This window comes from Chelonia mydas, chromosome 25 (assembly GCF_015237465.2).
Source record: "Chelonia mydas isolate rCheMyd1 chromosome 25, rCheMyd1.pri.v2, whole genome shotgun sequence".
Lineage (NCBI taxonomy): Eukaryota > Metazoa > Chordata > Testudines > Cheloniidae > Chelonia > Chelonia mydas.
The window spans coordinates 6,451,437-6,594,462 of NC_057858.1; the positions used below are offsets into that span (position 1 = coordinate 6,451,437).

The window sequence follows — 143,026 nt, forward strand, 5'->3', positions numbered from 1 at the left end:
CGTGTAGACCAGCACTTGGAAACGGGCCCTGCCACATGGACTGGAAGCTGTCTGTGAGAATCTGTAAAGATAGGCAATGCCCACCTGCCTTGCAGTCAATTTCAGGAAAAATGTCTAGTGGGGAAACACAATTATTAAGTAACATCTTCTGTAACATTTCAGCGATCTAGAAGGAAGAAGTACACAGCACCTGAATGGCATTCCTCGATAATGTGAAACAGCGAGAATGGCAAAAACCAGTAAGGGATCTTGACTGGTTAGAAGCATGGGGAGAAACTAACAAAGTGAGATTCAGCGTGGAAAACGGCAGCTAATACATCCAGGGGGAAGCACAGCAAGTTGGGAAACAGCAGTTCTGACGAGGATTTTGGAGGGAGGCAGCCAGCAAATTAGACATGTTTGCAAAGTGATATTTTTGGTAGACGCCAAACAGCGATCGGGGCTTTGTTGTGTTAGGTGCTGTATAAAATCCAGATGACAGACCCTGCCCCACAAAATCTTGCCATCTAAATAGAAAGTGAGAGACAACCAGTGGACCTAACACACACATCTTCAGGGTCACAGAGAGATAGATGAGATCAATGTAATACGTAGTGGTCTCCGATTAAGATTCTGGGTACATTTTAAAGTGTTTATGGCCTATATTTTCACAAGTGATCGGTGGGTTTGTGTGTCTGATTGGTGGCCAACTTGAGCGGCCTAAAACGGGATTGATTTTCAAAAAATGCTGACCCTTAGGTTCTATGCCTGGCTTTGCCACTGACTTATGGCTAGCCTTCAGCATGTCACCTGAGGAGAAAATCTACTAGCTAGAGCAAGATATTGGGAATCCGGACTCCTGGGTTCTTTCCTGGCTATGAAATGGAGTGTGATAGTGTGGAGAACTAGGAGTTAGGACTCCTGGGTTCTGCTCACATCTGTTCCCTGTGCAGGAGGTCAGAGGAGATCATCATAATGGTCCCTTGTGGCGTTAAAGTCTAAAAGACCAGCATGAAGAAAGCTGTGGACAAACTGGGCCTCAGGGCTGGTGTTTTTGGCAGGTTGGAAGGGATGGGGGTGATGAAATAAGAGGCCAGATTGGAGATGTAGATCGAGGCCAGGTTACAAAGACCTGTGAAAGCCACAGAGGCAGTTGAGGATGCAGAGCGAGGGATGATATTCAGAGCGACAGGGTGATATGGTGGGCAACAGATCCCACACTTGATTGGTTCACGTACCAGCTTCTTAAAAACCCTGTTGTGAAATGAATGGCTAGAACATCAAGCTAATGTACCCCCCCATGATACCAGCTCCACAGTTTGGGAAGCCTGGGGCTGGACTGATGGGTGAAGGAGGCCACACATTAGTGCATTGGGGAATGATTTGGGAGGGGTGTTATGGGTGTCAAGGTAGCAGCTGAGCTGGACAGTAATGAGGTCCTGGACAAGAGAGGTCATGAGGTCGTGTTGGAATAGAGAGGAGGGGCCAGGTCTTTGAAATGCTGGGGAGAAAGAAATGGCAAGACTGAGCCGCAGCACGGCTTGTGATAGCCTGGAGAAGGCTGCAGGCCCAGCTGAGGGCAATTACACAGTTTCTGGTGGGGGATCGTGGCAATCACTGGGCTAAGAAGGCAATTGGGGAGAATATAAGGGGAGGACACAGGACGGAAGGGGCAGCTTAGGAGGAAGCTCAGGGTGTGAGCCTAGGCGAGGAGTGAGGGCTGCCAGGAAGCCTATCTTTGCTGGAAGCCTGTACAGCACAGGGTTACTATGTAAGAGGGACATAAGTACACACCTTGGGGTAAGCTAAGCAGCCCGCTGTGTGTTTGTGACTGTGAAACCATCTCAGTTGGCCAGGCAATGAGGTTCTCTGGGTAGTGACGGAGGTGCCCCATGACGCAGCTGTGTAAGGTACAGGAGAGGGGAGGCGCCAAAGCAGACCCCAGCTGGGGTAACAGGGAGGGTGGTGGCTTTGTCCTCAGGAACAAAGACCTGGGAGAGTGGGGAAGGTTTCAGAAGGAAAATGAGCAGTTCAGCTTTGGCCATACTGATGCTGCCAGCAAGGCAGGGCTGGGCAAGCCGGGATGAAGTGAGGAATGTGTCAGGACAGGAGCGAAGAGGTAGGTTGGTGACTCGCCAGCACAGAGAGGAGAGCTGAAGCTTTAGCAAGCAGACAAGGCGCAGAGGGAGAAGGTTCCCTAGGGAGGTGGTGGAATCTCCTTCCTTAGAGGTTTCTAAGGTCAGGCTTGACAAAGCCTTGGCTGGGATGATTTAGTTGGGGATTGGTCCTGCTTTGAGGAGGGGGTTGGACTAGATGACCTCCTGAGGTCCCTTCCAACCCTGATATTCTCTGATTCTAAGAGGGGGGCCAAGAACAGAGGCTTGTGGGAGAATCCCAGATAATGGACAGGGGTGGGAGGAGGAGCCACCAAAGCAGATGCTTAAGGAAGAGATAGGGAGGTAGGAGGAGGACCAGGAAAGCCAAGGAAGGCCAGGATGCCAAGGAGGTCGGGGTGATCGATGGCATCAACAGCAGCAGAGGGTTTACTGGGGTTCACCCTCCATTCTGTTTTTTAAAGTTCCCCTCCATTGCCACCACTGGTGCAGTTCTGCCCATGGTGGCAAAGGACAGAGCTCAGGCAGCTCCCAGGGTTTTAACCATCGTGCCATCTAGACTCAGGATTAGGTGACACAGCAGTTGAGATGCCCAGCAGCGTCCTGAGCCTGAGTACTTCTGCCCACCCCCCACTCTTCCCCCCGGCTACCAGTGGTGGCGAGAATGGGGAATTTTAAGGACAAAGAGACAGGGTCGAGCGGCCACCTCTGGAGCCTGTACAAGTCTGGAACTTGGCACTTGGTTCCAGCACCTCGTGGCCAGAACATTAAGGACAAACCAGTGCGAGCTCAGAGAAGCGCCACAAAGCCGATGAGGGTGACGGAGAGGACGATGTATGCTGAGCCCAGCACACCCATCCTGGCAAAGCAGCAAATCTATGAAGAATATCGGACCAAAATTCAATTCCCGTTGGAGTCCACGTCTTTCCATTGAGTTGTTAGTTCCATTCCGACAGTCGCTGGATTAGGCTCGTGAGCACCAAGGAGGAAGAGGAATTATTTAGGGCCACACAGGAGGATATAGCTAGGAGTGATAGGCTGGAACAAATGAAAATGGAGACAGTGGTTGGATTCCCTTTAAAACCAGACTGACCAAGCACTAGGAAACATTGTTAGGAACCAGGCAGAGTTTGCTGGATGGCCCAGGAGGCTCTTCCCATCACTGGTTCCTAGGAGAGGATGATCCTTGCCATCTATGGGACTAACCTCCAGCAGCACTAATGTAACCACTTCCTCTCTTCCCCTGTCACCACGCTGAACTGGGTTACACATGTGAAAACCAAATATAGGTGTTAAACTCAAGGGGAGTCTCTTCAAAGGACATGCAGGAGGCCTACAACTTGTTCAGCTTTGGGGTTGGGGATGGGAGGTTGTTTCTTGGTCCATCCTAACTGGTGCAAGAGGAAATCAGCACAGTGATGTGTGAAAGTTGAAAAGGTGATGGGCCCCCCTCCCATTGCCATCAGTGAAGCCTCTTGCCTCGCACTCAGCAAAGCTCCCTCTCTGAGTGCTTGTGTAGCAATGTGGTTAACGTGTGTTTGTTTCCTCTCTTGGGGGGACGTGATAAGTGACTTGGACACACACAACCGCAGCGCCTCTCACGCCACACATCACCAGGCGAGCTTTCCATTTGCAAGCAACAAACCCCAGATCAGGCTGCTCCTCTGTGGCCTGAGTGGCTCTTTCTTTTCTTCTGGCAGCCAGAAGATAGCGTCATGGGCTTTGCCAAGATAATACAAACAGCTTCTCTGCGGTCTCCCCTCTCTAACTGCCTGAAGGGATCCATCCTGCTCACTGAGAAACCCTTCCCCAAGGAGCTCCTTGATCTGTTGGGGTTCTGTTGGTTCCCCAGCCCTCATCCCCTGGGCATTTTAAATAGCAGCATCCAGCCAAAAAATTCCATCCTGCTCAGCACATACAGCCTGGCCAGTATCAACTCAGCCCCAACAATGGAGCCGCAAGTGCACCTTCATCATGTCCTGCTCCACCACCAAAGGATCTCAAAGCCCCTTAATTACTGTGAATTGATTAAGCTTCATGATTGCCCTGTGGAGGGAGGGAAGGGTTAATATACTCCATGTTGTATATAGGATACCTGATGGGCACAGAGAGATGAAGTGACTCGCCCAAGGCCACACAGGAGTCCTGGCTCGCAGGCCGGAGCACAGTCTACTTGGCCATGTTGCCATCCACTGTCTTATCAAACCCCTGGTCCAAACCTGCTGCTCCCCAAATGCCAAAGAGAAAAGCTCAGCTTGACAGATGCCTGGAAGGCTACCAAATCTGGGAGTGGGTGGGCCAAAGAGGCAGGTGTGTTTTAAAGGACCCATCACCGCAAATGCTGGGCCAGCCACCCCCTCACACCCAAGCCAAGTACACACTAGGACTATTACCTTTGTTGACTGTCATGTATTAAGGTCCTGATCCCAATCCCATCAAAGTCAACAAGAGTCTCTGAATTGCAAAGAGATCTACTGCCTTCCGTGGGAGTTGGCTGGGCCCCTAACAGAGGGTCTCTGTCACTTGGAAGCTCTCCTGTTGCTGTGGGTTATTCTTCACTCGGAATCACTGGGCCAGATCCATCCACCTCTGGTGTAAATTGGCTTATCCCTATTCACTTCAGTGGAGCTCTCCCAATTTACACCAGACGGGGATCTGGCCAAAACGTCTTACTAGCAGTTCACTATGATCTGTTGGAGTTTTATACTGCTATCTGTCACCATCATATCTGAGCACACGATGCCACCAACAGAACCCCGTGTCTTTGCAGACAGTAGGAATAAAGAGGAGGAGCAGACGAATCTTTCAGTAATTAATTTCATGTGACATCACCACCTCCCCCCCCCCCCACCACCACCACACAAACCTTCCCAAAACTATATGGTGCAATTATAAAAAAAGCACACCCTCCATTCCTCTCCCACCAAACACAACTCAATCATGGCCACGATTTTCAGAAGCAACTGGTAATTTTGCATCTGAAGAAGTGGGGTTTTTACCCACGAAAGCTTATACCCAAATAAATCTGTTAGTCTTTAAGGTGCCACCAGACTCCTCATTGTTTTTGGTAATTTTGGGTGCCCAACTTGAGACACTGGATTTTCCAAGGCCAGGGGAGCAGCATTTGTGTGTACAACAGGACTCTTGTACGTACACGTTGAGAGCATTTGCACACACAGGCCAAGCTTTTCAAAATGGACTTATGCTTTTGGATATCTCGTGTGTTGGGGGCCCGGCTTGAGACAACTTCCAAGGGGACCTGATTTTCAAACAGTGCTGAGAATCTGCCTTCTTAAAACCAGGCTCCTTGAATGTGTCTCAAGTTCTGCACCCAAAAATAGAGGCACTTAAATTCCCAGTCACTTTTAAACACCCTGCCCTGGCACCTGGCCTAGAAGGAAGCCTCAAGCATACCATGGCATCTGGAGAGCCAGGGAAAGGTCTAAGGTGACAGGCCCATTGGTGGAGAAGACCCTGCCTTTGATCTTCTCCTTGTGATATCATGGGAGGACCAGCAACTCATCCCAGTTGCAGAGGTGGGATGTGGCAAAGCAGATAGTCCACCAGGCAGCCAAGTCTAAGAGTGCTGGGAGTGTGACGTACTCTAAATACTTCACTTACTTGTTGGGATGTCCCCATCAGCACAAACACTTGTGCTGCATTACAGCTGCCATGAAGCCACAGGCTGGGAATTTCAAAGGAGCCTAAGGGAGTTAAATGCCAACTCCCATTGGAAGCTGAGATCCTAATTCCCCTAGACTCCTTTCAAAATCCCAGCCCCACTCCATTTCTCTCTCTGTGTCTTAGGTACTTATATGGCCCAAATCACCATAGTATCTGTATATGCCATATTTAATGTGTTCCCCAAGAGACAGTATGTTCTTCCAAGATCTCAAGGCAATTTTATTTCACCTCCTTGTCTGGAGTTAATGTTACTACACGGTATACAAATCACAGATGTTTTCCCTCACTTAAAATATCACAGAATTCCTGACAATAATAGGCAAAAGTGGAGGAGCAGGATTACCTAGTGGCTGAGCCACAGGACTGGGAATCAGGCCTCCTGGGTTCCATTCTCAGCTCCGCCACTGACTCCTTTTGTGACTTTGGGCACATCACTTCACCTCTCCATGCCTCAGTATCCCCATCTGTGATATGGGGTTAATCATATTGATGGCCCATCTGGCCAGGAGACAAATTCAGTATAGTTTGTAAAACGCTTTGCGATCCTTGGAGAGAATGTGCTAAGAAAATACATTATATTATACAAATATAAAATATTATATTACATTAGATGAGACGCTAGCTAACATTAGCATAGCCCAGCATGGGTTAATTTGAGTTTTGGGCCAAGTTTCTCAGGGATGAGGTGCCATAAAATTTTGGCCCAAGATTCAAGGATTGGTTCGAGCTGATTTATCAAAACATTTATGATAAATAAGTAACATTATCTGATGTACAAGGACAAGGGAAATGAAAAGAAGGAAGAACTTGAACCTAAGTTCAAGTTGTCTGCATTGGACCAAGGTTCACTGGGTCATTTTAGAGTGGAAAGATGATCGGATGGTTACAGCATCAGCTGGCAATTTGGGAGACCTGAGTGCAATTTCCTTGTCTGTTACAGGCTTCCTGTGTGACCTTGGTCAAGTCACTTAGCCTCTCTGTCCCTCTGTTCCCCTTCTGTACAGTGGGGATAATTGCCTGGTCCTGGCTCACAGGGGTGTTGGGAGGATAAATACATTAAAGACAGTGAGGTGCTCAGATACTGAGATGATGGGGGCCACAGATGGAGAGAGAAAGTTTTGGTGCAGGGATTTAATTTATGTTTTCATCAAATCTTTGGGGATTCACATTAAGTTTTGCATGCGGGTTTCGGTTAATTCTTAACCAGCTCACCCAGCCCTAATAGAAAGCAAATGCCAATAGGGCTTCATATTCAAATTCAAAGATAAACTTATTTTATTCTACAACTGCTGCTGCCTGAATACGCTTGTTTGTTTGAGGTTGAGGAGCTGTCAAACCTCCCCTCTTCCTCCTTATGTTGTAGCCCACTTAAAAAAAATGTATCAGGTATGAGTAAAGCTACATGCGAGAAATGAAAGATTGTGGTCTTCAGAAAACCTGATATCATAAAACCAACCTGATGATTAACAGTTTAGTACATTCACACTTCTGTACTGTGTTTAGCATCCGATCTGTACAGGCTAATATAAGTTTCTTTCTTTCTTTCTTTCTTTCTTTCTTTCTTTCTTTCTTTCTTTCTTTCTTTCTTCACCAAATGGCATGAGTCTGAGAGGTGGCGGTGTCTGAAAAAAAGAGGATGCGAGCTGGGAGGAAGTAACATAACTAAGACCCCAGTAAAACTCTTAAATTAAATGCTCAGTTTTAAGCACGTGCTGAAATGTGTCCCTGTATCGCAAAGCTCATAACCTGGGATTTTCAGACAACCTGAGAGTTAGACACCAGCTACCACTGAATTTTGAATTGGCCCCATGGAAACCCCAGATATATACTCACGCTGAGGTATCACTGAGGTCAAGCTAAGCACACATCCAAATGCCAGTGACTTTGATGGGAATTTCATGGCCATTTCGCAGGGCAGACTTTCTGTATTTACCTGCTGACCCCCATCAGCATCGCATGACGAACAGACCTCATAAACATTCATGCATCTTTCCTCCCTACACCGCTGCGGGATTGCCTAGAAAAAGACCCACTGGCAGCCTACTACCATGGCAAATGTTGTCTCTAGACAGGGGTCTGTGTTTTACTACCGTGTCATCTAATTTTGCTCTGTTGGGGCCAGGCAGCTCAGCGGTAGACGCACCGCAAAAGGTCTGAACTTCAGCTTCCACCGCTGTTTCTGCTAGTAGAACTGTACTGGCGCAGAAGAATGGATGCACCTTTTCCAAGTGGAGTTTTAGTGAAGTAAATCTTTTGAAATGCCCACCCCCCTTCGCAGAGACAATGCCTAAACAATCCACAGGAAGATGATGGCTGAGGTCTAAAGAGAAACCAGACCAGATTGCAACAGAGACGTCCAGAATTTACACAGCATGGAGAGCTATAGGATTTAGATGCATTGGCAGAGGTGTGGCGGCCCAGGACTGGAACAGCAAGGGGTGCTGCAGGACGCGGATGAGGTGCATCCATAGAGCTGATGATGGGTGGGGGGACACACGAGGACTGGGACAGCAGGGGGTGCTGCAAATCAGGAATCTTGTGCCGGGGAAGCTTGCGCAGAAAAGTATTTGGATATAAGCAGAGTGACCAACTCCTCATTTCACCTCTATAAAATTAAGCTAGATCCAAAGGTATCTGTGTGAGATGTAGTCCTCAAGTGGGGCAGATAAGAAGGTTCATGTTAGAAGGGACTTCAGGAGGTCAGCTAGTCCAACACCCTGCTTGAAGCAGGACCAATCCCCAATTTTTGGCCCAGATCCCTAGATGGCCTCTTCAAGGATTGAGCTCACAACCCTGGGTTTAGCAGGCCAATGCTCAAACCACCGAGCTATCCCTCCCCACAAGGTTAGCATGAGATAAGGAGCAAACACTCCATGCTGACTACGGCAGATCAGTCTAGCCTCACATTATTTCTGTATATGGAACAAGACCTGTTCTGATCTCCAGCTGTGACTCGTACATTACATGGTAAAATAGCATTACTGTAAATTCGGAGAAATGATGTCACCCAAGCAGACATTCTTCCCCCCAGTCCCTCCTCCTCATGTGACCTTCTTGACATTGAACCCAGTCAGCTCTGTGCTCAGCCAATGACCTCTCCAGCAGTGTGGGTTCACTGTCTTAGCCACATAGCAGGAGAAGCTACGCCCCCAGCTCTCCACTTTGAGGAGCGGATTCTGAACTCAGTTACATAAGTATCAATCTGGAGTTCATGGTATTCACTTTGGTGGAGTCACTCTAGATCACACTGGTGTAACTGAAATCAGAATAAAAACCACAACGTATCATGGAATATTTCAGCCTCCATAAATATAACCGCCCTCCCCTATGGAAATAAACCTGATTAAACGAGTGGGGTCTTATAGGGGTCTGTGGAAGCAGAGGACCTGATGGTCCCCTACCTAAGACTTTGTGTCATTATTTAAAGTGATGCAAAGTGAATGTGACATGCTGCCCCATCAGAATGGCTGCTTTGCACAGGTGTCAATGTCAACCCTACGTTCCCCCGAGCCATAGATTTGAGAGGGACAAGATAAGGATTCTGCACTAGCCTATAGAATTACAGCTGGGGGAGACCAAGCCGGAAGGTGCTGAGCACCTCCAAATCCCACTAATATCTGCCCCTCGCAGGAGTGGGCATGTGCTGTGGGAGGGTGCTCACAGCGCACCCAGCGAGAGGTTTTTAAAAATTAAGCTGGCCGGTTTAAAAATCTCTCCCTCTTCAGTTCTTTCAGTATAGTGGGCAGTGCCCCAGGCTGGGACTCAGGACGTGTGGGTTCTGTTCCTAGATCTGCCACTGGCCTGCTGTGTGACCCTGCACAAATCACTTCCCGCCTCAGTTTGTCCTCACACCCTCTGACTGTCTTGTCTACGTAGGCTGTGAGCGCTGCAGGGCAGGGGACGGGGCATCAGTGTAGGTTTGTACAGCACGCAGCACAGTGGGGTCCAGAAGTGGGTCTGGACTTCTACTTGCTACAGTAATATGACTATTAATAATATAGAATGGGGATCATTTGTTATTAAATTCCATCGGGCTGATCGATCGGACTACCTGCCAGTGATTTAGGGGGCTGGGTCACTTTCTCCAACTCACCAGATTCCTCTCCCCACAGCAGGCAAGAAGGGGTTAATGAGCGTCTGTGGGGTCAGCCTCATCTGCTACCCCTGGGGTCATGCCTGGAGAGAGGAGCTAAAAGGACTGAAGCTGGCTTGGGTTGGGTGGCGGCTGACCTCTGTCACCCTGGGAGAGAAGCGGGCTGGAGCCAGGGAACAGAGCAGAGCAGAGCAGAGCAGGGCTGGCAGGCAGAACCTCCCTGAAGGACAGTAGGCAGGCCTGTAACAGGGAGCCGAAGGCAGGCAAACTGCAGGAATCGAGTCCACCCAGGATTCTCCGGGCTGGTGGAGAGGCGTGCAGGGAGCAGGAAGACTTGTTCTGGGTCAGGAAATGCCCTGTCTGGGGAGTGGAGAAAACGCCCCTGCAGTGGAACTGGCTGAAGGGCAGAAAGCACTAACACACTCTGCAGTTAGGGTTACCCATCCGGGTTTTCCTGGGCGTGGGTTTTCCTGGGTTTTTCGGTAGTCCGCCCTCCATCCGGGTGGATTTTTCAAATCAGAGGAAAAATCTGGGATTTTTGGGATGATTTAGTTGGTGTTGGTCCTGCTTTGAGGAGGGGTTGGACTAGATGACCTCCTGAGGTCTCTTCCAACCCTACTCTTCTCTGATTCTATGATTGCTCCCTCCCCTGCATCTGCAGCTGCTGGATCCTGCCCACCCTGGCTCGGCCCGCCAGGTAAGCGGAGCCACCAAGTGGATCTTGGCCTGAGTGTCTGCCCCGCTGTGGGGCTTCAGAGCCTGGCCAAGACGGGGAGAGGCCCATAGGGAGGTGCTGACTGACGGGTTGGTGCTGCATCCCGGGCCTATGCCAGCTGCCCTGCCACCATGACAGAGAGCGTGACACTGCTCCCCACCTTGAGTGTGACCCCCCCCAAATAACCCCTCCAGCATCCCCCAAATACCCCCTCCCATCCCAATACACACACCCCTCCAGCATACCCAAATATCCCCTCCCAGTACACACACACCACTCCAGCACCCCCCCAAATACCCCCTACAGCACCCACAGATATCCCCTACCAGTACACACACCCCTCCAGCATTCCCCAAATACCCCCTCCCAGTATACACAAACCACTCCAACAGCCCCCAAATACCCCCTACAGCACCCCACAAATATCCCCAACCAGTACACCCACCCCTCCAGCATCCCCCAAATACCCCCTTCCATCCCAGTACACACACCCCACCAGCACCCCCCAACTGTACACACACACACCCCCAGCAGTGTCCTCTCTTTGGGAACCTGAAATCTGGTTACCCTACCTGCAGTGATCCTAGAGAAGAGGCTCAGAAATAGAGAGGAGCTTATCATGCACTGTGATCCCGGGAAGAGACTGTGGGCCAGGTCTAGGACACTTCAAGGCAGGACATGGCCCAGGGAGGCAGTGTGGGGTCTGTGTACACAGGCCTTGGCTACTTGTTAAAGGGTCCCTAGAGTGGAACTCAGAGGAGCGGGGTGGTCTGGGTTCCCCTACTGGCCCACTGAGGAAGATGGGACAGAAACCCCAATACCAGGCCTAGTGAGTTCATAGCTGAGCTGACTACCCAGTGTGACTATTATTGGGGGACTATTGTTTGCTGGACTTTTGGTTCATCGTGGAAGGGGTGGGACGAATGGGAACTGGCCCGAGGGCCGAGCCATAAGAAGAAGTCATAAGTCACTGGGCCGAAATGGCCTGTCACAGCCAGCTGGTCCTTTAAGGGGAGTCGGGCACAGTCTTGCCTATGAATGACTCAGCAGTTATCCCCAAGCTGATCTTGATCCGGTGACTTAAGTCCAACTAGTGAGCTCAGCTGTGAGAGGGTGTGATGGGGGGTGTCCACTCCACACTTGCCCTGAAGGGAGTAATGGAGGCCAGATGAGCTAATTAACTTATTAGGCTGAAAGCTGAGAGGAAAGCTCTAACTAGGGGAAGCTCACCTGTGTGGGAACAGGAGGGGCTTCTATAAAGGCAAGGACCTGATAGCAGAAGGGGGCTGCAGGGAAGTAGGCTGCAGTCACTCCCTGGGTGACGAGAGGTGTGTTTTGGGGCTATAGAGGGTAGTCCACAGTTCTGGGGAGGAGGGGAGTTTGGGCTGGCACACCCAGAAAGGTAGGAAAGGCTCAGGGGGAAAACAGCAAGGGATACACTAGGGCAGACCTCAGATACTGATGGGAGGGCACCTGAGTTGGAACCTGGAGGAGAAGACGGGCCAGGGTTCCCCTGCCAGCCATGGAGGAACTGGCACCAACTGGGCAGTGCATGGGAAGACTGCCCTAGCCCATCAGTCACGAGAGGCTATGGTACCCCGGAAGGGGAAAACACGGATAACGACCTGGCCGGAAGGCCACGTCAGGAAGAGGGAGCACGCTGTGTTGCAGAGGCTGAGAGAGTGAGGCTGCTAACAGAGACTGCAGCAGAAGGGGGGCCCCGGACCTGGAAGGAGCTAATCCCCAGAGCTGCCAGAGGGAGGCGAACACAGCTGGGGAGGAGTCCCCGGAGAGAAGCGCTAGGGAGCTCCCTCTCTGGAAAGGGCCTGGCAAAGGCCAGCTGAAGAGGGCCTACAAGGAGCAGGGAAACCCTTGGGAGAAGCTGCTGCAGTCCCTGGGAAAGCGAGGCCATGGGGAACCTACTAGGGAGAAGGGCTTGTAGGGGAAAAGCCCTGGGAGGCCGCGCTCAGCGTAAGGAGCCCAAAAGGACTCCACGGGGCCCAGGAGTAGGGGTGAAGAGCAGGGAACTTCAGCGCAGCCCATGAAGGGGCAGTTGTTCATATGCATTTTTAGTTGCCCTTGAGTTACCCCAGAAGGGGACTGCACTAGGCAGTCCCCTGGCCGCTGGGCCACTGCAGACTTAGGTAGAGACTGGCCATCTCGGGGCCAAAGAAGTGGTTGACTGGGTGCTAGAAACACGCCCCTGCACAGCCACACTCTGACCCACAGCCGTGAGCAAAACCATTTGGCGGAGGCGGCCGAGGCGAAGATGGGACCCTTTGGCAGCGAGTCCCACTCTGCCACCAAGTTTCTGGGCCGTTATTATTTCATCTGGGCCGCTGAGACTCCGCTACGCCATCCCCTCTAGTTTTGGTCCTGAGTAGTGATTTCCCTTGTGCAGGGTGCTCTTTTAGGCTCCGATCCTGCGGCGCTCCCTATGGGCAGATCCCTGCTCCTGCGCTGGGTTACTCCCAGGCCAAACCTCAAGCAAAACTAGCGTGTGTGTTCCCAACGCAGCCCCACAACGGGAATGAGAGAGGGGCTGTGTGTGTCAAACCTCATGGGCACATCCAGAGGCTCAGGACACCTCCCAGACATTTGTCTGGTTTCCATTTAAGGCCAGACTGGTGGGTCCACAACCAGAGGGTGATGCATATTAGGGAGCAACTGATTTCTCATACTTGTAATGCTGATTATCTTTTTTTGTATGGTTTGGGTTTTCTCCTGGGGCGAAATAGCAATCAAAATAGTTTTTAAAAATGACATTGACCTTTTCAAGATATTGATATGTATATAAAGCTGTTAAACACCATGGTGTGGACTTATTACAACTACAGGGTACATTTCCAGCAGTCACTGCTAACCTTTTCTAACCCCCACTCATGATTGTTTTGTTCCCCACCATGAGTCAAATGTCGTAAATAACTCAGACAAATAGATGGAACATCCACAGTCATCCCATGGTCTAACACATCTGATGAAGTGGGTTTTAGCCCATGGAAGCTTATGCCCAAATAAATTTGTTAGTCTCTAAGGTGCCACAAGGACTCCGCGTTGTTTTTGCTGATACAGACTAACCCTGCTGCCTCTCTGAAACTTAAGGGTGTGGAAAATCTTGCAGCAATATGTTGGTGGTGAGATTTTAAAGCACTCAGTGTTTTGCAAACAGAATTGAGGGCTTTTTAGAGTCCCACCCGAAAAGGACACAAGTCACATTTGTTGGCACTGGATTATGATTTTGGGGAATGGTCCATTATGAGGCCAGAGAGAGAAAAAAATAGGAAAATATCCTCCCAAACTGGCTGCACTTTTGAGTGGAGGGGAAAATCTCTTCTTCCCCTGTCCCCACTCCCAGATTTGAGTTTGAAACTTGGTTCTGAATGCGAATGAATTCTCGTTGGCAGTTTACTGAGCAATGTGCCCAAAAATACATCCAAAAATAAGCGCTGAGAATGAAAGATTTTTGGTTTGGGTTTTTTTTTTATGTTTGGATGTGAAAATAGCCATTTCACTTCAACTCAAGAGACACATTGCTGGAATGCAAAAATCTATTTACAGGATTTATATGGCCTCCATTGCCATAGTATCTGTGCATCTGACAAATCTTTGTATTTATCCTCACCTCACAGGGGTAGGGACATATCCTTATCCCTACGTGACTGGGCGGGAAAGGGGGATGATCTGTTGTATAAATTTAGATGGAATAAATGTTGGGGTTGGTCCTGCTTTGAGCAGGGGGTTGGACTAGATGACCTCCTGAGGTCTCGTCGAACTCTAATCTTCTATGATTCTAATGGACCCAGAGAGTCAAAAGTGTTAACGTAACCCTGTCACTGTACAACATTCAACTGTCCAGAAAGGGTGCGGGGTTTGGAATACAGAGCCTTGGTCTGCTTTGCCCATGGCAAACGTGCCATTAACAAACGTTTTAACCTTTGATTAAAGACACAGAAAAAGAAGGAAAAAACACAGGATTGGCAGTCTTATCAGCCACATTGAGATCTGGCAAACTTATAACCGCATCAGACTGTTTAGAGCATTGCTTCTAGCTGTCTTTCCGGTTACAAGCTTACGGCAGTGTTGCAAAATATACAGTCTTGGCCCATTAAACCAGATTTATACTAAACAGAAGGCAGAGGGCGACGAAAGAGAAGAAATAAAGTAAGGAAGGAAAAGGAGACACGAGGGAGGGCGTGACAGCAGGAGACAAAGTCTCACTTACCAGGTGGGAGTTGGGATTTGACCCAAGCTGGTGGAGACAGTGATGTCATTTGGGTGCTTCTTTTTGGCTCTTAGGACAGTTTTGCGGATAAAGCCCTCAGTCTTGTTGGCTCTGCTGAAATCCCACACTGGATCTGACCACAGACCCCAATACTGGGCTTAACCCCAAACTGGCCCAATCCCTACACCAGACCTCAGGCCCCTTCGGTGAATCCAGTGCTACATTGATTCACCGAACTCCCCTAATGATGGGGAGGGCACAGAGCATGAAGAGCAGTGGGAATAAGTAGTTGAATTACTGTGTTTCCTAAAGACAAGTTTCAGAGTAGCAGCCGTGTTAGTCTGTATCCGCAAAAAGAAAAGGAGGACTTGTGGCACCTTAGAGACTAACAAATTTATTTGGGCATAAGCTTTCGTGAGCTACAGCTCACTTCATTGGATGCATCCACTGAATGCCTTTCTTTTGTGTTTCCTAAAGTTTCTGTGTAACCTTCTGGATTTCTCACCCAGAGTGAGGATCTAAGTGGTCGATGTTCAATTGTGGCACCCAAATAAAGGAGTCCAGTGACCAAATCCCTACAAAACAAACAAGAACATAGTCCATTGACATGTCAGTGAATTTGTGTTACTAAATCAGTATTTTCAGTGTAATCTCGGTGGCAGGAACTGGGGTTCAAAAATTGCAGAGCAAGGCTGAAGGGAAGGGTGAATTCTGTTCTCTCTACACTGGTGTGAATCCAGTGTAGCTCCTTTCACTTCACTGCAGTTACTCTGGATTGACACTGGTGTAAAAGACGGCAGTTTCTGTCCAGGGATTTACAGTGCACTATTGCCAGAGGGCAACCATGAAGAAGTACAGTGTTGGTTGTAAGCTTATTCTTAGGATTAAACAACTGTGTACCAAGGCCAGCCGTGCAGTTCTTGTCAATGGCACGCTAAGAGAGTTGTTTTGCACCACTGTTGGAGCCCGGCAAGGCTGCCTTCTTTTGCCCACACTGTCTAACATCTACTTGGAGCGCATAATGACTGATGCCCTCGAAGATCACATATGCACAGTCAGCATTGGGGCGCGAACAATCTCAAATCTTTGGTTTGCTGATGACATTGATGGCCTGGCAGGCAGCAAAGATAAACTTGCCAAACTTGTGAAATGATTGGATGAAACCTACGCAAAATATGGCAGAGAAAACCAAGCTGATGACAGACAAACGTGATGGGATCAGCTCACATATCACTGTCTGTGGACAAGAGCTGGAGACAGTGAAACAGTTCAAGTGTTTGGGGGCAATCATCACCGATGAAGGATCCAAGGCAGAAATTCAGGCAAGAACTGCACAAACAACAGCAGCAGTGGCAAAGCTAAAGCCAATTTGGAGGAACAAGAACATCTCCCTGGAATCCAAACGGAAACTGCTGCACGCATTGGTCATCTCCATGTTTCTGTATGCGTGCGAGACATGGACCCTGTCAAGGCTCCTTCCCCACTCTGAACTCTAGGGTACAGATGTGGGGACCTGCATAAAAACCTCCTAAGCTTACTTTTACCAGCTTAGGTTAAAACTTCCTCAAGGTACAAACTATTTTACCTTTTGCCCTTGGACTTTATCGCTGCCACCACCAAATGTCTAACAGGTATATAACTGGGAAAGAGCCCGTTTGGAAACATCTTCCCCCCCCCCCAAATCCTCCCAAACCTTACACCCCCTTTCCTGGGGAAGGTTTGATAAAAATCCTCACCAATTTGCATAGGTGAACACAGACCCAAACCCTTGGATCTTAAGAACAATGAAAAAGCATTCAGATTCGTAAAAGAAGAATTTTAATAGAAGAAAAAGTAAAAAGAATCACCTCTGTAAAATCAGGATGGTAAATACCTTACAGGGTAATCAGATCAAAACATAGAGAATCCCTCTAGGCAAAACCTTAAGTTACAAAAAGACACAAAAACAGGAATCTACATCCCATTCAGTACAGCTTATTTTCTCAGCCATTTAAAGAAATCAGAATCTAAAGCATATCTAACTAGATTACTTAGTTAGTTCTAAGACTCCATTCCTGTTCTGTCCCTGGCAAAAGCATCACACAGACAGAGAGAGAGGCTTTATTTCTCCCTCCCCCCAGCTTTTGAAAGTATCTTGTCTCCTCATCGGTCATTTTGGTCAGGTGCCAGCGAGGTTATCCTAGCTTCTTAACCCTTTACAGGTGAAAGGGTTTTTCCTCTGGCCAGGAGGGATTTTAAAGGTGTTTACCCTTCCCTTTATATTTATGATGACCCTTATGGGAGAACTTGAATGGAAAATACAGGTAGTAGAGATGAGATGCTTCCGTAAAATCCTGGGCATCTCCTACTTCAACCATGACAGGTTTCAGAGTAACCGCCGTGTTAGTCTGTATTCGCAAAAAGAAAAGGAGTACTTGTGGCACCTTAGAGACTAACCAATTTATTTGAGCATAGGCTTTCGTGAGCTACAGCTCACTTTATCGGATGCATACTGTGGAAACTGCAGAAGACATTATATACACAGAGACCATGAAACAATACCTCCTCCCACCCCACTCTCCTGCTGGTAATAGCTTATCTAAAGTGATCATCAAGTTGGGCCATTTCCAGCACAAATCCAGGTTTTCTCACCCTCCGTCCCCCCCCCCCCCGCCCCACAAACTGACTCTCTTGCTGGTAATAGCCCATCCAAAGTGACCACTCTCTTCACAATGTGTATGATAATCAAGGTGGGCCATTTCCTGCAGAAATCCAGGTTCTCTCACCCCCTCACCCCCCTCCAAAAACCACACACACAAACTCACTCTCCTGCTGGTAATAGCCTATCCAAAGTGACCACTCTCCTTACAACGTGCATGAAAATCAAGGTGGGCCATTTCCAGCACAAATACAGGTTCTCACCCCCCCCATTTTTTTTTTCCCCAAAAAACACACACACACAAACTCACTCTCCTGCTGGTAATAGCTAATCCAAAGTGACCACTCTCCCTACAATGTGCATGATAATCAAGGTGGGCCATTTCCAGCACAAATCCAGGTTTTCTCACCCCCTCACCCCCATACACACACAAACTCACTCTCCTGCTGGTAATAGCCTATCCAAAGTGACCACTCTCCTTACAACATGCATGAAAATCAAGATGGCCATTTCCAGCACAAATACAGGTTTTCTCACTTCCCCCCCTTTTTTTTTTTCCCAAAAAACACATACACACAAACTCACTCTCCTGCTGGTAATAGCTTATCCAAAGTGACCACTCTCCCTACAATGTGCATGATAATCAAGGTGGGCCATTTCCAGCACAAATCCAGGTTTTCTCACCCCCCCCCCACCCCCATACACACACAAACTCACTCTCTTGCTGGTAATAGCTCATCCATGTCAACCATGTCACTAATGAAGACATCTGCAACATCATCACCCAATGCGCTGGGTCATAGGAAGACCTCCTGATGACCATGAAGAAGGGCAAGCTGAAGTGGTACGGCCATGTAACAAGATCATCTGGCCTATCCAAGATCACCCTCCAAGGGACAGTACAGGGGAAGAGAAGAAGAGGTAGAAGAGATGGATTGACAACATAAAAGAGTGGACAGGAATGGACTTCACGGAGACTCAAGCACTGACACATGATCGTCAGGGGTGGAGACAATTGGTTGATTGCTCATCAGTGATGGTGCCCCAACGACCAATGCGGTTATGGGAGTGATGATGATGATGATGATTGCCAGAGGCCTACCTCTGAAAAAGATGAGTGATTTCCTTTGAAGCAGAGATGCAGCTGGTCTTCATACACCACCACCCTGCTTTGGGTAGGAGCTGGTGCAATCGCTGTGACTTGGATTCCAGAGCTTATGAATTACAGGGATGAAAGGCCAAATCTAGGGTTGCCAATTTTGTAATATTTAAAAACTGGACACTCCAGCAGGCGTGCCAGAACTGCCCCTGCCCTGCCTCTTCCCCCAAGGGGCTGCCCCCCATTTGCTCCTTTTCCCCTGTCCCCCCTTCTCTCACTGCTTTTCCCTGCTCCCCCGCATTTCCCTCTGCTGGGTCAGGAGTGACTGTCCTGCGGAGCCAGAGCTGGGAGTTAAAGCCACCAACGCAGGTAGGAGGAGGCCCTGGCTGAGTAGGGTCTGGTGTGGGTGATGACCCGGCACCTCCCCTGCCTGCAGTAACTGGATTTTGGGTGTCTGGTCAGTAGATGTGACAGGACACTGTCAGGTCCCCTTTTTGACCACACACTGGACTTTCTGGTCAAAAACCAGACATCTGGCCACCCTAGCCAAATCCCAGTTCATTAGCAACAAAAATGCTTCTGAGGTACAACCAATGCTTCTGAACTGGGCATTCTTAGTAGCAGAGCTAGTCACAAATTGTCTGATAAAACAGTTTTCTGATGGAAAATGCTGATTCAACCAGGTCATGGGAACATCGCTATTGTGTTGCAAATGTCAACAAACTATTGAAATGTTTCATTTCAATATTATCGTTTTTACTTTTGTATGTAATAGTCAAAATGATAAATGGAAATGAAACAATTTGGTAGGGTTGAAATGAATTCTCAGAGTAATTTGTTTTTCAAATCTATCCTGATTTGCGACTAAACAAAATTTTGGAGAATTTCCATGCCATGTTTTCAGCCAGTTCTTCTTAGTTTATCCTCTTTATTGTAGTATCTGCAGCAGGGCCTGGGCTAGATTCCCTTGTCTCTTCTCTTTCCCTTCTGTTATATCCCAGGGAGGGTTCCCAGCCTGCCCTGCTTTTAAAGGAACAGCATCCTTTGATAGGCCCACACAGTTGTGAAACATGGTTCTGGCCCAACTGGGATGAGAATCAAGCTCAGAATAACTGCCTGAGTGAGACATGTTTTAACTCTGATAGTTACCTGGGCTCAAACATGGTTCCTTAGCATAATTAGGACATCTGTTTCCCAGTTCTCATACAAAGAAGAAAACATGTCACAATGAAGTGGGCTACAACCCTGTTTCATAACTGTAGTTAAATCTCTGCCTACACTTATAAAACATCCCTTTAGGTATCAGGCAGAACTGTGGGTAAATGGACAGGATACTTTGAGGGCCTTTCACTGTGAACTGGTCAAAGCAAAAAGAAAAGGAGTACTTGTGGCACCTTAGAGACTAACCAATTTATTTGAGCATGAGCTTTCGTGAGCTACAGCTCACTTCATCGGATGCATACTGTGGAAACTGCAGAAGACATTATATACACAGAGACCATGAAACAATACCTTTTCCCACCCCACTCTCCTGCTGGTAATAGCTTATTTAAAGTGATCATCAAGTTGGGCCATTTCCAGCACAAATCCAGGTTTTCTCACCCTCCGCGCCCCCCCACACAAACTCACTCTCCTGCTGGTAATAGCCTATCCAAAGTGACCACTCTCCTTACAACGTGCATGAAAATCAAGGTGGGCCATTTCCAGCACAAATCCAGGTTTTCTCACCCCCCCCCCCCCACACAAACTCACTCTCCTGCTGGTAATAGCTTATCCAAAGTGACCACTCTCCCTACAATGTGCTTGATAATCAAGGTGGGCCATTTCCAGCACAAATCCAGGTTTTCTCACCCCCTCATCCCCATACACACACAAACTCACTCTCCTGCTGGTAATAGCTCATCCAAAGTGACCTCTCTCCCTACAATGTGCATGATAATCAAGGTGGGCCATTTCCAGCACAAATCCAGGTTTTCTCACCCCCCCCACACACAAACTCACTCTCCTGATGGCAATAGCTCATCCAAACTGACAGGAGAGTGAGTTGGGGGGGGGGGGGCGGAGGGTAAGAAAACCTGGATTTGTGCTGGAAATGGCCCAACTTGATGATCACTTTAGATAAGCTATTACCAGCAGGAGAGTGGGGTGGGAGGAGGTATTGTTTCATGGTCTCTGTGTATATAATGTCTTCTGCAGTTTCCACAGTATGCATCCGATGAAGTGAGCTGTAGCTCACGAAAGCTCATGCTCAAATAAATGGGTTAGTCTCTAAGGTGCCACAAGTCCTCCTTTTCTTTTTGCGAATACAGACTAACACGGCTGTTACTCTGAAACTGGTCAAAGCAGGGGCACTAGAAGAGGTGGGGGCCAGTGGGCCGTGGCCCCACCACTTTTTACCAGCCATAAGGGCAGGATCAAACCTGAGACCTCTGGAGCTTAGGGCATGAGCCTCTACCACATGAGTTAAAAGCCATATGCCTGTTAGCTAAAGCTGTAGAACAGACACATTAATCTCTCTACGTGGTCTTGGTGCCACTAGATGGGACAGAACCAGGAGGTGTGTGGGTTACACTTTGAAATTCTGTTTTGAAAACAAATTGAAATCAGAGCATTTTGATCAATGATAATGTGAGATAAAATAAGAGCATAAATCGGAATGAAACTTTTTCCTTATGTTGAAATGAAACATTTTGATCAACCCCAAATGATTTTTTTAAATTTTGTTTTGTGGGAAATTTTGAAATGGAATTTCCTTTCAATGGGAATTTACCACAAGTTTCAGCCAGCTCTAATGCTATATCTTAATCCTCTTTAGATAGGCACTAATCCCCCTGACTGTTCTAGCACACAGCTGTAAGGAGATCCTCAGCCAAAAATCTTGACATGATCCAAGGGAGAGTTTTTCCATCCATACTGGGGGAGGGATAGCTCAGTGGTTGGAGCATTGGCCTGCTAAACCCAGGGTTGTGAGTTTAATCCCTGAGGGGGTCATTTAGGGATCTGGGGCAAAAATTGGGGATTGGTCCTGCTTTGAGCAGGGGGTTGGACTAGATGACCTCCTGAGGTCCCTTCCAACCCTGATGTTCTATGGCTGGCTCCTAAAACTTGCAGTGCTCAGGGGGGTGTTTTTCCACACCCGTGAGCGAGAAAGTTGCAGCGCTGTAAAGTGGCGGTGTAGACAAGCCCTAAGTTCCTAAGTAGAATGGAGCCGTGCATCAGGCATGTCAGACTGTAATGGGAACCACCACTCTGGGGCTGACCCTTGCTAAGAAGGAATGAAGGAGGTTGCATGGATGCAGCTAGCTGGAAGTGGAGAATCCTCTCTCTTGGCACCCAGGACCAGGAGGGCTCAGCTGTTTACAAGCCGAGCCTTTGTTCAAGTGTGTGAGAATGCCAAAGAAGATATTAACAACACCACCCACGCATGAAAGATGCTGTCCAAGATAACAGGCAGCTGCCAGCTAACGGAGGCTCGTCATCCAGTAAGAAGCTGAAGGTTGGGAGGCCGTTTACAGGAAGCTGAGAAAAGAGATAAAAGTGTGGGTCAACAATACAACAAACTCCTGTGCGGTTTGGATGCTGGGGATGGAGTCACCTCGGACTCCATTTCCTCCGTGCTCTGGGGCTCAAGTTTGCTTTCTGTATCCAGAGGCAAGAATGGTCTGGAGCTGGGGGCTGCAGGGAGGGGTAAGCACAGGAGCTGGCGCCCCCAAGGGACCTCCACCCTGGCTGTCGTCCTGCAGCCATTTCAGAAGCGTGAAGTGGAGACATGAGTGAGACTTCAGGAGCACTCTGCGTGACTAGTCACTCAAGGCGTGGCCCAGCCCACCTCCTAGGAGAACAATACAGACTGGCATGGATCTAATGTGTATTTACACCCCTGCCACGCACACACGCACAAATGACTAGTTCAGGAAATATTCGCTCCTGTGCGCCTGCCTGTTATCTGTTCTATCTGCATCCCTTGGCCTGAACGCTGCGTTAATGTTACTTGTATTACGGTGATGTCTCGAAGCGCCAACCCATTTCAGGGCCCCGTTCCACTGGGCTTTCTACGATCACACAACGCGACCGCCCCGCCCCGAAGAACTTGCCATCTAAGGCTTCGTCCGCCCTACGAGCGAGGGGGCAGTTCCCTGTGTGGGTACATGGACTCGTGCTAGCCCTCAGCGAGCGAGCACATGTATCAATAGCCGTGCAGGGCGTGGCAGTGCGGCAGGGCTCAGCCATGCTGGGTACGGACTGTGACATCCACTTGAACTTCACGCATTCATTTAGTGAGTAAACGTTTCCAGTGACTGTATCAAAAGACAGTTTCGTAACATTGTCATAAGTTAGTTCCCATGGTCGTCGTCCCAGGGGGAGAAAGGCGAGGTGTGTTTCCTCCCCCTATCCCCCTCAGGCCTAATTACATCTCAAAAGACCCCCCCACCCTCCCGCCACCCAAACACAAAGAGTAAGGCTGTGTCTATAGGGGCACCAGCGTAGTTGTACCAAGACAGCCGCAGGGCGTCTTGTACAGGCGTGCTGTGTCCCGTCAGCATGAACAACCCCACCTCCGCGAGCGGCAGAAGCGACGGTGGCGGGTGGCGCCCTCTGACGTAGCGCGGCGCACACAAACGCTTACGTCGGTGTAATTTATCTCACCACCGTGAGCAGCCTTTCCCACTGCAGCCGCCCCAGGCCTGGACCTCCTGCCATCACCGCTGCCCCAGCTGGATTGTCTGGGGAATCATCTGCTTCGTCTCCTGCATGCCCTGTTGGAGAAAAAGGGACCCTTCCTAGCCCCTGGTTTGGAGCGGCCGCTCCAATTTCTTCTGATCAGCAGCTGCCAGACCTCACTGTGCACACAGCTCTTCCAGTGTCGCCAACTCTCATGGTTGTGTCATGAGTCTGGTGGTAATTATCGTTTTCCTCAAAGCCCCAGCTCCTGGAGTCAAGTGGAGATGTGATGATTTCAGCCTTTGTTCTTAAAACAAAAGTAAGTTTCCAGCCCTCGTGGCTGAGGAGAAAGCTTCCAAATGACCCAAAGGCTCAAAAAGCAGAAGGCAAATAAACATTATTTTACATAATCTCATGATTTTAAAGCCAGTCTCATGGGTTTTGGGTGAGCCTGACAATGATTGTTGCTGACCCTAAATATTCAATCTTGCTCTTGTAACCGCTTCTCGGTGAGCTCCATGTATGTTTCTTGGCTCATCCTGCCTTTTCTGCTGCTCTGTTCACCGCACACTTTCTCTTGTTCTATTTCCCTTACCTGAACTAAACAAACAGAAAATAACAAACTGGGAACAGACAAAGAAAAGGTTCCAATCTTCTCATTCTCTTACAGTCCAGCATACGAGTGCCTGGAGTCTGATCCTTAACTAACCAACAAACTGGTTGTAAAACCCCGACACCTCCCTGTTAGCCATACAAACAATCTGCTCTGGGTGAGGCCAGCCCTCACTTTGCCTTGCAGGTTGACATAGGTGCACCCCAGTCCCTGAGCCCCTTCAAAGCGCGCCCCTGTAATGTCCAGTCCCTTATCCCCGAAATCCTCCCCAGTAACACCAGATTTGCTGTCCCCCACAAAAAACCAATGAACACACCTGCTTGAATGGTCTAACTCAAGATCAGCACTTTGCTTAACACTACAACACTGAGACATAGCTATGGTGAAAACAATCATAAGATTATTATCAAAGATCAAGATTTAAGCGATAGTGAGTGAGGAAACAGAAGGGTTACCAGTAAAAGAAAATCATAACACTATTCCTAGAGACTAAATTTAACAGGCTAAATAAGCTTAGTGCATCCCAAATGTCCTCTGCAGTGTTTTCAACCAAGCCCTGCTTGAGCTCCTGTGTTCACAACTGTGTTTTTCATTGCCCATTATTTCCTAGGTGCAGGATAAAGGGGTGTATTTTTGCCTTACTCTTGTATTCCCCAGGTTCATTGTCTGTCCCCGGTCACAGGACAACCCCCTGTGGTTCAGTCTTAAGTGTCTTGTTCCCTGCTGACTTGGTATATGAATGGGGATTCCACTGTGTTGGCTTACAATGCTTAATTTACATGTGGCCCGAGAGCCGGGTGACTACACATCCTTTGTCTGGCACAAACCTGTTTGTCATCCCTGCCTTGATACAGACTTTACATAAAAGAAAATAACAGAACGCCACTAGTCATCACCTTCAGCCCCCAACTAAAACCTGTCCAACGCATCATCAAAGATCTACAACCTATCCTGAAGGACGACCCATCGCTCTCACAGATCTTGGGAGACAGGCCAGTCCTTGCTTACAGACAGCCCCCCAACCTGAAGCAAATACTCACCAGCAACCACACACCACACAACAGAACCACTAACTCAGGAACCTATCCTTGCAACAAAGCCCGTTGCCAACTGTGTCCACATATCTATTCAGGGGACACCATCATAGGGCCTAATCACATCAGCCACACTATCAGAGGCTCGTTCACCTGTACATCTACCAATGTGATATATGCCATCATGTGCCAGCAATGCCCCTCTGCCATGTACATTGGTCAAACTGGACAGTCTCTACGTAAAAGAATAAATGGACACAAATCAGACGTCAAGAATTATAACATTCAAAAACCAGTCGGAGAACACTTCAATCTCTCTGGTCACTCGATTACAGACCTAAAAGTGGCAATTCTTCAGCAAAGAAACTTCAGAAACAGACTCCAACAAGAGATTGCTGAATTGGAATTAATTTGCAAACTGGAAATAATTAACTGAGGCTTGAATAAAGACTGGGAGTGGATGGGTCATTACACAAAGTAAAATGATTTCCCCATGTTTATCTCCCCCACAACCCCCACTGATCCTCAGACGTTCTTGTCAACTGCTGGAAATGGCCCACCTTGATTATCACTACAAAAGGTTTCACACACACACCCCCGCCCCCCGCTTTCCAGCTGGTAATAGCTCACCTTACCTGATCACTCTTGTTACAGTCTGTATGGTAACACCCATAGTTTCATGTTCTCTGTGTATATAAATCTCCCCACTGTATTTTCCACTATGTGCATCCGATGAAGTGAGCTGTAGCTCACAAAAGCTTATGCTCAAATAAATTTGTTAGTCTCTAAGGTGCCACAAGTCCTCCGTTTCTTTTCGCAGACTTTACATAGTATCTGTACATTCATTTCACAATGGTGTTAATGGTCAGTGTGATCCTGGCTTCCCCTGAAGATCTTACATGGCCCATTGGTGAGACAGAATGTACGTACCAGGATATTATTTTAACCCTGTAGCAAGGGGGTTAGCACCAAGGGGTTCTTAGGGTCACACACCTCCACGGGTCTCAGGCAGGTTTGTAGCTGGCACAGCTCAGCCACGCCTCCACGGCCACTGTCTGTGCTACAGTGGCTACACTGCTGTTTATATTATATGTTATATATTATATTATATATATTATATATATATGTTAATATTGTCAATGAGAGCTAGTGTGAGGATGTGTACATGAGCAGGGGAATCACAGCCCGACCTCACAGTGTAGACCTAGCCTAAATAGACAAGACAGATCAAGGGTGAGAGGGAAAACAGAGAAGGGAAGTGTCCTGGCCCGAGCCGCTCAGTAGATCAGTGATCGAACCAGGAATGGGAGCCAGATCTTCCAGCTCCCAGACTCTAAGACAAAAACGCTAACAACTTATTTTTTAAAAAAAATCTTATGCAATTAGCCTGTCTGAAGCATCGGGGGCGGGGGGGAAGGTGAAAATTAAATCCTTAGTTTCAGGGGAGCCATTTTCAACAGCTTCTTCCTCCTAAACAACTGATCTGCTTTAATTCTAACGTTCCTTAAAATTCCCTCTTTACCTGAAGAGTGAACATGGTAAATCTGGTGCTGATACACGGGCTAATGTTTTCAAATGTGACTAGTGATTTTTGCATTGGCCTTTGCTGCCGAGGATGTGAGCGGAGATTCCCACACTTGATCCATTCGTTTTAGGCGACAAAACTGAGGAACTGTCCCAGGTTGGGGGACCTCAGTAGAGGAGGTTTTGGAACAAGTAGATAAATTAGACAGTAATAAGTCACCAGGACCAGGTGGTGTTCATCCAAGAGTTCTGAAGGAACTCAGCTATGAAATGACAAGACTGTGATATGTAACCTATCGTTTAAATCAGCCTCTGGGCCAGATGACTCGAGGATGGCCAATACAATACAGATTTTTTTTAAAAAAAAAAGGCTCCAGAGGTGATCCTGGTAATTACAGGCCAGTAGGCCTAACTTCAGTACCAGGCTAATTTGAAACTATAGTAAAGAACAGAATTATAGGACACATGGATGAACACAATATGTTGGGGAAGAGTCAACACGGCTTTTGAAAAGGAAAATCATGCCTCACCAATCTATTAGGATTCTTTGAGGGGGGTCAACAAGCATGTGGATGAGGGTGATCCATTTGATATAGTGTACTTAGACTTTCAGAAAGCCTTTGACAAGGTCCCACACCAAAGACTTTAAGCAAGGCAAGCAAGCAGTCATGGGATAAGAGGGAAATTCTTTTCATGGATCAGTTACTGGTTAAAAGACAGGAAACAAAGGGTAGGTATAAATGGTCAGTTTTTACAATGAAGACAAGAGATAAATAGTGAGGTGCCGGAAGGATCTGTACTGGGACCAGTGCTGTTCAACATTTCATAAATGATCTAGAAAAGGGGGTGACCAGTGAGGTGGCAACATTTGCAGACAATACAGAATTATTCAAGATAGTTAAGACCAAAACTGACTATGAAGAGTTACAAAGCGATCTCACAAAACCATGTAACTGGGCGACAAAGTGGCAGATGAAATTCAATATTAATAAGTGCAAAGCAGTGCACATTGGAAAACATAATCCCAACTACACATACAAAGTGATGGGGTCTAAATTAGCTGTTACCACTTAAGAAAGAGATCTTGGAGTTGTCATGGATAGTTCTCCGAATACATCTGCTCAATGTGCAGCGGCCATCAAGAAAGCTAACAGAATGTTAGGAACCATTAGGTCAGTGATAGATAATATGACAGAAATATCATAATGCCACTACATCCACACCTTGAATACGGTGTGTGGTTCTGGTCGCCCCATCTCAGAAAAGATATATTAGATTTGGAAAAGGTACAAAGAAGGGCAACAGAAACGATGAGGGGTATGGAATAGCTTCCATATGAGGAGAGATTAAAAGGAGTGGCACTGTGCAGTTTAGAAAAGAGACCACTACGGGTGGAAATTATAGAGGTCTATAAAATCATGAATGGAATAGTGAATAGGGAAGCGTTATTTACTCCTTCCCTTAACATAAGAACCAGGGGCCCCCCAATGAAATTAATAGGCAAGTGTTTTAAAACTAACATAAGGAAGTACTTCTCACAACTCACAGTCAAACTGTGGAACTCGTTGCCAGATGCTGTTGTGAAGGCCAAAAGTATGACTGGATTTCAAAAAGAGTTAGATAAGTTCCTGGAGGATGTGACCATCAATGGCTACTAGCCAAAAGGGCCAGGGATGCAACCCCATGCTCTGGGTGTCCCGACTGCCAGAAGCTGGGACTGGACAACAGGGGATGGATCATTTAAGATTGCCCTGTTCTGTTCACTCTCTATGAAGCACCCGGCACCGGCCACTGTCGGAAGACAGGATACGGCTGGACCGTTGGTCTGATCCAATATGGCCGTTCTTAGTTTCGTATGCTGTGGAAGGGGGGCAGTGAAGAGTCCCATAGCTCGGTGTGGGAGCTGCAGGAATTGCAATCCCTTCCAGAGCGCCGCAACGACAGTGCACACTGCACAACTCACAGGGACAGTGCAGCATGCTCCCCTCCTTGCAGTGGGCTAGATGCAAGGTGGATGGGGAGCAGTATCATGGCTTTGCCTCCTTCCCACCCTCCCCTTCTTCCCTGTAGGGCCCTAGAAGGAAGCTTCCCCCAAGCACAGGGACTCTAACTGCTGCATTCACTGGATATACAAGCGGGGGCAGAAGGTGAGAATGCTCCTTATGCCATCGCCTGCCCACACTTCGGAAGGGCCAGGTGCTATATTACCCCAAAGAGACAGAAGGGCAGAGCTGGAGCCAGAAAAATGGCTCAGAGAAGGGTGTGAGCTAAAGCTGAGTGTGGGGAGGGGCCTGCCTTATCTGTCACCTCCTCGCCCTCTCCTGTTTGCTTTTCCTGCTGCAGAGCCACCCTTCCGCCCTGTCTGCCCAGCTTACACCCCCGTTAGCTTCACCTCTGTGTTTGCCCCCCCCCACCCCCCAGCTCATGCGACAGCAGGAGAACAACAAACAGGAAGCATTACTCATTTCTTAATCATCTGCAAATATCAGCCCATGGGTCCCTGCGTGGAGTCCCGGGCTTGGGTTACCCAGAGCTGGGTTAAGAACCGAACCACCCAGGGCCCTCACTCTGAGACACCCTAGGTGGTGGGAGATGCAGAGAAGTGGGAACCAATCGTCAGTCCTGGTGGGTGGAGGAGCAAGGGACAGGACAAGCAGGGGCGAGGGAGGGGTGTGGAATTTCCTACAGCAATTGTTTCTGAGAGTGTTGTCATTGCCATAAGTTGTCTCTACCTGCTCGGTGGGGGGCGGGGGGGGGGGATTTGCAGGAAATAGACATGCTTGTGGTTTCGTTTAATCTTTAAGCATCACTGTGGCAAATTTCACACCTGAAGAGCGATTGCAGTGTCTTGGTTGCCTCTTCAGAATTCCAGTGAGTACAGTCCGCTCATCACCGCCGCGCCGAGCGATAGGGGACCATGGCCAGGCGGCTCGCTGGGCAACCCCCCTGGGTTTTTCCACCGGGATGACCGCAAGGCTGGCGTGTCAACACCGTGCTGCTCCGTCAGGTGGCATAGTGGTGGACGGGTAGCAGCGAGAGCTGGACTGGCTGCCCACGGGAGGCGGACCTTGCTAACAGCCTCGACCGGATGAGCTGTGCTGATGTGCCTCACTCTGATCACCTCTATGGCATTGCTGTTATAGTTTGAATTGTAGCAGCAATAAGAGACCCCGGTGAGGGTCCGGCGCCCCATTTTGCTAGGTGCTCTGTGTCCAAACATAACCATGCAATGAAAAGATGGTCTCTCCCTCCAAGTGCGTACAGCAGGGGTGGGCAAACTACGGCCCCAGGGGCCACATCCGGCCCTTCAGATGTTTCAATCTGGCCCTCGAGCTCCCGGAAGCAGCGGCATGTCCCCCTTCTGGCTCCTATGTGTAGGGGCAGCCAGGAGGTTCAGCATGCTGCCCCTGTCCCAAGCGTGGCCCCCGCAGTTCCCATTGGCCAGAAACCACGGCCAATGGGAGCTGCAGGGGCAGCGCCTGCGGACAGGGCAGTGCGCAGAGCCGTCTGGCCACGCCTCCGCATAGGAACCAGAGGGGGGACAGGCCGCTGCTTCCGGGAGCTGCTTGAGGTAAGCATTGCCCAGAGCCAGCACCTCTGATCCCCTCCCGTGCCCCAACCCCTTGCCCAAGCCCTGATCCCCCTCCCCCCTCCAAACCCCTTGGTCCCAGCCCAGAGCACCCTCCTGCATCCCCAACCTCTAATCACCAACCCCACCCCAGAGCCCCCACCCCCAGCCGGAGCCTGCACCCCTTCCCGTACCCCAACCCCTTGCCCCAGCCTGGAGTCCCCTCCTGCACCCTGAACTCCTCATTTCTGGCCCCACCCCAGAGCCCGCACCCCCAGCCGGAGCCCTCACCCCCTCCCACACCCCAATCCACCAATTTCATGAGCATTCATGGCCTGCCACACAATTTCCATACCAGATGTGGCCCTCGGGCCAAAATGTTTGCCCACCCCTTGCTTACAGTCTAAGGAACTCAGGGTGCATGTCCTCCCTGATTTGTTCCCGCCGTGCCCTTTCTTATAGCCAGCGCAGGTGCTGTACATGCCCTTTGTGATCAAGTCTTATCTCAATGGGACACCTGACCACTAGGAAATGGACAGAGAGATCTCCAAGGGTTGGGAGGGGCTGGAGCGCAGTGGCTAATGCAAGCCACTGGGAGTCAGGACTCCTAGGTCCTGTTCACGGCTCTGTCACTGACACACCATGTGACCTTGGGCAAGTCAATTAACCTCATTTTCTCCCTTCAGTAAAATGGATAGAACATCTCACAAATGGTAGCTGGGGGCCAAACCTCCACAGACAATTCCCATTGGCTTTCAGTGGGCGCCTAGTTGCTCCTCCGTGCCTGTGAGTTGGATTGTGTCATTTACAACCCAGCCCTGCACAGCCACCGGGGGAACACTATGGGGGCTCTGAGTGGCAGAACTCCCTGGGGCATGGGGTGGAGCCCAAACTGTGACACCCTTAATGCAGGCAATCAATGGCATCTCAGAGGGGTGTATCTGAGTCACACACCCTGCCAGAGCTTCTTGATAGTAAAACTGCTAATGTACAATCTAAGCCTTGAAAAAAATTGCGTTCTAAGGGTTAGCCTAGAAGAAGAGCTATTTCTACTGATTATTAATAGCATAGGAGAGTCACAAAGGGCCTGATTCTCATCTCACTTACATAGGTATGACTCACTGACTTCAGTGGAAATTTACTCTGCTCTGAAGAATAAGCCCCCTTACAGGGGAATCTCCTGTCTGTGCACTGGGGTTCTTCTGAAGATAGGAATGGGTCATCAACTTTTCTCTGAACCACAGAAACTTTGAGCACTGGAGGGAGCAAGGGAGAGAGGTTTGCCATCTGAGATCCCAGATCTCGACAGGGATTTTGCAAATGGGTTCTCTTTACAATGGGACAAAGCAAAATCCTAGATACAAAGGTCCCCTAATCTTGGGAGTGTCTGACACCCAGATCTGAATTTTGCATGACCTATAGAACGAAAGGCAGTCATGGGCGGTGGCAAACATGCACCGAGCAATCCTCAAAAGCAAGTGCAATTACATCGCTGTGTCACAAGACAAACTGAAAGAGCTGGTAGGTAACATCCCGTAGGAAGAAAATCTAAGGGATAAAGGAGTTCAGGTGAGCTGTCAGTTTCTCAAGGAGACAATATTGAAGGCACAACTGCAAATTATCCAGATGCAAAGGAAAGATAAGAAGAATGGTCAGAGGCCAATATGGCTCCATCAGGAGTTCTTTAATGACCTGAACATCAAAAAGGAATCTTATAGAAAGTGGAAAGTACTTACATAAATACTACTAAGGAGGAGTGCAAAAGAATTACACAAGCATATAGGGTTAAAATCAGGAAGGCTAAGGCACAAAACAAGTTACATCTAGCAAGGGACAATCAAAGGCAATACGAATAGGTTCTTTAAATACATTAGGAACAAGAGAAAGATGGAAGAAAGTGTGGGAAAGGGGAGCTAACAACTGATGAAATCAAGTAGGCTGAGGTCCTTAATGCCTGTTTTGCTTTGGTCTTCATTAAAAAGGTTAATGGTGTCCAGATACTCAACACAATTACTATTAACGACAAAGGGGGAAGAACGCAAGCCAAAACAGGGAAAGAAGAGTTTTAAGAATATTTAAATAAGTTAGATGTATTGAAGTTGCCAGGGCCTGATGAAATTAATCCCAGGGTATTTAAGGAACTTGCAGAAGCAAACTGCTAACAATTATCTTTGAGAACTCCTGGAGGACACAGGAGGTCCCAGAGGACTGGAGAAGGGCAAATATAACACCTATATTTAAAAAGAGGACCCAGGAAATTAAAGACCAATCAGCCTAACTTTGATCTCTGGAAGGAAACTGGAACAAATTATTAAACAATCGATTTGTAAGCACCTAGAGAATAATAGGGTTAGAAGGAATAACCAGCATAGATTTATCAAGAACAAATCATGCCAAACCAACCTGATCTCCTTGACAGGTTTAGTGGATAAGGGTGAAAGCAGTAGATGTGGTATATTTTGATTTCAGTCAGGCTTTTCACACAGTCCCACATGATATTCTCATAAGCAAACTAGGAAAATGTGGTCTGGGTGAAATTATTATAAGGTGCGTGTACAACTGGTTGAAAGACCACACTCAAAGAGTACTTATCGATGGTTTGCTGTCAGACTGGGAGGGTGTCTGAAGTGGGCCACACAGGGGTCAGTCCTGGGTCTGGTGATATTCAATATTTTCATTAATGGCTTTGATAATGCAGTGGAGAGTATGCTCATAACATTTGCAAGCTGGGAGGGGTTTCATGCACTTTGGAGGAGAGGATTAGGATACAAAATTACCTTTATAAATTAGAGAATTGGTCTGAAATCAACAAGATGAAATTCAGTAAAGATAAGGGCAAAGTTTTACACTTTGGAAGGAACAATCTAATGCACATCTGCAAAGTGGAGAATAATAGAAACAGAAGAGGTGGTAGTACGGCAGAAAAGGATCTGAGAGTTATAGCAGATCACAGGGTTAATATGAGTCAACAGTGTGATGCCGTTGTGAAAAAGGCACACTGGGGTGTATGAACAGGAGTCTTGTATGGCAGACTCAGGCAGTAATTGTACTGCTCTCCTCAGCACTGGTCAGGCCTCAGCTGGAGTACCGCGTCCAATTCTGGGCACCACTGGTCAGGCCTCAGCTGGAGTACCGCGTCCAATTCTGGGCACCACTGGTCAGGCCTCAGCTGGAGTACCGCGTCCAATTCTGGGCACCACTGGTCAGGCCTCAGCTGGAGTACCGCGTCCAATTCTGGGCACCACTGGTCAGGCCTCAGCTGGAGTACAGCGTCCAATTCTGGGCACCACTGGTCAGGCCTCAGCTGGAGTACAGCGTCCAATTCTGGGCACCACTGGTCAGGCCTCAGCTGGAGTACCGCGTCCAATTCTGGGCACCACACTTTAGGAACAATCTGGACAAATTGGAGAGTCCAGAGGCGAGCAAGAAAAATGCTAAAAGGTTTAGAAAACCCAACCTCCGAGGAAAGGTTCAAAAAACTAGACATGTTTAGTCTTGAGAAAAGAAGATTGAGGGGTGACCTGACAACAGTCTTCAGTGTTAAGGGCTGTTATAGAGAGGATGTTGATCAATTGTTCTCCATGGCCACTGAAGGCAGGACAAGAAGCACTGGGCTTAATCTGCAGCGAGGAGATTTAGGTTAGATGTTAGGAAAAACTTTCTAAGTCTCAGGGTAGTTAAGCTGTCTGGACCAGGCTTCCAAGGGAGTTTGTGGAATCCTCATCACTGGAGGTTTTTAAGAGCAGGTTGGACAAACACCTGTCAGGACTGGTCTAAGTTTACTTGATCCTGGCTCAATGCATAGGGTTCTACTTGATGCCCTCTCAAGGTCACTTTCAGTCCTATATTTCTCTGGTTACCCACCGCACAACCACACCTCAATAGGTATATTTATTATTCCAGCCATCCCTGATTTGAAAAGTTTGGATTAGTTACAACTCCCGACAGACAATCAAATACACTTAACACCTTTCTGGCAAGAATGAAGATTTTATTAGGCACAACATCTGGACCCAGCTCTACAATACGGAGTGCAGATCTTCATAAATACAGTGGTTCTCTTCACATTAAGGGCATTCTTTCCCAAACGAGCTTAAGGAGGAGATGGGGACTATTATTTCTGTAGTCAGGTGGCTTTCTTTGTCCTTTTACGTTGTCTTGTCATTTATGTATGCAGCACCCACAGAGCTCTAGCTGCATTCCAGACAAATAACCCAGATACAGTCCGTGACCTGAAAAGCCTGAGACTTAAATGAAAACATCAATGTGACAAATAAAGAACAAAAATAGAAGGGAAGCAGGTGGGGTAATGCTCAAAAGTTAGATACAGATGTTGCAGCAAGATACAGCCAAGAAGCATCTTTGGCTAACACTTTGCATCAGCCCTGTGCGTATTTGCTGCTATCACAACATATTCCGCAGGGCTCTGTTCATTGAGTAGTAAGGTAAAACACATTGTGTGTCACTGGCACCCTACTAATGGGGGAGGTGGGGAAGGGGTCTGAGGCTAAACCAAGGAAACAAATCCTGGGTGCACGCTCCCCGTTGTTAGTGGGTGTTTGAAATCTAATTCTTGAGCCAGATCCACATTTTGTGAATGGCCTCCTTCTGTCTTTAAAACAGTCAGAATCAGAACCCCGGGCCAGGCATCCCCTGAACTTCCAAATCTGGATCTGGAACTAGAACCATAATTCGTGGCTTGAGCTCATGTCTGACTTTAAGTTTGGAGACAGACATTATGCAGCTCCTTAACTGAGGTGCTCAGAGCATGGAATAGATAGATCTTGAACAAACTCATAGAAGAGCAACAGTGATTTAAGGGTGTTAGGGAAGGATGAAAGTTGAACATAACTAAGTGTGTGTGACTTATCTAAGGAATGGCCAAGGAAAGACCCTGATAACTATGTACAGTATTTGAAGCATGTACCTACTACAGAGGGAGAGGAATTCTTTGAGCTCAGCCATAGGGTCTAGCCAGGTACTACAAGATGCAATTAAGCGAAGGAAAATTTAGGGTGGGAAATCAGCACACATTTCCTAATGGCAACATCTGTTAGACGGCAGAATAGTCTCCCAAGGGAAGGGAGGGGAACCCCATCGCCTGGAACATTTAAAGTCTGTACACTACACTCAAGAATACATTGGAGTGGACAATTCTGCGTTAGCAGGGATGGACTTGAAGACCTAACGAGTCTTTTCCACCTCTAGCTTCTTTACAGATCATTGCACAGTGGCACCAAGCATCTCCAGGTGCAATTGCCATGTCTGTTTATAGTACCATGTAATTCCCCTGCCACTACCTAGAGATCAAACTCTGAATTAAGGCCCATCTCCACCAAGCAGATTCTTCCAGGAGTGCTATGATTGACCAGCGTAGGGATGTCACTGTGCCCCTGGGTCTAGTGTCCTGTAGTTACCTCTCCATTTCAACGCAGTTCTTCCTCTGCTGTGTTTGTGAACCTGTGCTACTGGGAGCCTCTGCTTTGGGGTTCAATGAACACAGCACAAAGTCACATACCGTAGGAACATCTGGATGGCCCTTCCACTTGGTACCCTGCTTCCAACAGTGACCAGAACCAAGTGCTTTGCAGAAACCCAGCCACACCCATAAGCACCCAATTGTGCTGTACCCTTGTGGGGAGCATTCTCCCAGAGATGGTGATGACCTGCGTATGCCCTTGAAACATGATGATAGAGAACATGTTAGAGTTATCTTGGCCGTGTTCGATTCCAAGGGCTCAGTTGCAGCTACTAACCGCTTCCTGATGCTGGGGGGCCTATTCCCGCAGGAGCACCAGGAGGTTTAGAAATCAGGCTTAGTTCATGAACAGAAAAGGGCTACAGTCATCAGATAACTTATTCCCAGTGAATAATTTGAGCAGCTCTGTCCCTGAGACAGAAGGGATGCCACGAGGCCGCTAGCTTTGGACACTGCTAGCGCAAATCACAAACTTCTGTCATGAAACACTTTCCCCAGCTGTTGCTCAGAAACAAGTCTTTCCTTTCTCTGTGCTCCCTTAATGTAAGAGTAACTCACTGGCCAGTGTGTCCCACCGGCTGCCTGATCCACAGAGAATGTGGGTCTATTCCAGCTCTCCCCTAGCAATCCTGGCTCCTTAGTTTAAGCTGTAGAAACTCAGGGTTTCAGCTCTGGAGATTCTCAATTCAGTCCCTGCTGTTGGCCAACAGAGCAGCCACTACATAAACACTGTACACCCCTCTCTGGCAACCCTCTAAAGGAGCAGGAACAGCGTGTTCTGCATGGCCTCTTCTTGTTCAGAGAGTCTGCTCCCTCCAAGAAGTTGTTTTGTTCCATATTTGCAGGGCCTTTGCACTGCCACGTTCTGTCCAGGAACAGACCCAAAGGGCCAAAGCCACTAATACTATTATCCTTCGCTCTTCCAGAGTGCCCCAAAATGTGCCAGGTGCAGAATCTTGAGGTGAACTACCCTGGGTGAGCTACATTTCCCATGATGCACCATGGTCTCCCTTCTTGGAGAAGGGCGGCCCTACCTCACGGGAGTCTATGGTCAGGGTGCATCCTGGGAGATGTAGTCTGGCTGGGGAGCCCAGCTCACCGAGGAGAATAGGGGCATGAGGAAACCAAACTATCACTCTTATGAGACGTATTGGAGCATAAGCTTTTGTGGGTGAATACCCACTTCATCGGATGCATGTATCATGCATCTGACAAAGTGATATTCACCCATGAAAGCTTATGCTCCAATACGTCTGTTAGTCTATAAGGTGCCACCGGACTCTTTGCTGCTTTTACAGATCCAGACTAACACGGCTACCCCCCTGACACTTGACTCTCATGAGGAACTGCAGCATTGTTTCCAAATTGAAATATTTCAGTTTTTGTGCATATGGTTTTTTCAATGGAAAACTGAAATTTTCTACAGGAAAATTTTCATTAAAAAAAATCATGTAGCTGAAAACCCCATTTTCTACCGCAAAAGAAAAATTTCAGCCAGCCCTAGTTGTTCCATAACAGTGCCCCAGCAGCCATCTTCTGTTGCCACCATTATTGCTGACACGTGGTGGGGCCAAATCCCTGAGGTAGCTTTGGTGATCCCAGTCCAGATTTTTAATTTTCATTTAAAGCTGCCCCCCCCCAAAAAAGGAGGGGGCGGAATCTAACCCTGTTATATATTTCTCATTTTATTGACGTTTTTGGTGAAATTTTTAATTCACATTTTCATGTAGCCCTTTCGAGGATCTGCAGTGGCTGGGTTATTCAGGCTCTCACTAGCCATCATATAGGTTGTTGGTTTGAGCCCCACTTGCTCTCCTGCTCGAATGCCACCTCCAGCTTGGTCAGATGTGGTACAGGCCATATCGCTCCCTGGTGTATCGCTGGCCACGAAACCTGATGTGCCTTTGCTCAGGGGGGATTTTGGCTTCGGTACCATTTTCAGAATAAGATAGGTTCAAATGAGAAATGTTTTTGGTCTACTTAGTCACATGGTGGGTTTTTTTTAAAATTATTGCACAATTTTAAAAAAGTCTTTTTTCAAAAATTTCTTACTTATAAAAGGGAGTTAAATGATGAACAAAACACAGATATTTTGTGATAGAATTCTCAATTACAAATTAAAAAAAAATATTTTTGCCTCCTCCCAAACAAATGATGTAAAGAAAAAGGAAATGTTTTCTACTAGGCCATGCTGGTTAAGAGAAATGGACATATTCCATAGGAAGAGATTTGATGATTCCTGGGAAATACAGTGGGCTAGATTCTGCTCTTGTTTTACCCCTGTGTAAATCCACTGGGAAGCCAGCTCTCTGATGTGATTCCACATTTACTTTCAGAGTAACTAAGCTCAGAAACTGGGTAACTGCTCTGCAAATTACAGCAGAAGCATGTTCTAATGTGGCTAGATTGGGGAGCTCTGGAATCATGAGCACTGAAGGTATTCAAGGTAAGACAGAGTCTGAGCCATTAAGGAATGGCTTAAAGGATAATTGAATCCGTTCAATACAAACCACCCAACTGGTTTCTTCTCACCCAACTGGTTTGCGATCCCAGTTCCCACCCTCACACACACAAATAGCCCCACTAGTTAGAGGACTGCAAGGATAATGGGACTACAGATGAAACGTGATTGAATAGCATGCATCTTAGATAGTCCGCTACCTCTCTCTGACGCCCACATGTGTCCTGAGCCTGCACCAGGCATGTTGAGGTCGGCATCGTTGATGCTGTCTCTGTTCATTTGCTGTTTCAAACAGGAAACATGAATAAAGCTTTAATAGCCCCATCCTGCGGGGAAGAAAGTGGCCATGAAGCAAGAGGAGTGAAAATGGCTGCTACACCGAGCGACTGTAGTAGGGGTGTAGTGCTTCCGGAGGATCAGACGTTGCTCACCATGCCCGTAACCTCAGCCTTCCCCAGCCTCAGCCCTCCTCTCCCCCGCCTACCCCAGGCCCTGCCTTTTGGCTCCAGGCATGAGCAAAGCAACAGAGTGAAACCCTACGCCCCCTGTCGTACACAGAGCGATTCTGTGGGTCTCACTGGAACATGGCATGTGGAGTTTTGGGGGAAGTACTACCACACCAGACACATACCAGCCCCCGTCAGGCCCTGCTCGCACCCATATCTCACGTGTTCAACGCAAAACAAACTACTTTCCCTCTTCAGTGCATAAGATAATTATCCCCCACTCGCTCCCTTCTTCCCAGCCCATAGTGGAGGGGGGTCTTCTCTGCAATCTCAACGGGAGTCGGAGCCGCTCTCCTCCCAGCTGCTGAGGGCTTTAGTCTTAATTCTGAGTTTGTGAGGCAGGGCAGAATAGCTCCGGCCCCTAGAAGGGTCCTCTGCAGGGCACAGCTGGCTGCCATGGGGAAGAGGGGATATTTTGGGCACTTGCTGCTCATCATCTTCATCTAAGGTGCTTTTGGCACCTGGCTGCCCTGCCTCAGCCATGCTGGGAGAAGTGGCCAAGAAATGGGCATTGTCCAGCAAAGGGAACCGGCAAGTGTATTTCTCCAGAAAGTGGTAATTGCGGTAAGGGGGGCAGAGGGTGGATCTGAAGGCTGATTCGAGCCTCTTTGGCTGGTGAGGGTTCAGATCATACTGGGTGCCCAGTGGGGTCTGCTTTGGGTCAGAGCTCTGGAGATTTCTGGGCGGGGAGAGGCCTTTGTAAGCAAACTCAGTGGGCTCCACCCTGTGAGGCACAATGCCGTTTGTCCTGAAGCAGCCGTCCCGGGTCAGGGGCTCCACCTCGAGGAAAGGGGCGGCTGCTTTGTGCCCTCTGACATAAATCCCCAGGAAATCCTGGATGGAGCTGACCTGGTGGGCGTAGACATCCGGGCTGATGAGACCAAAGTGCAGCTTCAAGGCCAGTAGCTCGGCCCTGAGGAGGGCGTTCTCTTCACTGAGAGCCGACAACTGGCTCTCCATGGCAAAGTCATTGAGTCGTCTCTTTTCCCGGGAGCGTTTGGCCGCCTCGTTGTTCTTGCGTCTCTTCTCCCAGTACATAGTGTCCTTCTTCTCGTCGGGCATGAACTCCCGCTTGCGCCGCGAGGGCCCGCTCGTCTTGCTGCGTAGCAGCTTATTCTTGCCCTGCTGAAGCCCCAGCCCACTGAGGGTGCTCAGCGGTGCCATGAAGCTTTCCATGGCGTCAGACACTGCCACAGTATGCTGCTGCTGGGAACCTTGGAAGGTGAAATTCAAGTATCCATTATAAAACTGTGACCACCTAATTATTATTCATGTTCATTCATGCATGCAATTATTCATTTTTTTGGGGTAGTGCTGTAGGGCCTAGGAACCGCAACCGTTCGTCCAGGCCCCACTGTGCAAGGTGCGGTACAAACATAGAACCAAAAGATGGTCTTTGCTCACAATTACATCTATTCTCCTCGCCACTTTTGGAGCCAGATTTTCAAATGGTTGTCTGCACAACATGGGTCGCACAATCCCCACTTGTGCCTGCCAAATGGGTGAATGTCTGTGTGCTTGAGCAAGGGGCGGGAATGCAGGCCAAATCGACACTAAAAAGTCAGGTCGAGCCGACTACATCACTCAGGGGTGTGAAAAATCCACACCCCTCAGGGACCTAGTTAAGCTGATCTAACCCCCAGTGTAGACAGCGGTAGGTCAACGGAAGAATTCTTCTTTCGACCTAGCTACTGCCTCTTGGGGAGTTGGATTAACTACAGTGACAGGAGGACCCATTCCATTGCTGCAGTGAGTGTCTACACTGAAACACAATAGCCATGCAGCTGCAACAGGCAACAAGTGGTTGTGTACATTTTGCTGGTGCAACTTTAACAATGAAAGGACAGCTCTGCTAGCGCTTATCCTCCTCCAATTTCAAAGCGCTTGACGAAGGAGATAAGTAGCATCATGCACATTTTACATCTAGGGGAGACACAGGGAAGAGAAAAGATGTGTCAAAAGTCACGTAGCAGGTTAATGGGAGAGGCAGGACTTGCACCTCAATCACCTGATTTGCAGTTTGGTGTCATAGAATCATAGAAGATCAGGATCGAAAGGGAACTCAGGAGGACATCTACTCCAACCCCCTGCTCAAAGCAGGACCAACACCAACTAATCCTATCCCCTGGGGAAAGTCTCCTACTTTAGGAGCCAATTTTGAAAATTTGGTTCTGAGAGCTTCAGGCATCTACAACTGTATAAACTCATTAATTATTTTACTTACTAATCAATTCTTATTTGTTAAATTATAAAGGGATTCTTAATGTGCTTTATCACACTCAACATCATAGCTTAAATTGGCACGTCAGCATCTGCATGGTATGTGTTTTATAACTGTGTTTTATAGCTCCATCTGTTAGTAATAACTAATAATAATAATCCTTTAAGTAGCATGCTTTATTGGACTCTTATTAATCAGAGCTGAATCTTGGAAATTTTATAACATTTGGACGCTTCTTCCCTTCCCCTTTGTGCAATTGTAAAGTGCTTATGTAAGTCATGGGACACAGCTCCATAAGGATTCCTGGGTGGAGCTGGGGGGAAATTTTTTTCATTGAAATTTTCAGGGGGAAACTTTGATTTTTCATTGGAAAAATACGTTTTCAGCTGAAAACTGCCAAAAACTTTGGACCACCAGCCCCCCAAAATCAGTGTTCAGTGGAAAATTGTCAGGTTTGGGGCTTCCTGTTTTCAAATGAGAGACTGAAATTTTGGGAGGAAAGCAGACACTGTCTGCAGAAAACGTTTGTTTGACACCGTGGTTTCCCTCCCAAAAGGAAAAGTTTCAATCGAAAATTTGCAATCAGCTCTAGCTCCCTGCATGTGGCCATCAAGGGGGTGGCCAGAATAGGGGCAACATGTAGTTATTATTTATTATTAGGGTGACCAGATGTCCCGTTTTTAAAGGGACAGTCCCGTTTTTGGGGACTTTTTCTTATATAGGCACCTATTACCCCCCACCGCCTGTCCCGTTTTTTCACCATTGCTATCTGGTCACCCTATTTATTTATTATTCTTTAAAAAGAGTCCGAAAATGTCCTATGTGCTTCTCAAAATACATCAAAGATCCCTGGTCCCAGAAACAATACCTCACTCAGGGTGTTCTCTGGGAGTGGTGTGGAGGGGCTTGGCTACAGTTGTTGTTCCTGCCCATGGACTACAGGTGGGCAGTGGTGGAGTTCCGCACTGGTATAGGTGGTAGAATCTGTCATAAACTCTCTGGCCGTAATTACAGCATCACAGTGGATCGTGTTGGCAACTGAAAAAGCAAAGCACAAGAACCTATTTCACCCTGAATATGTTTGGGGAACCTCTGGATCAAAACTACTTTTGATCTCAAAGCATCAAAGGGAGACTTGAGCTGAGGACACTTGTGGTTTCTGACAGCATCACAAGGCAGAAACGCTCTGTTTCAGGGCTTAATCACTTACCAGGAATTATGGGGCGTTGTATATGACGGGATTCCTTTTGTTAAATGAGTCAAAGATCACCACATGGCTTTTTCACTGTGCAGCCCCATCCCCTGCATGGGTGAGAGGAGATTGCTTTCTCTCCATCATTTTCAGTCCAGTTGCCTGGCATAAAGGGGCCCTGTGAAAAGAATTTGGATGGTCATAACAAAATCCAGTTGTCCGGTGGAGCCCAGGCATTCAGAGTGAGTCTGATCCCCAGCCAGGCCAAGGGAGCCAGGCCAGAAAGAATAACAAACAACCCCTCCTGACCCCTGAAACATGAACTGACCCTGAAACATGTATATTCCAGCAGGTTTGCTTAACCCTTTCAATCCTGAATTGGTTTGCTCTGAGGTGGGAGCTTGCCTGAGATTCCACCTCGCCACTATTTGGAATACGGCAGGTGGCATGGGGAGAAGCAAGACAGAGTTCGAGATGGGAGCTGAATGTGGATCAGCGGGGCGTAGGAATTGGACTAGAGAGAGGGAATCCTGTAGCAGTAGCCTAGAGGTGGGGCTAGGTCTGGTATAGTCAGAAGAGGCAGTCATTGGAAGTTCTAATCTGAGGCAAGATCTGGCCCTTGATAGTTAAGGAAGAAGTCTCTGCTGGGCCAGAAATATGAGAGTTTCCATCTTGTACCCACAGAACCTAAACTCCACCTGTTATTTATATCTCCAGCCAGCAACGCTTCAGATCTACCCAGGTGTTATTTGTCTCTGGTGACATCTTCTTAGCAGCACTGACCCCCATCACCCACAGATCCCTATGTATCGCGCAATCAGCGTCCACAAAGGCAAATGGAAACAGCTTAATATCAGCAAGAACAATAGATTAGTTGTGGTCATGCATTTAATGCAACCAGCATTTCCCAGGGTGCACTGGCATCAAATAAGTTGCTCTCCAGCTCGAAGTCCGGCATGGCTCCTGACCAGATTCTGCTCTCAGAGTAGGAGCTGCCATCCCAGCTCAGAACACAGCTCCTTCTAGTCCAGTATACCATCTCTGGGAGAGGGCAGGGCCAGATGCTTCTGAGAAAGGTGACACCCCCATCTCTCGTCCTCTCATTTGCACTCATGCTGTTATTTTTGTTAATACTCCACCCTCCAGAAACTGCTCCTTTCTGGAATGAGACATTCTTTTGGTGCTGCTCATGTCCGGAGTCAGTGTAGGCAGAAGGAAATCACCATTTGTCCCTAATAGCTTCCTCTTCCTAGTGTTACGATATACAGAATCTATGCCAGGTTTCAGAGTAGCAGCCGTGTTAGTCTGTATTCGCAAAAAGAAAAGGAGGACTTGTGGCACCTTAGAGACTAACAAATTTATTTGAGCATAAGCTTTCGTGAGCTACAGCTCACTTCATCGGATGCTGTAGCTCACGAAAGCTTATGCTCAAATAAATTTGTTAGATTCTGTGCAAAAGTTACACCCTTACAGCATCTATAAGGCAACTAGCTAATCGTATTTCTGTGCATGGAGGAGGAAAATCCTGAACTCTGAGGAGCTCTGACTCCAGATCCAAATTTTACAGTTGGTCCCTAGAATCTATAATGGACCAATCCAAAAATATGGATGTGAATATCCAGGACCTTGTTTGGGGGGAGAGGGGGAGGGGCTGATTTACATTTACACTCAGACCCCTTTATACCACTCTACAAATGGGTGTAAATTATGTTTGAACTCATTTCTATGCAGCCACTTTACACTGCATGAGAGATTCTCATTTACAACTAAGATCCCTTTAAATGTCTCCAGCAATGTAAACTGGTCTTAGAGTTCAGACCCATCTTCCCTTTTCCCCCTTAACTCTTTCCTCAAGCGGTATCTGGATTTCTTTTTAGTGTGCGAGGTGTTTGGTTGTTTGTTTTCTGAAGTGAAAATCTACTTTTGATTATGTATAAGCTTAGCTCAGGGTAATTTGAGGGGTGTTTGTGTGTGTGTGTGTTTGTGCACGTAGCTGTGTTACTTCACTGCCCCACACAGACACCGATACGCACACACACATACACACCGCCCCCCTCAGAAGTTAAAAGTGATACAAAATACTTCATTTTTAAATACACTTCCAAATAAATTAGAGGACAAAGTGAAGTGCCATCCATGGGCCATATTGTGATTTCAAGAGTGGATGATAGGCCACGTTCCAATCTCACAGACACGAGTGTCAATCCGGAGAAAGCCCGCTGAAATAACTGGAGTTACTCCAGTTTTACACTTGTGAAACCGAGAGCAGAATCTGGCCCACTAGGGAGGCAGAAGATTTTAAATCAGCACAGAATTTGACCCACTGATGTTATTGGCATTACGCCTGCTGGTGTAACTGAGATCAGAATTCACCCCGTTGTTACTCCAGAATTACAGTAGTGCCAAGTGAGATTAGAATCTGGCCCAGTGAAGTTACTCTGGATTTCCACTAGTTCAATGAGATCATTATCTGCCCACAGTGAGCACAGTATATGTTCACAACAGAAAACCTCTGCAGAAGTTCAATTAACCGATGCACACACAGACCCCGTGTTATGAGCAGGTTATTAGTCAATACAGTTTCATTCTACCCTGCAATGTATTAACTTTCTTAGTAACAGAAAACGCAATCTGTGGTTTGGTAATATTTCAGATCACGTGCTAAAACCTTCGACCTATTTAAGGCAAAAGGTGACCAAGTTCTAATTACTCAGATTCCTGCGCATGTTATGTTTGTATTAATGCAGTGGTTACCAGACGCTATTGAGGAACACGCTTTTTTAAAATTAATTGTTGGTGAGAGCAGACAGCTGGGAGTAAAGCAAAGTAGGGTCAGTGGTTTACATTCAGGGGGCTTCAGGAGAACTTCTCCTTTGGTTTCTATTTCCACAAGCTTCCCTGTCGGTGAACATCACTTTGAGGTTCCAATGAACCCAAAACTCAAAGCAAAATTAACTCAGAAACTATCTATAGCCATATAAATAAGAAGAAAACAAAGAAAGAAGAAGTGGGACCGCTAAACACTGAGGATGGAGTGGAGGTTAAGGATAATCTAGGCATGGCCCAATATCTAAACAAATACTTTGCCTCAGTCTTTAATAAAGCTAATGAGGATCTTAGGGATAATGGTAGCATGACAAATGGGAATGAGGATATGGAGGTAGATATTACCATATCTGAGGTAGAAGCGAAACTCGAACAGCTTAATGGGACTAAATCGGGGGGCCCAGATAATCTTCATCCAAGAACATTAAAGGAAGTGGCACATGAAATTGCAAGCCCAGGGGTTGTACCGTATGACTGGAGAATTGCTAACATAGTTCCTATTTTTAAGAAAGGAAAAAAAAGTGATCCGGGTAACTACAGGCCTGTTAGTTTGACATCTGTAGTATGCAAGGTCTTGGAAAAAAATTTTGAAGGAGAAAGTAGTTAAGGATGTTGAGGTCAATTATAAATGGGACAAAATACAACATGGTTTTACAAAAGGTAGATCGTGACAAACCAACCTGATCTCCTTCTTTGAGAAAGTAACAGATTTTTTAGACAAAGGAAACGCAGTGGATCTAATTTACCTAGATTTCAGTAAGGCATTTGATACGGTGCCACATGGGGAATTATTAGTTAAATTGGAAAAGATGGGGATCAATATGAAAATTGAAAGGTGGATAAGGAATTGGTTAAAAGGGAGACTACAGTGGGTCCTACTGAAAGGTGAACTGTCAGACTGGAGGGAGGTTACCGGTGGAGTTCCTCAGGGATCCGTTTTGGGACCAATTTTATTTAATCTTTTTATTACTGACCTCGGCACAAAAAGTGGGAGTGTGCTAATAAAGTTTGCAGATGATACAAAGCTGGGAGGTATTGCCAATTCAGAGAAGGACCGGGATATCATACAGGAGGATCTGGATGACCTTGTAAACTGGAGTAATAGTAATAGGAAACAATTTAATAGTGAGAAGTGTAAGGTCATGCATTTAGGGATTAATAACAAGAATTTTAGTTATAAGCTGGGGACGCATCAATTAGAAGTAACGGAGGAGGAGAAGGACCTTGGAGTATTGGTTGACTACAGTGTGACTATGAGCCGCCAATGTGATATGACCGTTTAAAAAGCTAATGCGGTCTTGGGATGCATCAGGCGAGGTATTTCCAGTAGAGATAAGGAGGTGTTAGTAACGTTATACAAGGCACTGGTGAGACCTCACCTGGAATACTGTGTGCAGTTCTGGTCTCCCATGTTTAAGAAGAATTAATTCAAACTTGAACAGGTACAGAGAAGGGCTACTAGGATGATCCGAGGAATGGAAAACCTGCCTTAGGAAAGGAGACTCAAGGAGCTTGGCTTGTTTAGCCTAACCAAAAGAAGGTTGAGGGGAGATATGATTGTTCTCTATAAATATATCAGAGGGATAAATACCGGAGAGGAAGAGGAATTATTTAAGCTCAGTACCAATGTGCACACAACAACAAATGGATATAAACTGGCCATTGGGAAGTTTAGACTTGAAATTAGACGAAGGTTTCTAACCATCACAGGAGTGAAGTTCTGGAATAGCCTTCCAAGGGAAGCAGTGGGGGCAAAAGACCTATCTGGCTTCCAGATTAAACTCAACAAGTTTATGGAGGAGAAGGTATGATGGGATAATATGATTTTGGCAATTAATTGATCTTTAACTATTCATTGTAAATAGGCCCAAATGCCTGTGAAGGGATGTTAGATGGGGTAGGATCTGAGTTACTACAGAGAATTCTTTCCTGTGTATCTGGCTGGCGAATCTTGCCCACATGCTCAGGGTATTTGGGGTTGGGAAGGAATTTTCCTCCAGGGCAGATTGGAAGAGGCCGTGGAGTTTTTTTGCCTTCCTCTGTAGCATGGAGCATGGGACACTTGCTGGAGGATTCTCTGCACCTTGAAGTCTTTAAACCACGAGTTGAGGACTTCAGTACCTCAGACATAGGTGAGAGGTTTATTGCAGGAGCGGGTGGGTGAGATTCTGTGGCCTGCATTGTGCAGGAGGTCAGACTAGATGATCATAATGGTCCCTTCTGACCTTAATATCTATGAGTCTATGGGTAACCCAGCAAAGCCATGGATTTACTACAGTTCTATTTAAGAGCACAAAACAATTGCTGGTGCATGACATGGCACAGTTGCAAATCTATCAATAGGGCCAGATTTGCCAAAGTGCTCAAGCACTCACAATCAGGGCCAGATTCTCAAAAGAATCCAGCTCCCATTTGGGTTCCAAGCTTCTGGGCTAATCTGGCCCTGAGCGCCACAATGAGAACTGCAGGGACCTGAGTGATTTTGAAACTATGGCACCAGCTGTAAATGCTGAGAAACTTGAAAAACTGGCCCTTTGAGCAGATTCTGACTCGGAAGCATATTTTGACCCTTCTTGGGTTTTAAAAATGATGGATTATAGATATATCTCCTCCCCACCTCTCCCTTTATCCTAACCCTCTTTGTTGTCTTTCTGTATTATGATGAATCTAGTATTTCGGTATATTTGTTGCATTGGGAAAAAATAATTTTTAATAATGATGGATGCAAATCCAATCATTAGTTTCTAGGACTTGAGACATGCAGGTTGTTCACAAGGGGTATGATAGACTAAATGATAGAAAGTTAGCCTGGAGAGGAGTATTTACAAACCTTTAAAATAGATGTGAATTACATACACATCTCTCTCTACATAATGTGGAAATGTATAGCTCTTCAGCTATAAATGTATTAGATCACGTAGTTATCAAGGGATGATTTTATAGGGTTTTCTCCAGACCTTTCACTCTGCCCAATTTTAGATAACTCCAGTATTGGGGATTCCCCATCCTGTCCCCTGGGACACTGTACAACCGTTACAACTGGTTGGAAAATATGGAGGTTTTCCCCTGTTAATTTTTTTGGGGGGGGGAAATGGTTTGGTTGCTGAAATTTTTCACAAAAAATTGTCGACTTTTTGGCAAAATACTGAAAACTGAAATATTTCACCCCCAAACTGAAATATTTTGGCCAAAATCTTTCTGAGGTTTGAGGGTTCATTTTTTCAACCTTTTCTACAGAAAGCAGACATTTTTGCAAAAAAAAATCCAAAAAAAAAATTCCAATTTTCTGTCCAAAAAAACAAAACAAACCAGTTTCAAAGGAAAATTTTGACCAGCTCTCAGCATTCCGCCTTGGTTTCCATACCTTTCAAATCCTTGCGGCTGTCATGGCCCCCAATGATTGTCAATGATTCAATCCATAGGTACCAGATTTAGGACCTATTTCTGATCCAGTTTAGGCTGGTGTAAATCAAACATGAAGTCAATGGAGATACCTTATAAGCAAGATCAGAGCCCATGTCTAATCTGCGCTGCATTTTCTTTTTGTGAAGAAGTGACCTTTAATATTTTAAAAATAAGATTTACAATATACTGAATATGATATTGGTATAATGATTGACTCGAATAAGTTTTCTTTTTCAAGTAATACGGGGCAGATCTTTGTTCCCAGGTTCATCAAAGTAAATCCAGAGTAACTCCACGGACTATAGAATTTGGACTAATAATGCAATAATTAATTATAAGAATACTTTGAATAACAGATATGAGAAATATGTAATAAATATACAGTTATAATCATTTCATTCTTGAGGTGGAGGCTTTTCTGAATCCATATGATTGCTTTTGTTTCCTACAGGTTGTTTCTTTTGTCTGACAGACTGAAATCTTTAACATTGAAGTGAAAGTAATGTACAAATTATGGCCAAATATTTTGTAATTTGGTGCCTAAATCTAGTCACCTACATCCACCTTTAGGCACCTAAATTAAAATAGTCTAATTTCCACAGGTGCTGAGCACCCACACATCCATTTAACGTCCGTGGACGTAGTGGGTACTCAGCATTTCTGAAACACTTTTACTTACATGCCTAAATATGGATTTAAATTCCTAACTTTTGACTCCCACGTTTGAAAATTTCCCCCTATATTTTGTACATATCCACACCCAGGAGTTCTCTGTACGTGTACAGTGTACATCAAAATAATTTCAGAAGTAACAACTATTTTGAGAGCAGTGGTACACAAATGTTTCCTGCCATGCCCCCCCTTCCCATTACCTGTCATCTGTAACTTTTTTTTTGTGCAAGTTGGTAGAAGGCATGAATAATTTATTTTCATTACTAAATTTATAATTTAAAAAGGTTATTAGGAGGTAGCAAACACGAAGTATTACAAACTGCAAACATCTAATTTCAAAAGAAAAATAAATTAACCACTCACATTAACTATTCCTTCTTGAGTTCCTTCTTCTTCTTCCTATGCCCTGAAGTGGGACTGGGATCCCGCGGGACCCACAGGACCTGCTGCCATAATAGCAGGAACGGGATAAAAATTCAACAAACAATGCGAGAGCGGGTGGGAGTGGGTATTGTGTGGTGGGACAGAAGTGGGATTAAAAATCTTCCCGTGCTGCAAACAAATGAACGCCCCAGTCGGCAGCCACCCAGCTCTGAAGGCAGTGCCACCACCCGAAGCAGCGCAGAAGTAATGCTGGCAAAGAGGCACTGGTAAGTCTGCTGTGAAACGTGATATTTGTATGTTTGTTTTTTAAAAGGGCCAAAGGTTCTTTGCACACACCCCCCCGCGAAGAATCTCTTGTGCCCCCCGCCCCAGTTTTCTTTAGAGAATAAATGTCACTGAGAGATGCAAACTAACTGATCAGAATGAATCTGCAGAGTAATTTACAGAAGTATCTGGGTCAATCCGTTCATTTCATCATCCCAGATTTTCACCACTCAGGGGCCATTCCTTGGGTGTCCAAAATTCCCCTCTGAAGTCAATGGAAGGTTTGACAGTGCAAGGAATGCTGGAACAGCCTGCAAAGGTGAAAAATGCCAGCAACAAACCTCACATGTTCTGCTGACCTAAATGGAGGATCAATCCAATTTCTCCTAGGCCTGTTATCAAATTCACATTTTATCAGCTTAATACTTTGGAGGACCAACCTTGCAAACTTATATTGATGTGACTAGTCTTAACTCATATAATTAATACCACAGACTTGAACTGGGAATGAAGTCTCACGTGTGTAAGGGTTCACAGATTCAGACCCCAAATCCTCCAACACACAGGGACATGTTCTCTAAAATTTGGGAACCCCCACCCCCTGCCGGCATGGCTTTAGCAGGTCCTCAGCTTTGCAGAGCAGAAGAACAGAGGGGTGATGATAATCAGAGTCAGTGCGAGGCATAAGCAGACGAAGCAATTGCTTAGGGCCCCAAGCAACTCAAGGGGGCCGCCTATTCGCTTTTTATTATAAGAACTTGCCTGTTTTAGTATTGGGGGAGGATGAGGCAAAAATATTCCTGCTTAGGGCCCCCAGGGGGCTAAAACCGACATGGAGGATGATGACTGTAATGACTGGCCAAACTCTCCTTCCATTTACACCCACTGGGCCTGCTTCTCTGTTGCTCTGGCAGTGTAAAGGGGCCTGAAAGGGCGTGAATGCAACTTAAACCACTTGAAAGTTCCTTTACGCTGCCGTAGTGATGTAGAGGGACTGTAGGGTAATTGAGACTCAGACCCATTGGTTTCAGTGAGGCAGTTCCTTTTTAACTTTGATGGGAAGCCAGTCAAAACACAGCACTCTTAATATTTGTGGACATTAACATCCTGTTGCCCTTAAGACCCACTACAGTCCAGACTCAGAGGAGGAGCCCAGGACAATTTAAACCTGTGAATAAGGACTATAAGTGTGTGTGCAGGGGACTGAAGGATCTAGTCCTTAACTGAATCATGGCTGTGCCCTGTGGCCTATAGAGAAGCAATAAATAAAAGATTAAAACAGGTCCGTAGGCTGCATCGCAGATGGCAGGGCGGTGAGCACTTTAATATCTACACGTGTATTTATGTATTAAGGAGTACGGTTTAGCAGTTCTACACTAAAAATAATTGGCACACTATAGGCTCTGTTCACACTGATGTAAATCAGGAGTGAGTCCATTGAGGTCAGCAGGATTATACTAGGGTGATATTGGTGTGAGAGGAAAATCAGGCCCCTCAGCTAACATTGTTGCTCCAAGTCAAGCAAACTCATGCCCATTTTTAGCCTGACGGTACACAGTACATGCAGAACTGAAGAATGCTCCGTGCCCATTTCTTCATACCCAAGCGGACGGAAAATTCCATCTGCTTCATACTGAATCTGGTAGAAACTGTTGCCCCAGCAGATTCTTAAAAAGTGAAGATCAATGCACAAAGATAAGCAAATAATTTTCTGAGGGTTGCTCCAGCTCTTAAAATGACCCTTCAGCAAGATGAATATATGAGAGGCAGTCTATACACCTTTGCTATTCAGGGCTGTACATGGTCTTATCTTGCAGCCGGGCCCCAATTCAGCAAAGCTCATAAGCATGTGCTGAAGCCCATCTCTATTAACACTAGGTGACCAGACAGCAAGTATGAAAAATCGGGACCGGGGGGCGGGGGGCGGGGGGGGTAATAGGAACCTATATAGGAAAAAGACCCCAAAATCGGGACTGTCCCTATAAAATCGGGACATCTGGTCACCCTAATTAACACCCTCATCCACATTCGTGGGGTAATGTATCCGATGAGAATATATGTTATGATAACTCAAAAACTAGTGGCCCTCCAACAATGCTGTTTCAGGATGTTGTCACCTAGGCACCTGTACACAGTTCAGCAAAATGAAATTTTAATTTAGCATGAAAAAAAAATTCTGTATCAAAAAAGTATGTGGGATACAAATGTACCTCAAACATGTTCCACTGTTACCCTGTATTTTTAGTAGTTCTATGCACACGTTTGTTTCTAGTGAGAGTATTTTGTACTGTAATAGTGTTAACTATGTCTCCCTCACTAAGTTGTTTTTTACATAAATTGTATGCTAATTGATAATGCATTGCAGTGAAAATGGTTGCTATATACAATCGCCCTAAGATGGAAGGTACTCCAGCGATGTGTGAAAAGTGCATATAGGCTCATACTGAATGAGATTCCTGCTAGTTCTTTCAATTTGCTAGTTAAATAAAAAAATTTTGCCCAAAACATTACATTAGCTTCTGAATGTATTTCGGAAACAAAAGTCCCCCACAATACAATTAATGTAACTTTTTCATGACAGTGGATTTTAAATAAAACTTTTTTCTCTTAAAACATTAAAGTATTGGTTTCTGAATGCATTTGGGGTACAAACTTCCCCCATGACACAGTTAATGTAACTTTTTTCTCAACACTGGAAGAAGGTTAAACCAATGGGATATAAGCACACGCTTAAAATTAAGTGAGTGCTCAAACATTCTGCAGAATTGGGGACTTAATTCTTATACAAGCAAGATTGCCATTGACTTCAGGGAGCTGATAAAGACTGCAGGTCTTGGTAATTAGAAATCAAGAAAAATCAACAAAGAGAAAGGATTTGATAAACTGTGATTCACAGACTTTCTGATCTGTCCTGAGAATGAGTCTCATTGGCTCATGGGATCCCCTTGTTAAAATCCCACCTTCAAATTGAAGATGGAGGAGGGTGATTTCCTTGCTAATGATGGGCTTACCCACTCTTTGGATCGTGCTACACTATCACTTCCAGGGTGCTCTTAATACTTTAAAATAGAAAATAAAGTGGCATCTTGTTAAAAAGAGCCATTTTTCTGCTTTAGAAATGCACCAGAATCCACCAAATACCAGCTACCGGAAATGAAAACGTTCCGTGGCAGCTGATAATCCTAAACCCCTCTATATTCTTTTCACACACTTGTTCCAAACTACCCAGCTAGGGTTGCCAATTTTGGTTGGACGTTTTCCTGGAGATTTCATCACATGACATACTCTCTAATTAAAGATGAATCTTTAATTCCTGGAGACTCCAGGACAATCTTTAACCCAGCCCGAACGTTGTGCTCTGCTTTCTAGACACGTAGGGCCCGACTCCCTGTTCCCCTTGCTCCTTGCACAGTCAGTCACACCAGTGCAGAGGAGGAGTGAAATGTTCCTCAGAAAGGTCAATCAGACCCTCTGTCTGTTTTTCAGCAACAAAATAGGTACATTTCCAGCAAATGCAGCTCCATGGGACTTTGCGGGCCCAGTGGTGGTGTCTTTTTCCTGGGCTCTAATTTTGAAAAAGGATTTTTGCTTAAATGGGAAACCAGATGAAGAGATCTCCCAGCCTCATTACTTCTGTCTGCAGCATCAGCATCCCCAGAATTTATCACAAGCACCAAGGGGATCCCTCTCTTGAGCGCCTTGCAGCACTTAACTCATCCATAGATCAGTTGTATCGTTATCCCCACTTAGCAGATTGGGAATCTCTGGCACATATGGGTGGCAATGACTCGTCTGATGTCAGGCAGCCACTAAGTGGCCAAGCTAGGAACAGAAGCCAGGTCTCCGGATTTACCAGCCACTGCCTCGTTTATTGCTTTCTGTCCCCTTCATCTTTTCTTTCACCGAGGTCTTGCCAGAGCCATGTACAGTCTCTAAAGGATTTTGCTTCTCTTTTAAAAGAAGCAAACCCATAAGTAGAAGCTTGTCTAAGAGACTTTCTGATCCTCCCTCATACCTTTGTGTGCGCCAAGAGCACACCAGGGAAAGCACAATCACATCTCTCATTCATTAATCGTTAATATCAAGATTTTCTGTCGGAGGTTTCCCTTTCGCTACTTTATCACAGGAAATAAATGAAACGTCTGAAGATTCTGTAAGACAGAGTCACGCGTCCGCTACTTTCCACCGAGTCCCTATAACCCACGTAGTAGGTAACAAAGAGATCTAGACTGAGGGTGAAATTCACCCTGCATCTTGGTTCTCTGGCCCAAAAGCAGGGGCCGTTCCTTAGCACTACGATTGCACAGAGCACTAGGATGATGCAGCACATTTATACTGCATGCTTTCCTGTGTTTGAAATGAAATTGAACAGGCAGCTTACACAGAGCGGCCTTAGAAATATTCTCTCCTGTCTAAACTTGATTTTTACTGTTTCTTTTTAAAACCATTGGAAGAGAGGATGATGCACTGCATTAGGGTCGGATGCTGATCTTGGTTGCACTGGTGTAAAATCCCAAGGAACTCCACTGGAGTTGTCCCAAACTTCTACCAGTGTAACTGAGATCAAAACCCAGCCCTTAATGGCTTGCATAGAAATCAGCGAAAGAAAAGGCCAGCTCCTCGTGTATTCCATCTCTTGGGAGTCTCCACAGTTTTGCACAGCACCGGTTTACATGACTCAAGCAGTGGGGCTTTCTGCTGATATTTAAACTGTTTGACCATGCAAGAAAAGAGAGAGAAAAGAAGAGAGAGAGAGAGAGAGACTCCCTAGCATCACTCTTCCACTTCAATACATGAAGCCAAATTCTGCCTTTATTTACATGCACACAATCCTACTGCACAGATGTGAGTGAGGGGTGGTTTTGGTCTTATGCAGGGCTGGAAATAGACACACTGCAATCTGCTTACTCACCAGATTCTTGCTTCTTACCGGCAGCTATTTGTTCTGAAAGATTCCCCCAGGGTAAGGGCTTGCAGGTCCCCATCCATAGACAGACCAACCAAGGTAGAACGCTCCACTCGCTACCGAACCCTGGAACATGTGGAATGCTCCACTCACCGCTGAACTGCAGCCACCTCCATGGTGGAATGTGGCCAGAGTTTAACAGTACACGTCACTACAATACTACATGAAACCTAGGCCAGGAAGTGGAGCAGAACATTGCAGCAGCCAATGGAAACTGCCAGGGGAATCTGGAGGAGACAGAAAGGGTAAACCACCCAAACTGGATTTTGCTCAGGAGGCTTGTACTCCAGCAAAAAATGCCACCACAAGAGCTATAATGAGCACAAATAGCCATGTCCGTGGATTTGCAACTCTCCAGAAAAACGTATTAGAGACTTGGATAAAACTGCCTGCCAGCTCATGATTTCATCACGAGTCTCATAATATTTGGTGTTTTCCTTAAAGCCTTGGCTGCTGGAGTCATGATTAGGTGGGAATCTCAGCCTTTCATTTTTTAAAAAAGTAAGTTTCTAGCCCTTGTGGTTGCAGAGAAAAGCTTGAAAATGGGGACTGCTAAAGGCTCAAAAAACAGAAGCCAAAAGGCAAAGGAAAAGAACCCTACCATGGTTTTCTTTAAATCTCAAGATTTTTAAGCCTATCTCATGATTTTGAGGGCCTGATTCAACATTTTTGAATGTTTGGGGCTGGCAATACTGCATGCTGCTTGGAAAATGTCCCTTGTGAATGAAGGCAAGATTTTTTTCAAAAGTAACTCACAATTTTGGATATCCCAGTTATGAGATACCCAACCTGAGACATCTTAAAGGGGTCTGCATTTCAAAAAATTGCTTTCTGAAAATCCCCTTGAAGGTGTCTCAGGTTTGGCACATCAAAAGGGAGATGTCCAAAATTGCTAATCACTTCTGAAAATTTTGGCCTACATCGCTGAAGATTGTGAGAAAAACAGTGGCTTTGGGAAAACAAGTAAATGCTGATATTTGAGGCTTAATATCTTATGTACTTTATACTATTATTAATTTATTTTTTATTATTGATTAATTATTATTATTCATCATATATGGAGATGCCATATTATGCATCTCTGGGTAATCTTACTCATCGGCCCTCTGCTCACCACTAATGTTCCAAACTCCTGAGCAGTTTCTGGCAGCCGCCATTTTGTTTTAAAGCAGCCAGAAATGTATCGTTATTAGGGTGACCAGATGTCCCAATTTTATCGGGACAGTCCTGATTTTGGGAGCTTTTTCTTATATAGGCACCTATTACCCCCAACCCCCAGTCCCGAGTTTTCACACTTGCCCTCTGATCACCCTAATCCTTATCCTTCCCACAGTCTGTGGAATTCCTCCAAAAAGTTTAACCTGGCTTCAGGCTGAGGATCGGCAAGCTCCCATGTGGACTGATAACCATTTTTCTATACCTATAAAGGTCACATCTTTAAAGTCCAGTACCTTGAAGGGCAAGAAACGGAGGCTCTATATCACAAGAAAGAGGGATTCCTGGTTTCCCAATGGGACACGAGAGAACATACAATAAAGCTGTGACATTTTTAAGTGCAGAGATGCTATTTGAGGAAGGTTTTCATCACTCCCTTAGAACTTTGAACACTTGGGCTCCGAGTTACAATAGGCAGCTGGTCTTCCTGTTGGAGGGCTTAAAAACAGTCCCAATAAAAATGTCAAAATCTTTCCTAAAACAATTAACCAGTGTGGACCGTACAGAGTGGTGTGTGCGACGGTTTGGAGTGGGACTGTATAAAGATTCTATCGGCACCTGTGTGGGATGACTGTCACCATTCACTCGCAGCTGCACCCACTCACGAGTAATAATGCAATTGTCCTGAATTCCTGTTGACAAAAATTTCATCCCACACCATCATGTGTTTTCTTGATGTAGCCATAGAAAACCTCTGTTTTTGCACACTTAAAGCAATATACATAACAATGAGCATGCATATTATTTGACCCCGTAGTAAAGCCTGAAAACACTTCGGCTGGGAATCTGTCCGCAGACACCTTCAATGCCCTCAGAATACTTCAACAGGAGCTAACAATTTGTATCTGAGGTCAGAGTTTGGCTATGTACGTATTGGCTAGAAAGAGACAGAGGAAAAGCACCAAGATAACATCTTGATGGGAGCTTTATAAATACATAAATGTCTCTCTGTCTGCATTTATATGCTGGGCCCATCACCCATGGCATCTGGGCACTTCTGACCAGCTCTTCAAAGGTATTTAGGTATTTAATTATTTCAGTAGGAGTTAGACATCTTTTAGGAGCTGGTCTTTTCTCTCTCTGTCTTCCTCTCTCTCGTTATCTACAATTCTACATAGCCAAATTCTGACCTCAGATATAAGTTTGCAACTTATCTGAAAGCACTGAAAATAGCCAAGAGCAGATTTTCATCTCATGTCTTTGTGGTCTTTAGTATCATGTTAAATAACATGAGTGCTTGTGAACATATATGTTGATTTAAGTATGCAGAAATGGAGGTTGTACTCCAAAAACTGGTGTCTTCTTACTAAACCAATCTGCTCTGTAATCTATTTAGGGATAAAAAGTAACATTTTCAAAGCACATAATGACTTAGGAGCCTAGCTCCCATCTTCAAGAGCGACCTTGGCTTTTAGGAGACTAATGATATGCCTACACTGTGTTTTAAAACCTGCGGCAGTATGTTTCAGAGCTCATGACTTACAGTCTCGGGCTTGCGCTACAGTACGAAAAGTAGCTGTGTGGATGTTTCGGTTTGGTCTGGAGCTCCAGGCCAAGCCGCAAAATCAATACTACTGTCTTTAGCACCATGATATGAGCCCCACAAGCCCGAGTCTGTAGACCCGGGCTCCGAGACTCACTGACCTGGGTTTTCAAATGTGCTGTAGACATACTGTAAGACTCATTGAAAGTTAATGGGACTTAGGTTCCTAACTGTCCTTTGAAAATGGGACTTAGCCTCCTAAGTCACTTCAGCCAAGAGTGTCCAAAATATTTAGGTGCCTAACTCCTCTGGGAGTTTGAGCCTAAACATCTTTGAGGATCTGGGTCTTCGGTACTGTTGTAAATCCCACTAGACAACTATCTTTAACTTGAGGTGCCTAAATTCCTTTGTAAATCAGGCCCTAAGAGCACTGCTGGACTCTCACATCTTGGGGTGATTTAGTAGATTTAACTTTTAGAGAAAAAAACCTTTCTTTTCACTTGAAAGCTGAGTAAATTTGGCCTTGCGTTACTGGCCATCGGTATACATGAGACAGCATGGTTCCATGGGTTTTTTTTTTTAACAGAGGAGCTTTTCAGAGAGGAATCACACTTGAAATCTTAAGAAGAATGTTTTGAGAATGTGTTTGATATTTATTGACTGCCATTCATTGTGGACTGACTATACAAGGGTCTGGTGCGTGGGGCTGTATTTGCATGCTGCTTACCTAAATTATGAAAGACATGTTGACGGTTAGCAGATATGCAGCATCCAGACCAATTGGCATCTCTGTCACGTACGAGAGGTGCTAACCTGCCCCAACAGCATTTCATGACTATTCATTTTAAAATCCCATTGTCTAATTGCTGAAGTAGAGAGGGAAATTTTGCAAATTCAATAGAATTTAGGAAGGTAACTTCGTTTTCTTTTGCATTTCAACTCATTCTTTTTTCAGTATTAGGAGTTCCCTTCTCTAAGTGGCACCTACACGGACAGTAAAAATATCATATTCCTTTTTAAAATTAGACAAGCAACCAAGCAAGATCCACTAGTGGGCATAGCTATAGGAGGGAAAGGAAGAGTTAAATTCTGCCTTTGTCTGTGTGACATAACAACTCTGTTCTTGAAAGCTTGTCTCTCTCGCCAACAGAATTTGGTCCAATAAAAGATATTATCTCACCCAACTTGTCTCTAAAATATCCGCGGACCAGCATGGTTACAACAACACTATCTATGTCATAGGATGTGTACGCTACCCCGCTGATAGTGTCTAATGCAGAGATAGATAGAGAGATAGAGAATTGATTGGCTAGCACAAAAATTTAGGGAATAAATTATTTGGCAGATCACTGCGATATTCACTGAATAAGGTAATCTGTTCATAATATTCTACCAATTTAGATAGAGTACACAGATAGATTGAAAGGTAGCTCTGTCTACGACAGTGAAACCTCTCCTAAGCAACCATTCATGGAACCTACAGAAACTAAATCCCCAGTCCTGCTGAATTTTAACGAAAGTTTGCACAAAGTTTTACTAGAAACCTTGAGGAAACTTGAGACTATTGGAGAGGAACCTTAGTGCATGTTTTAGAGAACAATGAAAACTATCCCCAGTAGGCAGAGCCCTTTGTACTCTGTGATTCTGAAGTCATGACATTTGCAGACGAATTCACCCCTGCCTGCATATTTCTGCACCCCTTTAAAAAATGTTTCTAGCTCTTTTAGTTGTGGAGGTAACTTTGAAAATGGGAACTGAGTGTAATCAGTGTAGCACCGCCTGCCTGAGTCTGCAGAGAGCCTGAAACAATACATCTGAGAGGGGTGACCGGCCCTGTTCATTGTAGTCAGGGCTTCCCTAGTTGTTACAGAACTCAGCATTTGTTTTGGGTTTTGCCAATTTGTGGCAGCAATAAAGAGTCCTAGGCCAAAACCAAGGGGGGCGATATATACTCGAGGCCAGGGGATGAACAGGGTCAGCCTCTCTTCACATCATGAACTCATGGCAGCTGTCACATTCAGAATTCAAAAGCAAAACTGGAGTGATGGATGTTTCACCACAAACCTCAAACATTACTACTCGTAAATTTAGCACCTTCCTCGAATAAGATCAAATAGCAGTTACCTGACACCTGGCTTCTCTGCAAACCCCAGTGTGGGTGGTGTTCAAAATTGTTCTCTCCTTCTTGCAAAACCTTGCTTCAGGGCAGTAAAATAATGACCAAAAAATTCTTTGAAACGAGATGCAAAGGGTTTGTAAAAGAACGAGGCAGCCAGAGGGGCAATGCTGCTGGGAGAAACACTGGACCCAGGCTGAGCAATGAGGGAAGGTAAAGCTTGTTTTTAAAATCGTGTCCAACAAGCTGTACAAGCATGGGTCCATTGAGCTTTGCATCTCTCTATCTGTCTAGGTGTTTCTGATGCACCAGTCCGCCCAGTGGGGGATGCAGTGTTAGTGTCCTCACCTGATGGAGGAGCCACAGAGAGGTCAGGAGATCAATTTGCAGAACTGCTCAGCTAGGGTGACCAGATGTCCCGATTTTATAGGGACAGTCCCGATTTTTGGGTCTTTTTCTTATATAGGCTCCTATTACCCCCCGCCCCCGTCCCGATTTTTCACATTTGCTGTCTGGTCACCCTATGCTGAGCTCCACTTCAGGGACTGAAATAAATGTCCAACCTTTCAGAAGAGCTCTCTGCATAGTACCTGCTACTAGGTAGCAGCTCTGCCTTTGACACAGAAGAAAACAAAGGGTCTTAGGAAAGGGTGCTAAACAGGAATGTCGAGCCAAAACACAACCAGATCATGCTCCAAGCCACCCCAATGCAGCCCCACTGACCTCGGGAAATTCCCTGCAGAAGTTGGCCCTGTGTACATTTCCCAGATCATGAAGTGCAGCGAAAGTCATTACCGTCTAGCGGCCTCTGCGATACGTTCTGTTCTCAGTTATATTCACATCACAATAACTACCGGCACCGCTGGGGTTCACTGGCCGTGGCTGGCTTTCTCTGCAGGCAGGCTGACAACTAAGTCAGCTAAGACGTGCACGCTCCTCTCTCACCCCGGAAGTCCCTTCTGTTCAGGGGCGAGGGCCATTAGCGGGAGATGGCCGGCGTTCGGCAGTGCTGCACTCCGCCACGTTACCAGTCTGTGTTACAGCAATGAGTGCTCGCCCAGAGACATCGGGAGGTGCCCTAGAAACCACAATCCTGCAGCATCCAGGTGCTAATCACCTCCCTATTCCCATGGCAGGTTAGGGTTAGCCCTGCTGCCCTGAAAGGAAGCACCTGCTACAGAAGTAAGGTGGGAGATGGAGGACAACAGGCAGGCACAACCAGGCAAAGAGCAGGGGCGATGAGCGGTCACGGCTTTGGGTCCACGAATCCAGTTAAGCTCCCTCACCCCACGGTGAGGACTGGCCGAGAAAACGGGGCAGCAAAACGCCAGCCGCTGCTAGACAGAGGGCTTGGGTGTGGGGAGGGAGCCAGGCGTGCTAGGGAAGGCGCTCCGCTGGGGAATGGGTCCAAGTGCGGGGAGCTCGCTTGGGAGAAAGAAAGGTGGTGGGGAGGGGCAGAGAAGGAGAGAGGGAGGAAAGGAGAGGGGAAGAAAGAAGGGCGAGCGAGGGAAAGAAAGACAAGGCAGCAGAGAAAATAAAGAGGCGTCCCTCTGAAAGTCCCCCGTGTGCCAGCAAAGCAGGAGAGCTGTCAGGTAGCTAGGGCTGAGCGCAGAGAAGTTATAAGGTATTTCCCCCAGCATTACTGCTGCCTGCTTAGCCCCTCAACAAGCAAACCCGCCGTCCCCACCGGTGCAGCTCATGAGCTCCGCTCTGCCCCTTCAGGCCACAGGGGCCCAGACTTACCTGTAAGGCACGACAAGTCACCCAGGAACCAGCAGGCATCAATCCCCTCCACTCCAGAGACCCGGTGAGGGCGAGAGGGGGCCGGTGAACTCCAGTGCAGAGCAGCCTCCCACAGCACTTGTTACATCGCTGCTGTGAGCCACATGTTCGCGGGTCAGCAAGGCACGAATTGTTCGGGTGGGTGGTTTGTTTGGGTTTTTTTTTTTTTCTTTTGCATAACCAGGTCTTAGGAAAGCGGGAGTCATGTAGTGATTACGTAAGAGAGTGACACGCAGTGGCAGGCCAGGCCGTGTTGCTAGAGGGTCAGGTGGGTTTCTCTGGCGACACAGCTGCTTTCTAGCTTTCTCAGAGCTTCCCGGCAGTCGCGTTCGCGCTGAGCGCAGCCCTCAGCCAGAGGAACCACCTCCCCTCGGGGCTTCAACTTCGCGCTTACAAAAAACCCTCCCTGGGTTGAGTCATACAGCGACGGAGCCATGGGTGCATTATAAATACGGGGGAAGGGGAGAGGAGCGATGGGGATAGACAGACAGTGAGGAAGCCAGACCATGACGTGAAAAGGATCGAGATTGCAGTGCCTGCTAAGCCACACTCAGCTTCTTCAAATCGCTTCAGAAACATTAACTCGGCCTCACACAGCCCTTGGGAGCAGGGGCATCGTTTCCTGCAAGGCATGGGGAGCAGCTGCCCCCCCTCCCCGATGTTTCATAGGTCTGTATGCTCCCCTTCTCTCCCCCGTCCCCCCCACAACTTGGCAGGATATAATATAATCACCTATAATGTTCGACATGCTGACGCAAACTTACCCTAAGGTGACCAGACAGCAAGTGTGAAAAATCGGGATGGGGGTTGGGAGGGTAATAGGGGCCTAGATAAGACAAAACCCCAAATATCGGGACTGTCCCTATAAAATTGGGACATCTGCTCACCCTACCTTATCCTCTCCCCCAGTTTTCTCTGCAATGACTCGCCTGCTTGGGTGGGGGGCCCCCATTCGTATCCCTCTCTCTATTTTACACCTGTGTTTAACCCTTAGCGGGCTGGCGCGTGGTTCGAACCCCTCGGGGCGGCTCAGCTCCCAGGCTCTGCCCTGGGCGGTTAGTTGGCGTGGTGCTAAGGTGGCGGGGGCTGTTGCTATGGATGCTAATGCCATCCCCTGCGTGGGGAAATACCACGGGGTGAGACCTTGGGCAGGGCAGAACTGGTACAGGCTGGGTGCTGGGGAGCAAGAGGCTCTCTGCCCCTCGTGGGGTGCGATGGGTGATTGTAAGCGTCCCTGAGGAGAGAGGGGCAGGGCTGAGTTACCTCCCCGCAACCTCTTCCTCACTTAGGGTGACCAGCCAGCAAGTGTGAAAAATCGGGACAGGGGGTTGGGGGTAATAGGAGCCTATATAAGAAAAAGACCCAAAAATCTGGACTGTCCCTGTAAAATCCGGACATCTGGTCACCCTATCCTCACCAGCTGTGTTGTTATTTACCATGCCCGTTGCCTGACGCCCATTCTGCCCGCACAAGGTCTTGAACGCCGGCGAGGTTTTCCCAACCCAGCAGGGCCGGCTCTGCCCTCAACGGCACGTGGGCGGTGGCCACGGACTCCAGCAGGAGCCGGGACAGGCTTGTGCGTTTCTCAGGGGTGTGGGATGTATTGGACTCAAGGGCATCAGCGGGACCTAGTCTCAGAGACAGAGTAACACACAGATCCCCCCAGCTCCCCGTCCTGTGCTCAGACCCCTGGCTGATGCACTGAGGGGCCAGATCCAGGGGTTTGTGCACTGCCCCAGCGAATGGGCTGGGCCCAGGGACTCCCCACGGAGGCTGGAGGGGACAGGGTGGCCTTCCTCCATTGCCTGTGGCTCTTGCTACTGTCTAAGGGCCTCAAAACGATCCTCATCCAAGGCACACCCCCCTCTCCCCCCCGCCAAAATACCCTTCTGCTACCGGCAGGGGCGGAGAATTCACCTCTAAATGCACACATCTGGCTTAGCGCTCTCCAGCGAACGCCCAGGAGGAGGATACATTCCCTCCTGGGGGGGCAGCCCAGGAACTTGTGGTCTGTCCTGTGACAGGGATCCTTATATACATTTGGTAAAGCGCACAGAGATCCGTTCCATTACATACAACACGGTATTTCACCTCTTCTTAAAAGACCACCGAGCAGCCCCAGCGTACTCAGCATCATACAATCGCATAGCGAGAGACAGCCCCTGCGGCAAAGACCTCATAAGCTGAAGCCCAGGGGAAGGGGACTTGGCTGAGATCACACAGCAGTGTAGTCGCAGAGCTGGGAATCGAACGGAGGTCTGCCGAGGGCCCATCCATTGTCCTATCCACCCGCATTTAAAAAAGATCTTCTACACTTTCCACAGTATGCATCCGATGAAGTGAGCTGTAGCTCACGAAAGCTTATGCTCAAATAAATTGGTTAGTCTCTAAGGTGCCACAAGTACTCCTTTTCTATTTCCCAAACTGTGAGTCGTGACCATCGCGGCCGGGGGGGCGGGGGGGGGGGGGGGAGCCACAGGACGAAAGGGTACCAGACTGAGGCACGCCTGCTGCGCAGTGAGAGATGGTCCCATATCCCGGCACTGCCGTCCCGGGCCTTCTGCACACTCATCAGGACACTCACCCTACAGCACAGCAAGGTGGTAGTGGCCAGCAGACGCACCACCAGGCTGTCCCCATGGGCACGAGGCAGGGAGCCAACCCGAGCCGAGCCAAGCCCAAGCGGGGCTGGGTTATTTTCTGATCCAGCACTTGCAGGCAGGGTCCATTGGGTCCCGGTCACATTGCAGGACGCTATCTCAGACCTCTGAGGGTCACGTTAACAGAGGTGAGCCCAAAGGGAGTGGCGGCATGAAAACGTTTGGGATGCACTGCACTAGACCATGCTGCCTTTCATGGTGTATTTTGTGGGCCTAGGCGGGGCGGCCGGGGACGCCTCGGTGCTTTGAACTGTGAGCTGCTTGGTGCTTTGACGTGTTTGCACTGAGAATGCTGCTTAAATATACCCTGCATCTCCAGAAGCCCTCGCGGACTCAGGGAGCCGTAGGTGGAGGTGCAATCTCACTCTCGTCACCAGGAGACTGTGGGAGGACAAAACATGTTCTTGCTTTCTCGGTTGGTTGGGTGAAAGGGGTTTTATGTAAAAGCAAATCCCAGTGATCGGCTGGTACCCATGCAAGGCTCTTCCGACTCACATGGGTGCTGCAGCCATGTCCCAGTACTAGGGTGACCACATAGTAAGCATGAAAAATCGGGACAGGGTTGGGTGGTAATAAGCACCTATATAAGACAAAGCACCAAATACTGGGACTGTCCCTTTAAAATCGGGACATTTGGTCACCCTGCCCACTACCAGGTAGTGATCTGCTCAGAGCACAGCAGCGCAAGCCTGGTGGAAGGACCCTCAAATGGGTGACCGCAAAGAGAAGTTTGGGATGCTGCAAGGTGTGAGGCTAGTGCACCTGTAGGGGGCACCCTTCTCTTTGGCTCCATACTGAGCCAGCTCCTAAGTAGGCTGCTGGGGAGATCTTGGTGGTGCCATGGGATGGGACTGAGTTCAGGCCTGGTTTTGACATCATGTGTGGTTTTGGGCAAATCACTTCAGCGCTCTGTGCCTCAGTTTCCCTGTCTGGAAAATAAGAACGTTTATAATGACATGGAAGCAGGGTTGCCTAAGGATTAGCTCAGTGGACTCAGACTCAGGAGGCCTAATCCAGTAGCTCTGCCATGGTTCTGCTGGGTGACCTTGGGCAAGTTACATCCCCTCTCCGTGCCTCAGTTTCCCCATCTGTAAAATGGGGATAATGACCCTGGCCTTCTTTGTAAGGTACTTTGAGATGAAAAGATCTGTAAGAGCAAGGTATTAGTATGGCTCTTGACCCTACCTTGCAGGAGGCTGGGGCGCTTAAGCCATTAATTTTTGCCAGATGCTCTGAGGTTGCTGTGGCAAGGAGCAGAGAAATACCTATAACTACAGATAGGGGGTGCTGTGCTGTCGGTGACTCTCTAGAGACAGTGTCCTTCACTTCCTGTCCTAAACTGCTGTGCAATGTTTCCAGGCTCTTTTAAACAGCGGCCTCATCCCGTACTCTCTAACTGGTCCCAGCCTGAGGCATCTGCTTTCCAGTGTGCAGGGAGGAGGGAGTGGAGGTGACCCCAATAAAGTGCTTTGGAATCCTTCCAGGTGCAAAGCTTCAGAGCAATGATTCTTCTTTGTATTAAGGGTGAGGGAACAGTCTCTCCAAGGTGTCACAGCCGGGCGAGGCAAACCTCAGCCTGATCAAAGGGTTTCCACCACCTTCCAAGTTCCAACCAGCCCAGGGATTGAGATGCTAAAGGCAGGGAAGTGAACACAGGGGTACGGAACCCAGAGAGGCAGGAAAGGCAGTGCCTGGACTCAGAAGATCTGGGATCCTTTCTCGATTCTGCCACAGTTCTCCCTGGGTGCCTTGGGCAAGTCCCTGCATCCCTCTGGGTCTAAATACCCAATCTGGAAAATGACGATAAGAACCCTTCCTTGGCCTATTTAGATTGTAGGGAGCGCTGATCTTGGCTGTGTTTCTCTGTGTTACTAGAATACAACAGATACAGAGACACTAGGCAGGCTCAGAGCTTGTATCATGTACCCAGAGGACAGCAAATCAAATGGCAGGCTCTGCCGGAGTGTGTGAGACAGTCCAGAAGGGAAGAGCTTCATCTCGCTGGGACTTCCCTTCCCCAGAATATATTTTAGTGGCATCTCACCTGCCTGAAAGCTTGTGTAGTTGCAGGTGCCCTCTCGTGGATGCTGATGGTGAAACAGCTAACCATCTGGGCCATACTTAGTTTTGGGTGAATAGAGTAATACACTGGCTGGAATGCACAGGTAATAACACTGGATCCTGCCCTCTGCCCCACAATGCGGGTCTGCCTCGCAATGTGAGAACCCACATGATTCTGGGGCTTTGAGAGGCAGCGGGAGGGACGCACAACCAGCTTTCTTCACCCTCCAGCCCAAATCTGGCGGTGGGGAGTGAGTTACTCAGCTGCTCCCTGAACAAGCAAGAAAGGGAGAAATCCCAGAGAGCAGTCACCTAGTCTGCAAAATCACAAATTTCACAGGAAGGTTTGTGTGGCCTCGTTGTGCTCACGGCCGCATGTGTGAGTTTTTATGGAAAAGCTCCATCATTTCAACCAGCTGAATATAAGAGGCAAAGCTGCCAGTCCACACGGAATGGTCTTGCCCTTGTTTTTAACTGACAAGAGGCACAATTTTCCAAAGCACCTAAGTCACTTAGGAGCCTAAATCCCTAGCTGCTAAGTCACTTAGGCACTTCTGGAAAATTTTACCCATGTCCTGTTTTTTTTAATTGACATTTATTGACAGTCAGAAACCCAGCAAGAATTCCAGCTCCAGGACTCTGAAGACTTGAACATTCTGCGTCTTAACTGCAGTTTAAAGGACTTCATTTGAAAAGGAGCATGGAGACGATGACTTCCTTTTTTTTAGCTAGTTCTGACAAGACTGAACTGAGCCACCTAGGGAAAGTAAATCCTCCCAGATGTGTTAACCATGACAGATTCAACCATGGCGTCATTCTGAGCTCTAAGGGGCGCTCTTGTCCTGCATTATTTCCATGGTGAGTTAACTCTCTCGTGATGTGCGTTACGGGTGTGATAGGAAGAACGATGGAAAGCGTTGATTTCAGTGGGCTTTGGATCAGGCTTCAGGGCTTCCTCCGTGGGGCTGAGGGTCAGAAATAACATCGTTTTGCTAGCTAGCTGCACACGTTTGAGACAGAGTCCTGGGAGACAGTAAACGAAAAGGAGCTCCATATTTTACAGAATCACTTTTCAGAGTAAAACATACTTTAAATCACTCGTACATACTGATGCGTCTTGTGAAAAAGACACTGGCACGGTGAACAGTTAAGGCATCTGTTCTGTGCCCAGCTGTCACCACTTGCAGGCTATTTGGCTGTATACAGAAAATATTCCAGTGCCACTCTATGAATTGACCTTTTACCCTCCCCACGGTCACTACATTCGCCCTTAGTCCCTTCAAACACAACCACAATCAAAAAGTTCCCATGAAGGGCAACAACAAGGCTGAGTGACAGATGAGGGGCAGGGGGCTGGGGAAAAGATCCAAAAGGCTTGGGCTGTTTAATTTGGAAAGGCGGAGAATAAGGGGGGAAATGTAGAGCTGGTAGAAAATTGGAATTTCCATCCCATGGGAACTTCCAATACGTTGGCTTTTTTTCTTTCTTTTTTTACCCCAGATTGGGATGCAAACGTGAACGATCGAAATTTTTCACAGAACAGAAGGCTCCAAGAAGTCGGCTTGGAAATGTCAAAACGTTTTGCTTCCGCTTTCCCAGGTCAATACACAATGTGGAGACATTCCCAGGTTTGTCTCCAGCTGATGCGAGTGCCTCATGGGAGTTGGAAGTCAGGTGGCTCTGGCCTCCATTCTTCCTCGTCGGCCCGGCTTCCCAGCCGGACCCCATTCCTCCCGGTGCACCACGGTCACGGGACGCCCACGCGCGCACTGCAGCAAAGGTGAGACCCGGGTGCATCGTGGGAAATGTAGTCCAGCCTACCGCTTCCACATGGCAGCTCAGGCAGGTGCCGTTCAAACACTTTTTGAACAACCCAAAGTATTTTGCTTTGGATCCACCTGACTGGCTCGGACTGAAGGCTTGCGCGGCTGTTACACATACGTACGCAGACTTGTAGTGAAGCCCATTACCAAGTGTCACCTTTCCTGGTGAGCTGCTGTTTCTGAACCTCGCCTCAAAACCTCTGCTCACCCTTGTGCCCACACAGGCAACCACAAATGGTTCCTCCTTCTTCACACTCTTCCTCTGAGCCGAAGCAGCATAACCACTGTGCTCCCCCACCACCCAAATCCCAGGTGAGCTGCCTGCAGAGCCGTAGCTGCTCCCTTCGTTGCTGCTGCAGCTGCCAGCCCATGGACCCTTTGGAAAAGCTATGTTTTAATGCAGCCACTTTCTTAGCCAAGAGAAGGAGCATGGCCTAGTGGTTAGAGCAGAAAGCTTGGTGTCAGAACTCCTGGGTTCTCTTCCTGCCTTTGCCGCTGACAAGCTGTGTGAACTTGGGAAAGTCCATTCCCTGACCTCTGCCTCAGTTTCCCCATTTGCGATAGAGACAATGCTATTAAACTCTCTCACAGGGGCTGCTCGTTAATGGTCTAGTGGTCAGGGTGTTAGTCTGGAAGTAGGCGTTAGAAGACTTAGATTCGATTTGTGGCTGTGCCACAGACTTCTTGAGTGATTTCTGGGCAAGACCCTTCGCCCCTCTGTGGCTCAGTTCTTCCTCTGTGCACTGCACAACCACGCAGGGGGGTTGTGAGGATAAACACTATGAAGATAGGGAGGTGCTCAGATAGTATGGGAGTGGGGGCCATGCATGTACCTGTGACAGGGTAGTTGAACCTTCAGGCCAAAATCCAGGTAAGAATCTGAGGAGGTGGGTGTGCAATTTCAGTGGGCCTAGAAACAGGGGGTGGAGGGCTGGAGACATGCCCCCATTGCTACCAAGCGAGATAGATGCAGTAGCAGCTCACCACATCTGGAAATGCAGGCCCCATCCTACTGGAATGCCCAAGGTGTGGGGTCACCTGACCGGCTTGCACCTGCTATGTAAGCCCGGAGCTGGGTAAGTTGCCCGAGTCATTGTGCAGACTCTCTGCTGCTGCTTCTGCACTCTCACCTATCTCCTGCAATCTGCATGCAGCCCCTGTTCCCCATCCCTGCTCTGTTCCCATCCTGTTCTTTGTTCTTGCCTTGCTCCTGCCTTTGGCCTCAGCTCCTGGCCTGATCCCTGCCCTGTCTCGAGCCCCTGTCTCTATGTTCCACTCCTGACCATTGGGTACCCAATTCCAGCTCTGACCCTCAGTTTGATTCCTGGTTCCCAGCTCCAACCATTAGCATGACTCCCAATTCCTGACCCCAGCTCTGACCCCTGGCTTTGGTTCCTGATTCCTGCCATCTATGCCCTGCTTCCTAACAAGAAGTCCTGGGAGAGCAGGAAGGCAGACCCCCCAGAGAGAAGGGGCTGTGACCAACTTAGAACTAGAGCAGAAGAGAGTTGAATATTGGGACTGGGTTGAGTTTTTCTTCAGGAGCCCTGTGACAAAAGGAAACTGAGGCATGGTGCTGCAGTGCCACCCCAGGACACAAGCAGGTGCTCAGGAGGCAATGAACCAGTTACAGTACCATAGGTGGATCCTCAGAGGGAAGGTACCAATGCAATACAAAGTATTGATTGAGTTGGGGTTGGTCCTGCTTTGAGCAGGGGGTTGGACTAAATGGCCTCCTGAGGTCCCTTCCAACCCTGATATTCTGTGATTCTATTGTCCCTGAGTAGGGAGTCGGATGTACACTCAGCGTTCATGACCTTCACCAGGGAGTCTCAGGCCCTGAGTTACCCCAAGGGGAGTGAGAGGCGAATCTGTTCCTACGTATTTTGGTCTGAGGCACTCCCAGTGCGACGCAACGTGGGGTTTGTGAGCATGGTGTGATTGGAAAGTCCAATATCTTCCACGGGCACGTCAGATGCCCTGCAGGTGGCTCTGGCCCAGCACGCAGAAGGGTTTCCACACTAGCAGATAGTTTCACCCAATAGCATTAGTGAGATCAATAGCACAGGCCCTGCTTCCCCGCTCCTCCCATCCCCTCCAGCAGCCTAGGAGTCATTCCCACTGACTTCAGCAGGAGTCACTCATGCCCTGCCTGGAGGAATCGGACAGCAACCGTCTCAACAGCATTTCTTGGGATGGCCACCAACAGCCATTAGGCCAAATGGACCCTATCCACAGCTCCTCCAGTTTAATCTGTCCTGTAGTCAAGGCTAGGGAGCACTCAGTGATCAAAGGCAACATGCACAAATGAAAGACAATCCTATGGAATTCAGTGCCACAGTATAATAAGGAAGCAATTAGCTCAGCAAAGTTCAGAGGAGGGTTGACACCTTGATGAACTGGGGTAGCATCCTACAGTTGGAGGCCAGGATAATAAGTCCAAGGGACCTCAACATTCAGGCCTCAGGTCTAGCTGGGATGAGAGAGAACTTTCCTCCAAGTGCTGCAGAATTGCATGGTTAGGCCGGTGGATTAGGTAGGGCTTTTCCCTGGGCGAATAAATCTTCTAGGCTCTTCCTGTTACCCATAGCCCACCTGGCCAGGGCAAGCTCTATTGAGCTGGTGTCACAAGTCGATGCCAATGCTGTCAGCCCCGTCACTTTGGGTTCATGATCTGCCAAGCCTTGGAGCTAAACCCAGACCAAAACCTCATAGGATTCCTTAACAAAAAGCACTGGTTCAATCAAGAACAAGAGTTGCACCGGTGTATCACCCTTTCCTCTGTTCCCATCTTCTGCCTCTGTTCACCGGTGCATTGCAGCCACTGGGCTGTATTAATTAGGCCCTGCTCAATAGGCTCATCCATACCCATAATTAACATTTTAGTTGCTGGATTAAGACATCACACTGTGCAAAAGTCTCAGGGGTGAAATGGTTTCTCTGCAGCATTGGCACTGTGAGCCGAAGGGGATGCTCATCAGCAAAGAGCCTGTGGTTTCCTGGTGCTGTAGCAGGCTGCTGCCGCTCTCAAGCAGAGTGTACTGAGGATTTTTCATTGGACGATTCAGCTGCCCACAAGAGACCAGAGGAGGCCCCTCTGCCAATTTCCATCAGAGAGGATTTTGTGGGCACACTGAGCTCATGAACTCAGCTGCCCCAGCAGGCTCGCCTACCACAGGTAGAGGAAATGAAACAGACTGACAGGTTGGGCTGTGAGTCACACTTCAACACAACCTTAAAGATAAAGCCCCCTTCCATTCCCTGCCATGCACCTCTGTTGCTGCCTCCGGCTTAGTGGGGCCGCTGGGAGAACCTGGTACATGCTTTCTGCTGAGCATGAGCTGGAATGTCATCACTATGCAGTATTTATATTACAGTAGCGCCTAGAGGCCTCACGTGAGATTGGGGACTTGCAGGGCTAGGCGCAGTACAGACGCAGAGCCAGCTTGCATGGGGCTTTGACCCCCAAGACCTCCTGTCCCGACTGAAGTGAACGTTTCCCACGTTAAGGGCTGCACTCGGGGGGGGCGGGGAGAGACAGAGTGTTATCCCTGGACCCCCCACTTGCAAGGGCCCCAATCCAAGTGCTGTTGCATCCTGGCACACGGGGTCACAGCACCACTCAGGTTTGGCCTGTCCGCCCCTCCATCTTTATCTCTGCATCCTGCTTTAGCCGCTGGAAGTGGTGGGAGGTTTTGCAGACACAGGGTGAGAGAAGGAGCTCACAGTCTAATGGGAAAACCTGAGAGGCTGACGTATTGGGCACGTAGGGGTAGATTTTTTTTTTAAAGGCACAAATGGCCCTTCCATTGACATGGGAATTAGGCACCTAACAGCCTAAGCTCCACTGGTACTTTTGAAACTCTCCCCCTTAGATCCAAAGGATGAAGACGTAGCATCTGCCCAGAGACATGTGAGCAGAGTGGCATTTGCACATGCATTTGCTGCCGTTTGCCCACACCCTTGCAGTGAAAGGGGATGTAAAAGGAGGTGCACATTTCATGCACAAGTCACTGCCTGCTGAAAACGGGGCCTTTCAGGACTAGTGCACTGAGAACTGTCAAGGAATCTGGGTTTGGGGTTATCTCAACCCCGTTTTGATCAGGGGTCCAACCATCAAAATCTGCAGCGTTTCTTATTAGGTCCCAATCAAGTTCATACTCCTATCACACAGACTGACAGTGCCCCAAAGAGCTTGCCATCTGAATCGACAAGAGAAAGCAAGGGTGAGAGGGGACGCAATGCACAAAGAAGTGAAGTGATTACACAAGGCCGTGCTGCAAGTCACTGGAAGACACGGAAATAAAGCCCAGGTCTCTCAAATCACAGCACTGTGCTCTAGCCACTAGGCCATATTGTCTCTTTTTACCAAGGTGGATTTTATTCCTATCTATTGCATAGACTCGCCAATAGATTACATGAAGTTGTCTGTATGTAAAATAACCAGTGTTGCACTGGTGTTAAAGACGTGTTAATTTGATACAGATTTGACAAAAGTGATTTTTAAAATGTGAAAAATGATTCAGTTAAAGGGTCCAATGGGATTGATAGAGAAGTATGTTCAGACACAAGATTCATTTATATACTTGGTGCTTTAAAAGGGCCTATTTCATAAAGCTGAAAACAATTGAGTCAAATCAGCTGGGAGGAAGAATTTAATCAGAAAATGTGAATAATTGGGAATCATTTAAGAATACCTTACTAGGCGCCCAAAAGTTCACAATCGAGGATCAAGTCTGTACTGGTTAAAAAAACAACCTGGTTTAGAAGGGAAGTGAAGGATATATAAAATATTTTTTTAAATGACAGGAAGGGGAAATTGATCATCTTGGATATAAATGAGAAGATAGGATTTGTAGAAAACTGAAAAGGGAAGCAAAGGGATATAAGGAAAAATCTATGGACTGCAGAGTTAAGGACAATAAGAAGGAGTTTTTTAAATATATTGGGAACAAAAAGTATCTTAGCAGTGCTATTGATCCATTACTAGATGGAAATGGTAGAATTATCAATAATAATGCAGAAAAGGCAGAAGTGTTAGTAAATATTTCTGTTTGGCATTTAGGAAAAAACAGATATCATCATATGATAACACTCTAACATACTCCTGAGATACTAGTGGAATGAAAAAGAGAAGCTACTAAAGTTAGACATTTTTAAACCAGCAAGTCCAGATAACTTGCATCCAAGAGTTTTAAAAGAGCTGGCTGAGCAGCTCATTGGATTTGTTAATGTTAATTTTTCAGTAAGTCTTGGTACACTGGGGAGTTTCCAGAAGACTAGAAGCAAGTCCATGTTGTGCCATTGTTTAAAAAGGGTAAATGGGATGACCCAGATAATTATAGGCCTGTAAATCTGACATCAGTCCTGGGCAAGATAATGGAGTAGCTGATACAGGATTGGATTAATCAAGAATTAAAGAAGAAGAATATAACTAATGCCAATCAACACAGGTTTGTGGAAAATAGCTCCCGTCAAGCTAACTTATTTTATGAAGTTACAGATTTGGTTGATAAAAGTAATAGCCTTGATGTAACATACTTAGACATCTGTAAGGTGTTTGACTTGGTACTGCATGACATTTTGAGAACAATATAAAATTAACATGCCACACACTGAATGGATTAAAAGATGGCTAACTGATAGGTGTCAAAATGTAATTGTAAATGAGGAATCCTCATCAAAAGAGTGTGTTTGTAGTGTGGTCCTGCAGGGATCATTTCTTGGCCTCTGACTGGGTATACAAACCCCAAAGGGGTTAAGCAGCTGTTCTGGGCTTAGGCAGCCCCACCCCACCTGCGAAGCATGCGTGGCTTGGATGAGGAGCTCAAAAGGAGAGCAGCCGATAGGACGGTAGAACCGCAGACAGTGGAGGTGAAGTGACCTATGCTCTGAGCTCAAGGAGAAGAGATGGGATTCTCACACGGTCTGAGACTTTATCTTTGATTTCCAGTTATTTAATGTCTTCACCCATTTGGAAAGAGGGAACTGGTAGGAAGTGATCCAGGGAGGCAGCAGCATTGTACTTTGCTGGACTCAGCTGCTTACTCTGGGCCCCAGATTGGAGTCTGGTGGAGGGGGTGAAGTTCTCTCTCATCCCAGCTAGACCTCCTCCCAACTCCTAGGAAGTGCCAAAGGCTGACCCCTGATATGGCCCGGAGGACTGAAGGGACAAGACCCCAAAACGTCAACCAATGCAGAGACCCAGAGACCCTCTTCTGACAAAGTGGACTACCCCTTTGTTGGATTCTTTATATACCCCCAAGGGGCAGATATAGAATGTGACCTCATGGAAATGCTGAGTCAAGGAAGGGACAGAGCACCCCCAAACCAGAGTGGCTGTCAACAGGAGCGCCGGGAAAGAAGAGTACCTGCCATGCCCTGCATGACCACTGGGTGGTGCCTGTGGGAATGACCCCCTTCACGCGGCCCTGTGTTATTTTAACATTTTTTTTATCAATAACTTGGATGAAAACCTTAAATCAGCGCGATTAAAGTCTGCAAATGATTTCACAGTTCAAGGCAACAGCACCCATATCACCTGTCTATGATCCACCAAGAATCACATCACCATTCCCTGGCAGAGAGAAATGTCTCTCTACTTCCTACAGGGTTTTTTTTTTTGCAAGTTGCACAGTTCCTGGCCTATGCTGTGAATTCCCCCACAAATCAGATGCCTCAGCAGGCCTGCTTTGCTTTCTACTCAGAGGCTATAAACAGTGTTATCGCCCCTAATTACAAGGTACCACACAAGCTTTTCTAAGCAAGTACGTTTATTCTTAAAGTGAAAGCATTACAGAAAAAACTTATTAAAACAACAAAAGCCCCTATATGCATGCTAATAAGCTTATGAGAGACCACCGCAACCCCAGCAATGGCTCTGGCAGGAGTCATTCCTTCAAACCCCACCAAGGTGTTTTTCTGTCTCTCCAAGTTCATGGCCGCCTTGGGTCAGAAGAGACACACCCATGAAACTCTGAGGCAGTCGTTTAAACAGTTTGGGCCTCTGATCTTGTCTTGGCATAACAGGTGATTATCAGACAAAGGTCCCCTCCTCTACCTGTTGAAGCCTCTACCTGAGTTCTTGTATAACAGAACATGCCTAATCCCCACCCCCCCACACCCTGAGATTTCCTGGGAAACCCACTAAACTTTAAACATTCATTCTTGTCTGAGGCATTTGTTTCAAATAGTCCTTTGAAGCTTGAAACACTTCCCAGGGTTTACATTATCTTCCCCTTGCCCCCTCAAAAAAATTACATACAAACCCACAATAACACACAAACATCTGCATTTTTAATACAATGAACGCTAAAGATACTTAAACTTAATTCAATAACTGGCACAAATGACACACAAACTGGGGGAGTGGTAAATAATGAAGAGGGCAGGTCTCTGAGACCGAGGGATCAGAATGGCTTGGTAAACAGGGGCAAACATACCAAGTGTTTTACTATGGCTGAACGTATATGTCCAGGAACAAATAATATAGGCCATACTTACAGGAGGGGGAACTCTATCCTGGGAAGCAGGGACTCTGAAGAAGATTTGGTGGTCATAGTGGATAATCAGCGGAATAGGCATTTCCGGTACAAAGCTATGGCTGAAAGGGATAATGAGATCCTTGGATGCATAAACGGGAATCTTAAGTAGGGGTAGAGAGGTTATTTTACCCATGCGGGAATCCTGTGTCCAATTCTGGTGCCCACAATTCCAGAAGGATGTTGATAAATTGGAGAAGGGTCAGAGAAAAGCCACGAGAATGATTAAAGGATTAGAAAACCTGCCTTACAGTGACAGACTCAAAGAGCTCGATCTATTCTGCATAACAAAGAGAAGGTTAAGGAATGATTTGATTAGTCTGTATGTACCTACCTGGGGAACGAATATTTAATAATGGGCTCTTCATTCTAGCAGAGAAAGGAGTAACATGGCTGGACAACTGAAGCTAGACAACTTCAGACTGGAAATAAGGTATACATTTTTAACAGCAAGGGTAACAAACCATTGCAACAATTTACCAAGAGTTGTTGTGGATTCTCCGTCACTGACCATTTTAAAATCAAGATTGGAGGTTTTCTAAAAGATCTGCTCTAGGAATTATTCTCAGGAAGTTCTCCGGCCTGTGTTACACAGGAGGTCAGACTAGATGATCGCAAGGGTCCCTTCTGGCCTTGGACTCCATGAATCTATGAGGTAAGATCCATTTCTGGTGTGGGCCTGTCTCTACTATTCAGATTGTCGTTTAAAGCATGGATTATAGTTTTGCAAGGCACTCAGAGATCATGGTGAACCTGGATAGAATAAACGAGAAGACCTACATTGTGGATTGTCTTTCATCACTCTAGATAAGAGTGGTTCTCTGGCTCTGCTAGTGGCAACCATAAGCTATGGAGGGAAATGGGCACGTTGCTTTAGTTAAACCTGCTGAGTAAGAGCGATGGTACTGGAAATTGATTGGCAAATAATTCCCTTACTTCCAAATAACAATTGCTGGCCAGGCCGGCATGTGCAGTCAGGTCAAGAACAGGATTGCTTATGTAACCCATTGGCTAGTGTTTGTTACGGATCCACCTCTGGGCCCAATGCTCAGAGGGACTAGCTGCAGTTAGGGAGCTTTGGTTTATGCTTCTGGCCTTGGAGGTTTCTGGTTCAATCCCTGAGCATCAACCAAGGTGGCGGCCGTCACACTGACAAATATTCAGCCTCTACTGAACAAAGCGGGTTTTTCCCTGCACTTGTAACAAACCTGCATGGGCCCTAGTCCCACAAGGTACTGGGGGGGGGGCAGATTTTGAAAGGAGATTGGTTCTCATGTAGGCATCAAAGTCAGTAACCCGATTTTAAAAAGCACTTGGCATGCTGAGTGTGGAGGAAGGTCGCCTGGCTGCTGGCCTCTGGGGCTGTCACCCAGGCACACCTCCCCAGCACTGACCATGACTGAAAGAGGAGGAAGAAGCCAATTGCCTTAACTGCACCATGTCCCCATCTCCCTTCTTACAGGAAGAGGAGCTTTCCCATCAGCAGCAGTGGGAGCAGGTCTCACTACAGCGGCTGCGGAGTCCATGAAAACTGTATAAGAGGGGGGATATCCACATCCCGTGGGAGAAGATTGTGTGTATCTGCGGGGCCAGCTCCTTCATCCCACCAAGGCAAAGGAAAGCTTGGGAATCTGTAATTATGTCTGCAATCTCTAATGTGATTTCTAATGAGAGCACGTCGAAGTCCCTTTCCCCAAGTCTCCTTATTTGATGATTTTGATTCTCTTTTGGCCAAGTAGAGCTTCCTCTTTCTAACTCACCAAGCAGAAGCTTCCATTCTGTCCTTCAGCAGATTGTAATTGAACCTGAGCCTCTCTCCTCAAGGTGTAGGACAAGGTGCTGTGGACATTTTATTCGTGTGCATGCAGAGGGCACAGGCCCACGGAAGGCTACACCAAAAACACGTCAGGTAAAGTCTCTATTGAAAGCTTGTGTCCCACTGCTCCTCATAATGAATGCGAGACGTATGTATGGAGAATACGTGAGAAATTATGTATATATGTTCCAAATTCTGTTCTCTAGGCCTTGTAGTTAAAGGCAGGACACTCAAAGGTAGAGTGTCTTGAGATAAACCTCTCCAGCCTGGAGGTGGGAGACTCTTATCTCCCTGGTGGACTGTTGTGTGTCTCACAACAGAAGTCTATGAGCAGACTGAGTTAAATGCTAATGAAGAGCTGGCAAAGACTTGCAAAGGAAACTGACAGGAAGAGGTAAACAGTGAGTGTGGGGGAGACACCCTGTTCTCAGGTTAAGATCAAACAACTGGTCTGGTGTATGGGGGGGGGGGGGGGGGGCAAAGAGCACAGTCTGAAGACAGGCTGCCAGTGGGCTTGATCTCATGAAAGGGGGATCTCAGCCGTCCTGGCTGAAAACACTGGGAAAAGGACTTGGGTCAAGCTATCCTGTAGGAGACAAAGGAATGGTTTGTGAGTTAAATTTACACTCTCGGAAGCATGTTATGGTTTTGTTTTATATGTATCCATTTTTCCAGCTATTCTTACTTTCTCTCCTTGGAACCTCTAGTCCTTGAAAATAAACTTATTCTTGTTTTCACTATAAATATATCTCTGCGCTAGATGTTAAGCGGAGCTCCCGAGTTAAAACTGCAAGCTGGTGTGCACTGTTCCTTTGGGAGTAGTGAATCCATGGATTCTATGAGCGTGCAATGGCACAGATCTGGGCACTCCAGAGGGATGCTCAGAGGCTGGTGTGCGCCTGTCACTAACCTGGACAGAGGGAGCAAGTCCTGCAGTAGTCTGGGAGGCTGTTTGTGTCGCCAGAGGCTGATGATGTCAGGGAGCTGAACCAGAGCAGACACGGACAAGACTCCCTCAGGCTAAAGGCAGGTGGTGGTGAGATACCTCACAACCCTGCCACCCTGGGGGAGTGTCACAGTGAGAGTGTGCAAGCCTTCATGTGTGCATATCTTGAATTTAGTAAAGCTTTTGATATGGTCCCACCTGACATTCTCATAAGCCAGCTAAAGAAATATTTGAAATTACTATAAGGAAGCTGCCCAACTTGTTGAAAAAGAGTAGTTATCAATGGTTCACTGGCAGGACATATCAAGTGGGTCTTTCCTGGGTTCGGTATTAGTCAATATTTTCATGGAGTGGAGAGCATGCTTATAAAAACTGCAGATGACACCAAACTATGAGGGGTTGCAAACACTTTGGAGGAGAGGATTGAGATTAAAAATGACCTTGATACATTGGAGAATTGACCTGAAATCAGCAAGATAAAATTAAATCAAAAGAAGTGCAAAGTACTTCGCTTCGGAGGGAAAAATCAAATGCACAGCTACAAAATGGTGAATAAGTGGGCAGGCAACAGTACTGCAGAAAGGGATCTGGGGGTTATAGTGGATCACAAATTCTTAGTCAACAATGTGATGCAGTTGCAAAAAAAGGCAAATGTCATTCTGGGATGTGTTAATGGGAATGTGGTCTATAAAACCTGGGAAATAATTTTTCTGCTTTACTCAGAGCTGGTGAGGCCTTGGCAGGAGTACAGTGTCCAGTTTTGGGCAACCACACTTTAAGAAAAATATGGAGAAATTGGAGGGAGGCCAGAGCAGAGGTGTAGAAAACCTGATCTCTGAGGAGAGACTGAAAGAATGGGATGTGTTTAATCTAGAGAAGAGAAGATTGAGAGGAGGGGCATGATAACAGTTTTCAAATATCTTAAGGGCTGTTATAAAGAGGACACTGCTCAGTTGTTCCTCAGGTCCATCAAGGGTTGGACAAGAATGAATCAGTTTAGTTTACAGCAAAGGAGATTTAGGTTAGATATTAGGAAAAACTTTCTAACTGTAAGGGTAGTTAAGCACTGGAACAAGTTGTGATGTTACACCCCATATTTTTCATAGAAATATGGTTATGACATGAATATGGCATAACTAAGATATACTTTATGCAAGATGGCTCCTGTAAGATATAATTGAAAAGATTATGACCTACTGAATGTGTTTATCCAATTTGTATGCGTCTATCATTTTTGTATCTGAAGCTCGGAATACTGGCCATGTATCTGTATTTCAAATGTGCTAGGTTGGGGGACACCCACAAGCACCCTTTCAGGTACGACAGTAAAAAGGCCAAACAATGTTAATGGCTTATTGAGGGGAATGCGCACAAACACAAGGCTTACCCCAGGAACTGTGTGCAATAGAAACCTCTCAGCAATAGCTCTGTACAACGGGAACTCTTTGATCCAGGTCACAGCAAAAGAGCTTTCTAGCAAGTTGGGGGAAGATATAAAAGGGGGACAAACCAGACAATGACAACATGAGGGGACCTCACTCTCCGTACTGCAACACACCTTGAAACATCTCAGGAACAAAGACTGAACTGTAAGAAGTGATTGTCCCAGGCTAGGATTTTTAGCCTATGTATAAAAACCTGGGAAAGCCAAGGCAACTTGTGCCTTAAGAATCTGCCAACCTGTTTATCACTCAGGGTGAGAATTTGCTAATTTATATCCTACCTATCTGGTGTGTTAAGCTCACTTTGTGGTTTTTGTTTATTTAAGAACATAGAAACATAAGAATGGCCCTACTGGGTCAGACCAAGGGTCCATCTAGCCCAGTATCCTGTCTTCCAACAGTGGCCAGTGCCAGGGGCCCCAGAGGGAATGAACAGAACAGGGAATCATCACGTGATCCATCCCCTGTCGCTCATTCCCAGCTTCTGGCAAACAGAGGCTAGGGACACCATTCCTGCCCATCCTGGCTAATAGCCATTGAGGGACCTATCCTCCATGAATTTATCTACTTCTTTTTTGAAAGCTGTTATACTCTTGGCCTTCACAACATCCTCTGGCAAGGAGTTCCACAGGTGGACTATGCATTGTGTGAAGAAATACTTCCTTTTATTTGTTTTAAACCTGCTGCCTATTAATTTCATTTGGTGACCACTAGTAATTGTGTTATGAGAAGGAGTAAATAACACTTTCTTATTTACTTTCTCCAGACCTGTCATGATTTTGTAGACCTCTATCATATCCCCCCTTAGTCGTCTCTTTTCCAAGCTGAAAAGTCCCAGTCTTATTAATCTCTCCTCATACAGAAGCCGTTCCATACCCCTAATCATTTTTGTTGCCTTTTTCTGAACCTTTTCCAATTCCAATATATCTTTTTTGTGATGGGGCAACCACATCTGCATACAGTATTCAAGATGTGGGCATACCAGGGATTTATATAGAGGCAACATGATATATTCTGTCCTATTATCTATCCCTTTCTTAATTATTCCCAACATTCTGTTTGCTTTTTTGACTGCCGCCGCACATTGAGTGGATGTTTTCAGAGAACTATCCACAATGACTCCAAGATCTCTTTCTTGACTGGTAACAGCTAATTTAGACCCCATCATTTTATATGTATAGTTAGGATTATGCTTTCTAATGTGCATTACTTTGCATTTATCGACATTAAATTTCATCTGACATTTTGTTGCCCAGTCACCCAGCTTTGAGAGATCCCTTTGTAGCTCTTTGCAGTCTGCCTGGGTCTTAACTATCTTTTGTAATTTTGTATCATCACATTTACTAAGGTCATCTGCTTTGTTCTGTTTGCTATCTCTTATAATCACTTAAAATCTGCCTTTTAAAGTTAATAAATTTGTTTTGTTTATTATTAAACCCAGTTTGTGCAAATTCAATCTGGGGGAGAAGGGGAGCAAGAAGCTGTGCATCTCTCTCTTCACATTAAGGGAGAGGGTGAATTTTTATGAGTCTGCACTGTGCAGATATTTCTATACAGTGCAAGACAGTATTTTGGGTTTATTTCCCCAAAAGGGGTGTACACATGAGTCCTGGGTGAATCCTCGCACGCAGAGCTGACTTCAGTCTGTGTCTGCAGCTGGGTGTGCCCTACTTGTGTGTGTGCTTCAAGGGGCTGGAAAGCCTAATTCAGCAAAACAGGGAGAGGGAATCCAGGCTGGTGGAGCAGGAGGGGCTCAGTGAAACCCCAGTACATCAGGTGGCATCCCAAAAGGGGTCCAACCTGTCACACAAGTTACCTAATGAGGCTCTGGAATCTGTCATTGGAGGTTTTTAATAACAGGTTGGACAAACATCTGTCAGGGATGGCCTAGGTCTATTTAATTTACTAGGTCCTTTCCAGCCCTATATTTGTATGATTCTCGGTGTGTGCATTTGCATCTCTGCACGCTCACAATAACCAGGGCCGCATTCATGTTTTCATTATTCATAGATTAGTCATCAAATCCACAAAGGAGAAACCCGCCAAGCCTCCCACCTGCGCTTGAAAACATTAACCACGCTGGGCCAGCGCTCCTGGGGCTCCCACTGGGGTCTGGTTCAAAACGTCATGAGACCACGCACTGCTTCCCCCACCTCCTTTCATTGTTTTCTTTTTTTAAAACCTCTATTTCCTTTACCGAGCTACTTGAACTGATTAATGAACCGGCCTTCTGTTGCTTTGTGTGTTAGAAGGAGTTTGCAGTTCGTATTTATTTGTATTGAGGTTTTCACTGACAAACCGTACAACACACAGCAGCATGTTTAAAATGCCTCTCTCTCTCTGTCTCTCTATGCCCACCGTAGGAATGAGTTTTAACATGCCCCCTGTTCATGAGTTTATACACCAGACTCGTGTCTGGCATGAGAGAGGAGCTGTTGGAATCTGGACTGGGAGCTGGGAGCTCTGAATTCTATTCACAACCTTCTCCCACTAACTTGTCTGTAGCCTTGGGCAACTCACTCCATCTCTCTTGTGTCTGTACAAGAAGGGTGGTGACAATGCTGACCTACAGAGCTGGGGCACAGAGGAAAAAATGGCAGGTTTCAGAGTAGCAGCCGTGTTAGTCTGTATCCATAAAAAGAAAAAGAGGACTTGTGGCACCTTAGAAACTAACAAATTTATTTGAGCATAAGCTTTCGTGAGCTACAGCTCACTTTGTCGGATGCATTCGATGAAGTGAGCTGTAGCTCACGAAAGCTTATGCTCAAATAAATTTGTTAGTCTCTAAGGTGCCACAAGTACTCCTGTTCTTTTTAGAGAAAAAAATGATTCTCAAATCATCTGATTGAAAAAAAATCTCCCAAATTCACAATCAATATTATTTGCAACAAATGATTTGACCAACTCTGCTTACTTAATGCCCAGGGCTGGTGAGGCTTAATTTCATGGTTGTAAAGGGCTCTGAAAGGTGCTATAGATGTGGTAAAATAATAATAGATTAAAGTGTAGAACAAGACAATTATAGCAACAGTGCAAAACTCAAATAGACCTTTAGACAAGCAGTCTAGAAAACACAGTATCCTGTTGGTCTAAACACTTAAATCTTTTTATTGTCATTGGTACAAACGTCTTTTTTTCTTTTTTACGTTTAGGGCCAACTCTGCTCTCAGTGACGCTGGTGTAAATCCAGAGGAAGCTGAAGGGATTTGACTGGGTTCCCTTTGAGGCAGCTGAGAGCAGAATTGGGCCATTGCTGGAGTTTTAGAGACAGAGGACAATGTGTAAAACTACTACTATTCCACCAAGCAAAATTATCTACAGTATTTCTAGGCATAAGAAGCATTCTGAATAGAAAGACACCACTGGTTGGAATTATACTTATCTCTGCCCTTCTATTTTAATTGAAAGATCCTCAGGCATAACGAACTCCTATCTACCCATCTATTCAGGCCCTAATATAACTCTCATGACCATATTATCTGTGTATAATCTGGGCATAAAACCACGAAAACCATACTTCTTATGTACTCGCTTGGCTTTACTATTATTATTGTTTTTTGTGTTCCAGTTCCACCTAGAGGCCTCAATCAACCTCAAAGCTTTATCGTGCTGGGCCCACAGGCAGTGAAGGACAGTCCTTGCTACAAAGAATTTACAGTCTACCTAGCTAAAGGGTGGGGGAAAGGAATGGAACACAACAGGAAACGAAGGGGAGTGGAGGCATCCAGAGATGAAGTGACTTGTTTAAGGTTACACAGTGAGTCTGTCGTAGAGCTATGCCTGCAGAGCTCTTGAGGCCCAGTCTAGTTCTTTACCCGCAAGAGCAGCCTTCCTGCCAGACCAGCTATCTTTCGGGGGGGGGTGGGGGGGGGAGAAAGAAAAAGTTCAGGACCCGATTTCTAAGAGCTCAGGCCCTGACAAATGGGGCCATGTTTCCCAAATAGCAAAGCTCCCAGTTAGTCACCCGAATAAGGGACAGGTTTTCAAAGGTGCTCTGTACCTGTTTGGTAGCTCACGCTATTTAAGGGGAAGTGAAATGGGCTGAAGGAGCCCAGAGCAGGGGACCCCAGGGGAGGCCTGCTGGGTGTTCCACAGACACTACACTTTTCGCTCCACCAATGTCCAGCTGTGGGGATCAGCCTGCTGGAAGCATTGGCCTGGGACGATGACAGGCTTGGGATTAGAGGTCTGTATGGGGCAGGATCCATCCAGAGCTCTTGCCTTAAGGCTTGAGTGGATGCCATTTGCACCTGACCTCTCTGGCTGAGGGACTCCTGGTCTTCATTTCCTATATATTTTAACTGAAGCCTGTAGGGAAGGCTTTTGAGTCCCACACTGCAGCTGGTACTAAAGAGATCCTGGGTGGAGGTAGATGCATCAGGGCTCACTTTGATCCCGAAGCCTTGATTCTTGGTTCTCTCACGCCCTGAAGGGCAGCTCTCGGAGGTCATGGACTCCTTATTCCCTGGGCCTTGTATCTCCTCAGGTATCCAAGCCTTCCCACAGCCTAAGCCCGAAGGGTGTGGGAGCTGATCTCCTTCTGAAAAGATGAGTCCCACTGAAGTCTTGGTCAGTAAATCTTGTTCCTGGCCTGCATTGAGGGGCATTGGGTGAGCCCTGGGTGATGTGATTTGGCCCATCTTGAAATGCCAAAAATTGGGCATGAAATGGGACAAGGAGCTGCTGTAAAATATGTGACCCTGCGAGGAGATTGGGTTCTTCACTTGCCCGCATTGCAGCTTCAGAGCCATCAGCTCTGCCTTCAGGTGCAAGTTCTCTTTCTTCATGGCCATGAGCCTCCTTTCCAGCATCAAGTCATTGAAGCACTTCTTAGCTCTGGAGCGCTTAGCAGCCTCGTTGTTCTTCCTCCTCTTGGTCCAGTACCTGGCATCCTTTTTCTCCATGGGGGTGAACTCTTGTTTCCGTCTTGTGAAGCTGGCCACAGGCAGCCTCCTCTTGACCCTGATCCCCAGGATGCTGTGGGGAAGAAAGGCAGGATGTGGGAAACAAATGAGGTCCCTTTGGGGGGCATCGTCTCCCACCGTGCTGTCAGGAGCCAGAGCGGCAGAATCACAGTTCCCCACAGCATGATCACTGGGATGGGACATGTTCTCGGTTAGAGGAAGCTACAAAGCAAATAGAAGAGGAATGATGAAGAAAACCTAGTTTCCATGAACGTCTATTGCCATGATGCTGTGTGTTGGCGCACGCACCTAAAAGGAATCCAAATGCATCATAACTAAATTATTATTATTTACATATTGTCAACTAGAGCTGTGCAAGTACCTGACTTTTATCGGTTCGCTGGCCATACAAAAAATAAAAAAGGTCAAGGGGGGGCGGACCTAGACCTGAAACAAAAACTTTTTTCAGTTTTTTTGGCATCCCAGGATTCAAAAAGTGGGGGAGGGAAACACATTACAAGTCGAACATGAAACAAAATGTTTCATTTGAGCTTTTAAAACCACTTTAAAAAAAATTAAATTAAAGCACATTTTGAAAAAAAGTTATGCAGAAAAGAAAAATCTAAACATTTAGTTTCAAAAACAATTCCCCCCCAACCCCCCGAATTCTCTTAGGTTTTTTTCAACTGAAACAATTCGGCAAAACTGACAAAATGTTTCACTTGATCCGAATCAATGGCTGCCTCAAAGAGTTTATACCTGCATACACAGCACTCAGTGAAGAAGAGGGGGATGGTGTTCAACGCAGTGGTGATGGCAACCACCTGAGAAAAGACCTTTTGCCATCTCCTTCCTTGTCCTTTCCTATTCTCAAAAACAGGGGCATTAAACGTAAAACTATTTCCTGATCCCTGCTTTAAGGTGGCACTGTTACAGTTCAGAGAGTGGAGGAAGACAGAAGTTGAGGGGTGAAAGTCTGTGCTGTCTCTAGCAGGTGCAGCTCAGAGGAAGGATAGTGGGGCTAAGGCGGCTTTAAGCCACCATTGTGCCCTTCCAATCCTGGGCTCCTCTGGGGTGTGAGAGCTTGCCTACATTCTGGCAACCTCCCTAGGGTTGCCCTAAAGCTCCCAGCACAGCAGCCCTGCTCCCAGTCTCATCCCTGACAACACCACCCCTTGCACGGGAATCTCTGGGCGTCATCCACAGTGCCTGCTCCAGGGGAATCAGTTCTGGGGCCCCCTTTGCAGTGCTCTGGCCTTTCACACAGCAAAAAAGGGGGAGAGGAGGTTGAGGTTCTCGCCAGGGTTCCTAGAGCAACAGTAATTGAGACAGGAGAGCAGATCTGATTTGCAGGAAAGGGAGTAAAACGTTGCAAACGGGATACAATTTAATAACTAGAGCCCTGCGCGGATACAAAATCTGTATCCACATCCGATCCGCAAACGTGGTCCACGGATATCTGCAGATATAAATCGGATATCTACAGATTTGCAGGGCTCTATTAATAACTCTGTAGAGGTGCAGTCTCTGATGCCTGCACTTTTCACTAGGATGATGGCTCTTGTTCCTCTGCCTATACAGTCCGAGGTCTGCCTGGCCTGTTGATACAACCATATATCCCCATGCAAACTGTGCAATTTGCTCTTCACTCTCTCCCCTTGGGCCTTTCAACCATTCTTGGCTCCCAGTTTTCTTCATCTCGTTACGTATGTGATGTTCAGATTGATTTTTTTCCCCCAGATTTATTGGCCAGAATTTTCCACGTTGACTGTCATGTTGTTTTCTGCTTGTGATACCTGGGCCTACAAATTTACTGTAAGTGAGCCGAACTGTGGGAAAGTGGATAAAAGTTTATAAAGTGTTACAGTAACCCGTAACAATCAATGTTAATGGGAAACGGTACAAAAGCAAGATAGAAAGATGGAATTAGTCCAGACAAAAAGGCCAACTGATAACTCAAGGACTGTGTTCTGCTTATGCCTAGTAAACAAGCAAATGTGGGACTGGAAATTAATAAACCAAAATTGGTGTGTTGGATATTAGGCCTCACTGGACAAAATAATGAGGACTGGGCTGTTTTGCTCAACGCTCCCTTTTGGGGCTCTTCAAAAAGACTTGCCGGGGCGGGAGGGGAGGAATATGGACAAACTGATGGAGGTTACCAGTGACACTGGCTGACTGAAAGAAGGGGAAGGAGCGAGCTTCACCATCATGACTGCATCCCCTACCATGTCATGGGACCCCAGGCCTTTGTCAGCCTGATCCTGAGAGATGTCCTCACTAAACCGGGCCAGAGAGAGGGACTCAGATGATGTCACCACCTCTATTGGCTCCATCTGAATCCCAAACCCTACCTGGCATGTGAGACTGCCCCTCTTTCCCCCAGCCCTTCGGTGTGTCTTTTTCCTTTCCTACCTTCTTTCTTCTCTCTCCTAGCCTTCCTTTTTCCTTCTGCCTAATAAGAGACTGGTTAGCGAGCCAAGACTGTCTATTGTGCAACACTCCTGAAAGCCTGTGGCCAGAAAGAGGCTGCTAAAAGCAATGCCCTGAAAAGCCCGAAGCTGGTAGAAGTGTGCCAGGTCTCAAAGAGGCTGATAAGAGCATGTGCTGCCTTTGGGTACATCTACCCTGCAATAAAAAGCACACAGCACCACGTCTCAGAGCCCGGGTCAATTAACTCGGGCTGAGGGGCTAAAAGTTAGAATGTAGGCATTCAGTCTCGGGCTGGAGCCTGGGCTCTGAGGCCTGACGACCTTGTTAGATCTCAGAGCCCAAGCTCCACTCTGAGCCTGAAGGTCTACCCTGCAATTTTTAGCCGCACCACTTAAGCTCTATGAGCCTGTGTCAGCTGACCTGGGCCAGCTGCGGCCGTGCTGTGGGTCTTTTAGGGTCGTGTAGATGTGCCCTTTGTTTCGCCATCAGTGAGATTGCAAGTGAGAGTTGACATCAGAGGCAGAAGCTGCATTTTCCATCTTTGCTGTTCTTTTCTCTCCCGCTTTTATGTGTTGTTTTCTAAAGAAAGCAGGATCAGACTGCAATAACCACAGCTCCAGCCCATCTCAACTAACTTCTTCTCTTTTCCCCAAAAGGGACAGTAGTTACCATCTTTAAGACCAGCGAACAGACTGTCAAACAAGGGGCTGGGGCTGGGAGTCCTTCTAAAGACACCTTCCAGCTAAAGGGAAAGGGAACAAGGGATATTGTTGAAATGAAAGCCTTATTTCATCATTTACAGTTCAAACGCTTTACCTAGGTTTTCCCTTCTTTTCTGTAACTTTACTAAAAGGTTTAAAGCGTTTTAATGGTGTTTGCCATGGTACTAAGGAGGCTGAGGACTCTGTATACCAAACCTTACTGTCTAATGTTGAACAGTGACTTTGGGCCCCTTTATTCCATCTAAATCAATACAATCGATATAGTCCCTTTCTCTGTCATCGCTCATGCTTGCAACTCCTCCCAATTTGGTATCATTTGTGAATTTCATTAGTGTGCTGTCTACTTCCCCTTCCCAATCATCAGTGAAGATGTTAAATAAGGCTGGTCCAAACATTGAGTCCCTGGGGCACCTCATTAGATGTCTCTTCTCTGTTTCATATGTTGCTTTTTATCATTTCCCTTTGGAGAGAGGATAATGTCTTAGGTGCACCACTGCTCTGCTCTGGTATTTTCCTGTCTTGCTAAGTTTGTGAGTTTTTAGCTAGTTTTGAATCCACATCACAGTTTTGCCGTCCTTGTTTCTATTACTGTTGGGAGAGACATAGAATTGTAGGACTGGAAGGGGCCTCGAGAGGTCATTTAGTCCAGTCCCCTGCACTCCTGGCAGGACTACGTATCAAATGTGTTATTAAACTCCAAATATATTAGGCTTATTGCACTCATAGAATATCAGGGTGGAAGGGACCTCAGGAGGTCATCTAGTCCAACCCCCTGCTCAAAGCAGGGCCAATCCCCAACTAAATCATCCCAGCCAGGGAAGATTCCCCTCTTCCATTGATTTTATGAAGCCAACCCAACAAGCATTGAGGTTTGTTTGAAGTGGTTATCTTCTTTTTGACTAATTCCAATTTTCTCCATGGTGTAGGGTTTTTTTAATCTTATACATTTGAAATTCTACCAGCTAAATAGCATATTATAATAGCCAGAGCAAATCGATATGGTTTGACACACCCTTATGTATCATCACAAATATAGTCAAGTGTTGACTCCTTTTGGAAGTTAAGCCTTGTAGATGCACAAGAATTGTACTGCTTTCACGGTACCGGTATAGTACCAGTACCTGTAAGGGAATGGGCATAAGCTCGTCCACTCTGAGATCCTTTATGCCAGAATAGCTACATCATCTCCTCTGTGTAGTCAAGAGTCAAAAGCAAAAGGAGGAAAGGTGGAGTGTTAATTTTGAAGCAAATAGGTTTCCTGAAAAGCAGAGGCCCACACACACCGTTCAAATACCGTATTTCATGTTCATTTTTAGGTCCAGATCATAAAAAGTCCTTTGAGACTGATCCTCATTTGTGACCAGCCCCTAAAGGAATCCCTCCTCTTAGCCAGAGCAGGGGGATATTCATATTGTAGGAACAAGGGACCGGAAGCCTGATTCTCCATCACCCTCCTCCTTGTGCTGTCATTTACACCAGTGCAAAGGAGGAGCCGCATGCTACTACTCGGCCTCGGTAGCGCTTTGCTCCCACCGTGCCCTGCTGTCCGTGGCGACGGCAGCTTGTTGGGAATTTTCGGAGGGAACAGGCTTCTTTCAGGAAACGTGGCCTGAGGGAATTGAAATGTTCTGCTGCCAGAATGTGTCAGTTCCAGCAAAACGTTTGATGGAAACCTGCCCCTCTGCCGGGTCTCCTGGCAGCTTGCCTGCCCACCTCCTTGCCTCTTGGGCAGCCCACCTGGTGGGTCATCGGGGTTCCCCAGCTCCGTGGCTCAGGCCTCCTCTGATCCAGCCTCCCAGGCTGTCCAAGGGCCAAGAAGAAAGGCAGGAGGGCAGTTAAGCCGCCTGACTTCCCAGGCTGGCCCCCACCCCATCTAGCCAGGTCCCTGAGGCTGTCCATCTCTCCAGCTACCTTCCAGGGGGCAGCAGGACCCTGACCAGGCAATATTTTTGTTGGTGAAACATTCCATTTCTATTCTCCCAAAATGTAATTGTTTGAAATCGACCCACCTGCCGATTGATTCAGAATAAAGATGTGAAATTCTCTGCAGGAGGGAAACTCCAGTTCCCGCCCCTCTCTGCTGGAGCCACAGGGCAGCGGAGAATCAAGCTCTGAAAAGACCAGCGAGGTTGCCCAGTCCCTGCAATCCGTTTCCTAATGCCAAGTCTGGTTTTAAACGGTTTGAGCAAGGATGCCCCCTTCCGATCCCCCGGGCTAGTGCATCTCCCCGTTCCAAAGCTAGGCCTGGTTTCTTGCTGTTCCACTTTTCGCCATTTGCCAGTCATGTTTGTTACCCCAAGCACACCCCCGCCCCCAGGCGATTCCTCTCCCTCCTTCATGCATCTACGCTTTAAATACTTGCAGACAACTGTCGTCTCCCTCTGCCAGAGCCCCTAGTCACTTGACAAGCGACATACGAACAGTCTGGACTGTAAAGCTAGCCGTGCCTCATGGGCGCTGGAAGAAGACAAACACTGTGACAATAGCACGTTGCCTTTCCCTAGCGACTCTCATCCGACGACCTCAAAGCACGTTACCAGCATGAAGGAAGCCTTGTACCCCCCATGGTTAGCTGGCTACCGACTGTGGGGGAGCTAAGTGTTATTATGCCCCTTTCCCAAATGGAGAACCGGAGTTGAAGTGACTTGCTCAAGGTTATGCAACGAGTCAGTGGCCGAGCAGGGATGAGAACACAGGAGTCATTCCCCAGAGACAGAAAGAACGACACCACTACCTAGCTCTTAGCTAGCACTTTTCTTCCATAGATCTCAAAGCCCTTTACAAAGGTGGGTCAGTATCATTAAACCCACTTTGCACATGGGGAAACTGAGGCACGGAGAGGGGAAAGTGATTTACCCAAGGTCACACACAGGCCACCCTTTAATACTTAGCTCTTACCTAGCAGAAATGGTCATAGCTCCACAAATGGTCTATGACCATTTACACCAGCTAAGGATCTGGTCTTTATTTCTGTCTGTCCACACATCTTCCCAAAAGCTCCAAACAGGGGCGGGATCCTGCACTCTTTGCCTTCCCAAGGCCTGCCTCTGAGCCACTCGGGATGCCTGCATGCCCGTTGGAACTGCTGGTGTTCGTCACCTGGGTGAATCAGGATCCCCGTGCTCCCAGTGAATGCAAGCTGCAGGAGAGCAGCGAATACAGGGCCCAAAGTGAAATAGCCACACTCCAAGGGAGAGGTTCTCCAACACCATCAGCAAATAAATTAAAGGCACAGCCACATTTGTGTTTTTTTTTAAAAAAAACACGTTTCAAAGAAAAATCCTAAAAGCTGTAACAAGAGAGGATTGTTTTCTTTACCTGCAGTCTTAGGATGAGTCTCTGTTGAGCAGGTGAAGGGATTTGAAAAGGTTTTTTCAGCTCCTTAGTACAAAGTTGAAATGAACCACTACCGTGTGTTTAAAAAAAATCGCCCCCCCCCCCCACCCCCCAGCCAGCCCACGTAGGGAAAGAGGGGCTGCAGCCAATGAGAGAGGATGCTTGGGAACCAAATGCTGCTTCTGTGGTTTGCACTGTCACTGTGTCACTGGTAACATGACACTCATATTAATAACAGGGGGCGAGAAGAAATTTCCTGGCCTTCTACCTAAAAGTCAGCTGCCTCCCCCCGGCCCGCCAAATGGTGGGCTCTTGGTTCATAAAAAAAACTAAACACCCCCAAGCATGCGTCTTAAACAAACTGACCCCCCCACTTTCCTGGACCAATCACCTGAGTTCTGAGTCTTTAAGGTGTGTATTTATTGGTGCAGAGAATATATTTGGGGATATTGTTATTATCTGTAATACTGCAATGTCTAACAGCACATTGTGCTAGGGGCTGTACAAACAGGGAGAGATGGTCCCTGCCCCAAAGAGCTGACACTCTAAATAGACAATGCAGAATCATAGAATAGAATACCAGGGTTGGAAGGGACCTCAGGAGGTCATCTAGTCCAACCCCCTGCTCAGAGCAGGACCAATCCCCAATTTTTGCCCTGATCCCAAATGGCCCCCTCAAGGATTGAACTCACAACCCCAGGTTTAGCAGGCCAATGCTCAAACCACTGAGCTATCCCTCCCCCCAGGGTAGGAGGGGAAATGCAGGGTGGGGGGCACTGATTTCATAGAACCATAGAATATCAGGGTTGGAAGGGACCTCAGGAGGATTTGCCCAAGTTCACACAGCTGGTCTATGGAGAGTTGGGGATAGAACCCAGGTGACCTGATTCCGTTTATCTAGTGCCCAAGACTCTGCTTCTTCCACATGTATCTATCGATCAGTGAAGCCCTACGGGGGAGAAATGGGGGTATTCAATGGAAATCCGTTAGCTGTTAAGTAAACAATTAATTGCTTTTCTCTTTGTGGATTAATACAATTCTAGCAAATATTTCCCTCCCAGTAACAGAATTCTGTTTGCCTGTGTGGAACGGATTGCACTAGCGAGGTGCTAGGCCAAATCCAATTCCTTGTGAGCAACCGAGGCCACTGGCTTTCCCAAGGACCCACAGCCCTCCGCCGGGGTGACGGCACGGGGAGCGTCATTCTCTGAGAGACCCTGTGCTCCCCCGTACCTGGGACAGGGTGAATTAAAATGTGCCTTGAGTAGAACCTTTCGGAAGCCCCACATTAGGGATACTCAGGGGGTTCTGACAACTTTCCTGAGAATTTCCTGAGAAGCAACCTGTGAGTAATAGCGTGATCAGCTCAGCAGCTGGGGGAGAAGTGAGTGTGGCTGAGTTTCATTCTGCAGAAGCAGCTGCAGATAGCCCAGGGTGACGGGGCAGGGCGCTGGCAGACCTAGCTGGAGTGTAAACCCCTTGGGGGAATGCACCGGGGGGGGGGAGAGAAGGCTTTTAGTTTAATCCCTCCCCCCTTTAAGGCCCAGACAGATGGTTTTAGTCCTGAGGGAGGGAAAACAACCCCCTTACCCCAGAGGGCACTGGTCCCCCAAGTCCTTGCCTGGGGCTGGGGGTGCCTGCTCCAGCCCCGTGGGCTGGGCTCAAGGGGAAGTGCTGAGTGCAGTTCTCAGGGCGTGTCCCGGGCTTCTGGGGCGCTGCTGGGACAATGGCAGGGGGTGGGAGCATGTTGGGGAAGCAAGGTCAGGAGGGAGGGAAGCGGGGAATGAAGAGCGTGTGATGGGGGGGAAGCGGGGGAGAGTGGGGCAAAGCTGGGAAACAGGGAAGAAACTTGAAATGGGCCTTTGATTGGCGGCCAAATTTGTCAGTGTCATCTGGGCCTCTTGGCCGCCCAGAGCCCCCTTGCCCTTTACAGGCCAGTCCCAGCACGTGTCCTCAGGTTCCCCAGAGGGGCTGCATCCCCAGCAATGGAAACACGAGCCGTTCGGAGCTCATTTTGCATAGGTTTCAGAGTAACAGCCGTGTTAGTCTGTATTCGCAAAAAGAAAAGGAGGACTTGTGGCACCTTAGAGACTAACCAATTTATTTGAGCATGAGCTCAAATGAGTTTTGCGTAGGAAGATAATATAGGGCCGTGGTTCTCAAACTTTTGTACTGGTGACCCCTTTCACACAGCAAACTTATGAGTGCGACCCCCACTGGTAAATTCAATACATTTTTTAATATTATAAATGCTGGAGACGAAGTGGGGTTTGGGTTTGCAGGGTGGAGGCTGACAGCTCACAACCCCCCACAGAATCACCTTGCGACCCCCTGAGGGATCATGACGCCCAGTTTGAGAACCCCTGATATAGGGCCAGGGCTGCACAGAGGCTTTGGGGGGGACCTGGGGCAAAGTCTGAAACTGAGCTGCTCCCCCGCCACCGCCCCCCCCGAAACTGAAGCAGGAGGGGCCGAGGTTGGAAAGCAAGTCCGCCCCACAGTCATCCTGCAGCAGCTGCTCCTGTCCCCTGGGGCTGGGCCCAGCTCTTCGCTCCAGGCTCTGCTCTCTGCCCCAGGGTCATCGCGCCCCCTGGGTTTGGCCCAGCCGCCCTCTGTCACGACGGAGGGGTGGCTGGGCCCAATTTGAGCGAGTGGCATTGCGCCCTGGCGCGTGGGGTCCCAGCACCCACGGCGGCCAGGCCCAAACCTGCGGGGCGCCGTGACCCCCGTGCTTAACACTACCCCCACCAATTTCACAGGTTCGGGGGCCCTCTCAAATAGGGTCAAACTTAACCCCCACCCTGGGCGGCTCGGCTTCGAGCAATGTGTTAAACGGACTGGAGCTGAGCCAAGGAGCATGTGGAGAGCGAGAGCTGTGTTGAAACCACCACGGCTCACCCTGCGTGCTGGCTGCTGGAGACAAAAATAGCCACCGTCCGGGACAGGCAGGAGGTGTGAAAGCGGCTGTCTTGCTCTGTAGCTGCACCGCCTCTCGGGCGGTATCAGATCAAGGGTACGACGTAAACTACGCGGGCCAGCGGAGCGGGCACGGAGGGCTCCTGGGTTCTAGTCCTGCCTGTCACGGGGCGGGACTCACCCCTGTGGCGCCTCCTGCTGGTCTCTCCGGGAATTAGCTCTTCCGGCCTCCGGAGCGCCCTCTGCAGGCCAGTGTCCCGCTGCCCCCCCCCACATGTCCCTCCCAGATCCCGGTGCCCCTTTCAGGTCAGGGGGCAGTACCCCCACAGTCTCTGGGTCTCCCCTCCCCAGGGAACCTTCACCCTGTATCCCCACCTCGCCTCAGTCTTTGGCTACTGCCGGTCACCATTGAGCCCCTGCACGCTGGGGCAGACTGCAGCGTATAAGCCAATCATCACAGGCCAGGAGGGTTTGGACCTGCTGCCTCTGCCTACCTTTGGGCTGCCCCCTGCAACCCCAGTACCTATCCGGCCTTACACTAAACCTGCAGCCTGGGGGGTTTCCAGGCCAGCGCTCCCTTGGCCTTCCCCCAGCCCTGCTCCACCTCAGGTACCCTGGTACACTCCCCAGCAACCAGGCCCATCTCCCTCCACAGCTAGAGGAGACCATCTGCTCCTGGCCCACGGCCCTCTTATAAGGGCCAGCTGAGCCCTGACTGGGGTGTGGCCCCAGCTGAGCCTGCTTCCCCCAATCAGCCTGGGAACTGCTGGCTCCCAGCCACAGCCCTCTCCTGGGCTGTTTTAAGCCCTTTAAGGCCAGAGCGGGTGACCACCCCGCTACACTGCCTCTGCCACTGGTGTTGGGCGGGTCACTTCCTTGCACCGTGCCTCGGTTTCCCCATCCGTAGAGTGATACTCACCTTTGTAAACTGCTTTGGAGTCTATCGGTGCTTTGTGAATGCAAAGTGTTATAAGATTTCACATGGATTTTCATGCCAGTTGGAAGAGGTTCTGGGTTCCAAATCCTAGCAGAGCCACTCCCTTTGCAACCTCCAGTGAGTCACTCACCCCGCTTGTGCCGAGGCCAGCCCTGCAAGCACAACAAAATGGACCCTTACTGCAAGGCAGATGCTGCTGCAGCTTGCCAGGGAAACGCCCGACACAGACTCAACGGGACTTACCTTTTGGATGCTGCCATAAAGGAGGAGGTTCAGGAACCAACTTCAAAGCAGCGTTGAAGCCTAAATCCTCTGCCCCGGGGGGCTCACACCCCATGTGCACCGCTAGCCTTGCAGTGGGTCACATGGAATGCCAGAAGAGGTCAATGCTGCTACATTTCATTTCACCCCCATGGGTTTAGCACCGACACCTCCCTATCACGCAGAGGCTTCCCATACGGATCTGCAAACCACTTGTGGACACATCCGGGCCAGCCTGGCTTACCCGGTCAACGTGCAGATTGCTACTCCAGAAGCAAAGCCACAGTGATGTACAAAAACCCAGTGCACTCTCCTGACCCCTTGAAATCTCGACTGCCCTGGAGGGTTACTCACACTCTGGGCCTGGAAGAAAATAATAGGTATTCCAGTGCTTCGGTGATCGGAGGAAAGCTGCACCTTGGGGCTTAAATACTCAGTGCTCGTGCTGTGGTGGTGGGTGCTATAACGCGGCCTGAATATCTAGATAGATGGATCTAATGGTTTCCTGTGGCAGTGAGTTCCACAGATCAACTCTCTGCTATGTGAGGTTGTGTTTCCTTTTCTGTGTTCTAAATTTACTTCCCCTTCAATGCTCTTGAGTTACTCTTGTTCCCATGGCATACCCCTTGGGGACAGGAGGGACTGGCTGGCTATAAAAGGAGGAACCCCGGCACCTAGAACTGTACATAGTTCCCTCTAACCCAGTTGGTGAAGGATGGGTATCTAGCAGGCCATGGTCCTTCTCCTTCTGTGTGCTGGAGGTAAAATTCCCCAGCTGTCACATTCAGCTTCTCTGAACTATGGGGAGGAGATGTTATCTAGTGATCAAAGCACAAGACTGGACAATGGCAGACCCGGGTGCTCTTCCCAGCCCTGCCACTGGGTGGTGTTGATGGCATGGGATATACAGGAGGTCAGACTGTGGGTTCCTTCTGGCCTTACACTTTGTGGCTGCCTGTGTCTCTGTGCCTCAGTTTCTCCATATGTAAATGGAGACAAAAATAATACTGCCCTATCTCACCGAGCGGGGTGTGAGGTTCGACGAATCAATCAGTCTGTGAAGAGCCCTGGCGTGGTAAAATGGATGATGCTAGAGGACAAAGCACTGTGTAACTATATATCTTCCGGGCCAGTCCTAGCAGGATGGGTTGGGAAGAGAGGGTTTGTGCGAAACACATCCTGATCTAGTAGACAGAGCCAGTGTTTTGGCTGCCCTAATGTCTCCAAGTTCCTGAACCCAATGGGGACAGAGACATGGGGGGATCCAACAGGCCTCTACCCACAACAACAGCTTCTGCTTCTCCGTGACTCCGGCGGGGTCACGGCTGAGCGTGTTTACAGCTAACCGCCAGCGTGAACTTGTCATGAGCCACGCCAAGCTAGCAGAGGCCTTGAGCCTCCAGCCCGAGAGGGTGGAGGTGACAAATGACACCCCAGCCTGGAGACTGCGTCATTCCTAACTCACGAGGGAGGCCCCATGACATCAGCCCCCCAGGGTCGCGCTTTCCCCCTTCCCCCATAGTGACTGCTGACATTTCTGTGAACCCCCCGGCTGGCTTTTCAGAAGGGCGCCGCCCTCTGTCACCTGGGCCATGCCCTTTGCTTGGGGTTCCCGGGGAACCCCACCTGGACCTGCACCTGGATCCCCATGTTACCGAGCCCCAACCAGTTGCACCTGGATCCCCACCTCACTGAGCCCCACTCCCCCAGCATCTAGACCCCCCCTATTGATCCCCCCACACCCAGACTCCCCTGCTGAGCTCTATCCCTCTCACACCCAGACACCTCCCACTGAGCCCCAACCACCTTCACCTGGACCCCCTGCAGGGTCCCATTACCATTGCACCCAGAACCCCCCAACAAGCCCCTGTGCATCCAGATCCCCTCCACACCCAGATCTCCCACTGAGCCACCCGCACCCAGACTGCCCCACACAGAACCTTCTCAACCTGCACCTGGACCCCCCACATTAAGCCCCTCCACCCTTGGATTCTGCCTTGCTGAGCCTGCCTGCCCACACCTGGTGCACCTGGCACGGAGGGGCAGGGCCCTAGGGTGTTTCTGGGGCAGGCCCGGTCCTTGCGCTGTGTCAGTGTTGGGTGCAGCCTCACCACTGAGTCTGTGGGCCGGGGAGGAGCTGCACAATGATCTCCCACCCCTGTGCAGCCAGTGGCCTGTGCTCCCCAATGCCACGCTGGAGCCTCCACATTTATGTGACAAGTAAAATTTTGCAGAAAAAATTTAAAATATTGTGTGCAGAATTTTTAATTTTTTGGCGCAGAATGCCCTCGGGTCTAGCTAATTCGTGCATGTGGAGGCAGAATCAGCTATGCTACCTAAGCACCTTGGTGTCACTCCAGTCCCTGTAAATCTTCTGAGGGTGCTTCTAAGTCAGGCGAGGGGGCAGCTCATTACATGTTCAGTTCAATCCACTGACCCCTGCCCAGGTACCCGTATGGGGGATGCTGGGAGGGAGAACCAGAGCTATGGCTGGCTCCATTCCAGGGGTTGTGTGGCCTTCCGGTCAGACCCCAGCCCACCCAGACAACAGCTCTGCCCTGGCCTGGGCTCTAGCTGCTGCTTTCACCTCCTGGACAGAGCCCACTGGCTGGGCTACGGCTGGGCTGGGCCCGGAGATGGTGAGAGATAAGCTTCCCATCTCCCTGCTGGGTACACCTCTGAGCTTCTGCTTCCTCTGCTCCCCCGGTCCCCACGCCCACCCTGCGCACACCGCAGTCGCACGGCTGTCTCTTGACAAGCGAAGGACAAGGCCGTGCCAGGGGCTGTTGACCCTGCTGCAAGATTGGGGACACTCCCGCCCCTCCAGTGGCATCCCTGACTGCTCGGGTCTCATGTGGGCAGGACTGGGCGTAGATTGTGCTCTGCAGAGTCCATGAGAAACCGAGGCAGTGATAATTCAGCCACAAATACTTGGCCCTTAACACCCCCTCCACACACACACACCTAAAGATCTCAAAGCGCCTGGTGCCTGTCACAAAATACGCATACGTGCTCCACTGAGGAGGAGATATTACTGCCCCCTTTTGACAGATGGGGAAACTGAGGCCCAGACCAGGCAAGTGACTCCCTGAGTCAGGGACGGAGCTGGGGCGAGGCCCCAGGTCTCTACCGCCTCAGGTCTGTGCTCTAACCACCCTTCCCCTCTCGCCTCTCCTGTCTGCCTGCCTTCCACACCATTGCGTTCTCTCCTCCCCCGCAGGGGAAGCGGCCATGGTACCCGTGAGGTTACTGACAGAGTTTCAGCCATTTCCTGGCCTGGCCTGGAGAAGGGTTGGTGGGATGCTTGTGGTTAGTGCAGCATTTCTTACGCAGACTGGCCTCTCCAGCTGGGAGGCTTTAACTGTGTCTGCTGCCAGGGGCGGCTCAGACAGATGGGGGCGGAGGGCGGGGAGGAGGCCATTTATTTTTTCCTGTTTCATTGTTTTCATGTCAGACTCAAAGGCTTCACTGCTCCTCACGCCGGGCCCCACCAACGCTGGCCTTCCGCCCCAAAGCGGCCAGTGATTGGGGGCAGCCAAGCTGAGATGCGAACCTTGGCTGATTTTTCACAAGGTGCTGACTGGACGGCTGCCCTCTGGCACCCCAAGCCACTAGCCCCCTGTGGAAACGCAGGCCCCCGCCTTGTCTCCGACACCCCAGCCTGATTCAGCCCCTTGATTTAACCCAGCCCAAGAACAGGCTAGGCCACTGCTCAGGAGTAACAGAGAGAGTGCTTGGGGCACGGTGGGGAAGCATCTGGGGGAGCCTGCCTTAGCACGGGGGGGGGTTTTTAAAGATTTTTTTAAAAACCAATTGTTTCAAGCGAGCTCTTTCTCCAGCTGGATGTCCACCGCTCCCTGCCCCCAGGCCCTGCAATGGATTGCTCCTGAAAGTTCCTTATTCCTCCACTGACAACTGATCCTCCCCCAAGTCCCCTGTCCCCTCCACAGCTGGCCCTGTGCCCAAAGGACGCCACACGACTCCTCTACAGCTGGTACAAAATTGTCGGGCAGGCCCCCCAACTGAAACTGGTGGCTCTGATGTGGCGCCCTTGAGGGGTGGGATTAAAGCCAGAGGCTAGCTAGCTCCAGAACCGGAGCAGTGAAGTCATGGCAGGGGGGATGACCAGATGTCCTGATTTAATAGGGCCAGTCCCAATATTTGGGACTTTGTCTTGTACACCACCACCTCCTGTCCCGGTTTTTCCCACCCTCCGGTCACCCTAATGGCTGTAGATGCTTCAGCACTACCCAGCTGTCCTGGGACCCTGGGGGTTAGCTCACGCTGAAGTGCACCCTGCTGCAGCTGCAGGCCCTGAGCTTGCTAAATTACACAAGCTCAGGGAGGCCTACTCAAACTGCAATCTCACCCTGTGATTCCAGTACAGACCTACCCACTGTAACCCTGATACTAAATAATCCGTCTGCCTTTGATGGTGAGGGATTGGCAAAGGAGGTGCAAAGTCGTGGGGCTGAAATGACACAGACGAAACCTGCCACCCCACTGGAAACTTGTGCATTTTATTATGACGAGCAGACTAGAGCTCCCTGAACCTTAAACTTGTCCAGGCCTCCCTGAGGTCTGAATGAGTCACCAAGGCCCTAGAGCTCTGCGATGCTACCGGCTGAATGGGGGCTGGCCAGACGCCTCACGCGTGACAGTCTGCTAGAAGAATCAGAATCCAAGGCCAATCGCAAGGCCCTGTGGACGTGCCTGGGTGCGAACAGCTGCCAACGTTTGCAGTAGTTGAATAGTCTGAGATGGGTTTCAGGGTAAGAACGAGCCTGGTTTATTTATAGGGTCAGCAGATCTTCCAGCTGAGAAAGAGCAACACTCGTCAAGGTGGGGCGTGTACCAGGGCAGGGGCCGGAGGGGAGCACAGGGAGCTAAGGGGTTTAGCTGGTGGAAAAAGGTTTCACTGGCCTGGCCACAGACGCTCTGGCCAGCCCTGGTGGAGGTGCCGGCCCTGCAGAGGCTGTGGCAGGCATGGGGGAGTGGGCTCCCGGGCAGTTCCCGCCCCTCCCATGGAATGAGAGCAGTGCACGCTTCCCCAGCGCCCACCTCCCAGTGCTGCTAGCAGGTGTGGAAGGAGCAGGTGTGGAAGTGGCTGGCAGCCCGTCCCCCAGCCAGGCTCCTTTGGGGCATACAACAGCTCATTCTGTGCTCTGGGAGTGCAATATGCCAGCAGCCTCCTGCCCAGGTGCATGGGGCAGGGGCTGTGGTTCCCTGTCTTCTGCCCCCCACCCCTGTGCGCCCTTCACCGGAAAGGCCATAATCAGCCCAATAACAAATCGGGGGAGTTAGGGGACATGCAATGCGCAGATGGAGGAGGGAGCCAAAGCGGGGAACCCCGGGGGAGCACAGGGCGGGGCTGAGGGCCAAGAGTCGGGGATGGTGGTTAGGCGGTGTGCAGGAGGGGGCTGCCGTACTGTTCTGCCCAGTCCCTCAGGTGGCACAAGCAAAGGCTGCAAATCACGGCCGAGAGATTGAACGATGGCTGAGTTCCCTTGGGAGCCTCCTCTTTGCCGCGCCAGTCCAGCCAGCACCGTTCTTTCCGAAGGGCTCAGTTCCGTGACTCCCCAAGAAGCACCAGCAGGAGAAAACCAAACCCAAACTAGCCAGGGCATCTCCAGCTCCCTTCCCGAAAGACCAAGACCCCGCATGTGCCGAGGACGCCTCTGGGCACAGAGAGGAAGACTCAGGGGAAAGCTGCTGTTGCTTTGTCCTCCTCCGTCTCCTCTGGCCCCTTTTCTGTCTTGGCGGCGATACTGTAGTAATAGGAACGGATTATGGTTTCCACCGCTGCAAACCCTGGGCGATCTTCCCACCTGGAAGAGAAGGGCGGCACTGAAGAAAGATCAGCAAGAAGGAGCAACGCAAACGGGCCAGGATGGGGGGACAGCCCAGGCGCTCCCCGAGGGGGCCCAGTGTCGGTGTCAGGAGTAAGACCTTCGGCTGCACCTGCTCAGTATGCCTGACGCCCTAACGAGCCAGCCACGGCGCCTCATGGCCCGCCCTGCCTGATTGGCTGAGGAGGCCAGCAGGCCGGTTCTTAAACCTAACAGCGGCCACAGCTCGCTGGCTGCTCAATGCCCATGGACTCTGCGTCCCTGTGCTCGCCTCCGCAAGCCCTGCTCCGCTCCTCCACAGCTCCAGCCAGACCCTGCCCTGCACCCCACCTTGTTCCCATCCTGTTCCAGCCACAGAACCAGCCCTGCTCCTAAGTTCCCTGACTCCTGGTAATCCGGCTCCGACCCTCGGCTCTGGCATTCAGCTCTGACTCCTGATATTGACTCTGTCTCGCCCCTGGGCTCTGGCATTCAGACTCCGACCACTAGGCCTGACCGCCTACGACCCAGTCCACTGACAGTGGGGCAGGGAGAGAGGGGGATGTGGGAAGATTTCCTGGCACCATGTTTGCACCGGGGCTTGCGAGGAGAGTTTGGCCACCGTGGTCTGTTAATTGTTAGCCTCTCTGCTGAGTCTGCAGGCAAGGAAGCCAGTTGTGCTAACGGGTCTGGGATGTGGACTCTGCGCTGAGCAGGCAGATGCCTGTCACGTCTGACCTGGCCTGGACTCAGCTCAGCGACAGGCTCTGAGTCCCGTGGCAGGAGACGTCCAGCAGCACCCCAAGAAGAACCCAGGAATGGGCCCAAGCTGCAGAAGCTGGCGGAGTGGGAAAGCCACTGCTGGACTGTGGGAAGGCACTGACTGCTTTGGCTGTGAGCATTGATTCTGCCGCGTTGCCAGGCTACTGGGAAAGGGACCCTCACGGGTAGGGGTGCCCGCCCTGGGAGTTACCACCCCTGCTGCTTAGCACCCTGGTAAGAAAGACCAACAAGGCCAGTAACTGACTAGACCAGGCAGAGCAGAGCAAAGGGACCCTCCTTCACATGTCAGTGGCAAAGGGAGATGCCTTTCCAATTGCTCGGAAACCCCAGGAGGAGCAGAGAGGTGAGTCACCCAGAGGGGCTAGCCCTGAGGAGCTACTATGTTAAATCTAGAGTCGCCCAAGCCTGTTTTGCTTTGCATCGTGGTACCTAATGACTGATAGCTAAAACCCTGTCACAACCATCCGGCTCTTGTCAGTTTCATTTAGGGTCATCCCCAGGCACCTGCTGACCACAGATGCTGCAGCCTGGCATGGTGGCCTCCTTGGAGAGGCTGAGACTGTTTCTGAGCCCCAGAGCCCCAGAGGGGCTCCAATCTCATCCAGGGGAACTGCAGGCCAGGGGAGGGGAAGGACGAAAAGGAAATCATCACTCATCACAGAGCCTGCAGCCCTCGCCAGAGGGAGATCAGGACAGGAGACACCCCCCCACACACACCCGCCACCCTCCTGCAGACAATGTGCCCAGTCCCAAAGGGGCCTGCTCCAGTCTGCTGGGAGATTAGCCGGGGGAAAGCCTTACTTGTAGGTCCAACACTGCATCATCAGCTTGTACATCTCTGGCGGGCAGTCTGCTGGGCACTCCATGCGCTTCCCTTGCTCTATGAAAGTGATCACCTCGGGTCCTTTCATTTTCTAGGGTGAGTAGGGAAGTCTGTTAATGACCCTGCCCTCCCCACCAAGCACAGGAGCTGACGGGGCAGCTGAGAGAGGGCAGGTTAGACACCCCCACTCCCCCACCCCCCGAGGACCCTTTTCACTGAGTCTGTAAGGAGCTAATGGCACTGGGTGTGGCCAACCTCCTGTGATGATGCTGTCAGTAATCACAGCACCTTGCGTTAGTATCTCATACCTGCCCTGGTACAGGTCTGACCCCCCGTAACCCAGCCAGCACCCTGCTTTTTGGCAATGTAGGGTGGACCCCCTCACCATAACTGGGTGATTACTTTGGCTGGCCTCCCTCTCCCTGTCCTGGGAGGCAAGACATCCCAGAGTTCATTGCCCCACATACAGCTCTGTCTGCCTGCCCTCTGGGTACTCTCTCTACTATTGGACTGCTACCTGGCTCTTTGCGGGATGCACTGAAACAGCAGGGATGGGGTGGGAGCACAAACTCGGCTGGGACGGCCAAGGAGCTGCCCTGGGTCAGTAAAGCGGACTCTGATCCAGCAGTGCGCCCTCGCTCTGCTCACCTTGTACGGTTTCTGCCCGTAGGTGAAGGCCTCCCACATGGTCACACCGTAACTCCACACGTCACTCTTGCTGGAGAACTTGTGGTACAGGATACACTCTGGCGCGTACCATTTCAGGGGCCACTTGCCAGCCGTCCTGGCCTGCAGCAAAGTGACAGAAAGAAGAGTGTGGCTTACCCAGAAACTGTCCGACACACTCCCATGCCCTGAGCCGGAGCCTGTTGTCTTGGGTCTGCCTTGCCGTATCTGTCAGTCCAATGAGCTCAAGACCTCTCGAGTGAGGGTTCACTGCCAAAGGCAGATTCAAATGGCCTAGCCCCAAACCCTGGATCCGAGCAACCCCAGCAGGTCAGGGAAGCAGTGGGTCACGACCGGAACCAATATCCAATTTATAGAATAGAAGATTAGGGTTGAAAGAGACCTCAGGAGATCATCTAGTCCAACCCCCTGCTCAAAGCAGGACCAATCCCCACTAAATCATCCCAGCCAGGGCTTTGTCAAGCCTGACCTCAAAAGTCTCTAAGGATGGAGATCCCACCACCTCCCTAGGGAACCCATTCCAGTGCTTCACCACCCTCCTAGTGAAATAGTTTTTCCTAATATCCAACCTAGACCTCCCCCACTGCAACTTGAGACCATTGCTCCTTGTTCTGTCATCTGCCACCACTGAAAACAGTCTAGATCCATTCTCTTTGGAACTCCCCTTCAGGTAGTTGAAGGCTGCTATCAATTTATGAGTTGTCCGCTCTCACTATACTGGGATGAACCAAAAGCCCAGGGCTGGAAACCCCTGCAGTCTGGGCTGTTTGGATCCGGATTGGAGTCCACATGGTGCACTGAGTCCATCGCTAATTCAAAGCTGAGTTATCGGTGCAGGGTCCTATGAGCCACCTCCTTTCCGGCTCTCCAGGGGAACAAGGGAGAGGGCTCTGTTTGCCAGAATGGACGGAGGATGAAAGTAACAGGAAGTTCTGTCCCTGTCTGAAACGGAGCCTGGGAGCAGCCCGTCCTCCATGTGACTAATGAGCCGTTTACAGAGCCCCAGGGTGTCCTCTGGGGCCCCTGAATGCAGAATCCAATCCAGATATGTATTTCTCCCAGAAGGTGGGCTCTGGAGGCAGCGTTCCAGCCAGGAGCCACGCCTGTTCTTGATCCATAGCGCCCATCTCAGGGCGGGTGGAACAACAGCTAATCCAGAGGACAGGGTCTCCTGCGCGGCCTCTTGGACGCGTTCCAGATTCTGTGGTGTCACCTGGCAGATGCGTGTGCCACTGGGTTAAAACACACACACGCTCGGAAATGAAACTGGGGCCTAAGCTGTGTCTGGAGAGATCACTGTGCGAATGGTGCCATCGTGTGGCAGGCACATCCGGCTATGTTGGCAATTGTTGTTACTTACTGTCTCTATTGTGGGACCACCTGGGGGCCCCACTTGGGGAATGGGGCTCCTTGTGCTGGGAACTCTACAGACCCAGAACAGAAAGCTGGTCCCTGCCCTGACGAGCTTCCAGTCAACTCAGCATCGCTCCTTCTTCCCCTCGCTCTCTGGCTTCTCTGCTTCGCTCCTCCCTTCTCCACATGGCTGCAGTGACAATAACCTTCTTCTCCCACAGCTCCACCACATCACCCACGGCCCCTGCCCCCCCCCATTTGGTTCCCTCCTCCCTTTGTCCATGTGTATTTCGAGCCTCTTGTCACCCTCAAGGCTCAGCAGAGCTCCCAGCTGCCAGCATCTCAGCTCTTGTTTCTTGCTTCACCCTCCCCCAGCCTCTCCTGATACATACCTAGCCCCCTCCCTCTTTCAGATCCCGTCATAGAACTCTCCTCTGGTGTGTGTCTTTCCTCTCCAGCATTATGCATCTTCATTCTTACCCCTGACCCTTAGCCTTCCATTGTATCTGTCTGTGTTGGACTGTAAGTTCCTTGGGGCAGGGACCGGCTTTCTGAATGTTTGCAAAGCTCCTTGTACAGCTATGGCATTATATACACAACAGGCACGATAAGAACTTGGAGTGATCACAAGGCAGAGCTCCTGGGAATGGCTCTAGGTCTCAGCAGCAAGCCAGAAAGGGTCAGGTCACAGGGTGTTCGGGGTGAGCGTCCCAACGGCATGCGTGTGAGATGCGTGCATGGCTTCTGCTAACAGGTGGAGTGAAGGGCACAGACTCCATCGGGGCTGACTCTGTAGATGTGCCCCGGTCTGTGATTCCTCGGCTGTGCTTACACTTACCTTGTAATAGCTGTCATCAGCAGCAAGAGCCTTGGAAAGTCCAAAGTCACTGATCTTGGCATAATGCTGGTTGACGAGCAGGACATTTCTGGCAGCCAGGTCTCTGTGGACGAAGTTCTTCTCCTCCAAGTACTTCATCCCTATAGACACCTGGTGCATCAGCTCTACCACATTGCTCACTGGAATCTCCTCTCTGGGGCAAAGGAAAAAGAGGGCAATACAGCAAGAAATCCCTGGAGAAGTAGGAAACTCATTACCATGGCCCTCGGAGCGTCACAGCCACAGTGAGCAGAGAATTCAGACTCTCTGACTCCAGAAGCATCAGCCCTTACTAACCAAGGTAAAAGAAAATCTCCATTAGCTATTAGCAGTACAGGGCCTGTGACACACAGCTGCATAGTTCTGGTTACACACAATAGAAGACCATGATATGCACACACTAGCAAGTACAATACTTTATTGGGCAATTCCACTAGCCAGCCAATAGATCCTCCACCACCAGCTTGCTGATATATTGTTGCTAGAACTTGATGGCACTCCAAGCCTCATGTGGAACATGGCCATATCACCAAGTAGTGCCATCACCGGGCTGGGAAACCGAGAAAGCTGGTTGGCTGGACAGGACGTTAGCTGTTGATGGAAAGGCCCAACAGAACATTTTGAGCATTTCGATTCTTCCTTATTATTTGCATTGTGTTAGATGAGATCAGGTCAGAGGGCAGGCAGGCAAATGATACCTGAGTGTGGGATATAAACGTCTCAGGAGTCTGAGATGTCGTCTCATCCCTTGAGAGGCAAAAGCTTGAGCGCATTCTGTGGGTCACCCCACATGTGTGCCAAGAACCCATTTGTCTCACCCCACCCGTCCTACATGTGCCACGGCCAGACTAGGCTAGGAATGTATCAGAGAGCTCCCTAGTGTTTTATTGGGACTATTTTCCATATCCCTCCACCTTCAAAGCAAGTCGTCTGCCGTTACCATGAGTCTGACGGGACAGTGCCCAGAAGGGGAGAGGGATCAGCCAGCCATGGCTATTCAATACCCCAAAGAACACTCACCTCTTGGAAGACAAGTACTTGTTGAGAGGCCCGCCTGAGGCCATCTCCATGACCAGCATCAGGGACTCTGCCTCGCAAACCCCGATCATGCGGACGATATAGGGGTTGTCCAACTGGTGCATGATCTGCGCCTCCTTCATCATTTCATCCTTCACGGCCTTCTCGTTGTTGCTCTTCAGCACCTTGATGGCCACGTCAATCTGCTTCCTAGCCAGGGGGCGAGAGGAGGAGCGCACATGGGGTGGGTTAAGCTGCAGATGATGGAGTGTATCACAGCCAGTAACGTGAACCACCGATCAGTGGTACCGTTTAAAGCTGCTGGCTCACTAGGCTGTATCTACAATGCCTGGGGTAATAATGATATTATTAGGGCATCTCGTTCCCAGTTATGGTCATGGGCTACAGGTCTGTGAAGCAAGGCTATTGCAGATTAACTCTGGGTGAGGTGCTCCTGCAGCAGTGCCCCTGGGGAACCCTATTCGAGTACGCAAGGACAGGAAACGGTAGCTAGAGAAATAAAATGACAGCAATTCTGTCTCAGACTGTGCAATCAGGGGCAGTTAGTCTCTTCCCTCCCCCTTTCTAGCACAGTAATAACACGTAGCATTTATAATCTATAGCTCTGAAGACACCTTACAAAGCAGGATCAGTACGATTACTGCCATTTCACAGGTGGGGAAACTGAGGCACAGAGAGGGGAGGGACCATTTCCAGGGTCACACAGGGAGTCAGTAGCAGAGCCAGGAATAGAATGCGTCTCCTCCTTCTCAATCCCATACCCCATCTATTGGATCAAGGTGCCTTTCTTAAAACCATGAGCTCCCCCTCTGAATTCACCTTTGGCCAGCAGACACCTCTGGTGCTGGCAGTCAATGTGCGAGTTCCCATCGCTCGCCTCTCCAATGCTCTCCACATTCCCCAGTGCACATGAAGTCGCTGTTGCAACTTTCACCAGTAGCTTTCCCATGCACGCGCCCTCCCCTCCCCCTATCAGCACAGACACTCCTGTCTCCATCCCTGTTACAGCATCTGCTCTAGAGATGGGTCCGAACCAAAGCCCTGGGCCCAAACACCTCTGACATGGGATGGGTTTGGCCCATCTATATCCTAGGCGCAGTCTGGCCATGCTCCCCTTCTCGTCCCTTTTGGACAGCGCTTACTTCCGCATCTTGTAGACTCCTTTCCTGACACAGCCGAAGTTCCCTGACCCCAGTTCCACCTCGTCAATCATCAGGTGGTCCCTCTTCAGGAAGAGCTTCTTGTCCTTCAGCTCCTCTGGGTCACTGTAGGGACTCTCGTAGACGCTGGTGTCCATGGGCAGGAGGCGTGATTTCCCTGAGCCTTCCACAGGAGAACAAGATCAGGGATCTGTCACGCGCCCCCTGCCTGTCACTCCCTCGGGAGAACTCAGAGCCTCCCTGTTCCCTCTGGCCACTGTCCTCCCTGCGCTGACCTTCCAGCCTCCCTCTCGGTCACCTCTCTTGGCTTTCCAGCCTGTGCCGGCCCCTCCCACTCCTACTGCTGGGTGGAGTTGCATGTGTCAGTACTCCCACTACCCCGGACCCTGATCCTAAACACGCTTGCTGTGTGCACGGCTTCTCACACATGAGCAGTGCCCCTGAAGTCGCATTACGCCCATGTTTCAGTGTTTGTGGATTCGAGCCCACAGATAGTAGTGAGGCGGGGGAGGGGGGAGCAGGACTGGGCTGGGCTTGGTTTATTCCTGGGAGCGATCGTTTAATTGCATTCATGCAAGTGGTTTGGGGCCCTGTAAAACAAATGGGACCTTTGGATTGCCCTCGGGTGCCTTGAGTGGATGATTTAGTTGGGGACTGGTCCTGCTTGGAGCAGGGGGTTGGACGAGATACCCCCTGAGGTCCCTTCCAACCCTGATCTTCTATGATTCTATGAAAGCCTTGCAGCACCTCTCTTAGCCAGAAGGTGGTGCTGATGTGCTAGGCAGTGTGTAAACGCTCCCTTGCATTGTTGTAGCTGCAGGTTCACGGGGCATCACTAGCTCGCGTCCCACAGCTTGGCTGGATCTGTACCGACAGGCAGAGCGGCCGCTGCGGCGATACTCACCTATGGGCTCTGGGGTGTATCCGTCTGCGTTAAGAGCCCCCACGTGTCTCTGGGCCTGGGAGAGAAACAGTGACAAAGTCAATGATGCATTTAATACCACAGGAGGGAAACCATCGGCGCCCACTCCGTGGGTGCTCTGGGGCTGGAGCACCCATGGGGGAAAAATAATGGGTGCTCAGCACCCACCAGCCACAGCTGTTTGGCGGCGCCTCTGATTGGCTGATCAAGGTGCTGCCAAACAGCTGACTGGAGGCACTGCCAAGCGGCTGATTGGCAGCTGGGGGAGGGGCTTGGGGGAGGGCAGAAAGCAGCAAGCGAGTGGGGGCCTCGGGGAGAGGGGTCTTGGGGAGGCCTGGGGTGGGAGTGGGGCCCCGGGGCAAAGCAGGAGTGGAGCACCCCTGGGGAAAAGAAAAACTCAGTGCCCATGAGGGAAACAATTGGGGTGGGGGACAGGGACCCTCCAGAACCAGTGCCTTCCCGTGATCCCTACGGCTCTAGGAGATCACTGGCTCTGTGTGCCCACTCTCTGGCGCATATGCAGACCTTTCTAGCTAGCATCATCTACTGGGGCAGCACATACACCCTGCCTGTGCCCCAAGGACACAGAGAGAGGGCAGCCCCATCCACCATGCTGTCCCTTCCACCCCACACACAATCTGTAGTCAGAAGGGGGTGGGGAGTAGGGATCCAGGCCACCATCTCAACACTGGTAAGGAGCTTGCTTTTTCTTCTCCAGGCATGGCTTGTGTGCACCCCTGGGGCAGATCGGCTGGAGCCAGTCTGGGATCCATCAGGTGGCAGATACTCTGCTGCCAATCTGGAGTCCAGCTCTGCCCCCAGTAAATCTATTGATCCCGCTCCTAGTGCTGGGGGAAGTGGATATTCTGAGGTGGAGTCTTGGGCACAAAACCTGGAAGAAGGGGCAGGCTGTCTGGAGAGTCGAGTGCGCCCTTCTGTGATGAATCATCCTTTATTAGCCAGGCACTGAGACTCATGTACACGAATGCCCAGTAAAGCTGGGAGTCCCCTTCCTCAGTCCTCCTGTGTGTCTCTCCCACCCTGGAGCCCTGAGACTCCCTGCAGCACTTTGCAGTCAGAAAGGCAGAGAAGCAGGAGCACGAAGATCGGGCCAAAAGCCAGGGGCTAGGCAGGTCTGCCTGAGTGTTCCCAGCCTCTGCCAGGCAGGCCGGCCTGGGGCTGAGCTTGATTCCCCAAATCATAGGCCCACATGTTGCATGGCGGAAACTTGCTTCCACCTCCAGCTGTATTTGTGCCCAGCCACTTCCCCTTCCCCCTCTGCCCCAAGGTGGGAAGGGCCGCAGGGTTAAGCTACCCATATTACATTCCAGTAAGAGAAAGGCAGGATTTTCTCCCCAGGCCTAAAAGGCAAGGATGTGAGAAGCTCTGGAGGGTTGGAGAGGAGATACCGCCCCAAACTTACGGTTCCGGAGGGGTGGGCCGGCGGGATTGGTGCCACGGTTGCTGAAAATCAGGAAAGAGACGTTAACTCGCTGCCCTGCTCGAAGGTCCGGGCGCAAAGGGGTTTCCATGCACCTCTTTAGCCCAGGCCTGATTCCAGTTCGCACTGCGCTGACAAAGTGGAGTCAATGAGGATGAGGCCCCCAGACTCTGGTGTGGGTGGGAGGAGACGGGTGCAGGGAACCCCGTGGCTAGCAGCAGGGACAGAGTGTTCTGCTCCTGCCCCAGGAGAAATCCTGCAGTCCAGCAAACAGGGCACTGATCTGAGATTGACTAGACATGGTCCTGATTTGGGGGGCCCCGCTTAAGACACCTTAAAGGGGCCTGATTTCCAGGGAGCACTGAGCACCTGCCCTCTGAAAATCAGGCCCCTTTAAGGTGTCTCAAGTGGGGCACCCAAAATCATGACTCACTTTGGAAAATCTTGCCCTGGGGCTCTCTTCCCAGCTCTGCCACTGTCTCACAGTGACCTCCGGCAAGCTCCGGAGGCCAACGTTTGCCTAAGTGGCCACTAATTCTTGCCCGACTTGGAACATTGTGGCCCTGATTGTCCGAGGTGCGGAGCGCCCACATTGTGTGTCCCTCCCGACCAGAATGTAGGCATATTGGCTGGGTACGGTGCGGGGGAGCTTACCCTGTTGCTGCTCAGACTGACCCTGCTGTGGGGATAAAAGGCCTTAAGACTCCAGGGCTGTCCGTCTGGCAGCGCTCCCCAGCAGGAGATACACTCAGCTTAAACAAAAATGGGACTAAAACAGCCAGGGAGAGACAGAAACAAAGCAAATAAAAAATAAACCCTCTCCCTTTCTCTGGACACACAGCCAGAACCATTCAACATGCTTGGTGGTGGATCAGGAACCATGGGGCAGACAGAGCCCCTTGTCCTTCCTGCTTAAACGAAGGCACTGGGTGACTAATACCTCAGTGTGGAAATGAAAACCAGTGGCTGGATTCAATGGTGCTAAACTAATTTATGCCAGCTGAGGCTTTGACCCCCTCTGTCCTATCTCTGGATCTGGCTTCATCATCGCTGTCTTCCCTGTCTTTGTTTATTTCCACCATGTTCAGCTTTGCGCAACGGGCTACCTGTAGGTGCCTTGGAGGGACCAGTTTTGCCTTCATCTGAAATATCAACCCCCTTTCAGTTGCAGGGCACCAGACCGATTCAATCTGGCAGCAGTGGAATTCCAGCCCCGATGGACTAACAGCAGGCCAGACATCGCCCTAGCATGATGCGGGGGCTGGTTTGCTAAGGCAGAAGTTGGATAACAGACCAGAGCAGTGCTTAATGTGGAGTGAAACAGTCGGGGGAGCTCTCCCCGCAGCCACGGGAGAGGAGGGGAGCTGTCTCAGTGCGGAGTGCAGGCCTGGGAGCTGAGCTCCTACCTTGTTAGCCCTTATCATAGCCCTTGGCCAGGACGAAGTGGCACTACGCTGCAGTTTAGCAAGAGCCAGGATAGGCCAATGCCGGAACCTGCTATGAAACACGCACACATTGCAATTTCAGTCCCGAGCCGACGAAGGGCCTTTCGCCCAGTATCCTCTGTCCAACACTGGCCATTGCCTGATTCTTCAGAGAGAGATGTGCAAAAATCCCAGAAAGAGACAGGGCAGGCAGGAGGCAGGATACTAAATGAAATGGTCCCAGTGATCTGGTCTAATATGGCAGGAAGCAAGAGAACAGCTGAGCAGATCCACCAGAAAACTGAAAGGATCCCGGAGCTAAGGTAGATCCCCAGTATGAAGGCGAGATTAGGTGTTCGCAGCCAAAGATGGCTGGTCCTGCCCTTAAGATTCAACTCACCTGCTGGCATATTGGGATTTTGGCAGCTTTCCTTCAGGAAATATATCAATCCGTCTGGCTTGAGTTTCAAGTACTCCACCAGCTGGGGGAGGAATCGGGAAAAGGAGGAAAATGACCGCTTTGTTTTACAGGCAACATTTGTGGTTTATGGTATCTCTTTCTCTTAGGTTTGTGGTGGACAGGCTCCCATTAGCCCATTAGTTCCTCTCATCTGTCTGCGTACTCGGGACCCTCTTTGCTCTGTATTTACAAACCCCACTGGCTGGGAGAGCTGGGGAGAGGGACTTGGGTTGTTACTACACAAAGGGAAAGAGAACAAGGAGGAAAGGAAAGTCTGCAGGAGTAGAACCGGTTGGAACATTTCCAGTTAAATGAAACGGGATTGAAGCCAAAACAGTTCACAGAGAGGTGTTGGTTCCCGTGATTGTGAGTAGGACTCTCATTTCACCCTATAGCCTGGTGGCTGGGCACGTCCCTGAGACACTAGGTCCAGGTGCCTGATTCCAAGTGGAGTTTTTCATCCCCCATCACTGGCTCATGCAGAAACAGGACTTGAACCTGGGTCTCCCAAGCTGGTGCTACAGCATATGAGAAGTTTCTCTGTCGCTCCATCCCCCCCCCCCCCCCAGCAATGGGCAGTCAACACAATTCCATCTGTGTGAAAACATTTTGTTTTCGTTCAAATGCGGAATGAAAACACGTTAAAAACCTTCAAGACTTGCTCTGAAACGGAATGGTCGTCCTCTGGACAGCTCTGTCCAGGAGCGAGCATGGTGTGTGTCTTCTGTGCAGCAGACTGCAGCAGTTCTGAGACCAAAATGGCTGCTGTCTATGTACACAAGAGAGATCTTTGAAAAATAAAGGTGGCGTTCACAGAAGACAAAAGGAAAGGAGGACTTGTGGCATCTTAGAGACTAACAAATGTATACTCCTGTTCTTTTTGGAAATACAGACTAACACGGCTGCTCCTCTGAAAGAAGACAAAAGGCATCCGAGTTCCCTGGCTACAGACACATCACAGCAGCAGGAGGTGGCTCACAGTAGGAGGGAGGGACAGGGGATAGGCAGGTGAGTCAGGGCTCGTGGGCAGGAATCTCTAGCGTTATGTGGGCTGATCCTGTGGCTCGGTACGTGATGTATGCCCACAGAGTACAGGCTTAGTTAACAGGGCCACCTCGAGGTTCCTGACCATGAAAGTGTCGTGGCCAGGGGGCTAGAAATAAAGGGCATTGTTCCTCTCGGTTCCTTTAGAAACACAGTGTGGTGGTGTCCTTCCGAGAAGTGCCCAGGGCGCAGCAAGGCAAGGGTTATTTCAGAGAGGCCGTGTTCAGATCTACAGCAGAGAGTGCTCGTATTATTGCACAGAACTGATTGGGGGATGGATATAGGAAGCAGGAAACTGAGGTCTAAAGGGTTAATGCTGCCTCTGGAGAGAGAGCTCTTCTCTCCTGGTCCGGCCGAACAAGGCTTCTGAAGCTCAGGCTCTATCCCCCAAGACAGAGACAAGAGAACTTTCCTCCTCCTGACTGGGGGCAGGGAGGGCTGGGGAGAGCGTCCCGCAGTATCATACCTGCCACAGCGTGTCAAACTTGGTCCCCTCGGGGATGGAGTACTTGCCGGACTTGTCCTGGTCGATGCGGTAGTGATACACTGTTTTCCCATAGACGAGGGACAGCGCGTAGGTGCCATTTTCCTTCCTTTCTCGCAGTCTGGGTGGGAAGGATGAAGGGGGTCAGAGGGGCTGGCTTTGGGGCTCACCCCGTGAAATTACCGTGCGTCCTCACGAGGCGCCTGTACCAGAGCTCTGGGAAAGGTCACCCCCTCCCACCTGGGCCGCATCTTTCCATGGGGAGGTGGGATTTGCTCCCCGTGGAACAGGCCAGAAGCCTGGTTTCGAAATCCTGGGGCTCTCACATCTCCTGGATGGGTACTAATCTCAATGCAGAGACCCGGCGTGCCACACTGGCCCTGTCCTCGCCGATCTCCCTGCACGCACTTCACAGCAGCACTGTTCTGGTCCTTTCTGGACCCATGTCTGAGTGTCAAGGGGAGCTGCTCCTGGGCCTCCAGAGCTCCCCCGTGGAGCTCCACTAGGTTCATTCCTCTGCCCCCCACCTCTTGAAATGTGGGGAATTGGGACACGGGCTCAGCTGCTGGCCCTGACCTGACAACACCCTCTCTACGTTGCCTCGGAAACAAGCAGATGGGGCGGAACGGGGTTGGGGGGTCACAGTAATAGGAGCAGGTATCTCCCAGCGCTTTGGATACTCACAGAAATTTCCCATCAGGCTGTGCTCCGGAATAGAGCCTGCGTTCAGCCTCCTCCCGGGAGACGTTGCCGTGGTACCAGGGCATCTTCTCGTGGGCAGTGGTGGCAATGAGTTTCTCGACCTGAGGGGCCTGGCTTATGATGGCCTGTTCGAGGGCATCACCCTGCAAGGAAGCAAGAAGGGAGACCATTCTACCCAGCTACTGCTAGGCACCATGCCAGCTGCTGCAGGGCAGCGCTGGTTTTTATTGCATCCTCTTGGGCAGGTGATAGTGAACTCTCAGGAGACCTCAGAATCCCTCTCTTGGTCGCCGATAAAGCTCTGGCTGCCCACACCACTGGAGTGATACTGGGCTGAATTCTGCTCCCGTCTAAATCCAGAGTGACTCCATCGTCCAAAGGTGTCCCTCTCCCTCCCGCCCCTCACTACCCATTGTGGGGAAGGGAAGGGAGCTCCCCGACTTGCAGGTGAGAGAAGCAGAAGGTCATGGTGGCCTTTAGAAGAGGACTATTGTTAGAGCTGGTCACAAGCCTTGGGGTCTGTCTTCCATTGTCAATCCAGAGGCCTTTTAAACTCTCTCCTGGCTGCTCTGTCTCCCTTTACTTTGCTCCCTACTCCCTGTTAAGAGCAATGTAATCTTGAAGCCATTCACAATGCACGGCAAGTTTATGACTCCCGCATATGTGGACAATTACATTTTCTTATTTGCCTGTAGATGGCACACTTTATATTAACAACCTGGACTTGCATGTAAGCACCTATATCTCCTTTGTGTCTGAGGGGCTTGTCTACACTACCGTCCAGATCGACAGGCAGCGATCGATCTAGCGGGGATCTTTTTATCGTGTCTAGTACAGATGCGATAAATCGACCGCCGATCACTCTAGTGTCGATTCCGGTCGATTCAACGAGACGCGCAAGGGGAATTGACGGGAGACGCACACCGCAGTGAAGACACTGCGGTGAGTAGATCTAAGTACATCGACTTCAGCTATGTTATTCACATAGCTGAAGTTTCAGAGTAACAGCCGTGTTAGTCTGTATTCGCAAAAAGAAAAGGAGTACTTGTGGCACCTTAGAGACTAACCAATTTATTTGAGCATGAGCTGAAGTTGCGTAACTTAGATTGATCCTCCCCGTAGTGTAGACCAGCCCAAACAGCCTAGCATGTGGATGATGCCCATCCTGCCAAGCCTCTCTATGACCCCTCTCAGATTGCACCTGGCGGCTACAAGAACACCAGGTAAGAACCTGTGGAGCACTGCAGCTGTGAAGCTGGAAGTATTTCCCAGCCACCTTTGAGATTTATTGATTTCTGATGGGCAATGGGTACCCAAATCTCCTAGGTGATTTTGCCACCCCACCCTCAAAGGATGTCTTGTCATTCTTAGCACAATGGAGTCCTGGTCCAGGACTGGGGATCAGGCTCCTAGGTGCTCTGATAATACTATTAATAACATAGACAAGCCATTGATTTGGTGATGCCTTTCTGTTGTAAGGCAGGGTTGCCAATTTTGGTTGGACGTATTCCTGGAGGTTTCATCACATGATATAATCTTTAATTAAAGATTGATCTTTAATTCCTGGAGACTCCAGTACAATCCTAGAAGGTTGGCAACCCTATTGCAAGGGCTTATTTCTGTTAGAACAGTGAGTGGGACCATATTAACCGTTTGAGCCCTTATTTTGCTCTCACACCGCAGTAGACCATGGAGTTACTGCATTGAAATCTATACACTTACACCAGTGGAAACTGGCAAGGAATTTCAGAGGGAAATGGGAAACACAATAGCAGATGAAATTCATTGTTGACAAAGGCGAAGTAATGGCCATTGGAGGGAATAATATGAACTGGGTTCTTAATTGACTGTATCAGCTAGGAGAAAGGACCCCGGCATTGTTATGGACAGTTCAGTGAAGACTTTTGCTCAATGTGGACCAGAGGCTGACAAAGCAAAATTTGTAGGATGCATAAAGAAGGAGAGGGAGTGTGACATTGAAATTACTGTAATACCACATATATATACAATATACAAATCAATGATGCATCTGCCTCTGAATTACTATGTGCAGATCTGGTCACCCTGTGACATTCTGTACCTTGCGGGAGTGCCCTGTAACCCCCATATTCCTCATTTATATGTGATTGTGATCTTACATATAAAGCATGCCTTGTAAGGTATCAGGGGAAAGGTTATGACCTGCTGAAAGTCATTTCTCCATTCATATGTGTATATCAGTAATGCATATGAAGTTATGAGAATTGTGTTGTATGGTGGTCACTAAGACATGCTGTAAGTTGGAGAATCAGCCAGACATTTGCTCCCCAGAGGCAACAGCAAGGAAAGTAGCCAGCACCCAGGTGGGGTGTCAAACCACCCATCAACAACCATTGTCCAGCAAGGGAGCTACGATGCAATGACTCACCTGCATGAGGCCACATGAGGGGAATTTCTCAGCCTTGCCTAGAGACTCAGCAAGGCCCACCCAGACATGCCTGGACTTGTGTTTTCCAAGCATATGGACTGAGGGTATAAAACAGATAAAGTGGACACATACTGGGACTTTTCTCCTGCCCCAACCTACGCTACAAGCAACTAAGACACTGAGAAGAAGACAAGACTCCAACAGAGGAAATAGGACCAGGTTTAAGGAAAAAACCTGTATATTAAGGACTGCAATATCCAGTGGGGTGATAAAAACTGCTTAATCTAGTTGTTGCCCAGTCTAATAGGGTTGAGAGGTTAGACTGTATGCTTATATTTTATTTCTTTTGGTAACTAACTTTGACTTGTTGCCTTATCACTTAATATCACCTTTTATAGTCAATACATTTGTTTATCTTTACCAGTGAATTTGTATGAAGTGTGGGGCAAATCTGCTCAGGTTTGACAAAGGCTGGTATATATCCATTTTCCACTGATGAAGTGGTGAACCAATTAATAAATTTGCACTGCCCATCTTGAGCAGTGCAATACGGTATATTCCTGGGGTACAGTGCTGGGAGCTGGGGGGATTCGGCTGGTGCCTTTCTCTGTGTGATTCATGAGTGGCCATGGGAGCATTCATGCAATCTAGCTAGGTATGGGACTCCACATGTGGTTGTGCTGAGTGATCACAGTGCCTGGAGGGGTTTGCTGCTGGTCACTAGCAAGGTATTGTGAGAGACAGCCCAGGCTGGAGTGAGTCCAGGGGACACAGCAGTCCCACAGTCCCAGGCTGCACCCCAGGGAACCCGTCACACACCCCATCTAAAAATAAGATATTGCAGAATTAGAGGAGGTTTGGAAATGGGCAACATGTTTAGGGGCGTGGAATAGTCTAATATGAAGAGAGATTGTAAAATTTGGGACTGTTTTCCTTAGAGAGGAGGTGAATAAGATGGGACGTAATAACATATACAAAGTATTGGATAATAAACAGAAGGTACAGAGGAAACTTCTAATCATCCTCTCTTGGTATACAAGAACAAGGGGATGTTCAATGAAACAAAGTGTCAAATTTAAAACTGATAAAAGGCAGTATGTCTTCACACAATTATAATTAGCCTGTGGAACCTTCTGCCACAAGATCTCATTCAGGCCAAGAGCATAGCAGATTTCAAAAAAGGATTGGAAATTTCTATGGATAACAAGTACATCCACCATTACATTAGACAGAGGGTAAAATTTGTAAGGGACATATGTTATAAGTCATTATCCAATCATCTGCCTGGGGACTGGGAGAAATTTCCCATGTGAGCAGGTTATTTGATAATTCTCCATTATGGAGTTTACTGCTTCTGCTCTTGCAGAGGATCTGGTACCAGTCACTGTTAGAGACAGGACACTGGATCAGATGGGTCATACTAATAATTAATATAGTACTTCTTAACTAGCATTTTTCATCCATACAACTCAAAGCACTTTACGAAGGAGGGCAGTATCATTATCCCATTTTACACATGGGGAAACTGAGGCACAGAGCTGTGAAGTGACTTGCCCACAGCAAGCAGCTGGCAGCAGAGCCGGAACTAGAACCCAAGTCTCCAGATCCCAGTCTGGGGCTCGGTCCACGAGGCCACACTGCCTCTCTCATAGATAGGTCGTATGACCTATAAAGCCCTAAATGGCCTAGGACCTCCTCTCTCCCAGTACCATACTGCCGCAGCTGCAGTCAGCAGGGGCCTGCGAGCTGGATATCCCTGACAGAGAGGGCCTAGAGATTTTAGAACGTGCTTTCCCCTTTGGTCTGAATTAGCCTGAACTTTTGGTGACCTTGTTGATGTGCTGCAAAAGCTGCCTGTTTGCGAGGGTTTGGGGAGAAGGCTGGCGGTGTGCTTCCCAGAGGAGGAAGGGCAGAAAGGAGTTCTGTGCAGGGCTGGCTGAGCCCTCGCTGACCTGATCAGATTAATGCTGCCGAGATCTAAATTGCATGCACTGTTGTCTGGTACATTGCCTAGAGCCTTGGACAGGTGTTATTCTAGTTATTTCATAACGGGAATAAATAGACACATAGCTAGCTCTGATTCGACGTACCAACTCCTGCGTCCACAAGAAAAACTCCCTGTGACTTCAGTGATGGAAGAACCGAGGAAAAGCGGAATCAGCATCTCAGGGTCTGGCTCTGTACAAGTCCCGTACAGCACCCCTGAAGCACAGCCAGCTTGGGCTGAGTACCCAAACAGTAGCACCTACCCCGCTGTAGCCAGGCTAAGGACACTAGGGCTAGCCCCCCTCTCTTATGCTGTGAGCTCTGCAATGGCCGCGGAGGACAGACAGGACCTATCTTGTTAAGCCAGAGCAGAGGGAGAGAGGAATTTGAAGGCACAGGCAAAGGCTCAGAGCTATGTCTGCAGCGGGAACTGGAAAAGGGAGGAAGACTCGGGGAGGCTTTTCCAAATGGCAGGAGCCCCAGTTGTGCTGAGCGTGTGGAAAGGGCTCGAGAAGAGTCGGTGTGAGATGAACGGAGGGAGGAGGAGTTGAGGGACAGTGTGACCAGCGGCAGCAAGACTGAATACAGCCTTTGCCTTGGGACCAGCCAGTACCTCCAATTTCCACGTCTGCCGGACGTACTCGCGCACCATGTTGTCCCGCATGCTGTCGAAGACGCCGGGCTGGAGCTCCACGCTGCTGGGGCGGTTGCAGGGCTTGCGGAGGGTGCAGCAGAGCCCGTCGGCGTCCTTGGAGTAGAATTCGCAGAGCTCCTCCGGCCCGCAGTGCGCCTTGCCCCCCGCGATGGCGTACGTGCCGTTCAGCTGGCGCTCGATGGGGTAGTGGTAGAACTGCAGGTTGTGGACCATGGAGAGGACATAGCCCCCGAGGCTACGCAGGCACTGGCGTAGGAGGAAGAGGCCGTCCGACATGCCGGCCAGTTTGAGGTACTCCTCGGCCTCCGACCGAGAAATGCTGCCGTAGAAGAAGGGCAGGTGGCTGGCTGCATCCGGCATCTCGTACGCTGACCGGGGCCCCTCGGACCTGCTCAGACACTCTGCGTGCTGGGCCTAGGGAACGGAAGCAGAATTCCTCATTGAGACATTGCATGGCAACACTGCCACAGAAAAAGGGAAGCTGTTGGCAGAGGACCCCTCGGGAGTGCAGGGCCCGCGTCGCCATCTCCATCCATCTGCCCACAAGCCATTACCGCAGGGTCAATTAATAGAATCTAAGGCCAGAAGGAACTATTCTGATCATCTAATCTCCTTTCCTGTGTAACGGGCTAGATAATTCCACCCTGTGGTTCCTGAATCACGCCCCTAACTGCTGACTGAGCCAGAGCGTGGTTTTTAGAAAGACACCTGGACTGGAGTTAGAGATTTCAGATGATGGAGAATCCACCGCATTCCCCTAGTGAGCTGTTCCAATGGTTAATTATCCTCACTGTTAAAAAATTGCAGCCTGAAATTATCATTGGACCTAGTTATGCCATTATTGTCTACATTAAAAAGCCCTCTACTATCCAAAATCTTCTCTCCAGAGAGGTCCCTGTAGATCATGATAATAGGAAATACCGTTTTTTGCAATGCATCATTAACCTTTGGAACTCGCTACCTCAACATACTCTTACGGCCAAGAGATTAGCAGGCCTCAAAAAAAGGACTAGACACTTCTATGGGTAATCAGAACATTGACAGTTCCACTAGATAGGATACAAGTTTATAAGGGACATAAAACCCTTATGTTTCTAGGCATAATCCAACTGCTAAGTGACAAGGGCAAAGAAGAACCTTTCCCTATCTGTTGCTGAATTTTTTGCATCTTCCACCAGAGTGTCTGGCAGTGGCCCCTGTCAAAGATTGTCCATTAGACGGACCAGTGGTCTGAGCCAGTTTGGCTGGTCCTCTGTGCCTATCAACCCAGAGAAAGCTGTGACTTCAGTGTGACAATCCATCATTGCAGGTTGGATTCTGTGCAATTCTTCCACCCTTTTCAAACTGGAATCTGTGGATGTCACCGGAGGCCCCTAGACTCACGACAGAGTAATAAGAGAAAGGGACTTACCACCTATCCCGGTAGAGCCAGCTCTCAATAGGAACCCAATGCACCATGTCACGCTGCTGGCTGAGCCTGTGACGAGTCTCCTCCACCAATGAGCTGTTATCTGCGTTCTTGGTTTTGGTATCTAAATCCCACCCACAGACCCCGGCCAGTTTCCGTTAATTAATGGAAACACCAGTGAACTCCAGGGGGTACATTGGCTCCCTGGGCGCTGACCTTTGATGGGGATGTAGCGTGACGTGAGAAGAGCTGAGCTGGCGTCTCCTTTTCACAGACGTGTCGGTCACATTCAGAATACAGTCAACCCGACTCCTTGGGTTGCGGTGTCTGGTCTCTGCACTTCTGCACACATTTTTAATTCATTAGTAGTAGTATTCATAGTATTATAGTGCCCAGGAGCCCTCGTCAGAGACCAGGACCCAATGGTGCTAGGGGCTGTACAAACCCGGAACAAAAAAGACAGTCCCTGCCCGACAGAGCTGACAGTCGATCAGACGAAGATGGACACAGACAGACCAACAAGATTTTAAATTGTCCCAATGCCCGGGCCTCTTGGTCGACTGAGGGACAGACCTATTGCACACTAAAGGCCAGCACAGAAAGGACCAGGCCTTAGACGGTCATATGGCATTCTGAACTGGGCTGGCCATACCCTGGTAGTGTGTGGGCTAGGCAGGGACTGTCTTTTTGTTCCGTGTTTTTACAGTGCCAAGCCCAGTTGGGGTCCTGATCCGTGACTGGAGCTCCTACGTGCTACCGTAATACAAATAATCAATCATGATAATAAGCGTTGACCTTATAGATGATATGCACTAGTGCAGTGGTTTTCAAACTGCGGGTCACGACTCAGTACTGGGTCACGGAATGGAAGGAGCTGGGTCGTGGCGGCTCTGGTCAGCACCGCCGACCGAGCCATTAAAAGTCCCGTTGGCGGTGCTGCCCAGCTGAGGCAGGCTAGTTCCTACCTGTTCTGACACCACACTGCGCCCTGGAAGTGGCCAGCAGCAGGTCCGGCTCCTAGGCAGGGGGGCCATGGGGCTCCATGCACTGCCCCTGCTCCGAGAACCAGTTCCGCACTCCCATCGGCCAGTTTCTGGCCAATGGGAGCTGAGGGGGGTGGTGCCTGCGGGCGAGAGCCAAGCAGAGCCACTTGCACACCTCGGCCTAGGAGCTGGACCTGCTGCTGGCTGCTTCCGGGGCACAGTGTGGTCCATGGTGCCGGGACAGGCAGGGAGCCTGGCTTAGCACCCCCGCTGCGCCACTGACCGGGAGCCGCCCAAGGTAAGCCCACACTGCAATCCCCTGCCCCAGCCCTGAGCCCCCCCAAACCCAGAGCCCCTTCCTCCACCCCAAAACTCCTCATCCCCAGCCCCACCCCAGAGCCTGCACCCCCAGCCCAGAGCCCTGACCCCCTCCTGCACCCCAACCCCCTGCCCCATCCCAGAGCCCCCTCCCACACCCTGAGCCCCTCATTCCCGGCCCCACCCCACAGCCCTCACCCCCATGCCCCAACCCTCAGCCCTGAGCCCCTCCCACATCCCTCATCCCCAGCTCCTTTGGGTGGCGGGCATCAACAATTTTCTTCAACTGGGTCACCAGAAAAAAAGTTTGAAAACCACTGGCCTAGTGTATGTGAGATGGGGATGGAGGGGGATTGCTGGAGAGACGCCATCCCGCCATAACTCCCCTGCTTTGCTCAGGAGCAAGGCAAGGAGGTGCCTGCACAGGGAGCTGGATTTATGGCCACCAGCTTTTTTTGCCAGATTTGTTTTTTATCTGCCTGAAGCCCAGAAAGGGCCATCCAACAACCGAAAGCAGGCTGAGCAGCGGAGGCGTTTTACTATTGCAGGAAACCACGGCCGGAAACAGTCAGGGAGGTTTGCAACTTGGGTACAAGCCGTAGATTAAACTGTGTCAGACTCAGCAAAATTCAGCCTGCGTTGTGAAGCCCCTTTAATCAAATGCATGAAATGGGAGGATACGGGGACCAAATGGGCCAGCAAGCAGGATCGCGGGGGCAGGAGACCTGAGTTCGGAACATAGGAATTGCCGGACTGGATCAGTCCAGGGGTCCAACTAGCCCAGTATGCTGTTACCAACAGTGGCTGATACTAGTTGTGTCAGAGGAAAGTGCAAGAAACCCTGAAGGAAACAATTATGGAGTAACTAGTTCCTCCGTTAAATTTACTTCCTGACCACTGATATTTAGGGAGTGGTTTAGGGCCTGACACATGTGGGTTTATATCCCTTCCAAAGTTTGTGTTTAATCTTTACTATTATAATACAGCTATGGAAACTGTGGTATGCAGTGGTGTTGTTGCCGTGTTGGTCCCAGGATATGGGAAATGTTTGTTATCTATATACATCTCTGGTCCTTTTCTGAATCCTGCTAAGCACTTGGCCTCAAAGATATTGTGCAGTAATGAGTTCTGTTCCTAACACTGCCGCTTGCCTCACCGTGTGACCCAGAGCAACTCTCTAAGCTGCTGCGTACCTCAGTTTGCCTCTCTGTGAAATAGGCACAGCATTACTGTCCCCATCTTGCAACCGCATTGTGAGGCCTATATGGTGCTATGCATCTTCAGCTCCCCCCGATTGCTAAAATCAGGCCCTGATTTTTCAAGCAGCCTCTAAATCTTGGGTGGCAGTCGGGGCCTGAATTTCCAGAGGGGCTGAGAATCCCCACATGCCCGAAGTGTCTCAAGTCGAGCAACCAAAAACCAGAAGCACCCAAAATCAGTGGCCACTTTAGAACACATTGGCCTTCATGTGTGTAGTCATAGACTCTCATTGGAGACCTCAGGAGGTCATCTAGTCCAACCCCCTGCTCAAAGCAGGACCACGCCCCAATATTTGCCCCAGATCCCAAACGGCCCCCTCAAGGATTGAACTCACAACCCCGGGTTTAGGAGGCCAATGCTCAAACCACTGAGCCATCCCTCCCGCCAAAGTTGCACTGAGAAAGGCCTCTCCCACACTTAATTAGGTCTGATCAAAACTGAAACCACATTTAGGTGGGCACGACGAACAGAAAGATCTCTGAGATATCTGTCATTTACAGCTATCTATAGCCAGCCACAGACCTCGGCATGGGAGAAAACTGCCAGCAACGGTGTATCGCTTCCTGACATCTAAACACAACAGGCTGGGCCAAATTCTGCTGTCTGTGACACTGGTGCAAATCAATCAAAGTCAGTGGGGTTGGATCCGTGACGCAGGGAGAAGTATGGAGCCTGTCATGAGGGCTGTTTATGTCTTCCTATTATTATTGTTGGCGATATTATCATTAGTATTAGGATTTATGATTAAACTGGTCACAACAAACCCCAGTAATGTCGCTCTCGCAGTGTGAGCTAGCCCTTTAAGATGGATGAGGTTCAGCATCACCTGTGCCAGGTGTAGCCTGCCTCCCCAGGTGCAGGGAAGGGAGAGGGGCCGGGGCAAGGGGATGGGAGCGTGTGACTCAGCACTAGGCCTGCTGAGGAATATAAGGCCAGTGGTAACTCTCTGGTGTGCTTGAGCAGAAGCTGCAGGGAGAGGAGCCTGCTAGGAAGAGGGTTAGTGGCGCTAGCACTAAGAACCCTGCACCCAGGGTGTGAGCCAGCTAGGTGGGTTGAGTTGTGGGGAGATTTGTGAGTGTTTGGCTGCCACCTTAGTAAACCAGGCTCCTGGAAAGAGGAGGCATGTTCAGCAAACACCAGCAATAGGGTGATGGAGATGGGAGAATGGAGGCAGCAGAAGTGCCTGAAGCCACATGGGGAAGGCCTGCTGCAGCAGCTCAAGGGCTGGTGTTGCCTTGAGGAAAGGCAAAGAGGGTGAGAGAGAAATAATCCCCTTGACTGTTCTCTTGCTGAGTCTGGGCCTGGGCCTGGGCCTGGCCCTGGCCCTTCAGACTCCCTGTGAGTGCCTGTTCCCATCCCAGGAAATGCAGCAGGGATGAGGGTGATATTGGTGAAGATGATGCCTGCCTTCCCCAAAGCTCAGCTGTGTCTCTCTGGAAAGCCAGTAATGCTTGGGGGTGGGGGGGTATTTTCTTGCCCTATTGCTTTTGATTTTCCTACCCTCCCTGCTGGAACATTCCTGCTTGGGTGACCAGATAGCAAGTATGAAAGATTGTGTGGGGGGGGTAATAGGCACCTAGAAAGAAAAATCCCCAAATAGTGGGACTGTCCCTATAAAATTTGGACATCTGGTCACCCTAATTCCTTCAGAGCCCCAGTGGGGATGACACCATGAGGGAGTAGCACTGGTAAAATGCCATTAGCTACAGTGGCTCCTGGCCCTGGGGAAGGCAAACAAGCCCCAGCCTGGCCATGGGCTTGAGGCAAAGGCCAGGAATGAGGTGTGATCGCACTTGAGCGCAAGGAGGGGCTGTTTGAAGGGGCAGGTGCTTAAGGAGGAGAGACATGGTGGCAGAGCAGTGAGAGCGACCCGGGGAGGGAGGTGGAGGCTGGAGAAGGAGGAGCAAGAACAGGGATGCAGATGCGGGGGCCCCTGTAATGAGGCATGAGAAGCTAGTCTGAGGGGAGATTTTGGTCCATCTCCAGACCGCTCCCCTGCATTTGCTTACCAGGAGGCAGTGCCCTTAGAAGCCTGACATGGCCACATACCGGACTTGCTAAGCCTTTTCCCAGCAGTGACCGGGTAGGCCTGGCTCGTTCCAGGGTAGAAACTCTCCCCTGCTTGCCAGGCTCCCAACCGACGGCCGCGGCTTGCAACTGCCATGGAACCTTCCTGCGAGGAACTGCCTCGCCCTCGCAGCCGCGTGCACGGCTCTGCCGTAGCCCTGGCCTTGCAGGGTTTGCACCAGTAGGGGTGTTGCTGTTATCAGCTATTGCCAGGCCTTGGAAAGGGGTCCCTTGGATAACTTACCAAGGCCGTTCTTTCTAACCGAGCGGCTTCCTTTAGCGCAAGGGGCAGTGACCCCTGCTTTTTAGAGGTCCCTGGTTCGTTCCTGGCCCTCCTGCTGACACAAGCCAGTCAGGCTAGATGGCTTGCGTGTATGGCTGAGTAGCATTTCAGGGGCATGCTCAGCAACTGGGCCCTATTCTGCACAAACAGGAGCAGCACTTTAAGCTAGAGAACTGAAATATCGGCTAAGGAGCTGGCTTCACTGACCTGCTAACTACGTAGGGCCGGATTCTCCACTGCCTCTCCTTTGGACTCTATTGCCTATAATACCTGGCCCTGTCACCTGTATCCGGGCAAAGGGGGCATACGTTGCTACCATTCTGCACTCCCTCTGCCCTAGCATAAGCAACAGAGGGATCGGGCTCAGCGTCTTACACTGGGCATGGTCGTGCTTCATGTCAAGGGTCTGCTTACAAAAGCCTAATAAGGAATACTTCCTAGCTATTGTAGGGCCTTTCGTCAGTGGGTCTCAACGTACTTTACAAAAGAGGTCAATATCGTTATCCCCATTTTTGTGGAAGGGGAAACTGCAGCACACAAGATGAATTAGATATGAGCATGTTATAGTCATGAATAGTACGTTATATAGGGTTATAAGCGCATCCGTCAAAGGTGTTGTAGGTGGTTATAAGCAGTCTATTGATCGATTGGACTGCGTAACAATTGATTAACCTCTCATTAAAACATCTGCTAACACTTGAAGCTTTCTGAGCTCCTGATAAATAGAACATTAGTATAAAGTGTGGGCTCATTCACATTTTGCTTCTGTTTTTTTTCAGTTAACAAGTCAAATACAGTTGAATAGATCTTGCTAAGAAGAGTCATTTCTCCCTGGAAGAGGGTTTTATTCAGGCTTAGCCCTAAGTGAAATGATTGTGTTCATGTTTACAGAAACCCCTCAGAACAGATGTTGAGGCTTGTTCTCCAGGTTTTCTTTTGGAAACCTGCACCACTCGGGCTTCAGCTGGGACCTGGTCTTCTCTCGTCTAAGGAAGTGAGCGGATAAAGTTATTAACTTGAAGGATAGTACTTGACAGTGTGTTTAAAAGGGTAAATAATAACTAGAAGTCTGAGGTCTCTTTCATCTCTATGGATCCCAGACTGTGCAAGTTGAGATCTTTCATCCACCACTGAAATGCAGCCACTTCTGGTGTGGAACATGGTGACCATTTTGCTCTAGTAATAATGCACCATTTTTAGGAAGTAAAGTGTAGAATAATTTCTCTGATACCATGGGAGGGAGGTTAGGAAAATACTATTCCAGGCAGGAAAATGAGGAGAAATCAGAGTTCAGTAAATATCCCCTCCTTCTCAGCTGTCATTGAAACAGGATCACTCTTCCGGGTATGGGGAAGGGTCTGTGGCAGGCAGCTGCTTCTGTGTCCTTGTCTGTATTGCCCACGTTCCACTTAGAGGATGTCTACACTGGAGCTGGAAGCGAGCCTCCCAGCCCGGGCAGACAGGCTCCAAAGCTGCAGCAAGCCTTCCCTGAAGAGCCGCAGCAGATCCCTGAGGGGCCTGTATCCAGCGGGAGCTGAGCCAAATCACAAGCCCCCAACTAAATCCTCGACCATGGTGCCCAGACCCCTCAATTACCAGGATTTTATTTGTTCAATAAATGGAACTTTTGCCCGACGCGCTGACGGCTTGGGCCTTTGCTCCCTGTGGCACTGCTGACTGACCCCCCAACTGCTCAGCACCTTATCGTCCCTTCTGCCTCTTTCCACCTGTGATCTGGTAGCTCTGGCTAGCAAGGCTCTGACTTGTCTGCGCTGACCCCCTCTCCCCCACCCCAGCAGCTGCTGAGTTTACTTGCAGCTGGATGGGTAGTTGATGACTGAGGGGAAGCTTGTCATATTTGTGAGGGGGGAGGAAACTCATGAACCTTTATGCAAAGTGCACCCCCCCACACACCCTACATCTGCTCCCCCAGGCTCAGGAATTGCCACCTGCACACTTCAGTCCCGTCCTGCCCTTTCATCACGATTCATTCACTTTCTGCCCGTGCTTTGACACAGCCACTCTGAGCTGGCAAGAGCCCCCTGATTCCGCTCGAAGGAGAGATCGGGTGATAAAGAATGGAAAAATAATGACACGTTTGATCGGCGCTGTCAGACGGCAGTGAAGGCCTAAGCTTGCTCATATCCTGCTGGGGACTTTTTCTCTCTCTGTGGTTATTTGTCAAATGCTAATGAGCGGAAGCAATTAGCTCCCATTGCTGTGTGGGGAGGGCAGCAGGCCACCTGCATGGGGGGAGGAGGCGGCCTGGTGGGCATGGCTTAGTCGGCAGTTTGAAAGCACAATTCTCAGCCAAGAAAGCTTTGTATCTGAGCTGATTTGTGTGTGTGTGTGTGTGTGTGTGTATACATGGGTCGAGGCTTTAATGGTGAGGATCTCCTTGTTACAAGGAAGTTGTCTTCCATTCATAGAGCGCCTTTCATTTTACAAAGAGAAAAGGAGTACATCCAGAAAAGGATGCATCCGATGAAGTGAGCTGTAGCTCACGAAAGCTCATGCTCAAATAAATTGGTTAGTCTCTAAGGAGCCACAAGTCCTCCTTTTCTTTTTGCGAATACAGACTAGCACGGCTGTTACTCTGAAACCTTTCATTTTACAAATGGATGTGCCAATTGTATGCCACAGGAATGAGTAGAATGCAGCCACCTCTGGGGGGAATGTGGCAGCTGATTGGCAGGGCGGAGCAACACTCCTATCAGCCGGAGGCTAAGGCAAGGACCGTTCTACAGCCAGGTAAATCTGGAGGAGTGTGAAGACACCCAAGCTGGAGTCTGGCCAGTGCTGTGCTGCAAACAGTACCAGGGAGTCTTTAAAGACCCAGCAGTGGTCAGGACTGTCTGAGAAATAGCCACACAGCGTGCACCTACTGACTTGGTGGCGGTGTCCCTTCTTCGTGCTGACCCATCATGAACACCCCTTATTGTTGAGGGCTGCTGGCTGAGCAGGTTCCTATAGCGAGCGCCTTATGCTTGTCTCCCTGCCTATCTAGGTACTCATAGGCCCCCATCCGTGTAGTATGGGAGACCCTGCTCAGTAGCACCCTCCTGTTCCTTTTCACAAATGCTCACTAGCTAATTGTCCCCTGTTATGAGGGGGGAGGGGAGGACAGCACAGTCCACAGACATCAGCTTGATCTCTAAGGGGCTAAGCAGCATTGCAAATTTATTTGAGCATAAGCTTTCGTTCATCCGATGAAGTGAGCTGTAGCTCACGAAAGCTTATGCTCAAATAAATTTGTGAGTCTCTAAGGTGCCACAAGTCCTCCTGTTCTTTTTGCGGATACAGACTAACACGGCTGCTACTCTGAAAGCAGCATTGCGTGAAACAGGAGAACTTATGTAACGTGGCTGCTTTCAGGCAGTCACTCTCTGCAGTGGTCAGTAACTGACCACAGAGTGGACCCAAACTTTTTCAATCGGATCCTGACGATTACCAAAAGTGTCTTGGCTCCACTAAAGTTGCGACTGCAAAATACCGCCCTGGAGTAGCCATATAAGGTCCCTCTCCTGCAGCAGAATCGCCAGGCGATGGACCCTTTATCTCATGTAGGAACGGTAACCTAGGGGGATTACCTAGCATTTATCTCTCTTAGTATCATTGTCTGTATGACCAAGATAGTCGTTCCCCAGGGTTTTCATTCTGGGGCAAAGTCATTGCATCTCAGTGAGTGGAGGGTTGGGATTCCTTGGCACAAAGGGCATCATGTCATGTGGCCTGGCCTTTGGCGTGTGATAGCGTGTGGCCATTGCGTTTCTAGAGCAGTTTTTTCCCTGAAGTGGTAGGATGACATCCGTCTCGTGACTCAGTGGTGGGATGCTCCAGATAAAGCTGGCACTGTGTACTTGCGTGCAATGCAACCATAACCTCCTGGGCTGAGTGTCCAAGTGAGTGATGCTCCCAGGCAATGGCACGTACTGTGCAAAGGAGAGAGAGGCCTGACAGAGCAGAAATGAGGTGGAAGGATGGGCCAATGGTTAGGGTGCCAGGCTGGGAGGAGGGAGGCCGGGGTGCAATTCCCAGCTTTGCCACAGACTTCCAGTGTGACCTTGGGCAAGTCACTGAGCCTCTTTGGATAAAGGAGGAAAACAGTGCTTCCCACTCACAGCACCACCGTAAGGCACTCGGGTATCCTGGTAATGGGGGCCGTGTAAGAGCATGAGAGAAATGAGAACTATCTTTCATCTCCCACACTGGCCCCAGTTGTTCTGATCATGCATTTAACAAGCTCCTTCTCACGCATGGCTGGAGGCATCGCTGCATGCTGAAGAGGCAGCCATCCTTTGCGGGAGACACTTTACACCGCAGCCTCTCACCGACACTATATGCCTCATGCTTAAGCAACTGTCAGAAATGTATGCTTCCAACCACAAAATGACCCCACCAGAGACCTAATCCTCTGCATGTTACAAGCATTTGGAATGTTTTCCTTGTTAAAAAGGGGATCTTTAAATATCCTGGGGTTGATATTTAATCTTCTAGTTTAGCTTTTTTTTTTGTTGTTCGTATGTAGCGCCGAGAGCCTCCAACTGAGATCTAGGTGCCGTATAAACACACAGCAAGGAGCAGTCCCTGCCCTGAAGAGCTTACAGTCAAAACAGATGGCAGAGGGATGTGCCAAGGAGGTCACAGGTGGTCAGTGTCAGCTGCCAATAGATTCATGGTTTCCTGATTCCTAGTTTGCCAGCCTAGCCACCAGCGCACACCGCCTCTCCTAATGGGACGCTGATCTCAAGTTGCACTGCAGTGCAAATAATACAAAATAATAATAATGCCCCTTTTGTTAATTGCATTCTATATTGTCCACCCGGGTTGTGCTCAAATACATGAGCGATACTCGGCTCCCGTCAGCCACGTCTTCACCAATCTCTCGGCAAAATGATGCCTCCTTAACTGAACCCTAAGATTTCTAATTCTAGTCAGGCCAGCAAAGGCCAATAGATCATCGGGCTTAAAACGTGTGATCGCTAGAGCTGTGCGAGAACTGTGGGAAATTATGCAGTTCCAGAAAAAAGAAATTGTTCCAAGCTGGACAGAAAAGCTGGAAATGCAATTTTTTTCCACAGACTGGAAATATCTTGAAAAACTCCTGGCTGGTAAGTGGGCTGGGAAGCTGGCCACCCACAGAGCCTGGGACCCTGCCCACCTGCTGGCTGGCCGGCCGGTGGGCTAGCAGGAAATCAGGCTGACTGGCCAGTCTACCCGCCTAGTTTCCATTGAAAGTTTCACTGGAATCGACACGGTTGTGCAGAATGTTTCCGTTCCACTGAATCGGCATTTTCCATTTGAAAACTGTTTGTATCAGAAAACTTTTGACCAGCTTGACTGAGAACCCTGAGCTGGCTTCAGTATTTTTATCATGTCCCTTCTTAATCATCACCTCAATCTGTTTCAGTCCATGCCACCCTATCTCCAAGTCCGCAAACTCCTCCATTCTAGTTATCTTGCTAATCTCCCTATGGTCCATTCCCTTCGGTCTAACTGTATCTGTCCTCCATTCAGGTAGGACAGATTGGAGACTTTATCCCAAATGCAGTCTGAGAGGAGCTTTACTCCGTGATCACACAATATCCTTACATTTCTGTCCCTGTGCGACAGAAGCCAACGATCTACTAGCCTTATGTACCGCTGGGACATGTGAAGTTGGGTTTGCCAGTACAGTGGGGCTCCTCCTCTGTCCTTCACTGTATTAACTGCTCTATTTCACTGCAGGGGGTGCTGAGAGCCATTGAACAAACTGTAAACCCTGTATATGATGGAAACCACTTCAAGATGGGGTGCTCCTGCACCCCTCATTCCAGCACCTCTGCGTCACTGCCTTAAGAGCTACTTAGCTTGGATGTCTTCTCCAAATGCATCCCTTTCCACTCCTGTTCAGTTTATTCCACCTCTAAATCCATTCACAGCATTTGTCAAGATTAACCCACCAAACAGTCAAGTGCAGTAGACTGACTCAGAGATGCACAAAGATGAGGACCGTCTTTTTGTGCTGTTTGTGCAGCCCCTAGCACAACTTGGTCTGGCTGAAATCCACGATCCTGCAAAGGGCAGCAGGAGGTCTAGGCCTTACGCGTGATGCAGTAGCCTTGTGTGCTGGTCCTCTCAATTTTACCCATTTGACTTCCAGGAGCAGCTCATTTTAGGACACCTACTTCTGGCTCAGCCCAGTGGAAGTGCTCCTTTCCACTCGCAGGGGGATCCAAATGTGTGTAGCCATTGGCTGGAGAAGTCCATTTTTTGGTCGTTGTCCTAATGTGACAGGCAGATAGCATCTTTGGTCAGGAAAGGTCCCAGAGCACTTTGCAAGTTGTTTATATGGATCATTCACCCACCTCTGCAACGTAAAGTTCGTGAAGCAGAATGGCTGTGATGTCCCTCGGAGATGGGCCGCCCCAGCCGTTCTGCTCCTGTGACCTTCCACAAGTGTCTGGGGAAGGGAAGAATACATTCTCCAATTAAAACTGCAGGAGGGGATGTAGAGAGGGCAAACATGATTACCCAAGTTGGAATCTGGCCAGGACATCACGGTTAACATCTCTACTCTTGCAACGTGTGCCAAGAGATCTCTAATGATCCCGAGTCGCAAGGCGTTTGTATCCCATTTGAAAGGGCAGTCAAGCGGAGCCAGCACATCCAGGCGTGACGATACCTTTTATTTAGATAGCTTGTTTGTCACTAAGCAGTGGTGCTGTTCGCTTGTAGGAACGCAGACGGTTGAGTGGCTGGAATGGAAGCCATCGCTATCTGGGGCGAAAGCCAGTAGGGCCTGGGGTGCATTCATCAGGTCTCAAACAAAGACAAGTCTTCTTTGTATGAAATAAACCTTTTAAGAAGTTGCTCTTTTAAAAAGAAGTGGACACCTGGCCCCTGATGCAGCTGCCCCGGCAAAGGAAGGAGCAAGGCATCCTGATCCTGCTGTTATTTCAGTTGGCATCTTCGTATCAGAAAAATGTCAACAAACTAGCAAAAATTCAGCAAGGAGCAGTAAAACTGCTAAAGGGCTGGCGGGACTGATTTATGAGTATAATTCTCAGGAACTAACTCTGCACATGGTGTGTTGGCCAAGCATGACTGGGGGGAAAATGTGATCGCCAACTCCAAGCGCCTGAAGAGCTTGATCACTCAGGAGAGAGCGGAGGCAGTTTGTTAACCTGTTCCAAGGGGGTATTGGTAGGAATGGCCTGATATTAAGCAAAGGAAAATGTAGGCTAGTTATCAGGAAACATTTCCATTTGAGCGTGGAACCGTCTTCCCCGAGGGAAGTGGTGGAAGTCCTATTACTTGAGTCATTTGAAACTGGACTAGAAAATATACTGTAGGGAATAATCCCACATTGGCAGGTCATGGATGGGATGAGCTAATAGGACTTTCCCATATCTAATTTCTGCAATTCTGTGAGTTCCACTTGGGGAAAATGATTCTCCGGATTTCTCATCTTGGCCTGAGCATAAGGTCAGGCTCAGCAAATGCTCTATCGAAAACTCTGGAAAAGGTTGGATGGAGAAATGATCTGCTTCCATAGGTTGGAATTCGGTCGCCTTTTCTGCTGGCTGTTAAAGGGCTTGAACTGACAGCTCTGAAGAATGAGCTCCTCTGCCCACACACAGAATGGGAACAGTGGGGAGAGCAGCAAATACAAGCTTGTCTCACTCCTTTCCTGGAAGGTGGCGCAGGCCTGACCTACAAGCCCGTCACAAGTGGAGAAAACAGAGTTCAGTCTCAGTGGCCTGGTCAGTCATTAGCCTTTGCGTTCTGTGCTGCTGGTCCCGGGTGTCTGGTTTGAGTTACTCCAGGCCCTTCCTTGCTAAGATATTTATTGACTTGGCTCCAGAATGGCAATCTTCCGAAGCCTTCCCCGTGTCCTCGCTGCTTCACATACTTGGCCCCCTAGGCAAACTCACTGCGGCCTTTAGCACATCGTGTTTAGAGGCTAATTTCCCAGTGGGACATCTGCTCGTAACAGGTCCCAGCCCCATTCTACTGCTGCACAGAGGCTGTAGCTGAGGTCAGCTGCCAAGGGTTAACGTTCTCCCCAGAAAACCCTCAGACCTCTGTCATCTCCAGCCACACCCTTCTGCGGTGCCCAGCAATGTCCAGTTATCTCACCAATGTGCAGGCTGCTCCTTAGATCATCTGGTGGTAATCCATGAAAATGAACTCTCCTGGGGGAACATTATTGCTCAAGGAACTGGGTGTTTGCCACAGAGTCTTTCACCTCCAGGTCACGGGCTTGAAGCCAGTTCTGATGAGAAGTGATTGGCTATTCCAGGCTGACAGCTGTTTGGTAGCCCGGAGGGGAAATGCGTGCGTTTTGTCTTGGTCTGATTCATAGTGGACTAGTGTCTCCATCACAATGATCTAGTTGACACCCCCCGCCCGCCCCACACACACACAAGAAAGAAAAGAAGTACTTGTGGCACCAAATTTGTTAGTCTCTAAGGTGCCACAAGTCCTCCTTTTCTTTTTGCAAATACAGACTAACATGGCTGTTACTCTGAAACACACAGCAGAGAGTCCAAGAACTGAATTGACTTGGGGGATTGAACTTGCCCTCTGAGGGAATCCTTCCAGGTCACAGTGAAGTGTGTTGCTTGGAGGACATGTGGAAGTTTGCCCTGCTGCAGCCAAGTTGTTTGTTTTTTGTGCGTAGAGAGAGGACATTAGAGTAGGATTCTCAAAAGCACTCAGCATTGGCTTAACTCGGCGCCCAGTGAAGTCAATGTTAAAACTCCCACTGAGCACATCTGAAAATCTCCAGCCCTCTCTGGCACGCCTCAGTCCAAAAGGAGGAAGCTGGACTGGGAGAGAGGGGGATGCGGTTCTCTATGGCCATGGGGCCTTTAGCCAGTCTCTTGTCCATTCATGTGCCCGGGCAGTGTCCATTGAATCTGTTCTCAGAGCTCTGGACTTTGACCAGGGTTCTCTGCCCGGGGTCCCCCTCTGCATTGCTTGTTTTGATCCCGTGACCTGCACCCCTGTGCCTATTTTGACATTTTGTCCTCCATAATCTGTTGCTTTTTGGACCCTGTGGCCCCCTCCCTGATTTGAGGGCAGGTGGGCCAGTTGTTTTGGTGTGCTCCACCCACCAACTCAGGGTTCAAATAGGCTGGCACCTTTTTGTCCAATACCAAATTCACTTAAAAAAACAAAGCACACTTTAAATAATTAATAATGATCACATGGCCACGCTGGCATCTCACCTCTGCTTTCGTGTGTGTGGGTGGGTAGGTGATCACAATCTTCCCAGATAAGGAACAGGCCATATATATGCACCGAAACACACACACACTGTTCAGCTTCTCAGCTTTTTCCACACAAACATCTTGGGGGGAGGGGGGTGTAATGACTTTCACTGTGAAGTGTCACAGTGTTGAAATGAGACATTCTTCTCCGTTTTCCATTTGCCCTAGTGACCCCTCAGAGGCTCCAGTCTGGTCTGCTGGAGAAATGTGCAATCGGAGGTGCTTTAAGCAGAACGACAGGAGGGAGAGGAGGCGGTTGATGGAGTAACAGAAAGGCAGGGAGAATGTGATGAATCTGTCTTTTTAAAAGTGACGCAACTGGCATCATGCAAAGCCGGGGTGGATGAACCAGTCTGGATAGTCTCTTATGAGACATTGCCTTCATAGCCTCTTGAAGGACTTTGTCAACAACTTTTGGAAAGTCCAAATAACTGTATTCATTCATCAATTTTTAAGATCTCATGGGACCTCACCGATCATCTAGTCTCACCTGCTGTCTAACAGAGGCCAAAACCTTTCAGGGAGGGTAGAATCGGATCAAGGCCCACCACGTTCATTTCACACGTGCCACCGGACGTTCATTCTGGACCAGTACAGGATTTGAACCCATGCTCACAGCTGAATGGCACCATCCCTGTACCCCACCTGATGAGTCGTTCATCTCCCCTCTCCTGCTCTTTGTCATATCATTCTTCATCCACAACGATTTTGTCACACGCAAAACATTTCTAAGCACTTTGGAATGGTACATTTTTGGCTGAATAATCATTGGTGCTAATTCTCCTGAAAAGTCGAGGTTCGTTAACCTTTTCACTAATGCCCAGCTTGTGGATAGGATAGCTCCAGGAATCCATGAGCTCAGTTGTTTTACCATGCAGCCTACCGAGCTTTGCTTACCCCGAAAGCTGTCTGAATTGGGATCATTCCAGGAGCCCCTGGAAGAATCCAGCTCATCCTGTAGAATCCATCTCACGACTGGGCCTTGGTAGGGCTGCTCGCAGAATTCCACAAGTCTAACTGCAGATGAAATGGAAGGTGCAAAGTTCTGCTTTGGTTTTAACCCTTGTGACTGAAAGATTTTTCAATGTGCATCAAGGGGAGTGTTAAAATTCCTCTCCTCCTCTTTGTGAAATCTCGCTGTATTTCAGCGTTCCTGGCTGGAGAGCCCTGGAAGGAGCTAGGGAAGAGGGGCCCTTGAGAGCCAGGGGTTCCTTTCCCATTGACTGACAGACTTGCGGTAGATTTTACCTGATACAATGGGAAATTTGTATTTCAGAAACATTCATTCACTGTTTTTTCTTGCTGCCTGACACGTCTGTCATGTGGCTGTGTGCTACCTGAGAGGCAGGTGACGTGATTACTCATTCTGCAAAGCCCTTTGGGGTCCTTCAGGATAAAAGGTGCATTTATTTATATAGCAAGAGAGAATAGTAATAATACACTGGGATAGAAAAGACCGGCACTGCCCCAAGGGGCTGCTCCTACTTGCATCAGGCCTGGCCTGTTTATGCATAATTATCCCTGCTAAACTAACCCGGTAACAAATTCTACTAAGCCTGTAAACCATCCCCGCTTCCCTTGAGCTCCAGCTTAACCATGTAGTTGCAGTCCACCTGCATCCTAGCAATTGCAAGATCAGGGGTGTAGGTCTGGTCTACGCTAGGTCGTGTTACAGCTTGGCACAGCCTTGCATGCATCTGCACTTAATTCTGCATCCCGCTCACACAGCTCTTCCCCCTACTCCTGAGCAATGTACAACCTTCTACCAGCAGAGTGCCAATGTGGACGTAGAAGTAGCAGTAAAAGCAGTTTTCCAACAACAATCTCCCAGTGCAACTGTCTCTTCAGCAATCCACTGCCTGGTAAAGACTTTGAACTCTGCTCCCCAGGGGTGTCAGTGCCCAGAAATACATGTGTAATACTGACAGACCCCAGTCGTCGGCCAACAGGCTTGAACCTGGGGCCACTGGAGCTTAATGCCTCAGTCTCTATTGCATGAGCTAAAAGCCATGTGGCTCTTAGCCAAAGTTGTAGCAGACTTATTCATCTCTAGATCAGTGGTTCTCAACCAGAGATATACGTACCCCTGGGGGTACGCAGAGGTCTTCCAGGGGGTACATCATCTCATTTAGGGATTTCCCTCATTTTACAAGAGGCTACATAAAAAAGCACTAGCCACGTCAGTACAAACTAAAATTTCATACAGACAGTGACGTGTTTATGCTGCTCTAGATACTTACACTAAATGTAAGTACAATATTTATATTCCAGCTGATTTATTTTATAATTGTGGTAAATGAGAGAGTTGGCAATTTCTCAGTACTAGTGTGCTAAGACACTTGTGTATTTTTGTGTCTGATTGTGTAAGCAGGTCGTTTTTAAGTGAGGTGAGACGTGGCGGTCCGCAAGACAAATCAGACTCCTGAAAAGGGTACAGGGGTCCGGAAAGGTGGAGAGCTACTGCTCTAGACCAGGGGTGGCCAACCTGAGCCGCATGTGGCTTCGGAGCCCCAGGTTGGCCACCCTTGCTCTAGATCAGGGGTCTCAAACACATGGTGCACGGGATTATTTCCTGCAGGCTGCCAAGCTCCCCTTCCGCCCTTCCCCCAGCGCACCGTGTCCCCACTCCTCTGCCTACCTCCAGGCGCTTCCTGCCGCCAAACTGCTGTTTGGCGGCTCTCAGCGCTTTCCAGGGAGGAGGTGGAGAAGAGGCAGGGATTTGGGGAAGGGGTTGGAATAGGAGAAGGGATGGGAATAGGTGGGGCCTCATGGAAGGCATGGAGCGGGGGAGGGACTTGGGGCAGGATGTCAGTGATGCGGCCCTCGGGCCCATGTACTAGTCCTCATGTGGCCCCCCTGGTGATTTGAGTTTGAGATCCCTGCTCTAGATGGTCTAGATGCCACTTGAGGGGGACAAAGCACCACATCCAGCAGGCATGGGGTTACACAAGCCTCCCATTTTAGAAGCTCAGTGTGTTGCTGGCAGCTATATCTGTTACCAGCTCTATAGGCACTGGAACTTGGGGTGCTCCTGCACCCCTTGGCTTGAAGTGGTTTCCATCATATACAGGGTTTACAGTTTTGGTTCAATGGCTTTCAGCACCCGCCCCCCCCCCCCCGCCTTATACAAATTGTTCCAGCCCCCTGCACTCCAACTGCTTTCCACTGCCCCAGCAGTTATAAATCCATTTGAGCTGGTCAATTCCCCGGGCTGATGGCTCCTTTGTGTCAGCAGAGCATTGTAAAGCCGCCAGCGCGTACTGCTGAATGTGACTCTGATTAGTTATAAACCCAAAGAACTCTCCTGCACCTGGTCTGGTGCTTGAACGATAGGCCTCCCCTAGAGAAATATACATTTAGGCATTTACAGGAAGACTTTTCCAAGGACCTAAGCGTATATCTATGCTACCAAAAAATTTTGCAGCAGGGAGTCTCGGAGCCCAGGTCAACTGACTCGGGCTTGCACTACAGGGTTAAAAATAGTGACGTAGACCAGGGGTGGCCAACCTGTGGGTCCGGAGCCACATGCGGCTCTTCAGAGGTTAATATGCGGCTCCTTGTCTAGGCACCGACTCCGGGGCTGGAGCTACAGACGCCAACTTTCCAATGTGCCAGGGGGTGCTCCCTGCTCAGCCCCTGGCTCTGCCTCCGGCCCTGCCCCACTCCACCACTTCCCGCTCCCTCCTCTGACCCTACTGTGGCCTTGGTCTTCCCCTTGCGAGCCTCCTGCACGCCACAAAACAGATGATCAGGAGGTGCGGGGAGGGAGGGGGAGGTGCTGATCGGCAGGGCTGTCAGTACGTGGGAAGCACTGGGAGCGGGAGGGGTGCTGATGGGGGGGGCTGCTAATGTGTTACTGTGGCTCTTTGGCAATGTACATTGGTAAATTCTAGTCTCCTTCTCGGGGTGGCCAATCTGAGCCTGGTGTAGACTTTCCCAATTTGGACTGGAGCCTGGACTATGAAATCCAGGCTCTAAGACTCTCTGTTGTGTTTTTGTTGCATTGTAGACATACCGTAAGCAAACTAGGCACCTGAATCCCACTGAAAGGCAATGGGCCCCTAATTCCCTTCAGCTCATTTGAAATCCCAACCAGCTGTGAGTGGAACTGGATGAAAAATGGTTTTCCTGTCCTGTGAAAATTTTCAATCTATCGGAAAAACTTTTCCAACCTGAATTGGGACAAAAAGGCCCAATTCCAAAAATGTCAGCGAACCCAAAATCGTGGGGGGTGGGGGAACGTTCAGATTCATTGAAACGTTTCATTTAAGGTGGGTGAGGTAATGTCTCACCGACAGAAGTTGGTCCAATAAAAAGTACTGCCTCCCGCACCTTGTCTGTCTTGGCCTGGGACCAACACCACTCCAGCTCCACCGAAGAACATCAGAACGGCCACTCTGGGTCAGCCAGAGGTCCACCTCGCCCAGTGTCCTGTCTTCCGACAGTGGCCAGTGCCAGGTGCCCCAGAGGGAATGAACAGAACAGGGAATCATCAAGTGATCCATCCCCTGTCACCCCGTTCCCAGCTTCTGGCAAACAGAAGTCATTTCAATTTTGACCGTTTTTTATTTTTTAAAGTGTTAGTTTAGTTTTTAATTTCGAAAGAAAAAGCCATTTTAAACTGGAACTCTGGAAATTTTTGTTTATAAATGTTGAAACCTTCTGTTTTGACCTTTGGGAAACTCTTTCTTTCTTTTTGCCTTTTTTTTTCGAGCCGAAAAATTAGTTGAAACTGGCCCTTTTCCGCAAAAGGTTTCCAATTCAACTCATTGGCGTTTGTCGACCAAAAAACCCCTGTTTTGAGAAAAGCCCAGCCAAGTCTATCTGGGAGTGCTCAGCAACCTTGAAAATCAGGCCAATGATTTAGGTGCCCTAACGTGAATGGAAGGACAGGATGGTCACAAAGCCTATGGGAGTTAGGCACCCAGTCCTACTGAAATTGAATAGGAGCTGGTTGCTTTGGATCTCTTGAAAAATCCTACGCTAGTTGCCTAACATTCGGGGGCTGGGTTTGCAAACAGTGATGCCAGCTTAAGAACAATTAAAGGCAGCAGTGAATGTAGGGCTTGACTTTCATTTACACCTAGGGGCCTTAATATAAATAAGAATCACACTTCCTGTGCTCAGTCTGCTTTGAAATACTGAGGCTGGTTGTGAGTTACAGAGCAGTGGGGGATGGGCAGTGCACTGAGGAAAGACCTAAAAGCTTCCATTTTTTTGGTTACGGTTCTAATTGGGGCAAATGAAATAGCAAGCCAGCCCAGACCAAATGATCATCTGGGACTAACAGCAAAAACCGATCAGTTGAGCCGACCGGTGTGTCTCCTTGAAGAGCCTTAAATCATACGCCTTAATTTATAGTTGATGCACAACTTAATCGGCAGTGAATACAAGTAGTGCAAGATGTGACTAATATTCACATCCGTAGCGAGTGATTGTCAAATGCCTGCTGGACGTGATGCAGGCTGGGACCCTGGTTGGCAGATCCACAGCTGGTGGGGAGGGCTGATTTGCCGCATCCATCTCATTGCCCTGTGAGTCTGGAGGACAGCATGCCCCTAACACAGTTTGCTAAGCAGAAGGCTTTTTTCCCCTTTCTTGTTAATCTCCAAAGATGCGTGAAAAACTCCCATTAACACACATGCTTAAAAGACCCGTTCATGGGCTCTCCCCTTTTCAGCGGGCAGCATTAAGACACCAGGGGATAAAGGTTCAAACTTCGTCAGCTCTGCTGCACTGGCAAAACGCCATAGGTGCTGACGTGCAAACGGATGTTTGCGTGAGACCAGCATGCATTTTGTGCAAAGCCGGTGACGCCGTGAAAATGGATGTTGGTGTATGCTGGTCGCTATTTCTTGTGTGAAAGGGTCCGTTTTGAGTGTGCAAATGCATGAGTGATTTTTTTGCAGGCGAGGCCCAGCAGTCGTGGAAGTGGCTTGGATGCTGAATTTTGAAATATTGAGTTCTTAACGTCTGCTGCATGGCAAAGGCTGAGCAACAAACATGTTTAGCCCTGATTCAGGGAAACAATTAAGCACGTGCTTGCACCCCAGGAAGCCAATCTTACGTGCTGCCTTGAATGGGGATGCTTTCCTGTCCACGTTGGCCATCGCTAAGTCCTAGACACAGCTGCTTGGGGACTAAATTCCCACTGCCAATCTGCCCTTTTGCTGCATGTTCTGCGCATACCCAGGGTATATCTACACTCAGAGCTGGGGGTGTGATTTGCAGCTCGAGGAGACCTGCTGGTGCTAGCTCCCGTCGAATGGGTAGCCACAGCTTCGCAAGCAGCGGGAGAGGCTAGCCATGCTGAGTATGGACCTATGGTCTAGGATGGGGTATCCCGGAGGAATCTCAGATTCCCCCATAGATCCCACCTCCTGTACTGCAAACCACACCCTAGCAGGGAGGATCCCTCTGTGCCCAGACGGCCGACAGTGCCGCAGCAGCCTTCCCCAGTGGACCTCGGGGCTACTTTGAAATAGTAAAATGCCTTGTGATATTTAATGGTCTGACAAACAAATACTCAGCCTGTCTGAGTTGTCGTACTGCCCAGAAATGACAGCCACTTACGACCCCGTTCCACCCCAGCAGCTAACTGGCGGAAACCCATTAAAAATGGCGGGGATCTTCAAGGACCTAACGTTGAGGCTGCTTCTGTTCCATCTCGTGGGCCCATGCACAGATTGAGGAGGTGGGCTGTGATTGTTAGACCTCAAAGCTACGTCCCCCCCGGGGCTGGGTCAGTACTGGACTGGGAGACTTTTAAGGGACATTGGGCTCATCGTGAACTGGCATTTCCAGTTCACTAGGCACCACTGTTCCCTTTGGATCAGCAGCGAAGCCGTGCTCCTCTGGGGCAGTAGGGACACTAGGGGACTTTCAGAAAGGGCTCATGGCCCGGGCCATCCTGTGTGGTTATCAAAGATCCATGGTGCTTCCTGCATAAACAGGGGTGTTTAACCACCGTGTATGTGGCAAAATATCCGCTTGGATAAGAACTTTTTTTTTCTGCCTCATTCACTGGCTGACTTTTGTTCTCTGTTAAGAACGGTTGCTGTTTCACCCCAGAGAGGGCTGCATTTCGTTGGTAGATGAAGCAGTCTCAGTGCCAGTGTGTGAGATAAAAGGCATTGAAAGATCAGTCTCACTAGACAATTTATCTTAGGGACTTAGCTGGTCTCCATCACTGCACTATCCAAGCACCTCTCAATCTTTAATATGTTTATTTTCACAGCACCCCTCTGAGGTAAAGCAGGGCTGTTCTCCACATTTTTCAGAGGAGAACCAAGACACAGAGAGACCACATAGAATCATAGAATATCAGGGTTGGAAGGGACCTCAGGAGGTCATCTAGTCCAACCCCCTGCTCAAAGCAGGACCAATCCCCAATAAATCATCCCAGCCAAGGCTTTGTCAAGCCTGACCTTAAAAACTTCCAAGGAAGGAGATTCTACCACCTCCCTAGGTAACGCATTCCAGTGTTTCACCACCCTCTTAGTGAAAAAGTTTTTCCTAATATCCAACCTAAACCTCCCCCACTGCAACTTGAGACCATTACTCCTTGTCCTGTCCTCTTCTACCACTGAGAATAGTCTAGAACCATCCTCTCTGGAACCACCTCTCAGGTAGTTGAAAGCAGCTATCAAATCCCCCCTCATTCTTCTCTTCCGCAGACTAAACAATCCCAGTTCCCTCAGCCTCTCCTCATAAGTCATGTGTTCCAGACCCCTAATCATTTTTGTTGCCCTTCGCTGGACTCTCTCCAATTTATCCACGTCCTTCTTGTAGTGTGGGGCCCAAAACTGGACACAGTACTCCAGATGAGGCCTCACCAATGTCGAATAGAGGGGAATGTCTTATATAAGGTCACACAGGACGTTTGGGGTACAGCAGGGAATTGGACCCTGGTCTCCCAAGAACTAGGCTGATGCTCTAACCACTGGTCCATCCTTCTTCTTTAGGACCTGTCCTTTCCAGGAGAGCATCTTGCTTTCCTTCTTTTCTCCCGCTGCAGTTAATGAATAAGTGACATGAACCTCGTTCTCCGCTCCCCCGCCCCCCCTACCAGCTGCTTGTATCTACAGTAGAACCTCAGAGTTACAAATACCAGAGTTGCAAACTGACTGGTCAACCACACCCCTCATTTGGAACCGGAAGTGCACAGTCAGGCAGCAAAAAAAAGCCAGTACGGTGCTGTGTAAATGTAAACTACTGAAAAAACCAAGGGAAAGCAGCTTTTTAATTCTGCATAGTAAAGTTTCAAAGCTGAATTAAGCCAGCGTTCAGTTGTAAACATTTGTAAACTAATAGGGGGAGGGCTAGCTCAGTGCTTTGAGCGTTGGCCTGCTAAACCCAGGGTTGTGAGTTCAATCCTAGACAGGGCCATTTAGGGATCTGGGGTAAAAATTGGGGATTGGTCCCCCTTTGAGCAGGGGGTTGGGCTAGATGACCTCCTGAGGTCCCTGCCAACCCTGAGATTCTATGAAAGAACAATCATAAGTTTTTGTTCAGTTACAAACAATTCAGAGTTCTGAACAGCCTCCATTCCCGAGGTGTTCATAACTCTGAGATCTCTACTGTACTTGTTTGTAGTCTAATACTTCGACCATACTCTCTTTGGGTCAGGGCCCAACATTTCCTTCTAGGGATGTACGGTGC

General features: G+C 48.9%; 2 protein-coding genes and 1 long non-coding RNA gene across 24 annotated transcripts in view; 1 reads left to right on the forward strand and 2 right to left on the reverse strand.

Annotated features, from left to right (window-relative positions):
* Positions 1-33,919: 33,919 nt before the first annotated feature.
* On the reverse strand, positions 33,920-94,833 carry NFILZ (NFIL3 like basic leucine zipper). Of its 16 annotated transcripts, none has more exons than XM_037885677.1 (4): positions 90,584-90,677; positions 41,823-41,982; positions 41,481-41,650; positions 33,920-39,605 (listed from the first exon to the last, which is right to left on the reverse strand). In XM_037885677.1, exon 4 carries the CDS (start codon positions 39,565-39,567, stop codon positions 38,662-38,664), a length of 906 nt encoding a protein of 301 aa, XP_037741605.1. In that variant the 5' UTR covers positions 39,568-39,605; positions 41,481-41,650; positions 41,823-41,982; positions 90,584-90,677; the 3' UTR covers positions 33,920-38,661. The 16 variants fall into 16 exon arrangements, with proteins under 16 accessions (XP_037741605.1, XP_037741600.1, XP_037741602.1 ...); XM_037885672.2 differs by lacking the exon at positions 90,584-90,677 and adding an exon at positions 60,879-61,270; XM_037885674.2 differs by lacking the exon at positions 90,584-90,677 and adding an exon at positions 59,931-60,474.
* On the forward strand, positions 56,493-75,198 carry LOC119564459. Of its 3 annotated transcripts, XR_005223353.2 has the most exons (4): positions 56,493-56,551; positions 66,244-66,496; positions 67,139-67,418; positions 70,408-75,198. It is a non-coding gene; the product is annotated as an uncharacterized LOC119564459 (long non-coding RNA). The 3 variants fall into 3 exon arrangements; XR_005223351.1 differs by having other exon boundaries at positions 56,506-56,551; positions 67,139-72,558; XR_006287446.1 differs by lacking the exon at positions 56,493-56,551 and adding an exon at positions 61,437-61,586 and having other exon boundaries at positions 67,139-72,558.
* Positions 94,834-99,480: 4,647 nt separating the features above from the next.
* LOC102939519 (tyrosine-protein kinase ZAP-70) overlaps positions 99,481-143,026 on the reverse strand; it is a 45,759-nt gene continuing 2,213 nt past the window's right edge. The window contains exons 2-14 of one of the 5 annotated variants that reach the window (XM_027824644.3): positions 120,414-120,539; positions 118,748-119,203; positions 113,724-113,884; positions 113,022-113,160; positions 111,452-111,533; positions 109,610-109,650; positions 108,169-108,223; positions 107,247-107,427; positions 106,087-106,293; positions 105,028-105,220; positions 102,798-102,938; positions 102,128-102,240; positions 99,481-100,543 (exon numbers count right to left, since the gene is read on the reverse strand). In XM_027824644.3, the coding sequence (XP_027680445.2) occupies positions 100,414-100,543; positions 102,128-102,240; positions 102,798-102,938; positions 105,028-105,220; positions 106,087-106,293; positions 107,247-107,427; positions 108,169-108,223; positions 109,610-109,650; positions 111,452-111,533; positions 113,022-113,160; positions 113,724-113,884; positions 118,748-119,149 (1,845 nt within the window). In that variant the 5' untranslated portion in view covers positions 119,150-119,203; positions 120,414-120,539 and the 3' untranslated portion in view covers positions 99,481-100,413. Of the gene's footprint in view, positions 100,544-102,127; positions 102,241-102,797; positions 102,939-105,027; positions 105,221-106,086; positions 106,294-107,246; positions 107,428-108,168; positions 108,224-109,609; positions 109,651-111,451; positions 111,534-113,021; positions 113,161-113,723; positions 113,885-118,747; positions 119,204-120,200; positions 120,540-143,026 lie in introns of all 5 variants that reach the window. The other 4 variants (XM_037885865.2, XM_043535701.1, XM_037885866.2 and 1 more) reach the window with 4 other exon arrangements.

Bases quoted from the DNA above. Each gene is read 5' to 3' on its own strand.
- NFILZ (XM_037885667.2), bottom strand. From the start codon at position 84,314: ATGTCCCATCCCAGTGATCATGCTGTGGGGAACTGTGATTCTGCCGCT.